This window comes from Osmerus mordax, chromosome 15, assembly GCF_038355195.1.
Source record: "Osmerus mordax isolate fOsmMor3 chromosome 15, fOsmMor3.pri, whole genome shotgun sequence".
Classification (NCBI taxonomy): Eukaryota; Metazoa; Chordata; class Actinopteri; order Osmeriformes; family Osmeridae; genus Osmerus; species Osmerus mordax.
Genome location: NC_090064.1, coordinates 2,816,457 through 2,960,635, shown reverse-complemented (window position 1 = coordinate 2,960,635; position 144,179 = coordinate 2,816,457). Strand labels below are relative to the sequence as shown.

At 40.7% G+C, this 144,179-nt stretch overlaps 3 protein-coding genes and 1 pseudogene across 4 annotated transcripts; 1 reads left to right on the top strand and 3 right to left on the bottom strand.

The window, feature by feature from the left end:
* Positions 1-10,208: 10,208 nt before the first annotated feature.
* On the top strand, positions 10,209-18,544 carry klhl40b (kelch-like family member 40b). Its single transcript, XM_067251431.1, has 6 exons — positions 10,209-11,496; positions 11,711-11,871; positions 16,041-16,148; positions 16,315-16,500; positions 16,595-16,744; positions 18,060-18,544. The coding sequence occupies exons 1-6, from the start codon at positions 10,348-10,350 to the stop codon at positions 18,202-18,204; spliced, it is 1,899 nt and encodes a 632-aa protein (XP_067107532.1). The 5' UTR covers positions 10,209-10,347; the 3' UTR covers positions 18,205-18,544.
* Positions 18,545-24,304: 5,760 nt separating this feature from the next.
* On the bottom strand, positions 24,305-90,959 carry zbtb47b (zinc finger and BTB domain containing 47b). Of its 2 annotated transcripts, XR_010878315.1 has the most exons (7): positions 90,816-90,959; positions 28,705-30,087; positions 27,531-27,678; positions 26,469-26,584; positions 26,192-26,336; positions 25,436-25,962; positions 24,305-24,400 (listed from the first exon to the last, which is right to left on the bottom strand). XR_010878315.1 is itself a non-coding variant. In XM_067251630.1 (6 exons), the coding sequence occupies exons 1-6, from the start codon at positions 90,816-90,818 to the stop codon at positions 25,553-25,555; spliced, it is 2,205 nt and encodes a 734-aa protein (XP_067107731.1). In that variant the 5' UTR covers positions 90,819-90,959; the 3' UTR covers positions 25,319-25,552. The 2 variants fall into 2 exon arrangements, 1 of the variants encoding a protein (XP_067107731.1); XM_067251630.1 differs by lacking the exon at positions 24,305-24,400 and having other exon boundaries at positions 25,319-25,962.
* Positions 90,960-92,238: 1,279 nt separating this feature from the next.
* On the bottom strand, positions 92,239-137,343 carry nktr (natural killer cell triggering receptor). Its single transcript, XM_067251343.1, has 17 exons — positions 137,217-137,343; positions 135,510-135,589; positions 125,627-125,701; positions 108,833-108,940; positions 104,337-104,381; positions 103,383-103,470; positions 99,596-99,625; positions 99,326-99,471; positions 98,098-98,314; positions 97,804-97,977; positions 97,526-97,613; positions 96,991-97,139; positions 94,167-96,884; positions 93,907-93,990; positions 93,591-93,650; positions 93,105-93,209; positions 92,239-92,897 (listed from the first exon to the last, which is right to left on the bottom strand). Exons 2-17 carry the CDS (start codon positions 135,565-135,567, stop codon positions 92,828-92,830), a joined length of 4,215 nt encoding a protein of 1,404 aa, XP_067107444.1. The 5' UTR covers positions 135,568-135,589; positions 137,217-137,343; the 3' UTR covers positions 92,239-92,827.
* Positions 128,283-129,124, bottom strand: LOC136957506 (general transcription factor II-I repeat domain-containing protein 2A-like; annotated as a pseudogene).
* Positions 137,344-144,179: the final 6,836 nt, after the last annotated feature.

Here is a 144,179-nt window from a genome sequence, read left to right as displayed (position 1 = left end):
AATAATGTTAGCACACAGGAAATCCCAATTTCTTCCACACTAGCTATAACTTTTTAGCGTTATGCCATGCTTGTATTACCATTTAGTGAGATCTGAAGTGAAGCCAGACCATTAGCCAATATGCTATATTTATGTATTTATTGCCATATTTTTGAATTTCAGGGTTTATTTCATAGCCATATTTATTTATGTATTTATCGATTTATTTACCTATTTATTAAATTTTGAATCAAACAGAATTCCATACTCTGTATCCGGCCACAATAAATAATGAATCAGACTGCCAGTGAAAGAGCGTGACTGAGGCGAACGGCAATAATGTGAGTTCCAACTGAGCTCACATTATCAATAAAAATAAAGTTTGAACACACCCCATGCAACAAATCCGAGACGCTGGCTAGATGCAGCTTGCTCATATCTACAAGATCCTGGACGTTTTTGGTGGAGTATCGAGTGAAATATTAAATTGTAAAGAAACTGCTAGTAGGGGGTCCCGTGACTGGTGTTATTGCCCAACTGCTTTCCACACTAACTGGTTTCCGTAAGCATGCCAGCTGTGTGTTCACCTCACAGCAGCAGCTGCCGTCTGCCTCTATCACCAGATTCGTCACAAATTCACAAACTGCCGATTTTCAAGTCGCATCTCATATTTGCTGCGGCGAATATGAAAGTATAAGTGAGCACTACATTACAGCCATTCACAACAAAATAAATGTAGACTAAGAAAATAAAACATTTGCAAGCTCGCATGAAGTGGGATTTGATCACACTAGAGCAAAAACACATATAACTAGAGAGGATACAATTTCTGGGGAAATTGTAGGGTGTGCTTGCTTGCGTCGGTTGCACAGGGGTCTGTATATTTTATATAAAAATGCATCGGGCCTACTTATTATTTATAAAGATTACATAGATTTAAAAGCATCTTTTTTTTGCTGCTCATTTACAACTCAAAATACGAGTGAAGTGTCGAATGAAATATGATGTCTTCTCATTTCCCCTGCAAGAGGCAGCTGACAGGCTGAATCAAAACGAATACATTTGGCAGACCGGTGTAAAAATTGACCTAATCTCTATGACTTAAACGTCCTTTTAAGTTGTCCCTTCTCGTGATATTTTCAGGCATTTAGCCTACTCATATTGCATTCATTCATTAATAAAGAACCCCCTTTGAAGATTATTCTACGACTTTACCGGCAGAAGATAGAATTGCGATTCAAACAGTACCATCTGCTAACTGAAAATATGCCCCCAAAAACGTAAATAAGCTTGACATTTATTTAGTGGAAAATCGCTCATTCATAAAAAGCTCACTGGTAGCGATCATTGTCAGTAACAACGCAAAATGCGATATAGCCCTGTGTGGAGAAGCTGCCCCGGTAAATTCTACTACTACAGTAAAGTACTAGACTACTGCTGTGTTCGTCTTGGTAGCGATTGCGTTGGTTGAATTCGATTTAGCGTTCCGTTGTACGGTTTAGGCTGAAATTAATTATTTTCATGAACAGATTGACAAAGTTTAGGCTGTGGCAATGAAGTTCAGGTTAGTAGTCAGATTGTTTCAACTATTGAAAGACTTTTGAGTAAGGGGAGTGCCGAACATGTTCTGTCACCGTTTGACTTGAACAGCTGAGGAGTTTTTGTTAGCTACTCACACTAGTGTCTCGGGTAGGCTACAGCGTTGCAGTGAGCTACACTGGTTTGAAACCACAGGTAATGGTAATTTCACCAACAAATCGTTTACTAATGTCAGAATAAATCATATAACGAAAATGTATATGTGAGGAATGTTTATTTTAACGATTGAAAACAGATACATCATAGACCACTGTAGTATGTGTTGCCCGGGCAACACAGGCTTATGTCATGATGCTAATACTTCAGTGAAATAGTAGACTACTGTTTCCGAAAGTAGATGTACTTCCTTAATAATATCAGCTTATATTGTACATTACACATCACAATTGTGTGTCATATCACAAAGTAAAATGAGTAAATAGTTATCAACCTGGCCTCTTGTGGCGTTTCTGCAGCTGCCTTGCAGTAAAGCTATAGTTAGCCTAGCTATCCCCCAAGTTAACAGATGCGAAACGAATGTTCTGCCAAAGGTAGTCACGCGTGTTTTCGTGACATTAGTGCAGACCGGTGTAAAAATTGACCTAATCTCTATGATTTAAACGTCATTTTAAGTTTTTCCCTTCTCATGATATTTTCAGGCATTTAGCCTACTCATTGCATTCATTCATGAATAAACAACCCCTTTGAAGATTATTCTACGACGTTACCCGGCAGTAGAAGATGGAATCGCGATTCAAACGGTACCATCTGCTAACTGAAAATATGCCCCCCAAAACGTAAATAAGCTTGACATTTATTTAGTGGAAAATTGCTCATTCATAAAAAGCTCACTGGTAGCGATCATTGTCAGTAACAATGCAAAATGCGATATAGCCCTGTGTGGAGAAGCTGCCCCGGAAAATTGTACTACTACGGTACAGTACTAGACTACTGCTGTGTTCGTCTTGGTAGCGATTGCGTTGGTTGAATTGGATTTAACGTTCCGTTGTACGGTTTAGGCTGAAATTAATTATTTTCATGTATAGATTGACAACGTTTAGGCTGTGGCAATGAAGTTCAGGTTAGTAGTTAGATAGACTTTTGATTTAAGTAAGGGGAGTGCCGAACATTTTCTGTCGCCGTTTGACTTCCTAAACAGCTGTGTACTGTAGCTAGATGTTTTTGTAGTGTGTCTCGCGTAAGCTACAGCGTTGCAGTGAGCTACACTGGTTTGAAACCACAGGTAATGGTAATTTCACCAACAAATCGTTTTCTAATGTCAGAATAAATCCTACAACGAAAATGTATATGTGAGGAATGTTTATTTTAAGGATTGAAAACAGATAACGCTACATCATAGACCACTGTAGTATGTGTTGCCCGGGAAACACAGGCTAATGTCATGATGCTAATACTTCAGCCTCTTTTCTTGTGGCGTTTCTGCAGCTGCCTTGCAGTAAAGCTATAGTTAGCCTAGCTATCCCCCAAGTTAACAGATGCTAAACGAATGTTCTGGCAAAGGTAGTCAAGCGTGTTTTCGTGACGCAGTGACGTTAGTAACGTCAGTGACTGTGGCTAGCAAATTAGCCACCGTTAGCTTCACTTTTCGCCACAAAAACTTAACTGAAGCTTAAACCATGCAACGGAACGTAAATTCCAATAGAAGCAACTCAATCGCTACCAAGACAAAACTTTTGACACCTACGTTGTCTATGTAGGCCAAATATTGACTGAGTTTTAGGGGGGCAAAAAAAAAAAAAGAAAAAAAAAAAAATATATATATATGTGAGAGAACAAAGGTTGTGCTCTCGCCGAAGGCTTGAGCACACCCAATTAGTCCGCTGCTTTACAATGCGAGCTATTCATGCTCCTTTCTGACCCACATTTATTAACTATCTTGGCATTCAGGCAACATGTTTTGGGGGTTTATCTAAAACAACTGGTTACCCTGGGCACATAGTAGACAATACCCTACTAATCACATATTTGGGGTTATCTCGAGGCAATAGCCATAATTACCAAGATATCACAGCCCCTTATGGCACTACATATTATAAATTAATACTTAACCCTTGTGTTATCTTCGGGTCATTCTGACCCATCAGTCATTGTGACCCACCGTCGTATTGCGACAGATTTACCGCATACAAAGACAAAGTGAAGCATTTTCTTTTAACAGCTAGGCTGTCTCAGACCCCCCACATTGCAAAGGTTAAAAGAAAATTATTTTAATTTGTTTTTGTATTGGGTAAAATTGGGTAAACACAACGATGGTTCGTTATGAACCTTTGGGTCATGTGACCCGAAGGCAGCACGAGGGTTAAGCAGATCGAAGCAGATCGTCACTAACTGGGAATCTGAATGTTCTATTGAGAACTTTTTTCAGCATATCGGAACAACATAGACACTTCCTGTATAGCTTGATTTTGTGGGAATACGTCATGTAACTTTTTATCCTGTATAAGAATGATACTGTGTTTAGCTTTGTGTGCAAAGAGAGGTTACCCCTGAATTAACTCTAGGCTTATGTAAACATACTGGGCCCTTATCTTGACCTGGGGAAAGGGTGAGCATTTGTTACAGACTAAGGACGAATCCCAATACTCTGTCTTACCCCTACCCCTTACCCCTATACCTTAGTTTTGCACGTTCACGTGAGAGTAAGTGGTGTCCCAATACCTTTTTTGAGCAGGTAGGGCTAAGACGAAGGGGTATACACCCCTTAAAACCAAGTGAAAACAGGAGCTTACTTGAAACCTAGGGGTATGTGAATACTGCGCGACGGCAACAATGGCGGCCAGATCATCCAGAGTCCGATAAATGTAATATTTTCGGCTTAAATTATTGAATAAAAAATTACGACAGTCGTGTTTTGTGCTCTACACAGTCCTGTACATATATATTTGCAACCATGTTCTTAATTGAAACGTTTTAAAAAATCGCTAGTTTGCTACGCTAATGTTACATTGCTGATTTGCACAACAGTCATGCATTTCTCTGACTAGCATGTCTACAGGTTTAACTAAACTCCATAAGCAGCTAACTTCGTTTGATATCAGTGCATAACACTACTTGCTTTGGAGACATCGATACGTGCTAGATGACGTAACCGTCAAGGGACACAAGGGATAGGGGTAAACTAAGGGCTAGGGGTAAGGGATAGGGGTAAGACAGAGTATTGGGATTCGGTCTAAGGCTGAGAGGATGTTTGGGGGGTTGAGCTTTTACGACACCAGAACCAGAGATTCAACTAGGGTTGATGACGCGTGCACGCAAGGTCTATGCAAGAGAGCCAATGAAAGAAGAGCCATGGGACATTTGCATGCCTTTGTTTTAACCAATAACTGTCAAGAGCGGTTCTGTTTAAATAGGTTGCTAGCACAACATGCTAGCGGACAAACTTTGTATCACGATGGCATGTGATGTTTTTGTCTCCTTGAGGGCCGGCCACAAGCAATAAAACTTTCTTAACCCTTGTGCTGCTTTCGGGTCACATGACCCAAAGGTTCATAACGAACCATCGTTGTGTTTGCCCAATTTTACCCAATACAAAAACAAATAAAAATAATTTTCTTTTAACCTTTGCAATGTGGGGGGTCTGAGACAGCCCAACGGTTAAAAGAAAATGCTTCACTTTGTTTTTGTATGCGGTAAATTTGTCGCAATACGACGGTGGGTCACAATGACTGATGGGTCAGAATGACCCGAAGATAACACAAGGCTTAAAGATCCTGTAAATCAAATTGATGATTTGCTTCTCAGTACATTATATACGTGTCAAATGAGTTCCTAAAAGCATGTGCAAAGCGCGAAAACTTTGTCGCACTGAAATGTGGAGCTTAGACCGTAGAACAGTTATTCTTCCGTTTTCAGATCAGGTTTTAATGGGCGGAGCCAAAAAATTACCGATCTACGTAATTTTGACCCATCTACGTCAGATTACTGAATGGTTCCTCCTGCTGGGCTGTTATTGTAGCCTACATCAGCTAGCTAGCTAGCTACAGGATGTCTCCCTCCACCCGCAACTGCATCTTCCCTGGATGCAAGAACTTCAGCTGCGCTGCAACGCTATTTAATTTCCCTATTGATGAGGAAAGGAAAAATAGGTGGATTGATTTTGTGCCACGCTGATGGAAAGCTTCGGATAAACTCCAACAGCCACCTCTGCAGTGACCATTTCATGGCGGATCATTTTAACATGGACCAGAGACAGATGGGGTTCAGGGACACAGGGCTTCTCTTGCAGCGTGGAGCCCTACGGAGCATTGCCCTCCCGGACGTTCCTCCTCCGGTCGCACCTGGACCATCCACCGCCGCCAGCAGTTCATCACTCAGTTCTGTGTGCTTGTTATAATTATACTAGATAACTTTTCCAGAGGTATCTCTGCTATGAGTTAGTGCAAATCGCTAACTTGATATTAGGCTACTCGGTGTAGAATGATGGTATTTTGGTGAAATGGTAGCTAATGTGCTAGAAGTAGTTGGAGAGCTCACTGTCTGCTGTCTCTGGTGTCCATTTTTACTCCTGTTACAGCTCAGGGGAACATTTCATTTATATGCATCTGTACGTTTCACTTATTGAACAAACAAATTCTAATTCTATACTGTTTTGTTCGGCTTGACGTAGCGTCCATTATCTGGGTCGTAGGTAGGCAGCGAGGGGCGGAGCTTCATATTTACTATATTCACATTTACTAAAGCTGGAGCTTTAGTAAAGGTTGAGGTAAATGACCCACTCTTGTGTCAGTAAAAACCATAGAATATAAAAACAATGGACACAGTAACAGCCCCTGTCGAAGGATCCTTAGGGAGCCTTCGTTTGAATGTACCTTGGAGAAATAATGAATAAAAATGTGTTACGGCCACGGCCTGGTCCCTGTCCCTTTTACACACCTGCCGCCCATTACCTCATCATCCTGCATACTTCAACCCGGCTTTCCAACCACTCCTTGTCAGATCATGGACTACACCCAATAAATCACCTAATTGTATCTGTGCTGCATTTGGGTCCACTCTGTACCACACCGTAACAGAACGATCTGACCAGCATGGACCCAGCAGTTGCAGACCAGATCCGGCATGCTCTGGCGGGCCAAGGTGCTCTCGTGGGCCAGCACAGCCAAGCCCTCCAGGAATTGATGGACGCATTACGAGGCCTCATAGCTAACGTTGCCCAGATTGTAAGCCAGTTGGACAGCCTTTCTTCCCACTTGCCTCCTCCAGAACCTCCCACACCCCCTTCAGACCAGCCAGCCCTTACTCCTAGAGAGCCACATGTGCCAGCACCTGAGCGCTATGCAGGAGATCCTGGAACGTGCAGGTCTTTTCTCATCTAGCGCTCCCTTGTTTTTGAGCAGCAGCCTGCAACATATTCTACAGATAGGTCTAATATAGCATACCTAATGGGATTGTTGAAGGGGAACGCGCTAGCGTGGGCATCTGCTGTTTGGGACAGCCAGTCTCCACTCAATTCCTCATATTTGTTTTTTACTTCCGAAATGAGGAACGTTTTTGACCACCCTGTGAAAGGAGCTGAGGCTGCTAAACGACTCTTCACCATCCGTCAGGGATCCTGTAGTGTGGCAGACTACGCAATCGTATTCCGCATCGCAGCAGCTGAGTCCGATTGGAATGATGATGCGCTCCAGGGTGCGTTTCGGAACGGGCTTAGCGAGGTGCTGAAGGATGAGCTACGCCAGAGAGAGAGAGCTAGCCGGCAACCGTCCATGTCCTCTCCCACTTCCCATCCACACCTTCCGAGGGCTAGTATCTCCGAACCCTATGCTTCCCGCGCTGGACAGAATTCTGCTACTCACGACTCTAACCCTAACCCAACTGGAGAAGAGCCCATGCATTTGGGTCGAGCCCATCTTTCACCTGCTGAGCGCTCCCGGAGACTGCAGGCTGGTGAGTGTCTCTACTGTGGGCAAGCTGGCCACTTCCAAGCATCCTGTCCAGTTCGGCCAAAAGGAGGGGCTCGTCAGTAACTGTGGGGATACTGGCGGGCCGAAGCATTCCCCAAACCACCAGGCCGCGAATGCAGCTGGAAGCCGCTCTGTGTTGGAATCACCAGTCTCTGTCTTTGCCAGCGTTAGTAGACTCTGGAGCAGATGAGAATTTTCTAGATGCCTCTCTTGTCTCCCAGGCCTGCATTGCAGTTGAGCCATTAACCACTCCTCTTGACGCGAACGCATTGAATGGGATGCTTCTGGCCAGAGTCACTCACCGCACTAAACCCCTCTGTCTGATACTCTCTGTAAACCATCGGGAGACTATTCAATTCCACGTAGTTCCCTCTCCCCATGCTCCTATTGTTCTTGGCCAGCCATGGCTGAAACAACACAACCCCCACTTCGACTGGACATCTGGCAAGGTAAAGAGTTGGAGCTCTTTCTGTTACTCATCTTGCCTGCAGTCCATCATCGCTCCTGTAGGGGTCTCTGTGTCTCCACCAGCCACTGAACCTCCTGATTTAACCTCAGTCCCCCATGTCTACCACGATCTAGGAGAGATGTTCAGTAAACAACAAGCTCTCACACTCCCTCCTCATCGGCCTTACGATTGCTGGGCTCGACAATAACGATGGCCCGGGGCCAGTAAAAAGTAACGTTGGGACAGTTAAACTAGCAACTCACTGGCCCGATCGGGCCACTGCAAATTATTGATAAAAAAAATTTGCATTGTAAAAGTTAACATCCTTCATATGTTTTGCTATCTGCTAAATGCATAAATAACTTTGCAGCTCGTGGGGCGCACAGTTGGCTAATCAAGAATTGAGGAGTGACGAGTGGTTGTCAAATTGTAATTCTCTAATCTCGATACATTTTTTAACAACTGGCGAGAGACAATAATGTGAAGATGGCAGCAAAGTAGAGCTACGAGCTCAAACGGAATGCACTGTGTCGTTTGTAGTATATTTTTACATTTTACAGAGGCACCGACAAAAAATTAAACAATACCTGACCAGCCATGCTAGCAGTAGCAGACAGCACCTGGTTTGCGTGACAGCTAAGCGGATGGTTGACAATCCATCTTCCAGGCCGTTGACTATGCTGGTCAGGAATTTAAATGTAGATGCCCATCGTGTTATTGCACGATTTATAACAAAGGCATATCACGTAATTAATATGGGCCAGCCGTTCGTTATGAGGAGGATTCACCCCACCTTCCATGTCTCTTTGTTGAAACCGGTTTCCACCAGCGTGCTGGCTCCTCCGGCTACTGCCCCTCCACATCATTGATTACCATCCTGCCTACACCGTCCGGCGACTGCTGGACGTGCGCCGTCGCTGAAGTGGATACCAGTATTTAGTGGAGTGGGAGGGATACGGTCCTGAACAGCACTGCTGGATTTCCCGCCGCCTCATACTGGATCCTGCCCTTGTCTGGGATTTCCACCGTGAGCATCCCGACAGACCTGGTGGGTTGCCTGGTGGCAACCGTTGAGAGGGGGATCCTGTTACGGCCACGGCCTGGTCCCTGTCCCTTTTACACACCCTGCTGGTTCTCCTGTATCATCCTGCCTAGACCCTACACACCTGCCGCCCATTACCTCATCATCTTGCATACTTCAACCCAGCTTTCCAACCACTCCTCGTCAGATCGTTGTCACAGCTACTGTGGTAGTATGCGCTTTTGACCCTCAAGCATTGCTTGATTCACTTGCCTTCTGTAAACCTGTTTTCTTTGTGCCCAGGATCATCATCCTTGAACCCAGTCCCTGCCTGCCGACCTGCTGATTCACCAAACAAGACCACAACTCAGGACTACACCCAATAAATCACCTAATTGTATCTGTGCTGCGTTTGGGTCCACTCTGTACCACACAGTAACAAAATGTTTACTAGATAAAATGTGTATTTGCATAGGATGTGTTAGAAATTGCTTGCATATGTGTATTTAGACAGGATGGATTAGCAATAGCTTGCATTATGTTTTTAGAACTCTTTTCCATTCTGTTATGGATTAGCAACTGCTTGCTGATGTGTAGTTTAGATAAGATGTGTTATAACTGCTTGCTAAAGGTTGAGACAGTGTCTCTGTATGACAGTTAAAACTGTTTGCATAGGATGTGGTAAGAATGGCTTGCATAGAAAAAACACTGGAAACTGTAGGTTGCTTAGAAGTACTCACACCAGTTGAATACATGCGTCATGGCAAGGCCCAAATTAAAAGAAATGTGTCATCAGTATGAAGCATATAAATGTGATGTGTCAATGAAATACGGAATCGAATCGGATCTGAGTAGAAAAGGACAGTGTGTTCAGTATTGAGTTGTCAGTTGGATTATACCGTCTCTCTATCTCTCTCTAGCTTTTTGCAGCATAGGCTATTGAACTCTTTTTTTTTTTACTTGGATACTTGACTTAGAAGCTTACCTCATTCAAAGAGTCTGCAGTACAGACTTAGATCCAAAATAATCTAAATTATGCAGGATGAACATTCAGTATTCCCCTTGCAGCAGCCTGTCAGCTGTCTAGTGGTTGGAGAGGTGGAAGGCATGTCCCACAGTGAATTCCACAGCACACACTGAGGGTATAAATAACCCACCAGTTGGAGCATGGTTGAGGGGTTGGGACAGCTGAGGAAATCCACCAACCTCTGTGTTCACTTCTCTTGGGCTAATAAGGGCTTAACTGTGCCCCTGAATCGTTTCCTGGCTGGACAGTCAGCGAGCCCAAGCTTTAGTCTTCTAATGTGGGCAGTCCCCACAGTAGACTCACAGAGAACCACAGAAGACCCCTCAATCCCTATAGCACCTCTCAGCCTGCTTCCTCCTGGCCTGGAACAATGGCTCTGCCTATAGACCCCACAGAGGAGCCAAGGATGTACCAACAGACCCTGTTGCAGGATGGCCTATACAACCTACTGGAGAATGACAAGTTAGTGGACTGTGTCTTGAGGATCAAAGACAAGGAGTACCCTTGTCACCGTCTGGTCCTTTGTGCCTGCAGCTCCTACTTCCGTGCTTTCTTCCTGTCTGACGTGGAGGAGAGCAAGAAACAAGAGATTGTTATGGATGACGTGGAGCCTGGTGTCATGGGGTTGATCCTGAATTACCTGTACACCTCCATCATTAATGTCAATGAGCAGAATGTCCAAGAAATCTTCTCTGTGGCCAACCTACTACAGATCCCCTCCATCTTCACAGTGTGTGTGTCTTTCCTCCAGAAGCGTCTGAGCCTTAGTAACTGCTTGGCCATCTTTAGACTGGGTCTAATGCTGGACTGCCCTCGTCTGGCAATCTCTGCTCGCAACTATGCTTGCGAACGCTTTCAGCTCATTTCACGAGACGTGGACTTTCTTCAGCTGGGTGCTAGTGAACTGGCAGCCATTTTGACATCAGATACACTGGATGTGGAGACAGAAGAGAATGTATACGAAGCCTTGATGAGGTGGGTGGCTGAAGATGAAAAGAATAGGTTGAAAGACCTTCCAGGACTACTGGACTGTGTGCGTTTGTGTCTGGTCACTCCAGAGTACTTTACAGAGACAGTAGAAAAGAATGGATGGATCAGCTCTGACTCTGGGATCCAAAAGAAGATTCAGCTTGTCAGGGACGCCCGTGCAGGAAATCTGCCAGAGACCAAGAAAATGAAACTGAAGAAATCCGAAGAAGAGGATAATGCTGGAGAAGGGAAAGAGGGAGTAAAGGGAGAAGAGCAAGAGGATGAAACGGATGAGGATTTACTTCCAGGCATCCTAAATGATAACCTGCGGTTTGGCATGTTTCTTAGGAACCTGGTGTTCATGATCAGTGAGACAGGTGCCATGGCCTATGACCCTACAGGAAATGACTGCTATGTGGCGTCACTATCCACGCAGGTCCCTAAAAATCATACCAGCTTGGTCACCAAGGAAAACCAGATTTTTGTAGCAGGAGGACTGTTCTTTGATGATGAAAATAAGGAGAACCCACTTAGCTCCTATTTCTTACAGGTATGCATCCTCAAAGCTATGAGTTATATTATACAGTTTTCTGTTGTCTTGTAAAGGTTCTCTCTTTTTCTAGGCATGTATAAACATTTTAAGAATGAAGAGAAAATACCTGTATATTTTGTGAATGCTTGTGTTTAATTATTGCATTTACACCAAGTAAAAGATACAATAAAATGTTAATCATCAACATATATCTGACCTGCTGATGTTCCAGTATGACCCTGTTGGTGCTGATTGGCTGGGTATGCCCCCAATTCCCGCTCAACGATTTCTGTTTGGGCTGGCTGAAGCAGAGAACTCCATCTTTGTCGTCGGAGGGAAAGAACTAAAAGAGAAGGATGAAACTCTGGACTCTGTCCTGGTTTACGACAGACAGTAAGTTCACTGGTTTTGTTTGTACAATGTTTATTTTAATTTGTACAAAAATTGTGAACAGGTTGACCTAATAACCACAACTATGCCCCTTGATCTAATGGAAGGAAGAGGGGTGAGCTAAACAGTGTATTAATACTAGCCAAACATGCTGGAATTGCAGTTATTTGACAATAAAGGTTAAATCAGAGCAAGAAAGGACTAAGTTAAGTTAAATGAAAATTATATTTAATAACATTGCAAATTTAATTAAATTAAATTACAAGGCCAACTTGTTACAGCATCAAGGTTTCAAATCTTACCTACCCTACTATGATAGCAAGTAAATGTAGGCCATGCAGTGGAGAAGAAGCATTTTAGTTTAATCACTAACCTGGAAAAATAAACTTAAAGTATGTTTTTAGAGCCCGAATACTGTATATACTGAAGAGATTTTATTCCAATAAAATGTGACAGGTGCTAGTATTTTAGTCTGCATATTATTCATGGTAATTCTTCAGGTTTTTACAGATCATTGCAAATTGTAAGCTTTCAAATTATGTTTCATACATAGAAATCTGATATTTGAGGGAGATATGGTTATTTGAATGTGGTACGTCTTAAATCAACTCCCCCTTGAAAGATACTGAACTTTTTCAATCCAAATTACAGCCTCTTACTTTGATATTACGGTAATACACTCTCACTGGAGCGGTTCGCAACCGAATGCGAAGCGGCTGGGATGCGAATCAGCACCTCCAAATCTGAGGCCATGGTTGTTGACCGGAAAAGGGTGGAGTGCAATCTCCGGGTCGCGGAGGAGATCTTGACCCAAGCGGAGGAGTTCAAGTATCTCGGGGTCTTGTTCACGAGTGAGGGAAGAATGGAGTGCGAGATCGACAGGCGGATCGGTGCGGCATCTGCAGTGATGCAGGCTCTGCATTGGTCCGAAGGAGCTGAGTCGAAAGGCGAAGCTCTCTATTTACCAGTCGATCTACGTTCCTACCCTCACCTATGGTCACGAACTGTGGGTAGTGACCGAAAGTACGCAATCGCGAATACAAGCGGCCAAAACGAGCTTTCTCCGCAGGGTGTCCGGGCTCTCCCTTAGAGATAGGGTGAGAAGCTCGGTCATCCGGGAGGGGCTCAGAGTAGAACCGCTGCTCCTCCGCGTCGAGAGGAGCCAGCTGAGGTGACTCGGGCATCTGATCAGGATGCCTCCTGGACGCCTCCCTGGTGAGGTGTTCTGGGCACGTCCCACTGGGAAGAGGCCCCGGGGAAGACCCAGGACACGCTGGAGGGACTATGTCTCTCGGCTGGCCTGGGAACGCCTCGGGGTCCCCCAGGAAGAGCTGGAGGAAGTGGCCGGAGAGAGGAAAGTCTGGGCCTCCCTGCTTAGGTTGCTGCCCCCGTGACCCGACCCCCGGACAAGCGGCAGATAACGAACAAACTTGATATTAAAACACACAAACACTATCAAACCATATGTGTAGTTTATGTCAGAATCCAAGTGTGGACCCAAAAGCAGCCTCCAAAAATAAGTGTCTTAACTCCTGTTATTGGCAGTAGAAATTATATTCAAAAAGCAGATAGTCAAAAAGCAAAACCAAGGAACTCTAACCCTGTTGCATGTGAGAGAAAAACTAAGCACAAAACTAAGAATCCAAGCCACTTAAAAAGCACAGAACAAACAAGGCACAGGTGAAAACAATGTCATAATGAGACCAGATTAACAGAACCAAAAACAAGAAAACACAGCGAGGGCCTCTGGTGGCCAACAAAGGGTCACAACCCTGACAGCATATGTCTTGAGCTGCACCAAACTTGATGGGGGTTAACCCAAAAAAATCAGGGTTAACACAGAGTTCAAACCACAACCCTGGGTTGACTGACTTAGTTATCCTTAAACCCACTTTCTGAAGCACCTCCGACATTTCTCGATACGTGGTTGGACGATTGATAATTGGTCCCCCCTGGCTAGTTACCAAAACTTCCCGAGATACCACAATTGGATTTTTAAGCCAGAATGTTTTGATCTAGGTGTGCATCTACATATTAAAGTACAATGATGTGACAGAAAGTTTTTTTTATTTCTATTATATCTACATTTCAGTAAAATTCCTGAAGTGTCGAGAGCTAGCCAGTCAACGATGACGATAGGCTACTCCAAGATAAGTCATAAGACTCATTTGAGTCTGTTCTATTTCCATTGTCGAATATCTTACCAGAAGCAATATATTTGTTACGTGTCTATTAATATTTTGGATTTCTCCATCAGGGGGAACCTTATTGTTATTTTTAGTATTCCTATTATTATTCTTATCTCCTTAAAGTGCCCAATCCCTCAAGTTCTCCTGGTATAAAGTTTTCAGCTACGAGTAACTTCCACACCGCAAATGGGACACATTCGCCCATACATGGCGCTATAGGCCATGCCCCAAAGTTGTATTAGAGAGATATATGTATATGTTCACAGTGTCTCAATATTTGTGCCTATAATATTATTGCAATTTTGACTGATGATTTCTCAAACCTAACAGGCTTCCAGATGACATCACTCTGAAGTACTGTGCAAAATGTCACCTTGATATATGAACTTGGGCCAAATTAGGCCCTAGTAATGCTAGCCATCTCTTTTTTATGCAAAAACAGAACCTCAACATAAACAGCAGTGGCCGTAGCTCAATCAGTAGTGATGGCAATTTATAACTCAAGGGTAGGAGGATAAAATCCAGGATTTGTGTAACTATTACTTTGGTTTCTGTTGAAAAGACCAGTTTTTAGGATTCCTTCGTCAGTGGGGTTTAATCCTAGCCTGGCTCTGCCCTCCTACGTACTTTCGCTCAATTTTCATTTTGCTTCTGTATTAGGTCTGGGATTTCGGCATATTAGTCGGATTTTTCAAATAAACTATTTACCGGTCCAATCAGCGAACAGAGGGAGTGGCTGAGAACGATGACGTTGATGTCGTGAGCTAGTTTGAGTTGTATTTCAGAGAAAGATGCAAGCGAAGCCATTCGGTCCATTGTGGCAACGCTGCCGAATATCCAAAAGTTAAAGCCGGAGAAAGAACAGTCTTTGCTGAGTTTTTTTGGTGTCCATGATGTTGTGGCTCTCCTCCTCACGGGGTTCTGGAAAAGTTTGATTTTCCAGCTAGCTCCGTTAGTGCTGAAGGAGTTGGCTAGCGATTGGTTATGGCAGATCCAGAATGGCTCTGGGCAGATCCAATAGTTTTAAACTTCAACAGAGTACCCGCCTTCAAGGAAGTTAACGCTTGTCAACGGAGCGATCCCCGACTCTGTACCATTGAAATGTACAAGAGTCTGGTTAGGACCAGGATGGTTTAACCCTAACCCTAGTTTGTCCATTTAAAAATAATTTAATCTGTCATTGCTGATTGCAGCTATATTTAGTTTGGTATTTGGAAATAATTAGCATCTGCCACAGTAGCAACCTCACAGTAAACAAACACCACACGTCTTTGTTTATGGGTTGGCTTGACTGAAACTAAGTAACAGTACTGTAACTAACGAACCTAAAGATGAGAATCAATCTGAACCCTGATCATGCCCCAAAACCAAAGAAGAAAACAAGCCTACGTTGTAAGAAAGTATTCAGTTATCCTACAAATGTTGTTTATGATAGTGTCTCCAAAACTCTAACTTTCATAATATGACACAAAAAAAGGTTATGCATCAAAGTGCGTAAGACATTTTTGGACCTTTTGTACCAGCATGTGTCACATTGTCTGATGGTGACGTGAAGGCCTGAACCCTATCTTTATCTAGTTAAGATATTGCCAAAGCTCAGTGCATTGGATATGTAAAGTAGAGGATTTTATTTAAAATAAATCTCAAGGGAAAAGCTAGATGGCACATGTTGGAGACCTTGTGTTTCCTGTGTTTCCTGAGCGGTTAGGGAATCGGGCTACCAATCAGAAGGTTGCAGGTTCGATTCCCAGCAGTGCGATATGACGTTGTGTCCCTGGGCAAGGCACTTCACCCTACTTGCCTCGGGGGATGTCCTTGTACTTAATGTTAGTCGCTCTGGATAAGAGCAACTGCTAAATGTAAATGACAGTGTCATTATTACAGTGGTCAAAACGTTTCCTCTGTCTCACAATCATGAGCATATATTATGCTACAATACCTTATAGTATATGTTCAGCATTAGTACATTTCTTTCTCCCAAAGGTCCTTCAAATGGGGAGAGTCGGACTCCCTGCCCTACCCAGTTTATGGGCATGCAACTGTATCGCATAACAATATCATCTATGTGATTGGAGGAAAAACAGACAGCAAGTGAGTTTAACGTCATGCAATGTGTTTTTAACATTTCTATCTCATGCTTTTGAATTTTCATTCCAGGATAGAATTAAAACATTTTATTTATTACAGAAACAAGTTTTGTCTTATAGTTTCAGTTAAAATCTACGCTAATACCATGACTCTTATGTTCTTTGCGAAGGAAATGCCTGAGAACAGTGTGTGCATATGATGCCAAACGGTTTGAGTGGACGGAGCTTGCACCGATGAAGCTGGCCCGCTCCCTCTTTGGGGCAACTTTCCACCAGGACAAGATTTATGTGGCAACAGGTGTCACCAACACAGGACTTACAGACACAATCGAAGTCTATGACATTGCTTCCAATAAGTGAGTTTTGACAGCCATTTAGGTAGCCAAACTGACAAATCTATAATACATATGAGAGTTATATATAGCATGTGTGTGTGTTTGTGTTTCACAGGTGGTCAGATTTTGTGCCCTTCCCCCAGGAGAGGAGTTCTCTAAACTTGGTGTCTGTGGCCGGGACACTTTATGCTGTGGGTGGTTTTGCAATGTTGCCTGTTGAAAATAGTGAAGAGTTCCTCCCTAATGAGATGACTGATATATGGAGGTGAGAAACACATTAAGCATAAAATGTTCTACTTCATAAACTGATCTGTCTATGAACTGGAGAAAGAAGAGATTAATACAAAATATATTAAAGATAGGGACAACATAAGAAACTACAGTATGTATAACTTTACATTTACATTTATTCTAGTGATATCAGTTAAACACGTTATTAACAGAATTTGTTTCACATGCTGTTGCAACAACTAGTAACATTAGAAAAACTACAACACTACACCGGATCTAGCTAGACCGGAAACAAAAAAACAGGCACGCCGCACACACTTGTTTGCGAGCCAGCCAAAGAGTAGTTGGCTAACATTACGTTTTGAGTGGATAGCGAGCGTGAGACGCCAAAATGGATGCCAATAAGATTCTGAATGGAAAGTTTACTTTTAAAAAGTTGCCAAACGGTTCTATTGACAAGACCAAGAGTGAGAACAAGTGATCTGTGTGTTTTGTCGTTGTGAACCGAGCTATCATTGCAGTCTGAAATACCACTTGATGGCTGAGCACACAGCTGATACAAATTCTCTGTTTGTGTGAAAAAGTATTTTTTTCACCCTTTTATTGATGGACAGTGTTACATTGTGTGAGAGATTATTTGCTCGAAGTGTGAAGACTGCTCCAAGTGAAAATGTTAGTGTGAAATTGAACACTACAGTATGCCAACGTTGTTTTCAATAAAAAAACATTTGCACAAAGCAAGCAGATCCACTTTTCCATGTTGATAAGAGAATTAAAATGAGAAAAAATAATCAAGGGACATTTAGAATAGATAAAAATGTGAGATTAATTGCGATTAATTGCGAGTTAACTATGATATTAATGCGATTAATTGCAATTAAATATTTTAATCGTTTGACAGCACTGATTTATTCATTTAGAAGATACTTAAATCCAAGTGACGTATAGGAACATCATAATAATAGTAATGCATTTGTTAAGCAGTGCAACAATAACATAATCTCAGCAACATTATTTCTGAATTCTTCTGACATGACAGTGCAACCATAGCAATATCATATCTCAAGTGCAGCATTGTAAAATGCTTTTACTAATACAGTACAAAAATGTTGTATACAAATGTATATATCAAACCAAATGTTACAAATTTATGAAGCCTTCTCAACCAAAGCATAGGACAGTTGAGGGGCCAAGTAGGAATGAAATCAATTTTTAACTCACACAACAAATAAAAGATTTGATCCATACTGCATTGACCCACACTGCATGTCCTATGAGGGGTTGAGTGGGAATTCCAATACATTTTATACCTTAAATGTGACACTGACATGTCTTCCTCCACACAACAGGTATGATGAGGGCGAGAGGAAGTGGAATGGTATCCTGAGAGAGATCCAGTACGCTTCAGGTGCCACCATCCTGGGAGTCCGTCTCAACACCCTGCGTCTGACCAAGATAGGATCCTCTCTTTCAACTGGCTTATCACCTGCCTAGAATATTGAAATAGAGGGACTTAGAGACACAGATACTAGTATCTGTGCCTTAATGCTGGGTGATAACATGTAATGTGAAAACTACAAACTGGACTGTTTCAGTGCCAGAGTTTCATCTACTGTATTATTGGCAGATACATTAATCTGATGTTCATTTATGTGACTGGAAGTGACATTTGTGACAACCTTTCATTTGTTGCTTGATTTTGCATTCATTACAGATGTGAAGCAGGCTTTTTATATTTGTTTGCATTTCTCATGAATTAAATTGGATGTTCTTATATTTCACCATCAATGACCATACAGAGCACAAAACAAATTAAAGTGAGGCATACAATATTGCAGGTCATAGGTGTGACCCTTTGTTCTAAAATGTCTTTACCTTTGAGGTGAGTACTAGATACGACATACACTAAGCAGTCAGCTGATATTGTCTGCATATTACTAAAATGATCCAGGAAAATTAAGCAAAGTCCCTTTCATTACACATGGCAACATGGGATGAATTTAAAGTATTTGAAACACTTTCCCATCAACATTGTTTTTCATAAAGAACTAGTACAAGCCTAGATGGAATAATATATATTTATTGTTTGATAATGAAATGATTCCATTATGCTCTCCTGTGTTACAGACAAAAAACACGAATCAATACAGAAAATACAGCTAATGTTATTAGCACCTCTAGACACTATTGTCCTTGTATTGTATTAATTTAGCATTCTGCTGACATAGTTTACTACCTCTTACACATGGTACATGTACACCAAAGCTAACTAAGACTTTGAACTAGATTCAAAGACACAGATGCCAAGTGCTAAACAAAAACATGGAGTTGCTCCACTGAAGTAGTGTAGTTCTAGACAAAGCCTAATCTTTGTTTGAGAAATTAGGCCAAAGGGTTTATTTTGTAAAGTAGAGGATCAATCAATGACAAACATATATCATCAGAGTTGGGTCAGCAGGGGACACATAGAATATGAAAACCTTTGTTCAAGTACTGTGAGAAAACACTTTTTTGATTATCATATATTATGGTTTCTATAATTGCCACGCATTTTCCATGCCCCAAATTGGAAAGTCAACATTGACAATATGTTTGTAAGAGGAACTAACCCACCTTCATACTGCATGTGCAACATTTCTGGTAACATCTCTTTCTGAACAATCTGAACAGTTTTCACTCAACAAACTTAAAAGTATAAAAAGGGAATGCTTTTCCACACCAAAAACAACATTCACTCAATTTCATTCCATTTCTCTTCATCTCTCTAAAATCCTACGATACATTTGTTTAGGTACCACAGAGTACGGAAACACCATGGTAAGTTCATAAATACACTCAGTAAGGGCCAAGAGATTTGCCTCAGCTAGTACAATCCTTTGGATGGCAACCTCATACTAAGAAAGTGACCATTGATTGCTTTACAGACAACATGTAAAAACATCATTCTAGAAACTAAGAAACTTTACATATACTTAATTTCCCTTACATTTCATTATTCTCTTTGCCATTTATAAATGCATAATTCGTTTTATTATCTTCCTTCATGATAGTAAAGCTTTTTACTAATCTGGCAACCAGCAAGTTCTTCACAACCTCTGATACAACATATAAAAAGAAAGACAATATTAGCTCATATTGTTTTCTTAGCTCTAGCTCTGGTGACACCTGATGGCAACAAAGAGCCAAACCACCTTATTCAGACACATTATATAAATAATTCCGATTATGGAAAGGGTGCTTAAAGAGAGATCAATTGTGAAAGTGTACTCTAAGAGACATGGCACAAAGACTTAATAAAGAAGAACTGTTAAAGTAGACATTTTACCCTTGGCAAACTCAATTGGCTGCAAATAGTTTTTGCTGCAGAACTCCACACCATCACACTCCATGCACAGCATTCACCAGGGCACAGCTCAACAAAATCTTAACAGATGGCATTACAAACAAGTGGCAGCAAATCTTACTCTACTGAGTGTTGATCCACAGCAGGCCTTCTGTAAAGTAAACAGGTCAGATTTTTAGAAAATGTGCTGATTTTAAGATGGTAAAATCCTACTTTACATAGCTTTTCACACAGGAAACTGGTAGCCAAAATAGCTAAAATGTCATTATTAATTTCATTTAATAACCAATGTGTTAATGTGTTTAAGTAACTTCCTCTACGAATAGTTAGCATAAATTACATGTATCTATTTTTGTGTAATTTAAATTACTTTAACGACTAATGCTGGGGTAAACTTCTCTCTTCGGAGCCCCGGAGGTGACAAATAAAAATAAATTTTATTTTGTGGCCACGATTTATTAAATCGTGCGCATGTTTTACTTATTCGTTTCACTTGTAGCTAAATCGTGCGCACGTTTTACTAATTCATTCCCTTGTTTTAGTTAAATCGTTCCCTCGTTTTATGTATATAAATTTGATGAATATCTCCCCGTGTTGTGTGCACAATTTAATCAATCGTGGCCACGAAATACTTTTTAAAAAGAAATCTATGTCACCTCTGGAGCTCCGTAACTCTCTACCAGTTTAATGATATAATCTCTACGACTCGTTTTGTCAACGTTGTCAATATTTCCACCATAATGCCATAAGAAAAATATAATTCAAAGTGCAAATATTGTTCAAAGTATCTCAGTAATATCACTACCATTCTCTTCCAAATCAATGATTCCCTTCACTGTCAACTGTTAACATTAAATTCCAGTTAACATCTGTTAATTTAAGGCAAAATAATACTTTCACAATGACTTTCTATTATCCCCTCAAAGTATCTCACAAAAGTCCTTGATTGAATCCTGTCACAATATGTAATCTTATAGCAATCAACTTGATGTCTTCATAACGACGAGCCTTACGTTATGGACTGTTGTAGTTAAAAAATCACATTGTGAAAAAAATAAGGTGCAGTTACAAAAAGTGAATTTTTAGGTTTCAGTTCCTATAAGTTGCTATCAGTTCCTACCCATTCCAATGCCAATAACTGCTTTTGAACTCTGGAGAACATACATGTTTGATTTAGGGAAGCTCCTTTACAATGAGGATTCCCTAAGGAGCTCAGTGTGCTACAAAGCAACAAGGGGGCTACAGCCGTCAGAAATCTGTGAAGTACTGAGAGGCTGCTATGAAACCTTGGCATGAATCAGCCTCATGCCTTCAGGAAAATTGTGCATCTTAAATTATTAGATTGTTTAAAGCAATATGGCTACAAGCGCCTCCCATTTATGCTTACACATATCAAATTAAGAGTTATCCTATTAAGAGCTAATGAGTACTGTGAAGAGGAAGTTGTTTCTGGACATGACCATAAATATCCTATTGGTTATACAGTCAGAATCTGGTATCCAGGACAAAACATATGGACATATTGAAAACCCACCACAGCTGCAAACCTTGTCTTTCATGGGTTGTTTCTAACTCAATCCTATTCAAAAGAAGGCAAATCAGGAATCAACAAAGAGAAGCCTAAAAAGTACCTTGACGACACATTAGTTGATCTACTATTTCACCATGGCAAGTAACAATATACATACAGTTAGGTCCATAAGTATTTGGACATTGACACAATTTTCATCATTTTGGCTCTGTATACCACCACAATGGATTTGAAATGAAACAATCAAGATGCGCTTTAAGTGCAGACTTTCAGCTTTAATTTCAGGGTATTTACATCCAAATCAGGTGAACGGTGTAGGAATTACAATACATTTTATATGTGGCCCCCCCCTTTTTAAGGGACCAAAAGTAATTGGACAATTGGCTGCTCAGCTGTTCCATGGCCAGGTGTATGTTATTCCCTCATAAAGGGAGTTCGTTATTTCATTGACAAGGAGCAGATAAAAGGTCTAGAGTTCATTTCAAGTATGGTATTTGTGTTTGGAATCTGTTGCTGTCAACTCTCAATATGAAGTCCAAACCTATCAGAGAGATAGCAAAAACATTAGGTGTGGCCAAATCAACTGTTTGGTACATTCTTAAAAAGAAAGAACGCACTGGTGAGCTCAGCAACACCAAAAGACCCGGAAGACCACGGAAAACAACTGTGGTGGATGACAGAAGAATTCTTTCCCTGGTGAAGAAAAACCCCTTCACAACAGTTGGCCAGATCAAGAACACTCTCCAGGAGGTAGGCGTATCTGTGTCAAAGTCAACAATTAAGAGAAGTCTTCACCAGAGTAAATACAGAGGGTTCACCACAAGTTGTAAACCATTGGTGAGTCTCAAAAACAGGAAGACCAGATTAGAGTTTGCCAAAAAACATCTAAAAGAGCCTGTACAGTTCTGGAACAACATCCTATGGACAGATGAGACCAAGATCAACTTGTACCAGAATGATGGGAAGAGAAGAGTATGGAGAAGGGAAGGAACTGCTCATGATCCAAAGCATACCACCTCATCAGTGAAGCATGGTGGAGGTAGTGTTATGGCGTGGGCATGTATGGCTGCCAATGGAACTGGTTCCCTTGTATTTATCGATGATGTGACTGCTGACAAAAGCAGTAGGATGAATTCTGAAGTGTTTCGGGCAATATTATCTAATCAGATTCAGCCAAATGCTTCAGAACTCATAGGACGGCGCTTCACAGTGCAGATGGACAATGACCTGAAGCATACTGCGAAAGCAACCAAAGAGTTTTTTAAGGCAAAGAAGTGGAATGTTCTGCAATGGCCAAGTCAATAACCTGACTTAAATCCAATTGAGCATGCATTTCACTTGCTAAAGACAAAACTGAAGGGAAAATGCCCCAAGAACAAGCAGGAACTGAAGACAGTTGCAGTAGAGGCCTGGCAGAGCATCACCAGGGACGAAACCCAGCGTCTGTTGATGTCTATGGGTTCCAGACTTCAGGCTATCATTGACTGCAAAGGATTTGCAACCAAGTATTAAAAGTGACAATTAGATTTATGATTATGTTAGTTTGTCCAATTATTTTTGGTCCCTTAAAAAGGGGGGGGCCACATATAAAATGTGTTGTAATTCCTACACCGTTCACCTGATTTGGATGTAAATACCCTGAAATTAAAGCTGAAAGTCTGCACTTAAAGCACATCTTGATTGTTTCATTTCAAATCCATTGTGGTGGTATACAGAGCCAAAATGATGACAATTGTGTCAATGTCCAAATACTTATGGACCTAACTGTACCTAGTTGGGATGAGCTTACATAGGCAATAGAACACAAAGTGCTTAGAGATTAATGTACAGAATAAAAACATTTGACATATTATTTATACTAACGCTAACCCACCACTTCCAATGACTTGCAATTGTACCAACCAGAATACATAGGGTAACACATTCATTTGACTCTCATCAGAATGTAAACAACGATTATGGGTAGAAAGATCCCGGAGACAGATCTGAGAACACCTCTTAGAATATGTACATGCTGAGTAAACAGTATACATGATACCTAGCATAGAGAGGACATTGGGGCCCAGGACTTTTTCTCCTTTAGACTCTGATATTTTGGATATGGAATAGAATGAAGAATCAGAATCAAGATATATCTACAACATACTCTGACTATCTACTAAAATAACTGTCGTAAAACGACCAGACAGTAGCAATAAGAAAGTGCAATAACTCTGTAAAAACTAGGTAAAGAGGATAGTAATTGGTAAGCTGGAAGCATCAGTCAACAATATCTCCCTCCAACTCTGTACTTAAAAAATCCGGTCTGGCAATTGACAGATTGTGGATTGGACAATCCTGTTGACTTCTTTTACACAGCACACAGACCCCTTTTTGCTACATACATCACAAACATACACACACACGTCATCACACACCGCATTCACCAGTGCACTGCACAACAGACTAATTAATTAGGCCACTGGAAAAACCAAACAGATGACATAACATATCACACATTATTACACAAACTATCATTGAGTATGTCTTAAATACAAATAGGGTTAAGATAAGGTGCATGGTTGATTATAAATGCTGTCTATTTTCCAACAATAAGCATGTGAAGCTCACAGGATTTGGTTATTGGCAAGGGCATACATATTTTCAAAGACAAATCTGCATTTGGTTAATGATAGAACAGATCAGAACCACACGCTACATATTTAGTAATTGTCAAATCAAATAATTCATGTGGTTCTATTCCAAAGAAGCAGGTTTCGCTTGGTAGCTGAACAATGTGAGCCACTGAGTTCTGGTTACGGTAGAAGAGGAGGAGACTGTAAGGGAGGAAAGGAAAGAAGTCAGACAAAAAAAGAAAGGACAGGGCATCAGGGCAGGTAAGGTAAACAACCACCCCAGGTTCCATACACCACAGAGAGAACCTATTCAGCTCAGGACACTACAACCCTTTGTCATGGACACCTTGGCAGCCTAAGCTTTGAAATAAACAACCCCAAAACATTTTTTGACAGAGTTGGCTCAAGTAAAGGCCTCAAACTAATATGTTGTTCTTCAGGAAAGTATGTGTGATTCAGGAAATTCAAGCAAAACAACAGACTTCTATGAACAAAATAAATTGAAATATATCCTACATGATTCTGAGGTTATTTGATGTTCACTATGATACAAGAGGATGGGTGTAAGTTAGGAACCAAAACATTATTACTAGAATTAACTCTTTAATTAATGACACAAATAGGCCATTAATAAGCCACCATTCCAAAACATGGCTAATTACATTTATACTGCCCTCTGTTGGTTGGCCGTGGCATGGCTATGGCCAAATGTGACACTTTTCATGGCATTGACTGTATGACACTAGAAGTCAGCCATCAGCAGGCCACAAGTATGCTCTCCAGGACCACCTTGGTCAGAAGCCTCAATCTTTACTTGAGGGGGGCCTTGTTAAGTGTTCATAAAACCTTACAAACACACTCATGATACCTTCACAAGCTCTAATGTATCATTCATAGCATTCATAACACAATATTATTTACATTTTATTGGAAGCAGAATCTACACATTGTTTTGAAAGAAAAAAAAGGGCAGGCCAGTGATTGGTAGATTTCATTTTTAAAGATTAAGATTGTTACAATGTGTGTATGTTTTGAGTACAGTGACAGTAAAAAAACATACAGAACTTTTCAGATTCATTCTTAGATAAATATATTAGCTTTCATATAATACATGTGTAATATATATATTACACTTCCACACACATGAAGATGTAACAACTGGTTTCATAAAGGTGTTATAAATCCTCATGAAGACCCCGTTCAAGTAAAGTATTTCCTGTAGCGTTTTCTTCTTACCATATAACAGGTGTGCATTGCCTTACACTTCTCGCGTGACTCGTTTTGCGCTGTCCAGGATCCAATTTTTTTTAGACAGGGATACACATTAAGTGCTTTAGGTGATTTAATTTTCCACTAGTTCTTGGAATTTATCTGACCAGTTGAGAACAAGGGTGGAGGAGTGGGAAAGTGGGGAAGGGGCAGGGGTAAGGGAGAGCTGTGGTGCATAGTGGCTGATGCAGCAATGGGCGTGGTCACGGAATTCACCAATCCCAGTGTAACCTGACCAATTGTAGCAGGGTCCAAGATGACCAGGGCAGAGGATTGGTCCGGGCCTGGGGCATCAGCATCAGAGACCACCATTGGGTTGCTGACCTGGAAGCACTTCTCCTTGTGGGCCTTTAGCATGTTGGAGAAGCGGAAGCGCTGGCCGCACACCTCACAGGGGTATGGCTTCTCGCCTGTGTGTGTGCGACGGTGGCGCTTCATGTTGGGCCGGCTGGTAAAGCTCTTGCCACAAATCTCGCAGATGTATGGCTTCTCTCCTACAGGTAGACAGGGCAAAGAAATATAGTAAATGGTCAAGATTGAATACCAAAATGGACAGCAGGAACATTACACACCTAAGTAATCTCACTGCACTATGCTGCAGCTGGTCAACTCACTGCTGCTTGACCATACATCTTAGATAGCTATAACCATGCACAACCAGCGTTATCATGACAGGTTCACCAACACTTTTGTTAAACACTAGACATGATATTATGTTCTTACCAGTGTGAGTTTTCATGTGTTCATCAAAGTACTGCTTCATGTTAAAATCCTTGCCACACCACTGGCACATAAACTGCTTATGTCCGATGTGAATGCTCATGTGGGAGCGCAGCTGGTACTTATATTGGAAACGTTCATTGCAATTCTGGAATGAAACATACAAATACACACAGAAATCAATCCAATTTAGACCTTGGAGATATGAGTAGAGACACTAAGTATTATACCGTAGTTGTATGTAAGTGAGTGGAAGCTTTTATCTAAAGGAAGGTCTAACCTCACACTTGAAAGGCTTCTCTCCGGAGTGCTGGAGAGAATGTACCTTCAGAGACATGCTACGCTTGAACGACTTCCCACATGTCTCACAGGTAAATGGCATATCCTTGGTATGAGCTGTGTAAAGACAAGCAGAGACAAACATCAAGTGATTTTAACTTTTTCTGTCTCAAGGCCACTTTGGGTGTCTGAAAGCGTTTAACCACATTTGATAATTTCATGTTTTTTCATTCCCCACCAGTTAAATGTTTTATTTGTATCTAATGTTGGGAATATGTTGGAGGTCAGATGGCTGAGCAGTTAGGGAATCGGGCAATTAATCAGAAGGTTGCCAGTTCGATGCCCAAGGACACGGTGACGTGTCCTTGGGCAATGCACTTCACTCTACTTGCCACGGGGGGGAATGTCCCTGTACTTACTAAATGACTAAATGTAAGGGCAGCACCACAACATTCTAATAATAATAACACAACTTAACAAACATAACATAACAATCTGGTCAGTCATTTAGTAGCTCATTCTAGTTGAGTATAAGGAAAATAGATGTGGCGACTGTGATAGGAAGTAGTTCCAGCATCAAAAATGTCCTCTCCTGAGTCCAGGAGAGGATGTATGTATGCTAAATGCTTTTTATTTCATCTGTCTAACTGGTATGGAAAGGACAGTTTCGGTATTAACCTGGAAATATTGAACATTAAATGTTTGCTTCTTCTTCAGTTTGCATTCACAGATCTTTGTTGTATAAGGAATGAAGTAAACTAACCAAGAGCAATCCCAGCTGAGGTTTCCACTAACAAGGTATTTCTAATATTACCTAGGTTCAAACTAGCAGAATAAAGTATACAAGAGTATTGACCCCAGTGTGCAAGTATTCTATAAAAACCTTGATTTAAGTTTCTACACCTTGTCCTAAGATTGGATGTGCATAAACTAATCTCCAAACACTGTGAAGTAATGCAACCAAAAATTAATTTGGCCAAATTTTCTTTCACCCAAAAATGTTTGGGTCCTTATGGGTATAAAGTGCATATGATCCCTTCTGTGAAATGCTAGGAGTACTCACCGACCATGTGTTTTCTGACATGCGCCATGGTGTAGAACTTCTTCTCACAGATTTCACAGGAGAATTTCTTCTCTGCGTAGCCATGCACAATCTTGTTGTGCTCATGGAGGGACCAGAGCTTCTTGAAGACTTTACCACATGTCACACACTAAAGTACAACCATGAGAAACAGGCAAGTATTGTATTGTTTACGAGTTGGGTCTGGTGTTGAATTGTGCAGAAAAGTAAAGTGCTGAAACAAAAAGGTAAGAAGTGACATTTCAAGAGACCAAGAGAGCACTGCAGTGTAATTGCTTGATTTTTATGGGGTGTTATTTCCTACAAGTCAATATAGGGAATATGATTGCTATGTAATTAAATGGTATTAAGTATTAGCCGTGTACACCAAGTTATTACAAAAGGTGGTTAGGGTTAGTGTGAAAAATATGAGAAGGCACAGTATGGGGAAGGAATGTAAGGAGTCAGTAGATGTTGTAAAGGGTCTGTTGAAGGTTGTGTTCAATATTAACATCAACTTACCCCTGAAAAGACCGACCTCCTCCATACAAGTTTCACTTACATTTACATTTAGCAGACGCTCTTATCCAGAGCGACTTACAGTAAGTACAGGGACATTCCCCCGAGGCAAGTAGGGTGAAGTGCCTTGCCCAAGGACACAATGTCAGTTGGCATGACCGGGAATCGAACTGGCAACCTTCGGATTACTAGCCCGACTCCCTCACCGCTCAGCTAACTGACTCACTTGTGTAATAATTTGCATATTGCTATGTAAAGTGTATTTACATAGCAATATCTGTAGTTACTGCTACGTAGTTACATGGTAGCTAATGTAACCTCAACGTAAAGTGTTGAGGTTAGCAAGTGTTAGCATAGATTATTAAGACTTAAACAAAATAGACTACCCAAAATCCATATATTAAATTAAAAGGGCAATATTTCTTACAGTTAAATAATTACATTTTGTAATAATTTTTGAATTACCACATTTTTATGTTCTATGTAATATGTCTATGTAATTCAAAACAAGTTGGCTGATTAGAAAGGGACCAAAACACTGACATGTGACATAATTTCATCCCCTTCATTACCGATTATCTCCTTAATTGGCATCATCATTATTAGCATCATAATTACACATTTCATGGCCTTTATTGCCACCATCTTCACCCCTTACCTGTATGCTCTTTTCACAGTTGGTCTGGTGGTGCAGGAGAAGCTCACTCTCCAGTAGGAAACGTTTGCCACACTTGTTGCAGATCTGCATGCGGTTGTGCGTCACATTCATGTGCTTCTCCAGGTACCAGCGATTGTTGAAGACACGGGGGCACTTTTTACAAGGAAAGTGTTGCTTCTCTTCCAACCTCACCTTCTGGCCCAAACTTTCCATATTCAGCTTCCTCTTAAGCCCCCGGCGCCGACTACTGAGCATGGCGCTGTCAAGGTCTGGCCGCATTAAGGCAGAGGTGTCTTCGGCGGAAATGATGAGAGACCTAGTCCCCCGACAAGGCCTCTCCATCGTGGCATGCTCCACCCCTCGAATGTTAAGATTGTTGTCTTCTTTCTCATCTTCTTCTTCTTCATCTTGCTCTTTTTCACTGTCTTCAATGTCCTCTTCTCTGGGTGCGCCTTCATCTTCCTGCCCATCATCCTCGTTCTCATCCTCCTCTTCCACTGAATCCCTCTCCTCATCGTGGCCATGAGGGAACTTATGAGTGGTTTCGGTGGCAATGGTAGCTTTGCCCTCTGACCCTTTGGAAACATTGAGTGTCTGGTTATTGAGGTTGACCTCCACAATGATCTGCTGCCTGTTGAAGGAGGTGTGGCCATCAGAGGCCTCAGACTCCTTCCCACTCTTATCCATCTTACAGAAGCCCCTTCCTCCAGAGTCTGGTCTCCCCCCCAGGCCTTCCTCCTCGTAGACCTGCTTGGCTAGGAAGGCTGCGTGGTGTTGAGATGCCTTCACAAGCCCCTCCTCCACCCTCACTGAGAACAGACTGCTCCCCTGCCGTGTGTATACCCGCCTTAATTCTGTCTCCTGCTTGATCTCTCTGTACCTCTGACTAGAGGGTGTCACCACAGTGGCTCCCAACCCCTCTTGATTTGATATGTCTACAGGTGCAGCGGCTGCTGCCCTCAGTGAGTGGCTGCTGATGAGATTGTGGCAGGAGGCTGCAATGTCGCTCATCTGCAGCAGTGTGGCTGCATCAAGCACGTCGAGGATAGTGCGGCTGCTCACCAGCAGCTTGGAGGTGTAGATGAAGTTGAGGATCTGCTGCAAGCCTTGGGAGGTGAGGGCATCCAAGGACAGGTCCACACGCCGCAGCTGTTTACTCTGGGCAAACAGGGAATGGAAGAATGGGCTATAGGCTGCCAGCACTCCCTTGTGGGCAGGAAAGGTGCTGCACTGGCGCACCAAAACAATGTCCACGTCACAGAGGTCGGGCTGGAAGAGGCGTTGCTCATTCAGCCTGTCCATCAAACAGGTGAAGTGCAGGGCCACATCCTCTACAAGAGAAAACTCAGCCGTAGGGACGTCTGTTGTCTTCTCCACTATGAGCTGAAAGAGAGAGAAAGAAAAACATGAAAAAAGAGAGAAAAAAAGAAAAGGTGAGAGGGAGAGAGTGATTGTACTGCCACAACCTTAAACCATGTAAGAAAATGGTTTAAGAGTAAGTACCCTTATTTTTTTCCTGTAAAGTGTTCTATGAAATTTTTCTTTTGGTCATGTCAGTTTTAATATATTTATATTTTTAGCCCTGATATCTATTTATTATTAATATATCTCCATTTATAATTATGATAATAAATTACATGATGAATTAACATCCTAATTTTTATTTTGCAGACTGTATTGCTTGCTGTAGGTTACTAAAATGCCAAAGAAGATGTTTCAGTTGATTGAATCAGTGTGACTTGACAATAACCCTGCCAGTTCTATAAAGCACCAAGGACTAAATGGTTCTTAAGCATTTACTCATATTGCACTCATTCATTAATAAAGAACCCACTTTGAAACAAGCTTATTTTAACGTTTTCACTAGCAGTAGTATCTCAGCTGGAATCCTTATTCCAACATTACCATCTTGAAAATATGCCTCCAGTCACGTAAATAAGCTTGAAATCAATTTTTGGAAAACTGGCTAATAAATTCATAACAAGTTGACTGGAAGCGATACTTGACGGTAACAACATCCCTGGTCTGAAGACAAAGGCACTCATGTGACCGGCTATCCATGTTGTAAGTAGGGAAAAGCGCATCAACATTAGGTGTGTTCTGATTTGATGCAGCCAATGGCATTCTCAGCATTCTCAGCTTCATGCCGGTGCTGCATGAAGTCGAACACAGCTTTTGTCAGCTTCCAGTAGCGGACTGGCCATCGGGAGACCCAGGTGGGCCGAAACACTTCTGGGCTGGAGGGCCGCTTTCCTTAGAATTGTTTTAACTACTCATAAAATTGTCGGTAGAAGATACAGCGACACGGTTGGCCGGCCCCCCTTTCCCCCAGGACGGTTGGTCTATTCCAAATAAACATCTATGCAGCCCTTAGCCCCGCTCCCTTTGTCTCACTTACACATGACAGTGACACTGACAAATCGAAAGCTGGCTAGTAACGATGGAAAACCAGGCTAAGAAACGTAAGGGTGGCACTGAGGCTTCGACAAAAAGACATCACCTTCACTAGACAAGTTTTTACCAATTGAAAAACGGTTTGTTTTACTACAAATAAATCTCATATTAAGTGCGGAACTCCCTAACTAGCATCACATCAAAAACTGAATGTGCATGCATTGGCAGGGCAGTTGTGGTGACATATACGGGGGCCAGTTCTGGTGGGCCAGTCTGGGTCAAAGTCCAGGGCCGATTTTTACTCCCATTCCGTTCGTGTCAGCTTCTCTACATCAGCCTCTCTTAATCCTGGTCATTGGGCCTCATTCACCAAATGTTCTTAAGAACTAATTTTTTCTTAAACACCACTTACCCAGTTTTCACGAAGTTTATGGCATTCACCAATGTTTTCTTATTTGGGATTTGTTCTTAGGTAAGAACAGAATTTACTCACACCAAAGAGCACCTTGCCATCCAATAATAAGTGACTTATCATGGTATTTATAGGCCCAAAGTAGGCTTATACCACACACTAGGACTACACCACACAATGGCGTATTGATTGCTGCTGCAACATCAGATCGTTCCCTGAGGAGGGAATGCATCTTCCTTGACCATACCGATTTATTTGCAAAGAGTGTTGAGTGCCTGTTGGTACGCTTTAGGATACCAAGAACAGTCCTCATGTATATTTGTAACAGTCAACTGTCTTCTAGGCTATGTTTTGAAACATGTTTTTTTGCTTCAGAATTCAGATTAAAGTTAAACCATTTCTTTTTCACTCCATCAGTTCTGCGCCCTTCTCCAGATACAGCGTTCACTGCATGAGTAATTGTATTCCATGCATCGGTTTTATTTACTGCTATGTATCCACCGCTTAAGCTAAACTAAATATGTGTCGTTTGTTGCTAACTTCTTGCAGCCAGTGTTGTGCACGTTCATACCTCTCATGAATTAGTTCAAAGTTCAGTTCATTTCATAGTTTTAAGGTGTGTGTTTACTGTGTGTAAAAATCTCGCAAAAAATAATAAGGTGCATCAGATCAGTAGTCGCTGAGTCTGCGTCTCTGCTTTCACTTGCCATTGTCATGACACGGAGAGCTGTTGTCTTGTTGTTGCTTGTTTGGTCTACGTGTGTGCGATGAATCATGGGTAACGTAGTGCGAAGTCGAGTTAGTTGGTTTAGCAGTGTTCCCTCTAGGATTTTTTTTAGCAGTGGGGGCAGGTCTGGCGGGCCGCCACGGCAAAATCAACATAGAGGAAACACTGTGTAGGTTAGGCTACATAGCGAAAATTTTACGGGCACTGAGCAACGACATGGTGCAAGCATTCGATTTAGACAGCGTCTCTCCTCAGGAGAAGGAAAACATTCCGTAACGTTTTAGCTAGACCTCAAATAATATGAACGTGTTCACCGTTCAAATTCATTATTTGTCATTAAGTTGAGTTCAGTTCATTGTTCTCATAAAAATGAACGTGTTCAATGAATGCGTTCTTTTGAACTTGTTAATGCTAGGGATGGAGATTTTAACTGATTTCACTATTCGAATAGTATCCGAAATTATTTTCGAATATCCGGATAATCTATTTTTATTAATGCGGTTCCATTATGTAATTAGCCTGACATGACGCAAAGCATACAGTACACACATGAATCGTTCATGAACCACCATACATTCTGGCAATAATTTGGACTATTAAGCTATTAGATTAAATAAGGGTTGAATAAAGAAAACAAATGAAAGATCAATTTATCAACATGACGAAAAGACAATGAACTTGAAAAAACGCTGCGTCACCAGGATATTAACTTGGCGGAATAGCGCTGAGCCTATTATTATGTGAAATAAAAAGTAAAAATACATTGGACAAAATTTAACACATTGGGTATGCTATCCTCGATGAAAACAGAAGACACACATGGAAAAATATTGCATATTAACTTGGAACCGGAATCCTCGGTACGTCACCACACAATGCAAACATAAATAGACGATTACGCTAGCTCTACATGGCTACTGGTAAAAAATTAATTTTAAAAAGCCACAAAATCATTAGCCATACGCATTTTTGTTCATTAAAATTAGCATATAAACATGCTCAGGGGAGAGGCGAGTACGGAGTCGATTTACGAGCAGGCCGGCGTAGAAAAGACTCTGCAGGAACTGAGGTTGCTGCGAGGTACTGCTTAGCCAGGACACTAAGCGTCTTGTAGCGCCAAATGAAACGAAAGGAGACTCGCAGCAGAATGCAGGGTCACGTAGCCTACCTTTTTACTATTAGAATTCACAACACGACGCAACGGTTTTTCATAAATAAAAAAAACTACGCTCATAAGTATTCGAAAAAAGTATTTGAATACTAACTTACTTTAGGATATCAGGATATTCGATTAACCACGCCCATCCCTAGTTCATGCACAACACTGCTTGCAGCAGTACCTCCACTTCAGAATTACAAAAGTTTTCTGTCTTTTGGAGTCGAGGCCTCCACTGTCTTTTCCATGTCTTTTCGGCAATTCTCTGAGTCTGCACACGGCCCTTAGCCTGGCTCTGCCTTCCTACGTACTTCCGCTCAATTTGGATTTTGCTTCTGTACTAGGTCTGGGATTTCAATGCATCAGTCGGTTTTCAGAAACACATTTTTTGTAGGTCCAACCAGCGAACAGAGGGAGTGGCTGAGAATGATGACGTTGATGTCGTGCCCTAGTTTGAGCTGTAGTTCAGTAATGGCGGCGGAGAAAGATGCGAGCGAAGCTATTCTGCGGTTGTGGCAACGCAGCCGAATATCCATAAGTTGAAGCCGGAGCAAGAACAATCCTTGCTAAGTTTTGTTGGTGGTCATGATGTTGTGGCCCTCCTCCCCACGGGGTTCGGGAAAAGTTTGATTTTCAAGCTACGGCAGCTAGCTCCATGGTGAAGGAGTTGGCTAAGGCGAACGCTAGCGATTGGTTATGGCAGATCAGAGTGGATCTGGGCAGATCCAATAGTTTTAAACTTCAACAGAGTACCCGCCTTCAAGGAAGTTAACGCTTGTCAATGGAGCGATCCCAGACCCTCTGTACAAATGAAATGTAAGAGGGTCTGGTTAGGACCAGGCTAGACAGCCCTGCCATCTCATGCCCTTTTATGGGAATTAACGGGGTTTACTTATGCTAAATAGGAGCTTACGACATATTGGGATTCATCATTCTAAGACCACACCTGCGAACAATTCTGCTGTTTAGGAACACATCATGAATCACACGTAGACTTTTCTTAGGAACTTTCTTAAGAACAAATGTAAGAAATAACTTAGGAAGATATTGGTGAATGAGGCCCAATGATCCTGGTCCTTGGGCCTACTGTAGCCCTGCATGTTTATAGATGTTTATCTGCTCCAAATGACTGGGTTATCAAAACAAAAGTTGAAAGCAAGATACCACTAATAAGTGTGTCCTTTGTACTCCTCCCCCCACCTGTCACTGAAGGTCAGTCACTGTGTTGTTAGCTAACCTTCACTGAAGGGATTGTTTGAATGCGCCGGAATTGAAAAATGTATCTTTATGTATATTTTAGACCACACATTTGTAGATATAGGCCTACGTTTCAACTATGTGGAAACGGATTATGATGTTGATCGGATTAAATGAGCGAAAACAAATCTCAATTTTCCCTCATCTGTCCATATATTTTTAGTGCTGCAGACGGGAGAGAAATGCCCATGCAAGCTAACTAGCTAGATTGAAGGGCAGTTTGTAACGCTCAGAATGTACTAGCTAACGTCACTGTGTCCAATCCCGACCGCCGTAAACTCCTCTTGTCCAAATCCGAACGGATTTGGACACTCAGTTTCCGGTCTTTTTGCCAGCATTTTCTTTTGCGATCGCCAGCAAAGTGTAAGTAGTATTATTTTAGGCATACCAAACAATCTACGTGTCAACTTTCATGAATATATATGGACGTTTACATGTCTAAATAATATAGGAAAGTTACTTTGGCCGAAAGACCACTCTGCGACACTCGGGCGACGCTTGGGCGACGATCTTTACTCTGACAAGTGTGTCTGTGTTGTCATCGTACTGCTACTATATGGGTTAGCATATGAGTGTATTTCAACGCTAGCTTAACACTACTTTGTCTAGCCAATGAAAATACACGATCATGTGTGACGTGATCTGTAGTCGAGGGGAGGAAGGGATGGGGGCTAGCAAACTTTGAGAAGAGTTCAACAAAACATCCAGCAGGTGGTGGTATACAGTCAAATTGAGATTTTATTGCATAGTTTGGAGATGTTGAAGCGTGATATCTTATTGTGGAGGACATAACTACGTCCCTGGATATGTTGACAGCATTGATGGTCAGTTTGGTGACCCTGGATCAAGTTAATGATCAAACTTGTATTACCGTAGGTAGCCCAAATATGTTTTTTGAATAACTACAGTAAGGCCTACGTATGACAGAAAGTTTAGTGGAAACTTTATTTTGTAATGTTTGGTGAGTTTCGGCACTTTTCAGTTGGAATTCGCCATGTTACAGAGCCAGACAAGACTTTGCGGACGGTCCGCACATTCTCACGTGTGCTCAAAACATTCCGTGACGGCCCGCACATTCTCACGTCAAGTAAATCTTTATACATCACAAAGTGTGCGTGAAAACCAGCGTACGCAAGCTTTTTGTGCGTACGCAACGTTTATACATGAGGCCCCTGGTGTGGAAAGTCCCCAAAAACTGTGCAGAATGGGCATAAAATATTAGATGACATTGTATTGAGGCCCAATTGGAGAAGAAGCCATAGGATATTTACAATTGTAGTAAGCCATTAGATCTGTTTTAAAAGTTCAGGGGTGTAATTTGTTGGATATGAAGCCCCCACCCTCCACTCCAGAGACAGTTGGTGACAGAGAGGTGCATACATTAAGTTAAACATAGTCATGCGTTAAGAGTAGAGTAAAAAATACAGATCCCCCTTTCTGAATAAAGTTCGACTGATCTGATTTGTTGATTTCTGTTGCTATGAAAACCAGTTTAGCCAAGCTGACTAACATTGTTTTTAGCTAGCTTGCATTACCATTCAATAGCTAACAAAACATTAGTAAAAATAGCTTGCTAATCGAGCAGAACTTGTTAATGCAGGAGACTCAGAGACCTTAGCGCGTCACTAGCATCTCGTCATATCACGCAGTCGGAGCACAGCTAAATAATCAGCTGTCAGCGCTCTTGAATACCCAGCATGCAGTGCGGCATGTCAAAAAACGCTTGTGGAAAAGACTTGTGGAAAATAGTTCAGTTACAACGGCCATGCGAGGGATTTCAGTTGTTGTCTTCGTTCAGTTAGATGTTTGTAATGTTATTGTTTGTTAGTTAATATAATCTTGTTGGTCACCCTGAGTGTGCATGTCGTGTAGTTTAATTTTGAAAAGAGAGTCGGCTATCTTTGTATCAGAGGCTACACTCGGAAGGAGCTGGATGTGGGGTGTACCCTAGCCAGTTGCCTATGAGGCTATTCTGAGATTTACTCAAGAAAAAAGTGAATACCCATGGTTTTCAAGCCATCTTCGAGAAAGTTTGAAAACAATTTAGCGGTTGATATGTTTTGTTTGTGGGAGGAAATTATTGGACTACATCTAAACCTCATGCGGATGCTGCAGCATTTCTGCTTTTGGGATTTTGGCATTTTGACCTGCGCTGGGAGAGAGGGAAACAGCATGGATGGGGATAGTGTGCGGGCAGATGTGTCTTTATATAGGGTGAAATGGAATGAGAAATGCAATACAAAATGTCTGCAAGGGGTGTATTTATGTAAGTGTCCACATTGCCTCGATATCTTTGTGTCAATAAATCAAATATAATTTTGACTGATGGTTTTTCAAACCTTATTGGCTTCTGGTGACATCATTCGGATGTACCATGCGCAATTTTATGCAATTTTACCTTGAAATGTCAACCGTTTCTTAACCCTTGTCCCAAAGCTGACCAAAGCTAATACTTTGCCCTTTCTATTCATAAAATTTCAACAGGTGGTGTGTAGCAGAGAGGATAGAGAGACTGACTTGTAACCTGAAGTTTATGAGTTCAAATCCCCATTCAGCCTATTGTTGTTGGCCAAACATGAAGTCGTTTTGCTCTCTTGTGGTCCAACTCTTGACCTTCTACAATGTACATTTTTGTAATATTTTGCCATTTTGCGGAGGATCCCGCATCGCTGCTTGCAGCTATATTTATTATTCATTTTCCCACCCCTAAGGATCCCTCAATATGTGGACTACATAGACAACGTCGGTGTCAAAAGGTTCGTCTTGGTAGCGATTGCGTTGTATTCGATTTTACGTTCCGTTGCACAGTTTAGGCTTGAATTAAGTTTTTGTGGCGAAAAGTGAAGCTAACGGTGGCTCACTTGCTAGCCACAGTCACTTACGTCACTAACGTCACGGACACACGCATGACTACCTGTAGTAACTCGTTAACTTCTGGGAGATAGCTAGGCTAACTAGCTTTACCTAAAACGGCAAGACAGCTGCAGAAACGCCACAGGCACAGAGGCCAGGGTGAACTATTTACAAATTTTACTTTGTGATATGTAACACAATTGTGAAATGTACAATATGATATACGCTGATATTATTAAGCTAGTACATCTACTTTCGGTAACGGTAGTCTACTATTTCACTGAAGCGTTAGCACCATGACATTAGCCTCTGTTGCCCGGACGACACATACAACAGCGGTCTGTGATACATCTGTTTTCAATCGTTAAAATAAACATTCCTCACAAATAGATTTTCGTTTTAGAATTTATTATGACATTACATTACAAGTAAATGATTCGTTGGTGAAATTATCATTACCTGTGGAATTAAATCAGTGTAGACAACTGCAATGCTGTACGCGAGACACACTGGTAAGAAAAACAACTCCACCACTGTTTAGGAAGCCAAACGGCGACAGAACATGTTAGGCACGCCCCTTACTTGAATCAAAAGTCTTTTAATAGGTGAAACTATCTGACTACTAACCTGAACTTAAATACCACAGTCTTAACTTTGTCAATCTGTTCACGAAGGTCTCTCACAGGAAAATAGCTAACGAGTGCCCATTTTGAAGTACAGTAACGTCACTGTGTCCAATCCCGACCAGTTTTTAGCTAACATTCTGATAAAATGCCACTTCAAATATTGATAAAAATTATCGTATCACATTTTCAGCTGATTTACTGATTTCACGATAAGCTTTAATAATAAATCCTGTTAAATTTGCCTGAAAACGCCTAAACAGCATACCCAAAGTAAATTGAAAGCTGTTCTTGAACCATTTGGAGTACATGCATGTAAATGGTCTCTTTTGAAAGCTGACACTCTGAAGTGATTTTCCCTGTTGTCAGGACCCCTGTCAGTCCTACTAGTGTTGAGTAATAGCAGCTTGAACACAAGGAAAGTGAAAGTTTCTATTTCCGCCTGGATTTTGTTATGAAAACAGAGGCCTGAAGAGGCCTAGAGGTGGTAGGTATTAGCTGGAAGACTAAATTGGACCACAGGTTGAAGCCTTACCCAATTCAAATCAAAAGTCAAACATAATACCACAATATATTCATATTTGACACATGTTTTTATAAGAGTACATCCAGGCATTTTCTAAAAGGGCCTTTTGGAGACTCCAAAATGACCCTTTGTAACCAAGGTCAAATACTTAAGATAAAAAGGTATTATTTTCCATAATTGTTATCTCTAATGAAAGGTGGTACTTAGAACTATCATATATAATAGCTAAATCCCCAATTAGTATTACTGAAACACAAAAACTGAGGACGCACAGACCTAGTTGGATTTAGAGGGCTGTCAACGTGTTTAACGTTCATTTTTGGTGCAGCATTTATTCGAGGGTGGCGTTTATTCGAAGAAATACGGTAATTCAGACTAAGAAATGACCTCAGGAGCGCATTTATAGTTTATCTGCATATTCATTTATGGGAGGAGGCAAGGCGGGGTCAGTGGCTCGTTCACGTGCGGCCAATCTCACATTGATTGTGATTTATAAAGGAAAGGTGCGCAGGACCTGGCGTACGACCGGTTTTATACATGTGAATATTTCTGTGCGTAGGTACTTTTCGAGTTTTGGCCGTACGCCATCTTCTGGTATGAAAGCTGCGCAATCCTTTATACATGAGGCCCCAGCACCCTTTGCCCAGTCCCTCTATTCTGCCCTACTACATGTGTTTTCCAACACCAGTTACAATCAACCCTGGGCAGGGACGGCGCCAGATAATTTTTTATATAGGTGCTGAGGAGGTGCTAGATCATTGACAGGGGGAGCTGCGCAATTATATATACATAAATACTATTAATAAAGAAGCAGTACTTCTCTTGACTGGTTTTTATTCAGATGAATAATCATTGGATTCAGGTCAAAGGTCTATCACTTGAATTGGTTTCATCACTTTAAGACACTCAAAGTCAGCAGCTTGGCATACTGGGACACGGAAAGGATTAAACATTTAGACTTTCAAGTAAAAAATGCTGGTTTGTCCTTTTTCATCAATGTCCTCAAAAAAGCAGGCTGCAGAGCTACTGTGTCTGTGGGGTGACTGTCTCTGGAGGGCTGGCAGGCAGGGGCAAGCAGGGCCTGCATGCAGGCAGGCAGGGCAGGCCAGCTGGATGAAGCTGTCCAGGGGTCAGGGCTGAAGAGAAGCTGTCCAGCTAGAGAGGGGTAGTCCAGCAAGGGGTCTGTGTTGATCTCAGAATCCTCTGTTGAACTCTGTTGAGCAGGCCTCTGCATGACCCTCCAGACCTGTAAAAGTGAAGAAAGGATCCATGTCAGTTCAGTTGTGAAAAACAAAGCTTTTTCCATCTACACTTGACATAAACTACAGTTTTGACTGTGAAATGCAGTGGCATTACTTGAACTTGAATCCAAATGTGTTGACCTGATGGAGACCCATGCAAAGTCACTCAAAACACAGGTTCGATTTCAGTTCTGGCAAGAGTATTTAGCTCTAAACTGGTCAATATATACACATCTGACAAAAGACCAGCTCGACCTTTGCCTGTAAACAGTGATTCTGACTGTCAGAGACCTTTAAATAGCCTGACTTACTGAAATTGGCAAAACTAGCCTGGCTAACGTAGGTCGCTTTCTCAGGGCATATGACGAATGAAACAGGCTCGCCTTGAAAAATCAGATATACTGGCTACCTTTAGCAGGCCCTTGTCTACAAAAAGCAGTCCTCCCTGACGTTTTTGGAGTAGAATTGAGTGAAATACAAAATTGTTTACACACTGCCAGTGGGCGAGCCGAGCCTAACTCTGAGGCTTACGTCCAAACAATGTACCCCCGGGACGCAGTATCACTCCAATTGCAAGTCCACAAATCACAAAAATAATCGGACCATCTGGCTAAAAGCTCAATTCCCACATCTCCTAAAGGCTGCCCTCCTCGACCTTTTTGATGAGGTCGAGGATTCGCCGAGATGCAAAATGACTCACTAATTAAAAACACAGAGGAAAAAAGCTAGAGCTACAGTAGCTACTTTTCAAGTTCGGTTTTCCGTCACTTCAGACTCACGATCTAAAGGTCTAAAAGTGCTAAAACCTTCACCATAATTCAAGAGTAGTGTACTTTCACGAAACCAATCATTGATTCTAGCTTAAAATGTGTAAAAATAGGACTTACCAAACGTGGCTGCCTCCAACACTATCAGGCGATTCCAGTTGAAAACAACAATGTCCGCCGAAAAATTATTTATATACGTAACGGCGAGCTGCGATTGGAAGCTAAATGAAACAGGAGCTAAAAACAGAGGGTGGGGGCTTGGTCAGCACACAATTTCCAGAAAGGATGTGTGTGCGTCTCGCCAAGGTCGCGCGTGTGTCAAGTAAGGTGACCACCTGTCCCGCTTTGCGCTGTAACGCACAGCATTTTCAATATGGGACGTGCGGGACAAGGGGTGAAAATGCTGTGCGACACAACGCAAAGCGCGACAGGTGGTCACCCTAGTGTCAAGGGGCAGGATGAGTCTGAGAATTTGGAGCACGCGCGCTGTGGAGCAATTCAATTGAATTCAATCATATATTGACATATCAAGGTGAAATTGCGTATGGTACTTCAGAATGATGTCATTTTGAAGGCACAAATGTTTGAAAAACCATCAGTCAAAATTATATTCGATTTATTAACACAAAGATATTGTGGCAATGTGAACATTTACATAAATACACTTCTTTCAGCCATTTTGTATTGCATTCCTTATTCAATTTCACCCTATAGAAAGACATGTATTCTACAAATCTGTAACAATGTTCAAGTCGATTGGATCTATGGTTCATGAGGAGAAGGGTTTTGAAGGTTGTACCAAATTTGGACAGTACAGCAAAATATATCATGACGGACCTTATGGGTTCTTGAGGCTTTTTTGTTTCCCATGAGAAATAAGGCATGTATACCAATTTTCAGGCATTTTGGAATAATGGGGCACTGGGGAAATCACGTAGACTTTGGGCGTGGCTTATAGCGCCACGTATGGGCGTACATGGGCCATTAGCGGTCTGGGAGTAGTGAGTGACCTGGTGTATCATTGGGCCAAATTTGAAAAAATCAGGTCAAGGACTTTTTGAGCCATTTAGCGGAGAAGAGGAAAAATAATAATAATAGGAATACTAACAAAAACAATAGGTTCCCTCCTACCGGAGGAACCCTAAAAATAATTGGCTGAGTTGGACCATTTTCTGAACAAATGTAAGGCGCTGTCTATGGTGCTGATTTCATGTCACAGATTCTCTTACACTACATACTACAGGTTCTTAAAAAAGGCACATTATATATAGGCATATAAGAACTATGGCTTTTTAAATACACTTAAACACATAAAACCCTTTTGGTGTTTTAATTGCTATATTCTTCTTGTAATAACATTGTTTTTAATGCAATGTTTTTAATTGGGTGTGCTCAAGCCTTCGGCGAGAGCACAACCTTTGTTCTCTCACATATATATTTATTGTGAGAATGCTGTTAAGCATTCTCACTATTGTTTTCCTGTTTCTCTTTATTGTTGGAATGCTGCTTCAGCATTCCAAGTATTGTTCTTTGAATCTTTATTCAAGCATCTTCTTCTTCTATTTCTTCCAAGACACCTTTCAGCGCCTTCAAATCTTCAGCTATTAAAACCGTTCAGCTATCAAAAAATTCAGCAGTTTCAGGCCATGGGTGCTATGACTTTTCAGCTTTGTACCTCTTATGCTTGAATTAATATAAATCAATATTCATAATATTTTTTACATGGGTTTCCAATGGAGTTTTTTAAATCCTCTCAAACTTCTTTAAACTTCTTCAACTTCCAAATCCTTCTTCTTCCTCAATCTTTCAGCTAGAGCCACCATTTAAACTTTAAAATGTTGACAAAACCCTAAACTATTTTCAAATAATTCAGTTTTTTGATATCTATTCAACTTTTTTCAATATCACTGATTATGTTTCATGACTTTTTCAAGCCGTTTCTGAGATTTACATGGGTGTGAAACCCTAGAGTGCAGACTGAAACGCTTAGAGTGGAGGCCTGAGCTTCGGATGTCGTTGAAAAAATATTTCTAGTTTGCCAGCATTGCCACAATTTTCGCTCTTCATGCTTCGTTTTTGGATCATAGATAGCAAATTTTGTGCTGGTCGTAGACAGTTGTCTGTTGAATCCAACAGACGTACACATTTGTTCAGAGCCCCACGAAAGCGAGACAAAGTCCAACTCTCGCCCCATTAGAGACCAATGCAAATCTGGTGACAAAATCGTCAGAGAAAGCAAAAAGAACAAGATTTTGAAACTGCCGGTAGAGTCGTATTTCTGACCGCACAGACATATAAAGGACATCTCTGGTTTCGGCAGAGTCTTGGGTCTCGGAAAATATCCTTATTTTTTGGATTGGACGTATAGTTTTGCGTCTAGGTTAACTTGTTTGAGGTGTGGATTCTAGCTACATTTCTGTTATTCTCTGCCCTCAGCACGTTAGCAGTCATAGCTGCTCCATCACCGTGGCAACGACAGACACGCACCACTCAGTCTCTCACACAAGTGATTTGTATTAGCTGATTAGTGGAGTCACAAGACAGAGCTATTCAGTCAACTCATCTCATTAAAAGACTAAGAGCACTATAATTTCAGCTACTAAAACGAATATACTACTTCTACAGTTTAACAGTTCAGCTTTCAGCTTCTCCCGCATTGTAGGCTATTTAAGCTCTTAGCTTTGTTAGATGATGCAGTTCAGCTTCCACACTGCCTCTTGAAATTCTACTATTTCTTCGATTGCTTCACAACGTTCAAACGTATTCTCCCGCATTGTATTTAAGCACTTCGCTTTGTTAGATGATGCAGTTCAGCTTCCACACTGCCTCTTTTGTGTGACTCACACATTTTTAAAATTAATTTCAGCTTTCAGCTTGCGGGTATTCTCTAATTTCTGTAGCCTATTTTCAGCAATATAAAAACTAATAATTCATCTTTCAGCACTCCAACGCATTTTCTGGAGGAAATGCACTTTCTAGTTATTATTATTGTGAGAATGCTGTTCAGCATTCTCACTATTGTTTTTCAACTTCTTAATTGTTCCGCTGGTTTTTTGGCCTTTAACTAGTCCTGCATACTTTCACCGATTCCTACAATTTGTGTATCAAAACGTTCAGCTCCTTCAGGAGATGTTGGCTATGACTTTTGGTATTTCTCACTTTTATACTTTTTAAGACATTAAGGTTTTTGTGCAAATTATTCTCCCATTAAAAGTAATGGTAAATCCTTTCAAATCATTAAAAAGCTTCCTCCTCTTTCAAACGTAACTACTTCAGCATACTTTCAGCTAGAGACACCATTCAACCTTTAAAATGTTCACAAGACATTCAGCTATTCCCAAATGATTCAGCTTTTTCAAATATTCAGCCAATTTTGAATTATGACAGTTTGAAATACATTAAAATGTTTGCTCCTTCTTGATTTTTATGAATGAGCAGCTGGCTGTTCTTTTTCTGATATTCAACTAAATTGTCAAACAAATTCCTCTAACGTTCATATAGTTTAACTTACAGAAACAAGTTATAGCTTAAACTCTTTCAGCCAATGTAACTACTAAAGAGCTCACACTTACAGATTTTCAGCTATGAGCCTTGAAGCGAGAGCAGCTTTTCAAATTATCTCACTAACTTCAATGGAGAGGTGGGTAAAATCCGTCAGAGAAAGCAAGAAGGAAGACGATTTCGAAACTGCCGGTAGAGACATATTTCTGACCGCACAGACATATAAAGGACATCTCTGGTTTCGGCAGAGTCTTGGATCTCGGAAAATATCCTAATTTTATTGATTGGACGTGTAGTTTTGCGTCTAGGTCAACTTGTTTGAGGTGTGGATGCTAGGTAAATGTTCGTTTTTCTCTCTGCCTAGCTCGTTAGCTATCACAGCGGCGCCATCACCGTGGCAACTAAACAGACATGCACCATGAAAGCAGAATTTGGTACACGTTTTCGATAGTGATGGGCATTTCGGCTCTTTTTCGTGAGCCGGCTCGTATGGCTCAGCTCACCAAAAAGAGCCGGCTCTTTTGGTTCCCCAACGGCTCTTAAAAAAATATATTTTTTAACTACAGTTAGGTCCATAAGTACTTGGACATTGACACAATTTTCATCATTTTGGCTCTGTATACCACCACAATGGATTTGAAATGAAACAATCAAGATGTGCTTTAAGTGCAGACTTTCAGCTTTAATTTCAGGGTATTTACATCCAAATCAGGTGAACGGTGTAGGAATTACAATACATTTTATATGTGGCCCCCCCCTTTTTAAGGGACCAAAAGTAATTGGACAATTGGCTGCTCAGCTGTTCCATGGCCAGGTGTATGTTATTCCCTTATAAAGGGAGTTCGTTATTTCATTGACAAGGAGCAGATAAAAGGTCTAGAGTTCATTTCAAGTATGGTATTTGTGTTTGGAATCTGTTGCTGTCAACTCTCAATATGAAGTCCAAAGAGCTGTCACCATCAGTGAAGCAAGCCATCGTTAGGCTGAAAAATCAAAACAAACCTATCAGAGAGATAGCAAAAACATTAGGTGTGGCCAAATCAACTGTTTGGTACATTCTTAAAAAGAAAGAACGCACTGGTGAGCTCAGCAACACCAAAAGACCCGGAAGACCACGGAAAACAACTGTGGTGGATGACAGAAGAATTCTTTCCCTGGTGAAGAAAAACCCCTTCACAACAGTTGGCCAGATCACTCTCCAGGAGGTAGGCGTATCTGTGTCAAAGTCAACAATTAAGAGAAGACTTCACCAGAGTAAATATAGAGGGTTCACCACAACATGTAAACCATTGGTGAGTCTCAAAAACAGGAAGACCAGATTAGAGTTTGCCAAAAAACATCTAAAATAGCCTGTACAGTTCTGGAACAACATCCTATGGACAGATGAGACCAAGATCAACTTGTACCAGAATGATGGGAAGAGAAGAGTATGGAGAAGGGAAGGAACTGCTCATGATCCAAAGCATACCACCTCATCAGTGAAGCATGGTGGAGGTAGTGTTATGGCGTGGGCATGTATGGCTGCCAATGGAACTGGTTCCCTTGTATTTATCGATGATGTGACTGCTGACAAAAGCAGTAGGATGAATTCTGAAGTGTTTCAGGCAATATTATCTGCTCAGATTCAGCCAAATGCTTCAGAACTCATAGGACGGCGCTTCACAGTGCAGATGGACAATGCCCCGAAGCATACTGCGAAAGCAACCAAAGCGTTTTTTAAGGCAAAGAAGTGGAATGTTCTGCAATGGCCAAGTCAATCACCTGACCTAAATCCAATTGAGCATGCATTTCACTTGCTAAAGACAAAACTGAAGGGAAAATGCCCCAAGAACAAAAAGGAACTGAAGACAGTTGCAGTAGAGGCCTGGCAGAGCATCACCAGGGACGAAACCCAGCATCTGGTGATGTCTATGGGTTCCAGACTTCAGGCTGTCATTGACTGCAAAGGATTTGCAACCAAGTATTAAAAGTGACAATTAGATTTATGATTATGTTAGTTTGTCCAATTATTTTTGGTCCCTTAAAAAGGGGGGGGGCCACATATAACATGTGTTGTAATTCCTACACCGTTCACCTGATTTGGATGTAAATACCCTGAAATTAAAGCTGAAAGTCTGCACTTAAAGCACATCTTGATTGTTTCATTTAAAATCCATTGTGGTGGTATACAGAGCCAAAATGATGAAAATTGTGTCAATGTCCAAATACTTATGGACCTAACTGTATGAAATTGACTATGATGGGTGTGAAAACAATTAGAATTAAATTATGAAATGAAATCATACTCGACCGTAACCACATATATTTAAAAATGCATTGATTTATCATGGCTCTCCGAGTTTTGACTACTCTCTAACTGTGAGTTGGCTCGGCCCTCCCTCATGCAGGATTGACAGGAACAGAATGTGAGGATGATCGTGTGCGCCTTTAAGACTCCAAGTATTTTTTTGTTGTTCTTTGAATTAGTCAATTATTTTCAATACAATTAAAATTCATTATTTCATAATCATTTAGTTTTTATAGGCTGTATTAATCTATTAAAAATAGAGTCGGCTCTTCAGATATGCGAGCCAGCTCCCGACGTTCACCTTCAAGAGCCGGCTCTTAGAGCCGGATCGTTAGCGAACGACCCATCACTAGTTTTCGAAACTGCCAAGAGTTGTATTTCTGACCGCACAGTCATATAAAGGATATCTATGGTTTCGGCAGAGTTTGGGTCTCGGAAAATATCCTTATCTTTTGGATTGGACGTATAGTTTTGCGTCTAGGTCAACTTGTTTGAGGTGTGGATTCTAGCTAAATTTCTGTTGTTCTCTTTTATAATCGAGCTAGCGCGATGGCTCTCCATAACTAAAAACGTTTTGACTTATTTTCCACAATCGACCAAATTGGCCAAACAAGGTATGTACATTGAGCTTAAAGTGTACATCATCTAGCTAGATCGTTTTTATCTTAGCAAGTTTCACAGAAATCTGCAAAAATCGAGGCTCAAGACTGTCAGAGCTGACCGTCACGAACAGCCAAACCGGGGCTGGGGTAAGTGTTTGCTGCAGCTGGCGTTAATCCTACGCTTCGTAACTGGAAAGTTTTTACTTTTAATTGACGATATTGAACACAGATGTTAAGTAAATTGTCTTTACTCTAAATATCTTCTCTGTTTTCAATTTAAAGCAGTAAATCTAACACAGTAGGAATTCTCCCACGACATCCGCTCGTTCTGCTTTGACTAACAAATATGTTCTCACAGTGCGTGTCCAATGCAGCGACGCGATGCGAGCGACAACATGTTTTCCATTCATTTTCAATGGAGCAAGGCGAATCGCTTGCGTGGTGCATTGTGGGTAGCGACGCGACGCGACCGAGTTGAGATTTTCTCAACTTGATGCAAATGAGGAGCGATTTTCGCTAGCGATGGCCAATCGGAGTGTTTTCTTGTTTCTCGTAACGTAGCAACCAAGGTGAACATTTCTAACTTTCTAGGTTTCAAGGTGGAGGAGAAACCAATCGTTTGTGTGGCTGCTTACCCAGTCCTGTACGATACATAGCTGTATTCGTACAGAGATGTACAGAGAATTTTTGAGCACTTTCGATACAAGATACAGGCCATGTTAGAGTTGATATATATATATATAATTGTGTGGGCAATGTAGAACAGCAGTCAGATTTGACATATGATCTTTTGTTATGGCTGTTCTAGTGACACTACGACTGTCATCATACGGCGAAACCAGGTCACATAGGTAGCGTCCCAGCTAACACAGTTACGTTGCCGCAACGTCACTCGATGACCAAACATACGTTGCCGCAACGTCTTTGGCGACGTTGCGGGACCGTAATCTTGTGACGTTGCCAGTCTGTAACCGCGACCTCCTAGCAACGTCATTTTCCGACATTGCCAGTCCTAACTGCAACATTAACTAAGTAACCTATATTTCTCAATTCTACTGCTTATATTGGGGCGGTTCATATGCAGACCTCATTTGCCCAAAATGCTACTTGTTCTTGTATAATAGGCTACATGGTAGCCAACTTTAGGAGGACTATGTTTGTGTGATGTGTAGCCTAACTCCAGCTAATCATAAACAAGGCAGCATTTCCATGTAACATTGTCATTTTATTTCAAACAAAGTGCCAAACAGTGAATTAAAATCTTCTGCTAGTCCCCGCTACAGGTCCTGTCTGTTGGCCCTGACAATGAAGCACAAAATAAGTTAGTGTTCTATCAACATACAGTTAGGTCCATAAATATTTGGACATTGACACATTTTTCATCATTTTGGCTCTGTATACCACCACAATGGATTTGAAATGAATCAATCAAGATGTGCTTTAAGTGCAGACTTTCAGCTTTAATTTCAGGGTATTTACATCCAAATCAGGTGAACGGTGTAGGAATTACAACACATTTTATATGTGGCCCCCCCCTTTTTAAGGGACCAAAAATAATTGGACAAACTAACATAATCATAAATCTAATTGTCACTTTTAATACTTGGTTGCAAATCCTTTGCAGTCAATGACAGCCTGAAGTCTGGAACCCATAGACATCACCAGACGCTGGGTTTCGTCCCTGGTGATGCTCTGCCAGGCCTCTACTGCAACTGTCTTCAGTTCCTGCTTGTTCTTGGGGCATTTTCCCTTCAGTTTTGTCTTTAGCAAGTGAAATGCATGCTCAGTTGGATTTAGGTCAGGTGATTGACTTGGCCATTGCAGAACATTCCACTTCTTTGCCTTAAAAAACTCTTTGGTTGCTTTCGCAGTATGCTTCGGGTCATTGTCCATCTGCACTGTGAAGCGCCGTCCTATGAGTTCTGAAGCATTTGGCTGAATCTGAGCAGATAATATTGCCCGAAACACTTCAGAATTCATCCTACTGCTTTTGTCAGCAGTCACATCATCGATAAATACAAGGGAACCAGTTCCATTGGCAGCCATACATGCCCACGCCATAACACTACCTCCACCATGCTTCACTGATGAGGTGGTATGCTTTGGATCATGAGCAGTTCCTTCCCTTCTCCATACTCTTCTCTTCCCATCATTCTGGTACAAGTTGATCTTGGTCTCATCTGTCCATAGGATGTTGTTCCAGAACTGTACAGGCTCTTTTAGATGTTTTTTGGCAAACTCTAATCTGGTCTTCCTGTTTTTGAGACTCACCAATGGTTTACATGTTGTGGTGAACCCTCTGTATTTACTCTGGTGAAGTCTTCTCTTAATTGTTGACTTTGACACAGATACGCCTACCTCCTGGAGAGTGTTCTTGATCTGGCCAACTGTTGTGAAGGGGTTTTTCTTCACCAGGGAAAGAATTCTTCTGTCATCCACCACAGTTGTTTTCCGTGGTCTTCCGGGTCTTTTGGTGTTGCTGAGCTTACCAGTGCGTTCTTTCTTTTTAAGAATGTACCAAACACTTGATTTGGCCACACCTAATGTTTTTGCTATCTCTCTGATAGGTTTGTACAGATTAGTACAAATTGGAAAAATTAGTGACATGATACTTTTATAGACGCCATTGCTGTGCATGCCATGACCGACTGTGATTAAAATGTGATCAGCCACGCTAGCTCCACAGTCTTTGAAAATTACGGGCTAAATAAACTATTTTGGGACAAGGTTTTTTAACAGTTCTGAACATTTATTTTCAACGATTCTTTTGTGGGTGATTTGTGAGACGCTAAACTTTGATAACATGTAGGCCTATGCATTTTCAGTATTTCAACATAACTTTTTGGATGGTTTAACCTCTACTGTACTGTAGCTAACAATGTGAATCTGATAGCACATAAACAGGCTAAATAGCCTAAATTTCAAACATACGTAATAGCATGCCCCATCCAATTTCTGAAAATATGTTTATATATTTAAAACTATTTCTGTAAAGAAACTCACCTTTGAAGTAGCTAATTTCCAGTTGAAATCCAATGCGTACAAGACGGTGTTGAACCCCTGCAAAATCTCTTCTGAAACCCCAGTTTCAGCGATGCGTTGAAATGGGCATGCGTAAAGTTGTTGCTCAGGGGCAGACTGAGAGGCAGGTTTGCTAAGGAAGAATTGTAATATTCTGTGATGACTTGTCTTTGGAAATGAAACTCTTAAGAGTCGCTTCCTTTTTGGTCACATTTAACAATTTTGTATTACAAAAATTATTGAAGCACAAATTTGCATTGTGTGTCATACAGCTTTGGTGTGCTATACAAAGAATGCTTGCTTAATCATGTTACACATCACACATTGATTGCTTTTGTACATGTCTATAGTAAAGAATGAAAGACTAAATTATATTCCAAATTCAGTCTTTTATTTATTAAAGCTATGTTTCTGCATATGAGAAAATTGATGACCAATGACATGCTGGGGCTGAGCTGCACATGAATTACATGCATTGTCTACATTTATACGTGCTGGGTGCAACATTTAATATTGTGTGTGATTGAAATTCATGTAGACTATGGCTACATTGCAAAAGTGTCAGAACTGAGAGCAGTCCAGTGTGATTTCTCCATCTCTGGTTAAACCACTAGGCTATATTGCATTCGAGATCCGTTGTCCTGCGACCAAAGAGCGACTTAACCGCAACTTAACCCATGGTACCAAAATTAATGTATCCAGCCGACCAAGGTACAACGCCGCGGCAACGTTGCCCACGGGTGTGATTGGTATTAGCTGATTAGTGGAGTCACAAGACAGAGTTTGATAGTATTTCAACCTAATACAATTTACAAGAGGTGACTCTGCAGGTGCTGCTAATATCTCTTTTACTACTATTGCTAATGGAACTGTTTTATTCTACTACGCCACTGAGTGCGTTTACTTGACCATGAGAAACCCGATTACTAGCAATTGTCGGTTTATGCCATACGATTACTCCGTTTACGTGTGTAATTAGTTATGCGATTACTCAATAAGCGCGTCTACATGATTCTTTTTATTAATCGTTGTATGCTCCACGGACAAAACTTGCACCATCATCCTTCAGCAACAAAGTGTCGCCATGTGTTCCTGTATCGGCCCTACTGCTGTATGTTTCCTTCAATCAACACATTGAATCCTACTAAGAAAGCCGAGAAAACGCACTCAATGCACACATGCTACTGCTATTACTATCCCAACTATAATTTCAGCTGTTAAGACTATAATATTCTTTTTATGAGTAGCTAGCCTAGGCCTACTTCTTCTTCTGTTTAACAGTTCAGCTTTCAGCTTCAATTTAAGCAATTTAAGAAAAATAATTTCATCTTTCAGCATTCCAACGCATTTTCAGCAGGAAATGCCTTTCTAGTTATTATATCAACTTCTTAGTTCTTCCGCCGTTTTCTGGCCTTTAACTAGTTCTGCATACTTTGACCGATTCCTATTTTTTTTTAATCAAAACGTTCAGCTCCTTCAGGAGATGTTGGCTATGACTTTTGGTATTTCTCACTTTTATACTTTTTAAGACATTAAGGTTTTTATGCAAATTATTCTCCCATTAAAAGTAATGGTAAATCCTTTCAAATCATTAAAAAGTTTCCACCTCTTTCAAACGTAACTACTTCAGCATACTTTCAGCTAGAGACACCATTCAACCTTTAAAATGTTCACAAGACATTCAGCTATTCCCAAATGATTCAGCTTTTTCAAATATTCAGTCAATTTTGAATTATGACAGTTTGAAATACATTAAAATGTTTGCTCCTTATTGATTTTTATGAATGAGCTGGCTGCTCTTTTTCTGATATTCAACTAAATTGTCAAACAAATTCCTCTAACGTTCATATAGTTTAACTTACAGAAACAAGTTATACCTTAAAATGTAGGAAAATGTGTCCTCTTTCAGGCAATGTAATTACTAAAGAGCTCACATTTACAGATTTTCATCTATGAGCCTTGAAGCGAGAGCAGCCTTTCAAATTCTCACTAACTTCAATGTAGAGGTGGGTAAAATCAGTCAGAGAAAGCAAGAAGGATTTTGAAACTGCCGATAGAGTCGTATTTCTGACCGCACAGACATATAAAGGACATCTCTGTTTTTTTGTTGTTGGATTGGACGTATACAGAATCATGGCTGTGGGAACTAGGAGTGCTGTAGCACCCCCTGACAGCACGAGAATTTCCAGTCGGGAGCCCTATTTTTACTCCCAGTCCGTCCCTACCGCCCCGCAACATTAAGCCCCCCCCCAGCAGCACTCCCCTGATAAATAGCCTATGTTTCCGCGGCTATGGTCAGGTAAGGGCCAGAAAAATAAACCATAATTATTCCGGACCCTGGACTGAATGGAAATTTGGTTAGTGGACCTTTTGGGTTTCTAATTGAGTACCCCTGCTCTACAACATCCGGAAAATCAGGAGATACCTGTCTGAGCATTCCACCCAGCTGCTAGTCCAAGCACGTGTCCTCTCAAAGTTGGACTACTGCAACTCGCTGCTCGCCGGTTTCCCAGCATGCGCAACCCGCCCTCTCCAGAGGATTCAGAACGCAGCGGCCCGTCTGGTCTTCAATCTACCCAGACGCTCCCATGTTACCCCGCTCCTCATCTCCCTCCACTGGCTTCCCATCACGACCCGTGTCAGATTCAAGACTCTGGTACTGACCTTCCGAGCGGTGAACGGGACTGCACCCGACTACATCAACTCTCTCCTCCAGCCTTACACCCCCACCCGCCACCTACGGTCTTCTTCTGACAACGGTCTGGTGGTCCCACCTCTCAAGAAAGACGCACTTGTTCCGGGAGTACAACGGTACTTAGGAATGATTTGCTGGACCTGATGTTAGTTTCCTCCAAGAACACAATGACTCTTATTGAGGGACTTGTTGGTTAGTTGTAACTGATTTAAATTCTTGTACTCGCTGTGAAATATATTATTGTGACTTACTTTTCTACAGGTACAGTCTTGCACGTTTTGAGGTTCACGTTGTTTAATTGTAACTTGTTTGACTGCATGCTCTTATGGTTTTTCCCTTTGGCACTTATTTGTTTTTTCACAATGTATGCTTCATGTTTTGGCTACCTGCAATGTTTTGGAGGTATCTCGTTGTTATGATCAGTCAGTAACCTATGCACTTTTGTAAAGCTCTCTCTTGGAAGTTGCTTTGGATAAAAGCGTCTGCTAAATGAATAAATGTAAATGTAAAGTTGGTCATGAAAGTTTTCTTCAAACTGTAAAATGGCAATAATGATCTGCTTATGTACAGAAGCACACAGGACAATACTGTAAGACAGTGAAGGCTCTGAAAATAAACAGAAACGTCAAAAACATTCTGGTCAATAAAACATATAATGTGTTAAAATTACTTACATATTTATTCTATTTAGTCATGTGAAAGCTGTGACACTAAAATTCAACAACGCAAAGATGACAAAACATATTACGTCTGCCTGTAAACACATTAGCTGACGTGTGTCCATATGTACACGATAAGACTCATAATTGTATGCAGAGTGATTTCAGGAGCTGAATTGGTGCCAGACTACCTATTGTTTGTGTTTTCTTCATTATGAAATACAAATTAAGAGGGGGCCATCTTGTCACATTTCATCATAAAAGGAGGCTGAACAAAGTAAGCTAGCACTTTTGATTTGCCACCCCATTTATCTTTCTCCTTCCTTCTCCATGTTTGTGCACCCCCTTCTCCTTCCTCTCTTCCTGTTTATAAATGTCAGGCGGATACGTTGTTTACTGTCATTACGGAAAGAGGCACCTCTAATCACCCTTTCAATCAGGCCATGCATTATTCACCGTGCATGACATGGCAGCCATGGGGGGAACGTTCATACGCCCAAACAGAGGTGATATTTAAACAGACCACCATCAAAGTTTTGTACACTCCTGAGTGACTGCTCCTCTGATTTGTTCTTAATTTCCCTCATGATTTGTTCTAATTTCACAATTATTGTTATTTAAAAAGTTGGCTGTGATAACAAAACATGGAAATGAACATTCAGTAGAGGTGAAACGGATCACTGTCTAGTCAGCTATTCCAAACTGAAGCACATTGTCAGTCAGTGGATCCAATAACTAGTTTGGACCATAAGTAGCTAGCAGTAAGCTGCAAATATGGATTGACCCCAAAAAAATTCCAACAAAAGGTTTCTCAGTGGTTTACAGTAGTATCAGATGTACTTAAAAACATCCTAAAAGTTTAGCAAAGTTTGACTCCAAGAAAGGCCCCATTTACAAAATGGCGGCCGCCAGGTCCTTAAAATGACCATTACTCCTTTGTATTCCTCCTAAACCAGGAATACTGGTGCCTGATACATGTTTTGTCCATGTAGTATTCTAATGAGCATATTTGCATGATAGATAAGTGATTACAAGTACAATTATATATTAAAGCAATTGGTTACAAGCATATTTATGCGAAAGTACAATTTCCCATTTCCCTTAAGTAATTGCATATTTCTCCTTTCTCATATAGTTTTGCCTAGTGTTGGTGGTTTCTGTGGTTCATAACCATTCTTTTGATTCCAATAAAGAATACATTCATTAGAACTGTGTGGTACTGTAAAATTAGTAAAAACAGGGGTGCCACCTTTCCGATCCACACCATGATCTGGAAGTAAACTCTTTGGCAGTGGTATTTGGTTGAGGACTCAGTTGGAGGCAGATGTTCTGGGGTAACAAATTATTTGGTGGTAACGATTTTCTTGCTAAAAAGGTTGTAGCGCAAAGAGGCAACTCTTTCCGCCAAACAACACTGCCATTGCCTTGGTCCCATGGTCCTCTATGACATTCCTTGCTTGATGTGTGAGCAGAAATACATTTGCACGCACAGGACTGGATGGTTGATTCACCACTCACAAGTTTCTGGAATGCTGTCTGTTTGCCAACACAGAAAATGTGTGAATAAACAGCAACTGGGAACACAAGTCACTACCCAGGACGTGTTTCATCTCACTGATGTTGTACACTTTAGTAGCTTTATAGAGGTAGTAGAGGAGTGGAGAGGAGAAGAATAAGTCTGTATCCTCCCCTATCAATGTTGTGGGGTGATTTTCTGAGGCCTTAACTGCAGCTTTGACAATGTCCACGTCAGCATCACCTGATGCATTGATAACAGTGCAGCCCTTCTTCTCCAGCTCCTCGGTCATAAGATTGATAAGTCCTTGTTTGTTGCAAGATCTGGAAAGGAAATCATCCTTTCTTCCCACAAACTCAGTCTCTGCATTGAAGTTAACGATGGGGTGAGTGTTTTCACTACGTCTCTGATGCGTATTGTCTTTGATGGAAGGACCTTTGCTATAACTTCAAAAACAACTGTTGCTTTACCATAATGGTGTATGGTAAAGTCTACATATGACTGTGCAATGGCACCGTAACTGTAACCCTTTTCCATGCCAAGTGGTGAACCAGGGAGCCACCGTCAAGGACATTGGACTCAGTTGGTGGGATGGAATCCAGGACAGTTTTGTTAGATTTCTTGCTTGAGAACTCAGTGACTGCCTGCGCTAGTTGGGGCTTGTTGGCTATACAGAAGATTCCCTGTCCTTCGAACAGGGCTGCAGGAAATGAGCTCATAGCTCATTACATCTTCCAGTGAAAACTGTTCAGTTTTCTACATGATCAGGAACCGTTGGAACAGCAAAGCAGGTTCAATGATTCGGCCTTGGGCAACTTTGATGGTGGAGCCCCTCCTGTTGCAAGACTTCGGGAAAATGACTGTTCCCAGGGAGGATGGGTAGTTTTGTTGGGTTTAGTATAATGTCACCTATATACTCAAAAACATCTAGGATGCATTACATATGTATTACCTTATTCAAATTGAAATGAGTGACCATTTTAGAGGGTTCACACACAGGCCTCTGTTCGGGCTAATTCAGAATTAACTTTTACATTGAATGTCAAGTCTACGTTTTCGCAAAAAAAAGGGTATGTGTCCAAAAACATGTACTGAGTAGGAGTTACATGACATAGGCTTAATCGTTTACACCTCTGGTTCACCCCAAACAAAGATAAAACCTTACAGTAATCTCACAAAATCATGTATTCCATAAGTATGGAATCATGTCAGTGCAATTTAGACAAGTCCAATGGATTCATAGACCCAGAAAACATGGGGTCAAATAATGAAGGAAATTACACCTTTGTAGTGGTCAAACTTTGGTAAACTTTTAGTATGTTATTAAGGACAACTAATACTACAAAAAACAGCTGAGAAACCTTTTGTTAGTACCTTTTGTAGTTTGTTTTTAGGGTTAGGTGTTTGTTTTTTCATATATGCAGCCGCCTATAGTGTTTTCTCACGTCAAGCCCTGCAAAGGACTAACTGTGTGCATTTGGCACAGGCCCCAATATCCACAGTCAAGATGGACTTAGCAGAGTCCTACTGTTAAACGGAGGAGGACTGAAATTCCCACTTTATTTAACTTTCACTTTTTGTAAATAACCTTTCCCTACCACACACCTATAGGCCCTGAAGCAGCCTCAGTCTATGCACATTTGCTACAGAATCAGAATTCGGTTTATTCGCCATGTATGTTATACAAACACGGAATTTACTGTGGCAGGGAGGTGCAAAACACTAAACATATACAGATCTTAAATTAAGTAAAAGTACAAAAGTTTAACTATTTCTAAGAACTAAACAATCTAAGAATACAACAATTTAAATATAAAATAAAATAAATATAAGAATAATGAGAAGCGTGAATGGTCAACATAGTGCAATCGGATACTGAGATAAAGTGGCTTATGCATACTGAATTTCCATTAGATGGACTTATAATAGTTAAATAAGTGAATGAATGTCAATGGGAGTCCTTGGCCTTGTTGAAGAGGCCAGTAGCAGATGGAAAGAAACTGTTCTTATGGCGTGAGGTTTTGGTCCTGATGGACCGCAGCCTTCTGCCAGAGGGGAGTAGCTGGAACAGGGAGTGACCAGGGTGGGAGGGGTCGGCCACAATCTTCCTCGCACGCCTCAGGGTCCTCGAGGTGTGCAGGTCTTCGAGGGTAGGCAGATTGCAGCCGATCACCTTCTCAGCAGTGCGGATGATACGCTGCAGTCTGCTCTTGTCCTTGGCAGTGGCAGCAGCGTACCAGATGGTGATGGAAGAGGTGAGGATGGACTCAATGATGGCTGTGTAGAAGTGCACCATCATTGTCTTTGGCAGGTTGAATTTCTTCAGCTGCCGTAGGAAGTACATCCTCTGTTGTGCTTTTTTGGTGAGGGAGCTAATGTTCAGTTCCCACTTGAGGTCCTGGGAGAGGATGGTGCTCAGGAAGCGGAAGGACTCCACAGTGTTGACTGGGGAGTCGCACAGGGTGATGGGGGTGAGTGGGGCTGTATTCTTCCTGAAGTCCACAACCATCTCCACTGTCTTAAGAGCATTGAGCTCCAAGTTGTTCTGGCTACACCAGGTCACCAGGTTGTCAGCTTCCTACCTATAGTCAGACTCGTCCCCGTCAGAGATGAGCCCAATGAGGGTGGTGTCGTCCGCAAACTTCAGAAGTTTGACAGACGGATGACTGGAGGTGCAGCGTGTACAGGGAGAAGAGCAGAGGGGAAAGGACGCAGCCCTGAGGAGATCCGGTGCTGATGGACCGGGAGTCAGAGACTTGTGTTCCCAGCTTAACTTACTGCTTCCTGTCAGACAGGAAGTCTGTGATCCACCTGCAGGTGGAGTCGGGCACGTTCAGCTGGGAGAGCTTGTCCTGAAGCAGGGCAGGGATGATGGTGTTGAAGGCAGAGCTGAAGTCAGGTGTCAGGTGGCTGAGCGGTGAGGGAGTCGGGCTAGTAATCCGAAGGTTCCTAGTTCGATTCCCGGTCATGCCAACTGACGTTGTGTCCTTGGGCAAGGCACTTCATCCTACTTGCCTCGGGGGAATGTCCCTGTACTTACTGTAGGTCGCTCTGGATAAGAGCGTCTGCTAAATGACTAAATGTAAATGTAAGTCCACAAACAGGATCCTGGCATAGGATGCTGGGGAGTCCAGGTGCTGTAGGGTGAAGTGGAGGGCCATGTTAACGGCGTCATCCACAGATCTGTTGGCTCTGTAGGCAAACTGCAGTGGGTCCAGGAAAGGGTCTGTGATGGCTTTGAGGTGTGCCAGCACAAGGCGCTCAAAAGACTTAATTACCACAGAGGTCAGGGCGACGGGTCTGTAGTCATTGAGTCCTGTTGGCCTTGGCTTTTTGGGCACAGGGATGATGGTGGAGGACTTGAGACAGGCTGGCACATGGCATGTCTCCAGGGAGGTGTTAAAGATGTAGGTGAACACCGGAGACAGCTGGTCAGCGCAGTGCTTGAGGGCTTTTGCTACACTATATGTTCTAAATTTTCTATAGGTAAAAGATCAAGAAATCTACTGGTGTGGGGAATTCCCACAGTTGTGGATTTCCATCTCATAAATCATAAATATAAAGCATTTGTGGGCTTTTAAAGCTTAACGTGTCAATCCTTACATTCCATGTCCCTACCTCTCTCCTTCCCTCCCTGGACCAGCGAGTGAGAATGTCCATTCTATCACATGATCATAATTATAAAGCATTTCTTGACCGATCTCTAATCCACGCTGCTCTAAACTATTCTCAATAAAAATCAACCAATTACAACATAGTATCTGTCAAATATCCTGTATAGGTAGTGAAATTTGCAGCAAAACCAGAGCTCCGTTTCTGACTGACCATGCACCTAGATTTTTACAGTTATCCCATGAGCTCAGTCTGTTACCTGCTGTGGTATGGATTATAACATGGCAGACTATACAGTTAGGTCCATAAGTATTTGGACATTGACACAATTTTCAGCATTTTGGCTCTGTATACCACCACAATGGATTTGAAATGAAACTATCAAGATGTGCTTTAAGTGCAGACTTTCAGCTTTAATTTCAGGGTATTTACATCCAAATCAGGTGAACGGTGTAGGAATTACAACACATTTTATATGTGGCCCCCCCCTTTTTAAGGGACCAAAAATAATTGGACAAACTAACATAATCATAAATCTAATTGTCACATTTAATACTTGGTTGCAAATCCTTTGCACTCAATGACAGCCTGAAGTCTGGAACCCATAGACATCACCAGACGCTGGGTTTCGTCCCTGGTGATGCTCTGCCAGGCCTCTACTGCAACTGTCTTCAGTTCCTGTTTGTTCTTGGGGCATTTTCCCTTCAGTTTTGTCTTTAGCAAGTGAAATGCATGCTCAATTGGATTTAGGTCAGGTGATTGACTTGGCCATTGCAGAACATTCCACTTCTTTGCCTTAAAAAACTCTTTGGTTGCTTTCGCAGTATGCTTCGGGTCATTGTCCATCTGCACTGTGAAGCGCCGTCCTATGAGTTCTGAAGCATTTGGCTGAATCTGAGCAGATAAAATTGCTCGAAACACTTCAGAATTCATCCTACTGCTTTTGTCAGCAGTCACATCATCGATAAATACAAGGGAACCAGTTCCATTGGCAGCCATACATGCCCACGCCATAACACTACCTCCACCATGCTTCACTGATGAGGTGGTATGCTTTGGATCATGAGCAGTTCCTTCCCTTCTCCATACTCTTCTCTTCCCATCATTCTGGTACAAGTTGATCTTGGTCTCATCTGTCCATAGGATGTTGTTCCAGAACTGTACAGGCTCTTTTAGATGTTTTTTGGCAAACTCTAATCTGGTCTTCCTGTTTTTGAGACTCACCAATGGTTTACATGTTGTGGTGAACCCTCTGTATTTACTCTAGTGAAGTCTTCTCTTAATTGTTGACTTTGACACAGATACGCCTACCTCCTGGAGAGTGTTCTTGATCTGGCCAACTGTTGTGAAGGGGTTTTTCTTCACCAGGGAAAGAATTCTTCTGTCATCCACCACAGTTGTTTTCCGTGGTCTTCCGGGTCTTTTGGTGTTGCTGAGCTTACCAGTGCGTTCTTTCTTTTTAAGAATGTACCAAACACTTGATTTGGCCACACCTAATGTTTTTGCTATCTCTCTGATAGGTTTGTTTTGATTTTTCAGCCTAACGATGTCTTGCTTCACTGATGGTGACAGCTCTTTGGACTTCATATTGAGAGTTGACAGCAACAGATTCCAAACACAAATACCATACTTGAAATGAACTCTAGACCTTTTATCTGCTCCTTGTCAATGAAATAACAAACTCCCTTTATGAGAGAATAACATACACCTGGCCATGGAACAGCTGAGCAGCCAATTGTCCAATTACTTTTGGTCCCTTAAAAAGGGGGGGGCCACATATAAAATGTATTGTAATTCCTACACCGTTCACCTGATTTGGATGTAAATGCCCTGAACTTAAAGCTGAAAGTCTGCACTTGAAGCACATCTTGATTGTTTCATTTCAAATCCATTGTGGTGTTATACAGAGCCAAAATGATGAAAATTGTGTCAATGTCCAAATACTTATGGACCTAACTGTAGCTTTTGAGAGCCACTTCCACCCACTGAGTAAAAAGTGTGCACTCAGCAGTGATCTTCATAGTTTCCACTCATGCTGTACGGACCAGAACAGGGGTCTAGTGAGAACGACACCAGCATGAAGTAGAAAAGAGTGAATGTTTTTATAATTTACACACACACACGTGATTGTTTCTATTCTACTCTAACACACAAACCCGAGTCACAATCTCTCAATAGGGAGCACCGGATGACAGCATTAGCCATTACTGTACACACAATGGCTCATTGATAGTTATAAGGTAGTCTTTTTGTATAATACAAGGAAAGATCAACACAGAAACACAGGCTTTCTTATCAGAATCACTGCAATGACAAAAAAGAAATTCCATTGTTCCAGTAAAATAATACTAATTTCAAACTTAAATGAAATACATGTCTGTGGTTTTGGAGTAATGAGAACTTTATGTCCACAAGAGTCCAGGATACTTTAGTACAGGGGTGTCAAACATACGACCCGCGGGCCAAAACCGGCCCGCCAGATGGTTCAATCCGGCCCGCGAGACGACTTCCAAATTTAAAAAAAAAGAACTGATATTCCAAATTTGTCCAGCAGAGATCGAACTGACAAAACAAGAGGAAATAACCAGCACGTGACAGCAACGCGCCAAGAATGCGCCATCTGGCAATCTTCCCTTATCGTTATTAAGCTCTTTTTGGTCAAAATTACCCACTGTTGCACCCTCATTACCAAAATGTCTTTGTCAAAAAAGAGAAAGGTTGACACAGAGTGCAGAGTTTTCCAAGAAAAATTGACTGATTGTTATTTATTCACAGAAGTTAATGTGAAAGCAGCGTGCTTGGTGTGTAATCAGCAAGTTACAGTGCTCAAGGAATATAATATTCGGCGCCACTATGAGACTCATCATGGTACATGAATACATGAAGATACATGAATTGTTAGCGGGTCTGAAGAAACAGCAGTCTGTTTTTACGCGTAGCCGAGAGATCAGTGATGCAGCGGTGAAAGCTAGCTACCTTCTTGCTAACGAGATAGCGTTAGGATCCAAGCCATTTTCTTAGGGTGAGTTCGTGAAAACATGCATGCTGAAGGCTGCAGAAATCGTGTGCCCTGAAAAGCGACAGACCTTTGCCGACATTAGCCTAACGAGGAACACTGTCGCCAATAGAATTTCTGATCTTTCGGCAGACTTGGACAGCCAAATGAATCACAAAGTCAAGTCATTTGTTGCATTTTCGGTTGCAATTGATGAGAGCACTGATATTACAGATGTTGCTCAACTGGCCATATTCATTCGTGGTGTTGATGAGACTTTGACAGTCACCGAGGAGTTCCTTGGGTTGGTACCTATGACGGATACTACAACAGCGGATGACATTATGAGCTCTCTCGTTGGAGCGCTGGACAGGGTCGGAATGGACTGGTCCCGTGCCGTCAGCCTGGCTACAGATGGTGCGCCATCAATGATCGGGAGAAATGCAGGCGATCTTCTCAGTGATAAAGATATTATGTATGACTTGCCATACCACACCGAAGTACGGTGGTTAAGCCGAGGTGCCGTTCTGAAGCGTTTCTTTGAGCTACGAGAGGAAATTGGACAGTTTATGGAGAAAAAAGGCAAACCAGTGAAGGAACTTAAATGCCCAGAATGGGTGGAGGATCTTGCCTTCATGGTGGATATTACAGAGCACCTGAATAATTGTAACAAATTGTTGCAGGGCCGCAAAAACGTTGTCACTCAGTATTATGACAGAATACGCGCATTCAAGTTGAAACTGTCACTCTGGGAGACAACTATCTGGGTGACACTGCTCATTTCCCTTGTCTAAGAGATGTGCGTGCGACCGGACTTAATGTTGACATGGTTCAATACAAAGACAAGATTACAGGATTGCTGCGGAAGTTTGAGCGACGGTTTCAGGTCTTCGGTGAACTTGAGACAGAATTTGCAGTTTTTCGCTCGCCATTCACAGTCAAGGCTTCTGATCTGCCCGCTGACATCCAACTCGAAATAATTGACTTGCAGTGGGATTCAGGTATGAAGGACAAATTTGTCTCTGTGGCTTGGACACATTTTATCAGTATCTCTTGTCAGGGTGCCCCAAATTAACAGCCCTGGCTACAAAGGTTTTATGCATGTTTGGCACTACCTATCTTTGTGAACAGGTTTTCTCTGTAATGAACATCAATAAAACAAAGCTGCGCTCAAGGCTAACACACAAGCACTTAAATGACATTATGAAATTGGCCGCTACTCAAGATTTGACACCTGATATTGATGCAATTGTGAAGGCTAAAAGATGCCAAGTTTCAGGAGCAGCCGGTGGCTGCAGTAGATAGGTCGCAGTGAGAGAAAGAGAGGGGAGGGGGTTAAAAAGCGAGTAAGTCTAATTCCTGTAATGCTCTTTAAGGGACGTTTTGCACTCTGAAGAATACAGTTCTGTGAAAAAATAACATTTACTGTAGTAATGTAATATTTAAAGACCATGAACATTGTGCAGTATAATATCAGTCAGCAGCTTCAGCACAAAATAGTTTGGTCTGGTGTAACACTATTGCTCATGCACTGCTATCACCTTTATGCGTTTTTGAAATATACAAATGTAATACATTTACAAGGCAGGGTGATAACGTTCTTCATAGCTCCCACCTTAGTTTGTGCATAGTGTGGTGAGTCAGTTCAGGTAAGTAAGTAAGACTTTATTTATATAGCACTTTTCATACAAGAATTGCAGCTCAAAGTGCTTTACATAAAATCAACAAAAACAATAATAATACAAGTGTTGATCTAAAACGTTTAACAAACCAAACTAGCCGCACTCTATCTGCGGTCTCTCGAATCCATCTTAGATCCGAGCTGCCACTTGCAGTTTCTAGGTGGTCAGATGTGAAAATGTATCTACTGTACATTAAAATAAACAAATTGTTTTAATCAAAGTGAAATGCAATTTTTTCCATGGGCCAATCTGTGAATAAATGTTTTGTGCCTTTGTAGATCCACTGTGATCTGTGAGTTATAATGCACATGTAGGCTAAATGATAAATTAAGGCATAATATTGAAATATTGAAAAACAAAGGTAAAAATTTGCTATTATTTTACTGGCTCGGCCCACTTGAGATCAGATTGCGCTGTATGTGGCCCCTGAACCAAAATGAGTTTGACACCCCTGCTTTAGTATCAGTGTGATGACAGTGTGCCCTCTGAGTCCTCACTTTTCCCCTCTCTGTTGCTTATGCTCATGCCTACACACATTTAAACATCAGCCTCTTTGGCAGCATCTAAATCTCCTAGTTAATGTTGGAATAGATATCCAGAGGGATTTCCACCGCAGTTCTCCCTGTAGACAGTCTGAACATCCTGTATCTCCCGAATCAGTACATCAATTCAGCCCTGACCCTGGACTAGAGGGAGCACAAAACACACATGCATATAAAATTCAGTGGGTGTGGGTCCGTGTTTAATCACACAAGGGAGAACTATTTTAGGGCCGAGGTCACATACAGAACTACACAACTCATAGGCGATTCATAGACTTGCTGCTAGCAGCACTTGGCTCTGCTACATGTGTGCAGTTCACAAAGCTATTGTGATCAAAATTGGTTACAGTTATTTAAACTGTTAACCGAGAACAGCACAGCTCCCCATCTAAATTACATTTAGAATAAATATTATTTGGATTTTGTACTACAAGACCTGATAGAATTAGAATAAAAGGATAAATCAGTAGATTTGTTCTGAGTGGTCCCTTAAAGAGTTTAGCTGCATTGCTGTAAGTGTAATGCGACCTTAACACATTTCCATCTATATGTTAATGCAACCACAGGTGACGAGCCAATCCACAATTGATATGTGTTTACAGGAGCATGAAATTGCATTCCACAAAAAACTATTAGCACCAGTTGAAAGCAACCAAACCTTAACAATCTGAAGGACAATTGCCCTGACAGCAAGATTTGGTTAGTCTATTTTACCATTTGGTCCTTTGGTTAAACTGAAATATATGTTATCAAAGTGATTAGGCAAAGTTTGGATGACAGGGTTGACAATAACAGATTTTGAAAGAAGACAAGACACTGACTGAACTTGGAAGGAGTGGACTAAGATCGAATAATCAAAGTTGCCTACTGGCAAGGGAGGTTAGAGTGTCCATACTGACACTGCCAGGAAGTTTGTGTCTGGGCCAATGAGCTGGGAAAGGCAGTGCTGAGTCAGGTGGACAGTCCAGGAAAGAGGGGCCTGTGGAGTTGGCATCTCTTTCTGACACACATAAACAGAGAAAAATTACACACAACCATTTTCCTCCAGACACACTCCTACAAAAACATCTCAAAGACCTTGTTTTGGAAGAACCAAGACTGCTATGACATTTGAAAGACAAATGACTAAGGTTTTATGAAGGAGATGTTGCATAAGACAGATTCTGGAGTTATTAGAGAGATCAAATGATTTCTCCCCTTTCAAACAAGCACACATAATAACAAATTACAGATTTGCTTATCAGACAAATCTCTTGAATGAAACAAGAGGGGAATGATTTGACATGCTTGATAAGAAGGTCAACAAGGACAATACATAAAAATTAAAGATGAAAAGGCTGTCTATCTATAAGGGCAGGATTGTTCCAACCAATCAAAGAACAGCCGACTAAAGCTGATGAATTCCAAAGGAAATAGCAGAACAACATTTAGTTGGTTATTGGTACAAAGGGCTCGAAATTGCTAAAATTGTGGTCGCATATGCTCCCAAAATTCTATTTGTGCGAACTCAAAATATATTTCAGAGCATTTATTGAACTGGATCAAAACATATATCAGAGGAAGGAAGTTTTATGTTAGCCAACAAAAAATCTTTAGAATTTTATTGCTAAGTCAAACCGTTCACGAATAACGCGCAAACGATTTTGACAGAGCACGCTAAAGCGGACATGAGGCCTTGACTCTGCAACGGTTTACCGTATGGAGACGAAACTTCACGAAACGGAAATGTCATCACAAGCATGTACTCTTATCTTCCTACCACAATCACCTTGATATATGTCAAAATATGAATGAATTACAGCTGTTAATACTTGGGTCAAATCTGACAACGCTCGCCACAGGAGAAACGGCTTACTTTTTTGAACTAAACACTGCAATTTCCATCACTGAGAATAGCTCACTGGGATAAGACAGGCTCCTTTGAAAAGCAAGGTCTTTTGAATGTTGTCCTAAAATGATATATTTACTGAACGCATTGGCTTATCATTACGAAACTCGGTTTATGTCTTTTGCACAATGCCATGAAGGTAATCAAAACGTTTCTGGGTAACGGCACTGTGTTGCCAAAAAGTATAATGCAATTTTTTAAAAGCAAATATTTTTTTATTAGTTTTGCTTTGCTGCTTTAGCTACTGAATTTCCATATTGAATGCTGCTTGGCCCCTTCATTACTGCTTGCAGCTATATTTAGGGTTCCTCGTACGGTGGCCGACGTGCAAACGCGCTGCAAATTAAGAAAACACATGCAAATAGACAAAACACAAGCAAATTAAGAAAACATCTTCATTAATTTGACAACACATGCGCAGCATTCAGCAAACGCGCTGTAAATACACACAACACAACCAAATACATAAACGCGCTGCAAATACATAAACGCGTTGCAAAAACGAAAGCACACAAACCAAAAACGCTGCAGTACATAAACGCGTTGCAAAAACGAAAGCACGCAAACCAAAAACGCTGCATCCAGTTTTCACAACGAAAGTTCTTCAGGCCTCTAGGGGGAGCGCTAAGTGGAACAGCTTGATATTCGGCCACACGGAGTGAGAGAGAGAATATGAGAAGTTTGGATCAACATTGAAGTAAAGAGGCGACATAAAAAGGTTAGTATTCATTTTTACATGTGGCCCTTGTCTTTTACAGTTTTTCAAAAGAGCAACTTCGATTTTGGTCCCCTTTCCAAAACAAACTTCTCATATGCTCGCTCTCTCTCTCGCTCCATTATGCTCAGTCCGTGTTGTATTGCAAGCATATCGAGCCTCCTATGTTGCTTGTAGCCTATGCCTACAACAATGTGTAAAGTTATTGTAATGCTACAGTAGGTTTGAGTGAACTCTAGGCTACAGTACGGTGGCCCTGAAGTGCAAATCACACCCACTAACATGAGTGCATCTCCCAAATGAAAACACTCCCCCACAATACGAGTCAACTCCCCCCAAATAGGATGACTTGCTCACCTCCCCCCAATACAAGGACACGCTCCCCCAAATGGGAAACGACATTACATTAACTCAAAAACACATTACATTAACTCAAAACGGAAAGGGTTGGTACTACACTTCGTTTCTGAATGGATGCAGTAACTAACAATAAATTGATCGACATAAGTACAAAATGCAATAGCCTGACAGAGTTACGTGCACCAGGACATTTGTTTGGCTATCGAAGCATGTAGCAAGTAGTAGGCTGGGGGTGCTGGTCGTGTATATTTCATGCCGCACTATCTGATCTAAATGACAGTTCTCTTTACAGTCAGAGCTCGTGCATGTAGGTTGAACGTACGGGAGATACCCTTTCCAAAACTTGTAAGGGCGTAATAGTTTGTGAAAGACCCAGAAAAAAACTAATATCCGACGAGACAAAATTCCGACAATTTTCGGATCCCTGCTGGACGCATTTTTTTGGTCTCGAAAAGAGGACATGTCCGGGTAAAAGAGGACGTCTGGTCACCCTAATTTAGATGTTATTTGTCTTAGCCTCCAATCATCAAAAACTAATTTTATGAGTATAATATAACAAAAAAATCACCAGATTGCTTATGGATAATGTAAGTGTTATATATCATGTTACATTGATATGTACACGTAGCCATACAGTGCTTATGTCAAGTTTTCCAAATGTTATGTTTCAGACTGATCTTAAAATTGACTCAATTCATTTGTGAATATTTCAACAATTACACACAATATACAACAATAAACTTTGGAGGGTTTTATAAAAAGAATATGACTGAAAAAAGTATCCAGACAGAATATATAGACAACCTGCCAGCTCCTAACGTAAATTATCCTTACCTTTGTATTAGTTGATACTGGACTTCCAGTTCCTTCTCTCCTGCCACAGGATTATTTGACAATAATCAAATTGTTATTCGAAACAATTATTTGAATAATTGTTTACCTCAAATACTGTTAATGGAATGTTTCAGTGAAGCTGAACCACTAGGTAAAGCAGGTGATCAGGACGAATACTGACCGTCATCCTCTTACATTTTCTTTTTAGTTTATTAACAGATTTTATAAAAATAAAAAAGGTATGTTAAGTGAGTGTGTTGTATGTTTAACATAAACTAAACTGACTGTTGAGTCAAATAGTGTTTCAATTATGCAGTTACCTCAATAAACCCCAATAAAACTAATATCAGATATCCACTAATACAAAAGTAAGGATCATTTATGTGTTTGGAGCTGGCAGGTTGTCTTTATATTCTGTCTGGATACTTTATTCAGTCATATTCTTTTTATAAAACACTACAAAGTTTATTGTTGTGTATTGTGTGTAATTGTTGAGGTAGTCACAAATGAATTGAGTCAAGTTTAAGATGAGTCTGAAACATTGTCTTTATAATCTGTCAGCATACTTATGTAAATTGATTTTTCAGTCATATTTACATTTATTAGACGCTCTTTTCCAGAGCGTCTTACAGTAAGTACAGGGACATTCCCCAGAGGCAAATAGGGTGAAATGCCTTGAACTAGGACACAACGTCATTTCTCCCAGCCTGGAATCAAACCAGGCTGGGAGAAATGATTAATAACCCAACTCCCTAACCGCTCAGCCATCTGACCACATTATAGGCTACTTTTTATAAAACACTCAAAAGTGTATTGTTCTGTATTGTGTGTAATTGTTGAGGTATTCACAAATAAATTGAGTCAATTTTAAGATGAGTCTGAAACATAACATTTGAAGACTTGACACTGTAGGCTACATAACAATGTAACACTTACATTATCCAGCTGTCTGGTGATTTTATACTCTTAAAATTCGTTTTTGATGATTGTGGAGGCTAAGACAAATACAATCTAAATAAAAAATAGTTTTAGCACTGCAAACCAATGAAATCGGCAGCGGGAGAAATCTGATTTCAAAGGCAGCAGGTTGGCTACGTAACTGCAAGGATCCACATGATCGTCAAGATGCAAAGACATAAGCAACGACCACTGCAAACGACAGGTGAAGTGGCACATTGTAAACGCAACGCTTCAAAGTAAACGACTGAGAGCAAAGCAATAGCCAAGATAACCAGATGTATTGTACAAAAATTAACAAATGGTACGCTGCAAATCACAAGAACTGCTGCGAAGTAAACGACTGAGAGCAAAGCAATCGCCAAGATCCACTGTACAAAAGCCTCAACCTTTTGGGCACAAATGGAACCCCATACAAGACAGTCAGAGGGCGGCGGAGACCAATGGAAGACGCGGAACTGTAGGCAAAGCTGTATATTTGTCTGTTTCTCTGTTCCGTTCAGAGGCGTTGTTAGACATAAAACTGTACTGGGGCACAGGCCCCTATTCATATCCCTTTTTTTCTTTCAAACTTGCTGCGCACGATGCACTAGTAGGCTATAGAAACTCCCCTTGCTTAACCCACTATACAGTTCAGTTTTTTTGCATTCATTTGAGCGCAAATTGTGTTTTTTTGAGCTTCATGTAATAATGTTTTTATGTTTTAGTCAAAATAAAATGATTGGTAGATCTCATTTAGAAACTATCTTTAGTTTTGTAATGTTTTCTTAGCCTACCTCAATTCTGACACCTGGACTGAGTCTGACACCTGGACTTCTCTGTGCATGCTGCAGTGGCTATTTGGCAAGCTCAGAAGAGCGCTGACATGGAATTCTGCGTGCATCGGTTTGTGTTTTCGGTTAAACACTTTTACAAGCGTTGATTAGGATACTGCGTTTATTTTTTTCTGGGATTATCAATGTAAATGAATGCACTGACTAATAAAGTAAATTGTTAAAACTCAAACTAGATTTTACTGGGGCACAGCAGATTTATACTGGGGCACGTGCCCCAGTAAAAGGGGTCTAACAACGCCCATGGTTCCATTGTTCTCTCTTTTCTGTGCTGAAGTTCTTTTAAGAGCTTGATGGCATCAACATCCAGTCTGATAATAAAAGATCATTAACTTGAATTGTGTCTCTTCATTATAATACCCACACACAGAAAATCCAGGTTGAATCAAGTAGCTACTGCTAATAGCCCATTGTATGTTCATTTGTTAAGTTCCATTTCACATATAAATATAGCTGCAAGCAGCAATGAGTTGGCCAAGCAGTCAAATGACCCAGAAAACGTTTTAGACATCCTTAGAACAGGGTTCCGAGTCCCTATACCAAGTTTGGTGTGAATCCATCAAAGATTTGCTGAGATACGACCCAACTTCCTGTTTGAAGGCTTAACTGCACATTTTGATTGGCTGTAACGGGCAAACGGTTTCGAAAAACATGTAATGGGCTTTGTGAGGCTTGGTCTGAAGATAATATCTGCAGAATTTGGTGAAGATTGGACAACATTTGTAGGAGGAGTAGAGAAAACGTGTTTTTTCTATCATTCAAAATGGCAGCTGCATCAATTCGGCTGTTATCACAAATTATCATGTGTCACACACGGGATGTCCCAATATATCATGAGACAAAGGAATCACTTAATAAAGGCAAACAAATCAAGTTATTGGCCAAAACACATTTTTGGTTCATGTGGCCACGCCCAGTGATCACATGACACCAAATTGATTGGACATCCTCAGAAGAGAGTTCCGAGTCATCCTACCAAGTTTGGTGTTGATTTCTCAAGGATTTGCTGAGATATGACCAAACTTCCTGTTTGGTTGCTTTGTTGCCAATTTTGATTGGCTGTACCGGAAAACGGTTTTGAAAATCCAAAACCTTTTGATAACTACAGTGAGGGTTGCTCTGACGATGATGTGTGCCACTTCTGGGGACGATTGGAGAAAAATTGTAGGCGGAGTAGGCTTTCAAAGGATTTTGATAAAACCGGAAATGGCGGAAAATCTAAATAACCGGAAATTGACGTCATAGGGTTTGGTGAACTCGTCTTGATCCAGGGAATCCAACGGTACCTCATTTTTGAAAATCGGTCATACGGTTCAAAAGTTACGTGTGTAAACACAAGTCCAACTTTGACCCGTTGGTGGCAGTAGAGTGCTCGAATGGGAGACTTGGTGAAAATAAAGAGGGGACTGTGCTTAATGAGTGTGTCAAATTTCACAACTTTTTACCATATGGTTCTAGGGGCTGCCATAGACTCCAATGGGAGAAGATGTGTAACTAGAGAGGATACAATTTCTGGGGAAATTGTAGGGTGTGCTTGCTTGCGTCGTTTGCACAGGGGTCTGTATATTTTATATAAAAATGCATGGGGCCTACTTATTATTTATAAAGATACATAGATTTAAAAGCATATTTTTTTTGCTGCTCATTTACAACTCAAAATACGAGTGAAGTGTAGAATGAAATATGATGTCTTCTCATTTCCCCTGCAAGAGGCAGCTGACAGGCTGAATCAAAACGAATACATTTGGCAGACCGGTGTAAAAATTGACCTAATCTCTATGACTTAAACGTCCTTTTAAGTTTTCCCTTCTCGTGATATTTTCAGGCATTTAGCCTACTCATATTGCATTCATTCATTAATAAAGAACCCCCTTTGAAGATTATTCTACGACGTTACCGGCAGAAGATAGAATCGCGATTCAAACAGTACCATCTGCTAACTGAAAATATGCCCCCCAAAACGTAAATAAGCTTGACATTTATTTAGTGGAAAATCGCTCATTCATAAAAAGCTCACTGCTAGCGATCATTGTCAGTAACAACGCAAAATGCGATATAGCCCTGTGTGGAGAAGCTGCTCCGGTAAATTGTACTACTACGGTACAGTACTAGACTACTGCTGTGTTCGTCTTGGTAGCGATTGCATTGGTTGAATTGGATTTAACGTTCCGTTGTACGGTTTAGGCTGAAATTAATTATTTTCATGAACAGATTGACAACGTTTAGGCTGTGGCAATGAAGTTCAGGTTAGTAGTTAGATAGACTTTGGATTTAAGTAAGGGGAGTGCAGAACATGTTCTGTCGCCGTTTGACTTCCTAAACAGCTGTGTACTGTAAATGTTTTTGTAGTGTGTCTCGCGTAAGCTACAGCGTTTACTAATGTCAGAATAAATCCTACAACGAAAATGTATATGTGAGGAATGTTTATTTTAACGATTGAAAACAGATAACGCTACATTATAGACCACTGTAGTATGTGTTGCCCGGGCAACACAGGCTAATGTCATGATGCTAATACTTCAGTGAAATAGTAGACTACTGTTTCCGAAAGTAGATGTACTTCCTTAATAATATCATCTTATATTGTACATTACACATCACAATTGTGTGTCATATCACAAAGTAAAATGAGTAAATAGTTATCACCCTGGCCTCTTTGCTTGTGGCGTTTCTGCAGCAGCCTTGCAGTAAAGCTATAGTTAGCCTAGCTATCCCCCAAGTTAACAGATGCGAAACGAATGTTCTGCCAAAGGTAGTCACGCGTGTTTTCGTGACGTTAGTGACGCAGTGACGTTAGTAACGTCAGTGACTGTGGCTAGCAAATTAGCCACCGTTAGCTTCACTTTTCGCCACAAAAACTTAACTTAAGCCCAAACCATGCAACGGAACGTAAATTCCAATAGAAGCAACTCAATTGCTACCAAGACGAAACTTTTGACACCTACGTTGTCTATGTAGGCCAAATATTGACTGAGTTTTAGGGGGGCAAAAAGAAAGAAAAGAAAATAATAATATATATGTGAGAGAACAAAGGTTGTGCCCTTGCCGAAGGCAAAGCACACCCAATAATAATAACTATAGCTGCAAGCAGCAATGGGGTGGCCAAACAGGTCAGATGACCCAGAAGAAACTTTCGACATCCTCAGAAGAGTGTTCCGAGTACACGCAGCAAGTTTGGCGTGAATCCATCAAAGATTTGCTGAGATACGACACAACTTTCTGTTTGGCGGCTCTGCTGCCGATTTCGATTGGCTGTACCGGACAAACGGTTTCGAAAATCTAAAATCATTTTGATAGTTTGTGTGAGGATTGCATATACTATAGCTTGTAGCTTGACTACAGGTAGCTAGCGGCTGCGGTGTACCTGGCTTCCTTTGCAGTGGCTTACAGTGTCGCTAAACAGAGAATCAGAGACATGACAAGCTTGTTGGCTTTGGCTGGATTCAAACCTCTGACGTTGCCGTTGCCAGGACACCAACTTATCCTAGTGAGCGATTCTCAGTGCTGCAAATCACAGTTCAGTTACTGGGTAAAAATATACGTTTTTCCTGTGGCAAGCGGTTGTCCGATTTGGCCCAAGTTTAAACAGCTGTAATTCAGTCCTATTTTGACATGTCAAGGTGATTGTGGTCTGAAGATAATCTGTCCCAAATTTGGTGAAAATTTGATATATTTTGTAGGAGGAGTAGGACAAAAACGTTTTATTAATTCATTCAAAATGGCGGCATCAATTCGGCTGGTATCACAAGTTAACATGTGTCAGACATGGGATCGCCCCCCTAGAGGTTAGAGGACACATATCTACAAAGCACAATAAATCTGACTCTTCTTGAGTATAGATCCCCTGAGAATGATAATTATTACCATTATACTGTTAGACAGCTACTGTGGCATACCTGGCTTCACTAAACAGATAAACCAGTATCATGACATGCTTGATGACTGTGGCTGGGTTCGAACCTATGACCTTGCACTTCAGAGGAACCCGTCTTATCCCAGTGAGCTATTCTCACTGCAGGGGAATGCTGTGTTCAGTTACTGTATAAAAAAAAGTAAGCAGTTTCTCCTGTGGGAAGCGTTGTCAGATTTGACCCAAGTATAAAAAGCTGTAATTCAGTCCTATTTTGACATGTCAAGGTGATTGTGGTCTGAAAATGATTTGACTACATGTCCATGAAAATAGGAGCAACGGCGAACGAGGAGTTTGTTTTAATGAAAATTCCAAATGGCCGACCCCCAAAATGGCAGACACGGGACAGTGTGATATATTTCGAGTTAGTATGCCACTTAGAATCAGAAGAGACCAATCTTGTGATTTATGACAAATCTGTTCAGAAGTTATGATGCAAGAAATCCGATGCACTGGCTTCCTTTAAAAAGGAAGCCGTTTCTCCCGTGGCGAGTGTCAGATTTGACCCAAGTATAAACAGCTGTAATTCAGTCATATTTTGACATATCAAGGTGATTGTGGTAGGAAGATGATTAGATGACATGCTCGCGATGACATTTCCAAAGTTTCGTCTCCATACGGTAAACCGTCGCAGAGACAAGGCCTCACGTCCGCTATGGCGTGCTCTTTGTCAAAATCGTTTGCGCGTAACTCGTGAACGGTTTCACTTATTGATGCCATTTTGATAACTTTTTGTCTGCATGGTCTGAAGATGATCTCTTACAATTTTCATGAAAATCGGAGCAACGGCCTAGGAGGAGTTTGAAAAAGTTAGCATTTCTTAAAATGCAAATCACGGAAAAACCTTCGGGACGACAGTGACACCATAGGGTTCAGTCGAATCGTCTGCATCTAAGAAATCCGATGAAACCTCACTTAAGAAAAACGGACTCATGGTTCAAAAGTTATGGGCGTAAACGCACCTCCAACTTTGACACCTTGGTGGCGCTATAGTGCTTCATGGATCGACATGAAACTTGGTTATACATAGTCAGGAGACCGTTCCAAATCAGTGTGCCAAATTTCAAAACTTTTCACCAATCGCTATGCATAATAATAATAATAATAATAAAACTAACAAAAACAATAGGTGCCACATCAGCTTTGCTGCTGCTTGGCCCCTAATAATAATAATTATAAGAAAAGGTAAAAACACTTGAGGTGGCTGCGCCGCTTCGCGATGTGGTGGCCAAGCAGGTCAGATAAACCAGAAGAAACTTTCGACATCTAGTGACTGCGGTGTACCTGGCTTCCTTTGCAGTGGCTTATAGTCTCGCTAAACAGAGAATCAGAGACATGACAAGCTTGTCAGCTTCGGCTGGGTTTGAACCTCTGACGTTGACGTTGCCAGGACACCAATTTATCCTAGTGAGCTATTCTCAGTGCTGGAAATCAGATTTCAGTGACTGCGTAAAAATATAAGGAATTTTTCCTGTGGCAAGTGGTTGTCAGATTTGTCCCAAGTTTAAACAGCTGTAATTCAGTTCTATTTTGACATGTCAAGGTGATTGTGGTCTGAAGATAATCTGTGCCAAATTAGTTGAATATTTGGTATTCACCAAAAACGTTTTATTCATTCATTCAAAATGGCGGCCACATCAATTCAGCTGGTATCACAATTTAATATGTGTCAGAAACGGGATCGCCCCCTAGAGGTTAGATGACACAACCTTTTGTGGACCTCTTTGAAACAGGGTCCCGAGCACCTGTACCAAGTTTGTTGTCAATTCAGTGAATATTTCCTGAGATATCTGAAAATAAATGGTGCCAAATTTTTGCTTATTGCAACGCCAGCTAGAGGTGAAATGGCATGACCTCTTTTGGACCTCTTTAGAACAGAGTCCCTAGTCCTTACACCAAATTTGGTGTCAACGCAGTAAAGAGGTGCTGAGATATTACCTCACTTCTTTTATGGTGGCTTGGTTGACGAATTTGATTGGCTGTTCCAGTCAAAAGTGTAGAAAATCAAAAAAACGTGATGTCTTTTGTGAGGCTTTATCTGAAGATAAATGGTGCCAAATTTTTGCTTATTGCAGCGCCACCTCGAGGTGAAATGGTATGACCTATTTTGGACCTCTTTAGAACAGGGTCCCTAGTCCTTATACCAAATTTGGTGTCAATGCAGTAAAGAGGTGCTGAGATATGACCTCACTTCTTTTATGGTGGCTTGGTTGACGACTTTGATTGGCTGTTCCAGTCAAAAGGTTTAGATAATCAAAAAACATGTGATGTCTTTTGTGAGGCTTGGTCTGAAGATGATCTGTACCAAATTTGGTGAAGATTGGACAAACCTTATAGGAGAGGTAGCGAAAAAACGTTATATTCAAAATGGCGGCCACATCAATTCAGCCACATCAATTTGATTGGCTGTAACTAACACACGGTTGCGAAAATCAAAGCTCCAGGGGATAACTTTTGTGAGGCTTGGTCTGAAGATCATCTGTGGCAATTTTGAAAAAGATTCGTCAAGAATTGTAGGAGAAAAAACGCTTTTCGGTAACATTCAAAATGGCGGAGAATCTACATGACTGGGTATGACGTCATAGAGTGTGTTGAACTTGTCATGATCCAGGGAATCCAATGATACCTCATTTTGGAAAATGAGGCATATGGTTCAAAAGTAACCTGTGTAAACACACCTTCAACTTTGACCCATTGGTGGCGCTAGATGGTTGGAATGGGAGACATCCCAAAGAGTGTGCCAAGTTTCACAACTTCTGACAATACGGTTCTAGGGGCTGCCATAGACTCCCATGGCAGATGTATAATAATAATAATAATAATTATAAGAAAAGGTAGAAACACTTGAGGTGGCTGCGCCGCTTCGCGGCTTGGCCACCAATAATAATAATTATAAGAAAAGGTAGAAACACTTCCTGCAAGAAACCCATGCGGATCATCAGGACTTACTTTACCACTCTCGTGTCCGCTGGTTAAGTTTGGATTAAGTTTGGCTGGTTAAAAGTGTTTCAATGATTGTGGGAGCTCCAAGAGGAGATTAGCTCATTTTTGGAGCTAATGGGAAAATCCAACGAATTTCCTGAGCTGAGTGACACAAACTGGCTTTGTGACTTCACATTTGCTGTGGACATATTTTCACACATGAATGAGCTGAACGTGAAGCTACAGGGGAAAGATCAGTTTGTGCACGACATTTACACAAATGTGAGAGCCTTCAAATCCAAGCTGACCCTATTCTCCAGACAAATTTCAAACAAATCTTTCGCTCATTTCCCCACACTAGCCACGCAGAAAGAGGCCAACCGAAACGTTAAGAAATACAGCAAATCACTGGACGACCTGCACAGAGAATTCTGCCGTCGGTTCTCTTATTTTGAAAAACTTGACAAGTCACTTCAGCTGGTGTCCTGTCCCCTGTCACAAGACCCTGAAACAGCACCGCAGGAGCTGCAATTGGAACTGATTGATCTTCAGTCTGACTCCGTTTTAAAGGAGAAGTTCAACCCTCTCAAACTGAATGACTTTTATGCATCACTTGACGAAGCCACGTTTCCAAACCTCTGGAGGAAGGCACAAAAGATGCTGGCGTTGTTTGGCTCGACCTATGTTTGTGAGTAGACGTTCAGCATCATGAACATCAACAAATCCTGTCACAGATCCAAGTTAACTGACCAACACCTCAGATCTATCCTGAGAATTGCCACAACAAAACTAACTCCAGACTTTGATGCACTGGCAAAAAAGGGAGACCAACAACAGTGTTCCCACTAAAACTGAGTTTCTCAATACTGTTATGAAAAAAATGCATTTGGAAATAATGATAATAAATAATTAATAATAAAATATTCGTACAGTAACCCTTGCATATTTATGCTTTACTACCTGTTAAATGCCTAAACCTTTTATGTAATGGCTTTTATATATCATTTATATTAGTTCACACAAACACTCCATCCATCTGCTACTGGCCCGGCCCCTCTGTCAAATTTTAGAACCAATTGTGGCCCGCGAGTCAAAACGTTTGCCCACCCATGGACTACACCAAAAAAGTCGAGCAGGGCCCCGTTCGTCGTAAGGGTTGAAGCTAAGTTAATCAATTGTCCCTTTAGCCCGTTAACATTAGCGAGATGAGTGAGAACAGCAAATATCGGTTCGTCAACGGCTGATCCGCATCCAAATCATGTGGTTAATTTCAATCAGGCTAAACTTATCAGGAAAATTGCACGTGCACGTCCTACTTCAAAAGGCAGGAAAGGTCGATCACCAAAACCGTGATTTTTTTACGGTATGATGGCGGAAAAGACGAAAGAGAGAGCGATGATAGGCTATTGTCGCCATCCGAGCAAACTATTATAATGAGTCTCTAAGAAGACAATAAGCATATTATCATGGCTAAGTCAAACACCGCCACCGCTGCCAGAGCAAGACAAGCAGCTTGGCAAAAAATTGCCGATAAGCTAAATGCGAAAGTTTTGGGGAAATGTATAGGCTCATCTTAAGTGCCTCATTACCCCAATCAATCAGATCACATTTCTTTAAATGTGCCTGCTGGTATAGACTTAATGGAAATTAATAATCGAATGAGATCTTGCTAGCGAAAATAATGATCTCAACTCTTTCAGAATAAGTAGGCTAGATAAAAACAAGGCCAACGAGTATCTAAGTGATACGAATTCATAGACAATTATGAGGATATATGTAGGCTACTGCGCTTATATCATGTACTATATATGTGTATATGCATGTAGGCCTATGTGTAAATCCCTCTTTGATTTCATTGACTGGGACATGGCCAGGGAATATGATGAATTGATTCATCAGCTGGTTAAGCGCCAAGTACACTTTTCTTACAGCAACGCATGCTGCGGCTTTGCCAATGTTTTCTGCATCGCCTATACTGTATAAAAATGTAGCCTATAGCCTACCTGACGCAAAAAACCTCAAGGCTATGCAGTCTGAAGCACAGTTAAAGTGTCAAGTAGCTTTATTGTCAATTTCTTCACATGTCAAGACATAAAAAGGAATCGATATGACGTTTCCCACTCTCCCACAGTGAAACATATAAAAAGCACAGGCACAACAGATAAGACAAGACATTTCGTAAAACATAGCGTTACATATTCACATACAGCAGCATAAGCTCATAATAAAGCATAAAGCTTGCTGCGGCGTGTGATATATTTGCAATGTACGGCCCGAGAAGGTCTTGCAAATAAATGAGTCCTTGTCGGCTGAATCGATATCGCTCAAACAAGAACTCATCCGTGTGAAATAAAGGATCTTGGCAATCGCGAAGAACTCTATTGGTATGGAAAGCTAATCGAACTAAAATATAGCTCCTTGGTCAACTGGGTCTCTCAAAAAGGGAGCTGCCATGTTATTTTCCGGGGGTGTGGCAAGCTTATCCAGCTACACTTACGTTAGCCTGCTCTGGAGCAGGTTAGTGCTAATTGATATGTTACTATGGTGATTTATCGAAAGTTGCTTCCACGAACCAAAAAGAGGGGCGTTTTTTATCTTAGCCTGAAAATTAGCTCGCTAAACCGCTTAGCGAGCTACGACGAATACCCCCCAGGTCAGCCTTCAAGATATGTGGGAATTGTGCTTTTAGCCAGATGCTCCGATTATTTTTGTGATTTGTGGATTTGGAGTGAGACTGCGTCCCGGGGGTACATTGTTTTGACGTTAGCCTCAGACTCGGCTTGCCCACTGGCAGTGTGTAAACAATTTTGTATTTCACTCAATTCTACTCCAAAAACATCAGGGAGGACTGCTTTTTGTAGACAAGAGCCTGCTAAAGATAGCCAGTATATCTGATTTTTCAATGCGAGCCTGTTTCATTCGTCATATGCCCTGAGAAAGCGACCTACGTTAGCCAGGCTAGTTTTGCCAATTTCAGTAAGTCAGGCTATTTAAAGGTCTCTGACAGTCAGAATCACTGTTTACAGGCAAAGGTCCAGCTGGTCTTTTGTCAGATGTGTATATATTGACCAGTTTAGAGCTAAATACTCTTGCCAGAGCCTGGAATCGAACCCGTGTTTTGAGTGACTTTGCATGGGTCTCCATCAGGTCAACACATTTGGATTCAAGTTCAAGTAATGCCACTGCATTTCACAGTCAAAACTGTAGTTTATGTCAAGTGTTGATGGAAAAAGCTTCGTTTTTCACAACTGAACTGACATAGATCCTTTCTTCCCTTTTACAGGTCTGGAGGGTCATGCAGAGGCCTGCTCAACAGAGTTCAATAGAGGATGCTGAGAGCAACAACGGAGAAGCTGAGAGCATCACAGACCCCTTGCTGGACTATCCCTCTCTAGCTGGACAGCTTCATTCAGCTGGCCTGCCCTGCCTGCCTGCCTGCCCTGCTTGCCCCTGTCTGCCAGCCCTCCAGAGACAAACAGTCACCCCACAGACACAGTAGCTCTGCAGACTGCTTTTTTGAGGACATTGATGAAAAAGGATTTTTTACTTTGATGAAAGTCTAAATGTTTAATCCTTTCCATGTCCCAGTATGCCAAGATGCTGACTTTTAGTGTCTTAAGTGATGAAACCAGTTCAAGTGATAGACTTTTGACCTGAATCCAATGATTATTCATCTGAATAAAAACCAGTCAAGAGAAGTACTGCTTCTTTATTAATAGTATTTATGTATATATAATTGCGCAGCTCCCCCTGTCAATGATCTAGCACCTCCTCAGCACCTGTATTAAAAATTCTCTGGCGTCCAGAGTTGATTGTAACTGGTGTTGGAAAACACATGTAGTAGGGCAGAATAGAGGGACTGGGAAAAGGGTGCTGGTGTGGAACGTCCCCAAAAACAGAATGGGCAGAAAATATTAGATGACATTGTATCGAGGCCCAATTGGAGAAGAAGCCATAGGATATTTACAATTGTAGTAGGCCATTAGATCTGTTTTAAAAGTTCAGGGGTGTAATTTGTTGGATATGAAGCCCCCACCCTCCACTCCAGAGACAGTTGGTGACAGAGAGGTGCAGACATTAAGTTAAACATAGTCATGCGTTAAGAGTAGAGTAAAAAATACAGATCCCCCCTTTCTGAATAAAGTTCGACTGATTTGATTTTTTGATTTCTGTTGCTATGAAAACCAGTTTAGCCAAGCTAACTTACATTGTTTTTAGCTAGCTTGCATTGCCATTCAATAGTTAGTAAAAATAGCTTGCTAATCGAGCAGAACTTGTTAATGCAGGAGACTCAGAAACCTTAGCTAGCATCTCGTCATATCACGCAGTCGGCGCACAGCTAGATAATCAGCTGTCAGCGCTCTTGAGTAACCAGCATGCAGTGCGGCATGTCAAAAAACGCAAAGACTTGTGGAAAATAGTTTGGTTACAATGGCCATGCAAAGGATTTCAGTTGTTGTGTTCGTTCAGTTAGATGTTTGTAATGTCATTGTTTGTTAGTTAATATAATCTTGTTGGTCACCCTGAGTGTGCATGTCATGTAGTTTAATGGGAACAGAGATTCAGCCGTTTTACTACGAGAGGCTACGCTCGCAAGGAGCTGGATGTGGACTGTACCTGGGCTGCACCCTAGCCAGTTGCCTATGAGGCTATTCTTGAGATCTACTCAAGGAGAAAGTCAATATCTGTGGTTTTCAAGCGATCTTCGAGAAAGTTTGAAAACAATGTTGCGGTTGATATGTATCGCTAGTGGGAGGTAGTTTTTGGACTACATCTAAACCTCATGTGGCTGCTGCAGCATTTCTGCGTTGGCATGACCTGCGCTCGGAGAGAGGGAAACAGCATGGATGGGGATAGTGTGCGGGCAGATGTGTCTTTATATAGGGTGAAATGGAATGGGAAATGCAATACAAAATGTCTGAAAGGGGTGTATTTATGTAAGTGTCCACATTGCCTCAATATCTTTGTGTCAATAAATCAAATATAATTTTGACTGATGGTTTTTCAAACCTTATTGGCTTCAAGGTGACATCATTCTGATGTACCATGCGCAATTTTATGCAATTTTACCTTGAAATGTCAACCGTTTCTTAACCTTTGTCCCAAAGCTGACCAAAGCTCATACTCTTCCCTTTCTACTCATACAATCTCAACAGTTGGTGTGTAGCAGAGAGGATATAGAGACTGACTTGTGACCTTATGCTCATGAGTTCACATCCCCATTCAGCCTATTGTTGTTGGCCAAACATGAAGTAGTTTTGCTCTCTTGTTGTCCAACTCTCCATCTTCAACAGTGTACATGTTTATAATATTTTGCCATTTTGCGGAGGAACCCGCATCGCTGCTTGCAGCTATATTTATTATTATTCTTGTAATTTATCTCATGAACTCTTTGGTAAAAAGTTTTGAAATTTGCCATATTGATACACCTTGCCACAACTAACGCCCAAACGTCCACTTTTCAGAGAGATGGCATTTCCACCCCATTGCCAAGGACCCATAAGGTCCGCCATGATGGATTTTCCTGTACAGTGATAATTTGGGAAAACATTCAAAATTGATCTCCTCTTACAAAAAAGGTCAAATTGACATGAAATGTTGTACAGATATGAATATATACTTAAGACAGTTGAATCAAATACAAAATGGCTAAACGAAGGGTTGTAGGTTCAAAACCAGTCAAAGGCCATTTTTTCTTTTTTTGACAGAACGGTTTCTCGTCTTCTGGTCAATCCTCTGGTTGTAAAACATAGCAATGAGTGTTTATTTGAGCCCATAACAACACTCCGATCATCTGTTTAGCGAGACTGTGTAAACCACTGCAAAACAAGCCAGGTTTACCACAGTAGCTATCTACTTGGAGTCTACGCATGGTAGTGTCAGATTCACAACCGAGTTAGCTTTAATGAAGTATATTGATTGTTCAGGTGGATACCTTGCCTGTTGCGCAAATTCATTTCAGAAACCTAAGCCAGGACAAATCGCCACTGATGGTAGGCATGATTTGAAATTCCCTTCCATGACAAGTTATGGCACCCCAAACAACCTTTTTAAAGCTACGAGTAAGCTATTCTTTACAGCAGCAACCCAGTCATCCCGTTTTTATGTCCCATATATAAATAGGACTAAATTACAGCTGTTTGAACTTTAACCAAATCTGACAATGCTTGCCATTGGAGAAATGTCTTATTTTCTGATAGAAAAACTGAACATCAAAAATATCTAAGACTGTGAATGGCTTAGTAGGATGAGACGCAGTGCTGATGTGCAAAGGGTGGTGGGTTCTAATCCAGACAGAGGTATTATTATTTTTTTTTATGACAGAAATTACAGTTTCAAGTCTTCTGGTTAATCCCAGTGTAACTATCTATTATGTCTATTTTACAACATTTTTCAATTTTGAAGGAGGAATCCGCCATTGCTGCTTGCAGCTAGATTTATTATTATTATTTGTGCGAGTGCAAATAATCATTATGGTGCGACCTGTTTAAATTTCTTTACAAAACGCTCACTAATTAGCCTACAGCACAGTATGTGTGTGAAGGATGACCAAGAAGGCATACGAGAACTGAGTAGGTTGCAAAATAATTATGGGTTTATTACTTAATTAAATCAACGGGTTAAACACATTAACAAAGTAAATTAAACCGGGTTTGTGAAAGCGAAACAATACCAAGTAACCATAACTATATTTAAGGAATCCCATATTCCACATCACATAATGCTTAACATACCATGATATGGGTATTAAGATAGGGTATTTGGCCTTAAAAGTAATACAACCGTTAAAATAAATAATTTCATCAAATACCCCCACACTCCAGACAGGGATGGGAGCGTCCCACCCACTGTGGAACACCATTTAGGCACACAGTTTCCAGCCAGACACCAGACACCCTTTACCGGGACACGACAGCAAATGACAACACAAAATCAAGAGGTAAAAATGCTGAACCTAAACTAACAAGTATATGGGTTCAATAAAGGCAATAAAGTTGATATGGTCTAAGAAACAAAAGCTCTGTGATGTGCGTTATTTATGTGAATGGTGTTTCTGAATGTTAACATGCACATAATAGAAATCAGAAAGAAATATAGCTGCAAGCAGCGATGCGGGTTCCTCCGCAAAATGGCAAAATATTATAAACATGTACACTGTAGAAGATCGAGACTTGGACAACAAGAGAGCAAAACTACTTCATGTTTGGCCAACAACAATAGGCTGAACGGGGATTTGAACTCATGAGCATAAGGTTACTAGTCAGTCTCTCTAGCCTCTCGGCTACACACCAACTGCTGAGATCTTATAATTAGTAAGGGCTGAGTATTAACTTTTTATAGGATACTGTTTATAGGATAGGAAATGTACTGAAACTCTGCTTGAGTTGATCTCTTTCCAGACTCTCAGTCAATGCACAACTAACAATAGTCATGTGGGCAACTGGTCTAGGGCAGCACTCATATTCAGCTCCTTGCGAATAGCCTGTGACAATACAGCAGCCGACTCTCTGGTCCCATTAAACTACACAACATGCACAATCAGGGTGACCAACAAGATTATATTAACTAACAAACAATAACATTACAAACATCTAACTGAACGAACACAACAACTGAAATCCCTCGCACGGCTGTTGTAACCAAACTATTTTCCACAAGTCTTTGCGTTTTTTGCTGGGTACCCAAGGGTGCTGACGCTGATTATCTAGCTGTGCTCCGACTGCGTGATATGAGTATTCGTTTTTGGTCAGCTTTGGGACAAAGGTTAAGAAACGGTTGACATTTCAAGGTGAAATTGCATGAAATTGCGCATGGTATTTCAGAATGATGTCTGCCTGTTTAACTAAAGAAGTAATCAAAATTATGACAGGCCAAAAGAAGAGTGTTACTGTACAAAAAAAAGAAGCCGTTTCTCCTGTAGCACGGATTGTTCGATTCGGCCAAAGTTTAAACAGCTGTAATTCAATTATCTTTTGACATATCAAGGTGAAATTGTGCATGGTACTTCAGAACGATGTCATCCTGTTTAACTAAACAGATATTCAAATTTAAGACAGGCTCAACCACAGTGGCAGGATTCGAACCTACAACCTTATACTTAGCAGATCACCATGCCAGCCCATTGAGCTATTCTCAGTGTTGAATAACATCATGAGCATAATGTTACAAATCAGTCTCTCTATCCTCTCTGCTACACACCAACTGTTGAGATTGTATGAATAGAAAGGGCAGAGTATTAGCTTTGGTCAGCTTTTGGACAAAGGTTAAGAAACGGTTGACATTTCAAGGTGAAGTTGCATGAAATTGTGCATGGTATTTCAGAATGATGTCATCCTGTTTAACTAAACAGATAATCAAAATTATGACAGGCCAAAAGATAATGGCTGGATTCCAACCAACTACCTTATACTTTACAGGTCACCATGCCAGCCCACTGAGCTATTCTCAGTGTTGAATATTGTCATGTTCAGTTACTGTATAAAAACGTAAGGTGTTTCTCTTGTGTTAAGCGTTGTTAGATTCAGCCAACGTTGAAACAGCTATAATTCAATCATATTTTGACATACCAAGGTGAAATTGTTTGTGGTACTTCAGAAAGATGTCATCCTGTTGAACTAAACAGATAATCAAAATTATGACAGGCCAAACGACTATGGCTGGATTCCAACCTACGACCTTATACATTACAGGTCAACATCCCAGCCCATTGAGCTATTCTCAGTGTTGAATATTGTCATGTTCAGTTACTGTATAAAAAAGTAAGCTGTTTCTCCTGTGGTAAGCGTTGTTAGATTCAGCCTAAGTTGAAACTGCTTGTACATTTCCTATAAAAACGGACAACGGGATGACTGGTTGCTGCTGTAAAGAATAACTTTCATATCGTTTTTTTAAACAGGTTGTTTGGAGTGCCATAACTTGTCATGGAAGGGAATTTTAAATCATGCCTAGCATTAGTGGGAATGTGTCCTGGCTTAGGTTACTGAAATGAATTTGTGCAACAGGCAAGGGATCCACCTGAACAATCAATTTACTTCATTAGAGTTATCTCTACCATGCATAGACTACAAGTAGTTAGATACTGTGGTGAACCTGGCTTGTTTGGCAGTGGTTTACACAGTCTCGCTAAACAGATGATCAGAGTGAGACATTGAGACATTCCCAGACAGGGATTACACAAAACTGGATAATAAAAAAAGCTGTTTCTCCAATGGCGAGCATTGTCAGATTTGGTCGAAGTTCAAACAGCTGTAATTCAGTCATATTTCAACATATCAAGGTGAAACTTTGCATGGGACTTCAGGGGCATGTCACCTTAAAACTTATTAGGTTTGAACCATCCTTCAAAAATACATTTGATTTAGTGACACAAACATATTGAGGCAATGTGGACATTTACATAAATACACCCATTTCAGCCATTTTGTACTTGATTCAATTGCCTTAAGTAACGTTTTTAAATACGTCAATGATAAATATCTGTACCAGTCAATTTCAACTTTGGTTCAAGAGAAGAGGAATTTTGAAGGTTTTCCCAAATTATCACAGTACAGGAAAATCCATCATGGCGGACCTTATGGGTCCTTGAGGCTTTTTTGTTCCTCATGAAAAATGAGGCATGCACACCAAGTTTCAGAAGAATTGGAGCAATGGGGTGGAAATGCCATCACTTTGAAAATCGGACTTTTGGGCGTGGCCTGTGGCGCCCCCTATGGTCCGATGTGGCCCATATTTGGTGTGGGGGTACCCACTTGGATGTAGTATCAATGTGCCAAATTAGAAAATTTATGACCAGGGACTTTTGGAGATATTGGGGCGCAAGGAGAAGAAAAATAATAAGAATAAGAATACCAACAATAACAATAGGTTCCCTCCTACCGGAGGAACCTAATAAATATAGCTGCAAGCAGCGATGTGGGTTCCTCCGCAAAATGGCAAAATATTATAAACATGTAATGTATAATTAATCTATGGCATTGCATACCATATCATTGTTGTTGAAACGTTTCCCATATGCATATATAATTATAATATTTTGAAGACTGATCAAATTATTTCAAAGATTATAAATGTGACCATTCATTAAATCTAAGGTGGAATGAAACCACCGCGCTAGTGGTTGTTTTGATTTCATTCTGCGAGTTTAGAAGTACAACAAGTGAGAAATGACTGTGGTAATTGTTAAACAATGTCAATGCTGTTGCTGTATTTGGCTGTTCATTGAGATTGGGGAACAAAAAGTTGTCCACAATCAAGATATGTAAATTTCCTATAAAAACAAGACATGGGGATGACCTGGTTTAGCCTGGCTGCCAGCCCAACTTCTCCCCGCCCACAAAAGAATTTGGTCGGGAAGTTGGGTCTGGAGGGTCTCGTATTGGGAACAAATTAGGAGTCAGTTGGCTGAGCGGTGAGGGAGTCGGGCTAGTAATCCGAAGGTTGCCAGTTCGATTCCCGGTCATGCAAACTGACGTTGTGTCCTTGGGCAAGGCACTTCACCCTACTTGCCTCGGGGGAATGTCCCTGTACCTACTGTAAGTCGCTCTGGATAAGAGCGTCTGCTAAATGACTAAATGTAAATGTAAAATGTAACAACTACATAAAACCAGGATCTGGACGGACCAATGAAATTGCCAGGGCGGGCTTTATACGATGATGGACAGATGATCAACAGTAACGTAATCAACAACGTCACGAAAGAGCCCTTGGGTTGAATTTGTTTTCAACAAACAACATATTACGTTGCTCTGATTGGTTGTAGGTCTATCCAAATGAGCGAAGAGGCATTTGTTTTACGAGTTCGGTTGAAACAGGCCCCGTAGTCACAGCCCAACGGAGAGTTTTCAGACTCATATTCTGACTAGAATTATGAGTATGACAACGTCAGGCTAGACCTGGTTGCTGCTGTAAAGAATATATTACTCATAGTGCTTAGATTAGGTTGTTTGGGGTGCCATAACTCAACATAAGTCATGGAAGAGAATTTCAAATCATGCCTAGCATCAGTGGCCGTGTGTCCTAGCTTAGGTCACTGAAATAATTTGCGCAACAGGCAAGGGGTCCACCTCAATAATCAATATACTTCATTAGAGCTAACTCAGTTGTGAATCTAACACTACCATGTGTAGCTAGCTACTGTGGTGAACCTGGCTTGTGTTGCAGTGGTTTACACAGTCTCGCTAAACAGATGTGTTGTGATGGGCTCAAATAAGGACGCATTGCTATGTTTTACAACCGGAGGATTTATCGGGAGACTAGAAACCCTTTGGTCAGAATAAAAAATGAAAAACTATGCCTCTGACTGGTATTGAACCTTGATTACCAGTACAACATCTCAGCCAATTGAGCCATTCCCAGGCATGGAATACACAAAGTTCAATAACTGGATAATTAAAAAAAGCTGTTTCTCCAATGGCGAGCATTGTCAGATTTGGTCCAAGTTCAAACGGCTGTAATTCAGTCATATTTTGACATATCAAGGTGAAACTTTGCATGGTACTTCAGAGGCATGTCACCTTAAAGCTTATTAGGTTTGAACCATCCTTCAGAAATACATTTGATTTAGTGACACAAACATATTGAGGCAATGTGGACATTTACATAAATACACCCATTTCAGCCATTTTGTACTTGATTCAATTGCCTTAAGTAACGTTTTTAAATACGTCAATGATACATATCTGTACCAAATTTCAAGTCAATTTCACCTTTGGTTCAAGAGAAGAGGAATTTTGAAGGTTTTCCCAAATTATCACAGTACAGGAAAATCCATCATGGCGGACCTTATGGGTCCTTGAGGCTTTTTTGTTCCTCATGAAAAATGAGGCATGCACACCAAGTTTCAGAAGAATTGGAGCAATGGGGTGGAAATGCCATCACTTTGAAAATCGGACTTTTGGGCGTGGCCTGTGGCGCCCCCTATGGTCCGATGTGGCCCATATTTGGTGTGGGGGTACCCACGTGGATGTAGTATCAATGTGCCAAATTAGAAAATTTATGACCAGGGACTTTTGGAGATATTGGGGCGCAAGGAGAAGAAAAATAATAATAAGAATACCAACAATAACAATAGGTTCCCTCCTACCGGAGGAACCTAATAATAAGAATACCAACAATAACAATAGGTTCCCTCCTACCGGAGGAACCTAATAAAACTAACAAATACAATAGGTTCCCTCCTCCCGAAGGAACCCTAATAATAGTCAAGTCCCTGTGTGGGCCACTGTTAGGCATCCATCACAATGTGCCTACTGTGAGCTGATACAGTGATCGGTCCACCATTCTGTCTAATGTTACATAACAAATTAAACTTCATCTTTAGGTTTTTAACTTTAATGCAGATTTTAGATTGGTTAATATTAGCCGTCAATCACTACTTGTCACTGCGCTCCGTTGTCTTAATTGGTTAGTGTTGCACGAAAGTGCAATACACAAAAACATTTCCAAAGCACAACCGTTCAACCATGTTGCAACACAAACATCTTACTAAACAAATCCTCTTTTCTCAGAACTAACTGTCCTTTATAAAGTCTGAGTTGGAATAGTGTCCATCTGTGTAAGTATCTCCTACTGGTCCAAATTCTTCAAAAAACAAAGAAAAACAAAACAAAACTTACAACAAAGTCACACTACAAATTTATGTTAAGAAATGCCTAGGATTACATTGTAGCTTATAGGAATACATCCATACCAGTACATACCAGTAATAACAACATTGAATATAACTTGAATAAATTTTATAAAAACTAAACGTATAAACTCACAAAAAATAATAATGATATGACCCAGATGGTTTGACCTTGTAGTCTTGCAAAGCCTTTTCAGTGCTTTTAATCTGAGGGTGATAAATTAGTAATGCCTACGGTACTCGTTTTCTAGGAAAGAGGCCTCCTACTGGGGAAAAGAGACGTCTGCCAGACTTTGTTGCTTGGCGATGGAATGGCTACACTTGTCACAAGGACTAAAGCCAGCCCCTCACACAGCAAGAGACGACGAAGTCTCAAAGTCAAGGGTGGGCAGGAATGCCCTGAATAGGCAGTTACATAAAATACTCAGGACCCTGATGGACCAAAGAAAGAATGAGCAACCAAGGACCTGCTGGCCATCTGACAGATGTGGAAAGACTATCCAAAGGTCAAAAGTGTCAGACTTTCAATAAGTCAATGACAAGAAAGGTTCTTCTGTGAATAATATGATTAGAAGTATTAGAACTTCTAGAATTTTTTAACATAAAAAACGGTTCCTGTTGCGGAACATCTCTGTTCTAACAATATTATGTTTCAATACTCAAAATATGTTCTTTGAACAGAATTGTTTTTTACACAGACATAAAAATATATAGGTTCTGTGCCTTTAGTATACAATTAAAATGAGTAAACTTATCATCAAGGGCCTGCCTTAGTGACAGTGCTCCAGCAAAATCCATCAAATGCTGCTTTTATTCACAACTGCTTTTGCAACTGAAGAACCCGATACATTTTGCACTGTGGTGCTCATCACAGCTTACACTACCACACTTTAAAAGCAAATTGCAAAACTAAAAAGCAAAACAACAAACCTCTGCCCAGCCTACCCAAAGCCACACTGCTGCACCAGGGCTAACCCCCATGACCTGACCCAGATATTAACCCGGGCCTCCAGATGTGAATGCACGATGAGATTACTCCACCACTGCATCCAGCTCCACATGCTTTTCTAATGAGGCATCCCAAAATGACCCTGGAGTCTGACGTCTGTCTGTTTCTCTTCCACTGCAATACAAATTGCAAAGGCTAGCCACCTAAGCCACTTTGTGAATACAAAAGTTTTTTTTACAGTTTTCGCAGACATTTTGTTGACATATCAAGTCTCAACAAATATAAAATCTCTCTCTCTCAGAGAGATTTTATATTTGTTATATTCTAGTTACTAGTTATATATAGTAGCACATAATGTTATATACTATTTGATATATAATGTCCTGATCATAGGTTGTGACAATGTTGGTATTTATATTTCACCTCAACCCTATCATCAATCCCTAATGCCATAGTAACTTTAGAGCTTGCAAGGTGAATAATCATGCAAAAAAAAAATGTGTGCAATTTCTGAAAAACAAGTGAAGTTGTTAAGATGGGCTACTAGAGAGTAACAAGATAATTAAAGAAGGTCATGTTATTGAAGTTGAAATTAGGCAGACTACCTGTGCAAATGTACACAGACCCCTCTGCCATAACCGCCTGTTACATTGCAATAAGTCAAATATTTTACCCTTTGTCAAAGCTAAATATATTATTTACACCAACAGTCCCATAACTTTCACTTGCTCATCATATCTACAGTCCCTCAGTCATGACCTAATCTTATACTGAATCACTCTGATATGAAAGAATTGAACTCTTTCTCTGCAACAATGTAGCTATTGTTGCATTGCATTCTTATGGTAGCTCAAATTTTCCATGTGTTCTATGCAAGTTGGAAAGTTCACTACAAAATCACTGAATGCATGACAGTCATTGATGACGATTGATGGTATATAAACGGTGTGGGCCACAAGTAAGGCAAGTTTTATCGGCCAGGCTAAGTAGCTAGAATTTGCAAGAGACTAAGAAGGGAAAAAATAAGATTAATGTTGTGACCTACTGTACCATTTTGATCCGATGTTACGAGGCACAAAGGAGTACCAAGATAACTCCTTTTGCATCTGACTTCCATTCGCCATGAAAATGTTCGGTGGATTTTCACATATTTTCGGGGATTTTCTGACAGTCTGTCTTTTTTCGGCGTGCTAAGCATTCAGATACACAAAAATGCAGAGGCTGCTTTTGCAGAAGGAATTGGTGATTGGAGCTCTGGGATCATATGGGCTTTTTGTCAGACGTTTTAAAGGGACATGGTACTGTAATAAGGGGAGTTTCCAAAAACACAAACGGTATGTTTGCTCATCTTTGTATCAGGATGGCAAATTAATAGATTTTCGGGAAGCGAAGAGAATCGGCACAAATAGCAGAATGCGCGCCTTCCAGCTGTGCGCTGACTGCGATTCTGGACGAGGACATTTGTGGGGCCTATGTCTCAAACACTATTGAATGACACATAACCAATCATCTTTTTTAATATTCTGATTAACAGAAGTCTCGCAAATAATTGTCTCACAAATTTCCAAAACAATTTCATCAACTGTTTCTTCTTGGAGTTCGTGGGGGAATTCATTCTCCTGTAGCCAATGTTTAATCATCACGAACCCCACTTTTACATACCACACCACCACACAAGTAACTATTATCGAGTATTCCGCCTTACACACTTGCCCTGATTGTTCTTGCATTTCAAACTGCTAGCTGTGTTAAGGTGACAGTCGGTTAATCATTTTCAGAAGAGGCCCCTTTACAATTCAGGATTAACTAGCAGTTCACGCACCAGAACGACTTGGTGCAAATAGTGGTATTATAGCCTACTAGGTGAAAATTCCGAGTTTCCAACAGACATCAGTTAATTCTGACCTTGGTTAATAATTGAAAGCATTTGTTTGACCCTATCTTAGGACTTAAATGATGGGTCGTACAAACGTAAGACAACAAACGTCTTCTAACTGCATGGGCTGTTGATAAAATGATTGTTGCCGCTGATAACCTACGCAAGCTTGTAGACAGCCCCCCCCCCCCCCCCCCTGTTAAATGTCTAAATTTTAAGTACGTTTTTATTCACCTCATAATTAAATACAAAATGAGGGGGAAAACTGCAAAAAAGGTCCACTTAATAAAGAAGAACCCCCTCCCTTTCACTAGACTGTCTGCCGGCTGCGTGTTCATTAATTGCATCATTACTGTAATATTACACAATGACTGTTTCTTCAAAAATATTGACTATTTGTCTCTTTAATGTCTAAAGATAAAAATGAACCATTTTAAGGTAAGCTACATACACAATTCTAGGGGGGGAAAGCAGATGGCGCAAAAGGCATAGGCTATTCTGGAGTTGTTACCTACCGATTTTGCTTTTATGTTAAGAAACAATGCCATCATTAGTTAAAGATGTCTACATGAAAAAGTATTGAACAAAGATTCAAAAGACAAAGGCTTTTTATTCCCTTACGATGTTGAAAACAATTCAACAATTTCATTGACAGCATACGTCATTATTACATTCATAATACAATCAGATATATTAGTCTTAAACAATGCAGTACTGACAAAATAACCATAGCTTTAAAGAAATGGGAGCATGACATCAAATTTACTCAAAGTAATTTCCCTTTTGTAGAAAGACCTTTCGAACTGTGCAGTGTAAGGTATTCATACACATTATACATGATGCTGTGATAACCAATAGTTCAAAACCCACTGGTAAATCAAACACTTATAAGAACTTGCTTGACATCATAGTAGTTTGTAATGTTACATTTAGTTTGTTCAGTGTATAAAACCAAGATGAACTCATTAAAATCCAGTAAAATTACAGTTTGGAATAACTCTCACAATTATTATTATTTTATTTTGTATAACTTTGCCCCCTATATGAAGTATAATATAGTACAACATAAGACATTGAATATATTTTGTTTTAATTTACAAAGGAGAACCTTTACAAAGCAATACAGGTTAAATGATTACATGAAAACAAACTGAAAAACTGACAGACAGTCCCCCCAGACTCTAGCTCAGCTGTACCTACTGCTGTGACTATGACGTCCATGTCTGGATGAGCTGTGACTGGAGGAGCAAGAAGACCTATGGGAAGGAAATAAATTTAAAGAGAAAAAGTGCTCAGTGTATCATTCCGTTTAGAAGAGAGGATTCCCCGGAGATCGAGGCTAAAGATTTTACGAGAACAAAATGTATTTGTATATATACTGTGGCTTACACTTAACAAAAGGGCTAAGCTGTTGACTGTCACCTGCCTATATGTCGTTGTCTTTATGAGGACTGTCCTCTTACCTGGAGTGGCGGTCTGAGCTTCTGTAGCTGGTACTCCGTCTATAACCTTGATATCTCCTGCTTGTGCTCCGGCTGCGACTGGAGTAGCTGTAATTGGAGTCTGACCTGCATAACCACAAACAGGTAAAAAATCACCACAGTGATGTTGGCACAACAAAATTGTATTACACAAAGTAGCTATTTATTCCAACCAGTATGGTAAGAATGTTTAACGAGTATGTCAGGGAGTCAGGTGGCTGAGCGGTTAGGAAAGCGGGCTAGTAATCTGAAGGTTGCCAGTTCGATTCCCGGCTGTGCAAAATGACTGTGTCCTTGGCACTTCACCCTACTTGCCTCGGGGAGAATGTCCCTGTACTTACTTTAAGTCGCTCTGGATAAGAGCGTCTGCTAAATGACTAAATGTATATGCAGTGTTGATTGTACAGACAACATCGTTTTCATATTTTATTATGTTTTATTTGGTGACTGTAAATTCATTGTATATACCTGGACCTCCTGTGCCGACTGTACGAGCGACTCCTGGAATGGCTTCTACTGTATGTCCGACTGAAGGAACAAATGAGAAGAAATTACCAGCCACTTTACTGTACTGTAAATCATACAGAAAACCACCATTTGAATACAGGCAGTTATAAGTTGCAGACATGCAACATAAACTTCTTGTATGTGTGACAGACATATAAACTTTAGATTTGTCTGTTTTACCAGGTGTGTATATTATGTTCTCAATGATAAGGAGGGATGTTATATTTTTTGGCAAAAGAGTTCTGTAGTCTACATCTGGATTAAGACAGCACTGTACCTGCAGCTCCTGTAACTGCCATATGTACTGTTGCGAGACCGAGACCGCACTCGACTGTGTCTCTTTCGACTACTGGTGTGACTCCTAGGGTGAAGAAAATAATTGTAAAATAAGTACAGAGATATTTAAGGCCATAATTTGAAGTTCAATAATAAAACAAAATCAAGCTCAGACTGTAGCCAAGTTGTGCGCAAAATGACCAAAATCAATAAAGCGAATCATCCTTTCAGTAGACTCCACCACATAAATGTTTCTCCAACCTTGAAGAAGAGCTGGAGCTCCATGACCGACTCCTGGATCTGCTGTAGAACTTTGTCCGGCCTCTGGAAAAGGACCTTTGGCTGGAGACTGAGCCAGACTTTCTGGTGGACCAGCTCCATGACCCTCCCCTGTTTCTAGTCTCAGACGGGGATCTCTCCTCACTGGAGCTGTCTTGGTTCCTGGGCCTCTGGTTTAGTCTGGCAGTCTTTCGGACCTCGTCAAATAAGGATCCAGGCCGGACCCGGCTTTTACTTTTAATTTCTATCCTGAACCCTTGGGATGCCATGTTTTCCTGTGTTCTTGTGTTCTTTATAGCCACTGGGGTTGGGTTTTCTGCCTGGACAGCTGCCATTCCTTTTAGAGGCTTCCATTTGAGGTCAAACACAGCTCTGGTAGTTTTTCCTTGGACCATTTCTCCATGTTGTCCGCTAGCCTCCATATCTGTGGATCCAGAGGTTAAAGACTGTTGTTGATTGAGAAGAGGTTGAGGCAGAGTATCACAATCATCTGTTCGTTTGTGCGAGGAGGTTGTGAAAGTATTTTCATTTAGTTTGTTTGAAAGAACAGGAGGCTCAGGGGGGCTCTGTTCTGGGCTGCAGAGCTCCATATCATCTAAGGACTCAGTGTTATCTAGCATCTTTGGCAAATGTGAACTGCAAATTCCCATTTTGTTATCAGAGATATCTTTGTATGCACATTGTTTTGAGTTAGCTTGAACACTTTGTTTTGCGTTCAGTTCTTTGGTCATCTCTTGCTGGTATTCCGTACATGAAGGCTTTGGCTGTTTTGAAACATTATTGCCCTGGCAGACATACTCAAGGCCAGGAGACTTGCCTGGTTTTCCTTTGACATCTCTTGCTAAGTCACCCTTAACAGAGACAAGTTTCCGGTTTGGACATTTCTCTATCTGAGAATCGTCTTCCTCCTCTTCCTCCCCAAACTCCAGTGGTGGCTGCCAGTGGAATGTTTCTCTCAGATTCAGAAATTTCCTCTTGGATATCTTTTCCTTCAATCTGTGAGAGCTTAGTTTTGTGACGCTCCTCCTCTTGTGTTTATGCTTCCGCTTAGCCTTCTTACGGATCTTGTACTTCACCGTTTCTGCTTCCCTCTCAGGCTTTTTTATCAATTTGATGTGTAAACGCACAACGTTGTCTTTCTCAGACTCTGAACTGGCCTCACCCTCCTCTTTCTCCGAGACATGTTTATGCTCAGCGGCTACCATCTTGTTCTGCATTTTCACAGATTCACTCTCAGAATCCCACCCTACATGAACTGTCAACTTCTTGTCAAGAATTTTGTCAGCTTTCCCTAGTTTTTTTGGGAGGTGGTTGTTTTTGCCAAGTTTATCCCCATCTCCATCCACTTCAGATTCACTATTGTGCTTCGCCAATGGCAATGACTGGATATGTTTTGCCTCCTCTTCTTGGGAATGGCTTCCATCCATTGATGGCTTCAAAGGGCTGCATCCCGTTGAGGTGTTACGTCTGAGATCAGGACTGCATTCCCTCCTTGATTCATCTACAGACTCTGAAATAGGATTTGGAGTATTGGGGATGGTAATATGCTTATCTAAATTATAGATTCTTTTCAGAGCACTGTAATACCACTTCCATCCTTTGTCTAGAGACTTTCTTTTATAACTGCTTCTCTTTTGAGAGTCATTGGAGTCAGACCTACTGTAAGAGGATGACAGGATGTCATAATGACCCGGAGATCGCAACCTAGACCTGGATCTCCGCCTACTTTTGGATTGACGATACGATCGACTGTACGTACTGCTTCTGGACGACCCACTGCGTGACCATCTCTTGCACTTGTGCCTCTTGTTTTTTTGGCTCCTTTCACTGTGGGAATTTTCTGGGTATTGTTTTTGAGTAATCAAGGGTTTGACCTCTTTCGAAGTCAAACTATTGGCGGCCTGCTCAAAAATGGCTAGAGAAGTTGTGTCCATCTTTGGGGCCTTGATCTCCTGGATGCGCACATAGGAAGGTTTCCAGGGCTTCTGGTCAGGTTTCCACCGTGAAGGCGGGGGACTGTCACTCATGGGGATGACAGGGGTAATTTCAGGGGTTGGGGTCGAAGTGACAAATGTAGTCTGGATCTCTCCACACTTGACTGATTCCTGGACCAGGTTCTCTGGCTTTGGTTTGCCAATGTTGGCAAGCTTGGCCATTCTGGGGGATCTTGGAGATATTGATGAACTGTACCTGGACCTAGATCTTGATCTAGAGAGTGACCGGGATATGGCTCGAGACCGAGACATAGATCTACTCCTGGAACTATACTTTGAAAAGGAGCTCATCTTCCCACGAGATATGGAACGACTGAGAGAGGACAACCGAGAATTGGAATGCGATTCCCTACAAAAGGAAGACCGATATCTCTTGCCTCTCTTCTTCCTAGGGGAGCATCTTTGTGTGTATTGAAAGTGGGATGGCGATTGGGATACACTTTCAGGGTGGCTGGAAACCTTTGAGTCTCTACCCGAGGACAGTGATTTCTCAGCCTCAGAGACAACAGGTTTGCGTTTGAAGCTTTTGCGTCTCTTGGCATGTTTGTGCTTTTTAGCCTTCTTCTTGTGTTTAGCCTTTTTCTTTTCTTTCTTGTGTCTGTGGTTCTGGCTGGACCTCTCAGAGCTGTCGTCCAAAGAGCACCTGGTTGACAGAGACCATGCAGAGTCACTGTCATCCCATCTGCTTGAAGAACGGTCATTAAATCTGTTAAAATAAAACATATACTATCAGTAGAAGGTCTGACTATGGAGCCCTATAATATTAAATATGTATCGTCACAATCTGGATATATTTTAAAACTTTGGAATACTTTTCTCCTTTTCTCCATTTCTCAACACTCGGAGGCTGATAATTCTTAGTTCTCTGCATCTCCTCTTTCCAGTGTGGTGGAGTTTCACTGTGTCCCCTCTCTTCCTCAGATGCAGAGTGGGACTTCGACCCTGGAGGCGTATGATACCTCTGCAGAGAGAATCAACCAACAATAGAACAGCAGAAAATGGCTACCATTGCGCTGACTTACTGACTTTACAGACAGCACCTGCTCTTATTCTGTATAACTTTCTACGCCTAGTTCACAATGGCCGTGTTTATTCATTACTTCCATGAAGACAACATAGAAGATTTGCATGAGGGGACTAAAATGAGATAGGCAGTTATACTGGGAAAAATAGGCAAAGACAGAGGCCAAAACATCGGAAAAATAAATTGGCAGGGATATTTTTATTTGAACCTTTTCCGGGGAAGCACTGAACAAATATTATCAAATATTTATCTTGTAAACAATTAAAATGAGTTAAACTGAGCAATACAAAAGCTGCAGCCTTTAGACAGGAATGAGAGATTACCATTGTCCCTCTGCCTTTGATCTTGCGTCCAGATTTTGTGATTGTCGGTTTTACGTCATTTGGAAGGGTAGATGCTTCTTGAACCATACTGAAAAAATCAATGTAATGTTCATTCAAGGGTTAGAATATTCGTTTTTATAATTGATAAAACTTAATATTTATATTTTGTTTGACAAAACAACCTTCTTCAATTATCACTCATTTAATAGTAATTCCCCATAATATAACTTGCCCTGTGTCCCTGTGGTAAACATATTGCTAACAGCAAGAACACATACATGTATGGCTCCTGTTCCTGTGTGGGCATGTCCCTTCTAAGTAAAAAACGGTTCTCTGGCACTGGTGGGATCTCCTCTGGTCGAACTACAGGTTTTTCTCTCTTCACACCCTGCTCCTTCTCTCCATACTCTCCTTCCTTTTCTTCTGCCACCACCATGTCTCCATCCACAGGCCTGTGTAAGGCAGCAAAGAAACTGGTTAAACAAAATATTTAACAAATTCATAATTTCAGGTGGGACGTCACCTTGCATTGTTGTAAAGTGAATGTTTGAGGATCAACTATGGAAATTCACCTTCTTAAGGTAGGTGGTGCTCTATCATTAGGGGTCCCCCATTTTGACATGCCCCTTCTCTTCTTTGACCGCTTGCTCTTGGTGCTGCTCTTGCGGTGTCTTTGTTTTTGGTCTGATTCACTATCAGACTCCATGGGTGAGGAGGATTGAGAAGTGTCCTGAGAAATAAGGGAGGAGTCTGCAGAGTAGGATGTTCTTTTTCTCTTGGTCTCAAGAACTGTGGAAAATGCACAGTGAGTCCTATTAGATGCTTCTACATTCTTTATTTACAGACAATATAGAGGATAGGTTGAGATTTAAGGGTATACTGTGAGCACCTAGACCAGATTCATTTAAAATCACAATATTAATGATTGAAAGGTGATGACAAGTTCAAACGCCAGCAGTTATTTCTAGGCTGGCATTATGAAGCCATACTATCGGCTTCTCCGTTGCTTGGAGCATTGCTAAAACGGCTTGCCATTTTGGAGGTCCATAAAAGCGTTAACAGTAGTCTGAGAAAATAGTGGCAGCTGCCAACTTCACTCCATGCAGACTGCATCACTAATACTCAGGTTACATACCTGTATCAAAATGTTATCCTCTTACAGAAGATCTCTCTCTTAAAATTAACCAGTTACATTAATGCTGTGGGCAACATCAGCCACAAAGTAATTTATAAAGACTCTGAAATCTGAGAGTCAGGTGGCTGAGCGGTTAGGGAATCGGGCTAGTAGTCTGAAGGTTGCCAGTTCGATTCCCAGCCGTGCCAAATGACGTTGTGTCCTTTATTATATAAGGCAAAATTTAAAGGCAGAGTCAGTAATGTTGTTGAGACACACTTTTTGTCATATTTGCTTAAATTAATTTCACAACTTGACTGCAACCAATAAATATAAAGCTTTGACAGTAAAATTAAATACATTTGTAATCTGTGGGCATCGCAGGACTGTAATAAGCATGATCAATCCGTGCTAAATGACGTTGTGTCCTTGTGTGTGGCAAGGCACTTCACCCTACTTGCCTCGGGGGGAATGACCCTGTACTTACTGTAAGTCGCTCTGGATAAGAGCGTCTGCTAAATGACTAAATGTAAATGTAAATCTATTGTTGAGCAGAGCCATTCACAGCTTGATCAACAAAAACAGCCCTGTATGCTTGACTTGGGGGCAAAAATTACAATTTAATTGTGTCTCGGTCAAACATTGGCCCTAAAGAAATATAGGATTAGAGAGAGACATACACTTACCATCATTAGCAGACTTTGTGATCAGCTGTCCACAGTCAATCACTCTGACATCAGCATAGGGCCTGCTGGCAGAATCCGTTTTTAGCCCCTCAATTTTCTTTATCACCTCAAAACCTGAGATGACCAATCCAAATACCACATGGACTCTGCAGGGACATTAAGACAGTTTGGGCTGTATTACATTGATTGAAATGTCACCATAATTTGACTTAGTACAATTAATATTACAAATCATACAAAATAATTTAGTTCAGAAAAAGCCAAACACACCCATCTAGATGAGGTGCTGATTTGGTTGTGCTGCAGGAGAATCAGAATCAGGAGATGCAAGTCATACATTGACCCAGGTCATCAAAAAAATATGGTCGTTGTGACATGTAGAGAGAAAAGAGGGACAGAAAAGAGGGACAGAATGATAATAAACCAAACAAGGTAACTTCAAATAAAACTGGCATAATGTGGATGATTTTTTGATTCTTTGCAGATATGTAAAATCATTACTCTTTCAGTAAATAAACTATTTAGGACAGATGCAGAAGGGGCAAAATAATTGGAAAGATTAACATGTTTGTATATTGAAGTACACTGTACTATGTACTGTAACAGTTAACATCAACTACCACTTTGAAAACAGTATGAAAATGTATTAGACCATATCAGAAATATATATCGACATCATTCAATTTTGTAATTGTGTTTTGATAAAAACTGGTTCTTCCAGGCCCAATAACACATTCTGTACAATGGATCCATCAGTTCTGGATTTTTTCATAGGATTACTGAGTTGTTACGGTCCATCTTCTTTGCCATGTTCTGCTTCTGGCATCATTGTAAAACAGGGGTGGGGAACGTCCAGCCCGCGTGCCGCATACGGATCGAAATCATTTGGTCCGGCCCGCCATGGCACTGCAGGAACCATATTATTAGGTGCATTATTCGTTGGCAGCAGCACTATTTTAATATGTGGAAGAGGACCGTGGAGGCGCCCAAAAATTTCGCTTGCACGCTCTGCGCGCTCACATTAAGTGTGGAATTCCTTTCTAGCAAATCAAACCCAGAATACGTTGTTGGTTTGGGCTAAGCCCCGAATGTTTACAACATATGGCTCCGCGCCTGATTAACACTCAGATCGATAAGCAGTCTCAAAAATGGTAGCAATATAAAAAATAATAGGATCCCTTTCCGTAATCATGATACCCCCCAAGAAATGTTCGATGCACCCCTAGTCAAAGCAGGCAGCATCCGCACCAGCTAACATCACAAACCTCACCAAAGAGAAGCAGTTCCAGCCATCGCATTAGGGGTGAGTTAATTAAATGTTTGACCAAATATAGCAGGCACATTTTTAAGTTGAAAATTCTGTACGGCCCCTGAATGGTTTTATAAATATCCAAATGGCCCTTGGCAGAAAAAAGGTTCCCCACCCCTGTTGTAAAACAACCAACTATCATAGAACTTAATGAGATTGAGTTTGTTTTACAAAAGTTAACTCAAATACTCATGACACACGAGAATGAGAAACACAACCTTGGAGAGACACATTACCTTTGAAGAGCAGGATGCTAGAGTTTCTGCAAATTTTACAAAAAAATGGCAAGAGAAATTGAAACTCATTTGTAGGCACAACGAACGAATCCATGTATCTCTGCACTATTGTCGTTCTAATTGCAAGCTGAAAAGGGGAAGAGGATGTTCAATCCAAAATGATACCACACATTCTATTCAAAGGAGAAACAGGGCTCATCCAAAAGTAAAAGCAGAAAAAGTAAAGACCCAAGAAAAAAAAATATTGCCTGCCTTTCTCATGAACTGATGGTGTCTGATGAAGAAGACAAACTGTACAAAAACATAAATGGTAATGTAACAAACGGCCAGTTTAAATCCGTTTTCTAAGTCAGTTTTAATCTTTATTTGTTTTCATAGAAGATACACGGGCTAGTAGGACGTTAAAGGGGTCATTGACTGCAAAACAGAGTTTACCTTGTCATAGTTGAATAAGGACAGTTCAGTGGGTAAAATGGACATACAGTGAACCTGAAAGTCCATTGACACCTCTTTTCCTACGCAAATCTCACAATTTGAAACTGCTACTGCTATCGGTTTCAAAAAATAGTTTTGTGACGTCACAACGGTGGCTGCACCTTTTTTGGCTCTGGTCTGTACCTTTGTCCCGCCACAAAATTTGCTGCGCGCAGCTTTGTGTACTTCCACGGGAATTACGGTATTTTTCGGAAATAAAACCGCGGCTTGTACCCCGATTTTACAATGTTCTACAAGGAGACAAAAACATCACATGCCATTGTGCTACAAAGTCTCTTTGCACACAAGGAATACTGAACACAGAATCATTCTTCTACAAGATAACAGTTACATCTTTAACTTTTCTAACATTGTACAGCTTATATTTTGAAGCGGCGTATAGCCCGGTTTTAGAAAAAAAAAGTGGCTTCGTATCAAGATATCTACAGACCGTGCAGCTAATTTAATGCTCAACACTGGAACAAGGGCTTATTAAAAGAGGAATTATTTACTGTGTAGTCTCAGTTACACTATCAGGGCTTGGAAATACAGTGACTTGCTAAAGTAGGCAAATGGCTAGTAGAACATAACCTTTCATAATAATTTCAGTAAATCAAACAGCTGCAAGACCCAGTGAAATGTTATATACAGCTAGCAAACCAACATTAGCTAGCATTGCTAACGACATTGGCAAATTCAACTTCGGTAGGTTATCCTCAGGATTTACAAGCTAGCTAAACTTATACTATATCTAAAATAATTTTGTAAACATAACAATGGATTTTGCCACGCATGGACATACTATCCACAACCGAAGTGTGTTACAGCATGCTGTAAGATCGCCTATAGCCTACTGCTTGGTATCATTGTTCCAGTATCAAGTGCGGCATATATTTAGGTGCGGGTTAAAATCCGATTTACAAACACAAAGCTCCCATTCTGGTGGGGTGCGGGTAGAAAATGCGGCTTGTTTTCCGAAAAATACGGTACAAAGAAGAAAGTTTGGAAGTTTTTCAAGGATATTGAAAATTGACTACGGTCGTAAATGTGTTCCAGGCTGTACAGGGAATGCTGACACTTTTCATTGTCTTCTCAAGGAACCACTCGACGGGCATGGCTGATTTTTGTCTATGAGAAGATCCATGTGAAGTTCGACGCACAATTATTAATTTGCTCGAACCATTTCACCAAAGACAGTTTTGAAAACCTTGGACAATATAAAGCAGGATTTGCTAAGCCGCTGTTGCTGAATGCTGTTGCTGAACGACCGTATGCTAATCACAACCGCAAGCTGTAAGTATGATTTTGTCGCTAAGAGTTATTAGCAATGCTAACGTATCCTGTATCTAGCATAGGTAGGATGTGTGATGATTTAGTTTATTGGCAATGGGGCTAACGTTATTTCATTTTCCTGACTGTGTTTCATTCGAATAAATAACCTGTGTTGGTATATCTACAATTCATTATGCATGTTTGGCTATGTTGCGTCTTTGCTCCGCAGATTCGCTCCTTGTAAACCAACCAATCAGCGCGCAGCGTCCCTATCTAGCATCACATCAAACCCAGAATACGTCCTAGGTTTGGGCTAAGCCCCGAATGTTAACACTCGGATCAATAAGCATTCTCAAAAATTGTAGCAATATAAGAAATAATACGATCCCTTTCCGTAATCATGATACCCCCCAGAAATGTTCACTGCACCCCCAGTCAAAGCAGGTTGAATTCAGCCCTGTTAACAAACCAAACAATTATTTGCATTCTTTGTCAAAACTTGGCAATTTGACCCCTAACGGCGCTTTAAGTAAGAATAATGGCTCTGCTTTATTTGTGTTAAGAAACACAGCATACTACAACTTATCAAATCTTAATACATTCTAATAAAAATTACTTAAGCCCTGTTTCTCAATTATTTCTCAGTGGCCTTTCAAAATACATTGCATCCAATCCAAGTGGCAGTTACAAGATACATTTAGGATGCTTTTAAGGAATAGAAATCAAAGAACTTAGATTGTGAGTCACCTTGTAGAACACTACTTACATGAAGAATTGAGAACCATTAGTATCTTTTCCCCGATTGGCCATCGACAGTAGGAAGGCTCTGTCATGTTTAAGAATGAAGTTCTCATCTGTTGGGAGCAGAGACAGAAGAGGAACGATTGTGAGCTTCGTCTTCTAGCGAAAGATAGTGGAAGGGATGGGTGAAGGAGAGAGGACCAACAATGTCCCATTATTTCAATCTGGCCAAGTGCACTTGGTTCTTAGCATGTGCTAAGCAACCTCATGCTGACATTGTACAGGTAATTCTATTAAACTAAGTGACATACTTTTCTAAAACGTGAAACTAAATCTGTAGTAAGTGCCAGAGTAAGGAAATAAGCCTAAACAATTAAACTAATGAAGAGAATCCATAGTGTGTCTTTACATTTCTTAAATAACATTGTGCTCATACAGTAACGACTCTCATAGCTCACCAACCATGTTTTAAAATCCTACACACAAAATTCAAATGAATACCATAATTACAAAATCCAAGCAATGTGAGTGTCTATACATAATGCGATAAGAGAAATAAAAAGACAGAACTCAACTCCTGGATTTATAACACACTGGTCACAGGAAGCCCTTTGAGAGGATTTTAACTGACTAAGGTCACAGGTATTTTGTTTACATTGTGTTACTGAGCTGTGTACATATCTTACCTTCACTTTTTCAAAAGACCACACTCTATAAATAAAAGAATATGTTGAACATTTTAGGCAAGATGATTGGAGCTTTAATAAAATGCCAACCTCCATGCTGATTCAAAAAGCCCACTGCTTTGAAAGGTCTACATTACATGGTGAAAAATGACAGTAACAACAGTTGTATTTTCTGACAAACTCATGCATACCAATATGCTTAATGCATGCAAATGTTTACTCATGAAAAGCTATCAAGGGTAGAAGTGAAAAGAAGCATGTTTCAATTACATATAAAATATTATATACCTTACCCTCAAAGTAGCCACCGTATATAGACTCTCCCCCTCTTCCGTTTCCTATAGAATGCAGATTTACAAAGTAATTAACTCTCCCAGTCACTAATTCATATCTAACAATCTCAAATCTGTTTTAACGGAAGGCAATACAAAATATCTCATTCCTATGTTTCAACTGTGAGGGAGTCAGGTGGCTGAGCGGTTAGGGAATCGGGCTAGTAATCTGAAGGTGTCCGGTTTGATTCCCGGCTGTGCCAAATGACGTTGTGTCCTTGGGCAAGGCACTTCACCCTACTTGCCTCGGGGGAATGTCCCTGTACTTACTGTAAGTCGCTCTGGATATGAGCGTCTGCTAAGTGACTAAATGTAAATGTTCCAACAAAATGTGTAAGAATCACACTTTTTCAGTGAACAAATCAAAACAGCTTGAGTCAGTATAAAAAGTAAGACTTCCCATCACTTGTCTTAACAACTATTGGTCAACTTTGCTTGTAGTCTTGCTCATGGCCGTACTGTGTCAAAACTGCAACACACAAGCCTGCTAAGGCAGTCCTCTCTGGTCTTCTCAGTAACGATAAAATCCAATATGTGCATTGTTTTTTTAATTGGGTGTGCTTTGCCTTCGGCAAGGGCGCAACCTTTGTTCTCTCACATTTATATTATTATTGTGAGAATGCTGTTAAGCATTCTCACTATTGTTTTCCTGTTTCTCTTTATTGTTGGAATGCTGCTTCAGCATTCCAAGTATTGTTCTTTGAATCTTTATTCAACTTCTTCATATTCTTCTTATTCAATTTCTTCCGTGGCACGTTTCAGCGCCTTCAAATCTTCAGCTATTAAAACCGTTCAGCTATCAAAAAATTCAGCAGTTTCAGGCCATTCCTGCTATGACTTTTCAGCTTTGTACCTCTTATGCTTGAATTAATATAAAACAATATTCATAATATTTTTTACATGGGTTTCCAATGGAGTTCTTTCAAATCCTCTCAAACTTCTTTAAACTTCTTCAACTTCCAAATCCTTCTTCTTCCTCAATCTTTCAGCTAGAGCCACCATTTAAACTTTAAAATGTTGACAAAACCCTAAACTATCTTTTAATTATTCAGCTTTTTGATATCTATTCAACTTTTTTCAATATCACTGATTATGTTTCATGACTTTTTCAAGCCGTTTCTGAGATTTACATGGGTGTTTCGTGAAACGAGAGTGGAGGGCAGCTTCGGATGTTGTTAAAAAAATATTTCTAGTTTGCCAGCATTGCCACAATTTTCGCTCTTCTTGCTTCATTTTTGGATCAATAGATAGCTAATTTTGTGCTGGTCGTAGACAGTTGTCTGTTGAATCCAACAGACGTACACATTTGTTCAGAGCCCCACAAAAGCAAGACAAAGTCCAACTCTCGCCCCATAGAGACCAATGCAAATCTGGTGACAAAATCGTCAGAGAAAGCAAAAAGAACAAGATTTTGAAACTGCCGGTAGAGTCGTATTTCATAAAGGACATCTCTGGTTTCGGCAGAGTCTTGGGTCTCGGAAGATATCCTTATTTTTTGGATTGGACGTACAGTTTTGCGTCTAGGTCAACTTGTTTGAGGTGTGGATGCTAGGTAAATGTTCGTTTTTCTCTCTGTTGCTTCTATTGGGATTTACGTTCCGTTGCATGGTTTAAGTGGAAATTAAGTTTTTGTGGCGAAAAGTGAAGCTAACGGTGGCTAACGTGCTAGCCACAGTCAATGACGCTACTTACGTCACTAACGTCACGAAAACTTGTGTGACTACCTCTAGCAGAACATTAGTTTAGCAGCTTGTTAACTTCTGGGAGATAGCTAAGCTAACTGCAAGGCAGCCGCAGAAACGCCACAAGCAAAGAGGCCAGGGTGATAACTATTTACTAATTTTACTTTGTGATATGACACACAATTGTGACGTGTAATGTACAATATAAGCTGATTTTATTAAGGAAGTACATCTACTTTCGGAAACAGTAGTCTACTATGTCACTGAAGTATTAGCATCATGACATTAGCCTCTGTTGCCCGGGCAACACATACTACAGTGGTCTATGATGCATCTGTTTTCAATCGTTAAAATAAACATTCCTCACAAATACATTTTCGTTGTAAACGATTTGTGGGTGAAATTATCATTACCTGTGGTTTCAAACCAGTGTTGCTCACTGCAACGCTGTAGCCAAGAGACACTACAAAAACATCTACACAGCTGTAGGAAGTCAAACGGCGACAGAACATGTTCGGCACTCCCCTTACTTAAATCAAAAGTCTATCTAACTACTAACCTTAACTTCATTACCACAGCCTAAACTTTGTCAATCTGTTCATGACAATAATTAATTTCAGCCTAAACCGTAAAACGGAACGTTAAATCCAATTCAACCAACGCAATCGCTACCAAGACGAACACAGCAGTAGCCTAGTACTGTACCGTAGTAGTACAATTTACCGGGGCAGCTTCTCCACACAGGGCTATATCGCACTTGGCGTTGTTACTGACAATGATCGCTACCAGTGAGCTTTTTATGAAAGCGATTTTCCACTAAATAAATGTCAAGCTTATTTACGTTTTTGGGGGCATATTTTCAGTTAGCAGATGGTACTGTTTGAATCGCGATTCCATCTTCTACTGCCGGTAACGTCGTAGAATAATCTTCAAAGGGGGTTCTTTATTCATGAATGAATGCAATGAGTAGGCTAAATGCCTTAAAATATCACGAGAAGGGAAAAACTTAAAAGGACGTTTAAGTCATAGAGATTAGGTCAATTTTTACACCGGTCGGCTAAATTTATTCGTTTTGATTCAACGATGAGGCTGCCTCTTGCAGGGGAAATGAGAAGACATCTATTTCATTCTACGCTTCACTCGTATTTTCAGTTGTAAATGAGCAGCAAAAAAAAATGCTTTGAAATCTATGTAATCTTTATAAATAATAAGTATGCATTTTTACATAAAATATACAGAAATATCAGTTTTAAAAATGTCATTCAAAAACGGACCCCTGTGCAACCGTCACAAGCAAGCACACCCTACAAGTTCCCCAGAAATTGTGCCCTCTAGTTATTATTATTATTATACATCTTCGTCTGTCATGGGAGTCTCATCAATTTCACCAAGTTTCATTTCTCCCATTCCAACCATATAGCTCCACCAATGGGTCAAAGTTGAAGGTGTGTTTACACACGTTACTTTGATGATACCAGCTGATTTGATGCGGTCGCCATTTAGAATGAAAGAATAAAACGTTTTTGGTGAATATCAAATATTCAAATTTGGCACAGATTATCTTCAGACCACAATCACCTTGACATGTCAAAATAGGACTACATTTTGAATGAATGAAACGTTTTTGGTGAATATCAAATATTCACCAAATTTGGCACAGATCATCTTCAGACCACAATCACCTTGACATGTCAAAACAGGACTGAATTACAGCTGTTTAAACTTGGCCCAAATCTGACAATCGCTTGCCATGGGAAAAACTGCTTATATTTTACCCAGTAACTGAACTCTGATTTCCAGCACTGAGAATAGCTCACTAGGATAAGTTGGTGTCCTGGGAACAGCAACGTCAGAGGTTCAAATCCAACCAAAGCCAACGAGCTTGTCATGTCTCTGATTCTCTGTTTAGCGAGACTGTAAGCCACTGCAAAGGAAGCCAGGTACACCGCAGTTGCTAGCTACCTGTAGTAAAGCTGTATGTAGTCAATGCAATCCTCACACAAACTATCAAAACGATCAAAACCGTTCTAAATCTAAATCGGCAGCAAAGCCGCCAAACAAAGTTTGTATCTCAGAAAATCTTTGATGGATTCACGCCAAACTTGCTGCGTGTACTCGGAACCCTCTTCTGAGGATGTCGAAAGTTTCTTCTGGGTCATCTTACCTGCTTGGCCACCCCATTGCTGCTTGCAGCTATATTTTGTTAATTAATTTAGTTAATTATTCTGCCAATTTGTATTTTATTTATTTATCCTATTGCTAAATATCAAATAGAAAGACATGTATCTTACACATCTGTACCACATTTCAAGTCAATTGTACAGCGACAGTAACCAGGTACAGTACCTCCCGGAAGCTAGCTAACTAACAAAAAAAACTGACAGATATCTGCTAAACAAACAGGGAGACACCGCAGATATAGGCAGCAAGCAGCACAGATGTAGCCAGCTATGTTTTCTGTAAAAACACCACCCTGGGCTGTATTTTTCTTTTGTCAGCCGTAACTAGCAATGGAAGTAGCAAAATTACTTAAGACTTGTTGTTCACTGAGTCAGTCTCCACTAACTCACAGATGGTATTGATGTACAGGCCTTGTTATGAACGCACGCGTTGTGTGATATGTGTCGTGTGATGTCCTGAGGTTTCTGAATGTGGCTAGCTAGTTTGCTGCCGCTAGCCAATTATACATATTGCTATACTCATAACTGATCTGGATAGGCTAAAGCCTTTAATATGTTTATTTATTCATGAGTAAGTGTAAGGTTAATGATTAACCTTCAGTGAAGTCTCCTCCTTGAATCATGAAGTTCTTCACAACTCTGTGAAATGTGGAGCCTTTGAAGCACAGCTTTTTCCCAGTGGTTTTTCCAGTTCCCTTTTCACCTAGAAACAGACAAGGAGCACATTGAAATGCAAAAATGGAACACAGTTCAGAAGGGTGGACTTAAAAGAAACTACACAAGTCTGATGAATATTGAGTACAAGAAGGGTAGAAACACTTTTTGTCATATTTTCTGAAATCAACTTCACATCCTGATAGTAACTGTTATGTCCCCTTCGTCTTACAGGCTTTGTGTTTCATTTGGTATTTTTTCCCCATCTCTTGTCTCCCACTCAATCACAGATACTTCCTGATTGGTCCATGCCGGTTCCCTCTGCTAACCACTCACCTGTCCTCCCCACACACAATATGTGTTTCATCACCCAGTATTTTTTAATTTAAGGTTATTTTGCAAATATTTTGGTTTGATTGCACATCAGTGTTTCCCACACATGGACTTATTAGTGGCGGTGCGCCACAGCATCTACACCGGACGCCACATATTGCGTTTCGTTCAAAATTTTTTAATGCTATGTAAAACACACAGCGTATTCGTTCAGTTGTATTTCCTTTCCCTGCTCTCCCTCCGTCTCTGTCACTCACGCGTCTCTCTCTCTCTCACACACACACACACACACACACACACACCAGCGTTGCCAGGTCCGCGGTTTTCCCGCGGAATAGGGCTACTTTTGAAGTGTTGCCGCGGGTCGAATTTTTTGTCCGCTGGTTCGGGTAGACCTATTTTGCATGCAAATTACATGAATATCTTTAAATAAAAATCCATATTTTAAATGAAATAATTTATTTATACCAAAATCCTACCAAACTGACTCCAGATCAGCACGTACACACATGGACATGGAACACGCCCACACACGCACTGTGCGTGTGCACACGTGCCTAATGCTCTCAGTCTCCCACCGCTCGATCCCAACTCTGGTAGTTAATGTAGCTAGCTAGCTAGCAACCCCGGGGAGAAACATGACACCCGGCAAGTGGGCAAAATATGGGAAGAAATATACAAAAGAATGGGAAAGTGAAAACTTAATTAATGGATGGAACGTGTGGCTGGGGATGATACCAAAGCTTTTTGTCGGTACTGCAGAAGCAAGACTCGCGCGTACCACAGTGATCTCCAAAACCACAGCAAAACGGAGAAACACATTCGAAATGCTGCTCCATTCTCCAGTTGTCGAGTGCGTACATTGTTTGACAGTGGCATAACCACAGTGAGAATTGACCACTATGTCAAGTTAGCCGAGCTTAAAATGGCAGCGCACATTGCTTGCCATTCAAGCATTTTGACCGTGGATCACATGGGAGAGCTTGTTGGTGAAATTGCACAGAAGGACATCAAACTGCACAAGACAAAATGCTCTGCACTCATACAACACGTAATCGGCCCGGACATGCAGCACCAACTTCTAAAGGATATAGGGGAAGAACTGTATTCTTTAAATTATCGATGAAAGTACCGACGTGGGCATGCAAAAACAGCTTGCTGTTGTAACATGATACTACAGACAAACACAGCAGCGCATTGTGTCTACTTTTGCTGGTATCAAAAATTTAGACGGCGGAGATGCCAATTCAATAACAGACGCATTGCTTAATTTTTTGTAAGAATGCAAGCTGTGTCCAAACGATGCATCGGGCTCGCAACCGACGGATGCAATACTATGTGCGGAAAGAACCCTTCACTTCTCATAATTTCTAGAGCACAACCCCAACGTCGTGTTAGTGAAATGTGTGTGTCACTCGATTCAGCTGTGCTCCTCATATGCAATGCGTGTGTTGCCGAGATGTGTAGAATATCAGATTTCACAAACGTATGCGTGGTTTTCACACATTACTCTCCGCCAGCAAAACTACAAGCAACTCTATTAAATGATTAATGTTGGAGAAGATCTACTAAAAATCCTCCAACTTTCACACAAGGTGGCTAGCTGTCAGCGCGTGCCTGAATCGGGTGCTCGACCAGTACGAATAGCTCAGATTGCACTTCCAGTTGGCAAAAGACAAGGACCGAAGCTACAGTGCGGAGATTGTCTTTCAGATGTACTCAGATCCAGTCAACAAACTTTACTTACTGTTCTTTCAGCCCATCGTCCAAGAGGCAAACCGAGTGAACAAGATGTTTCAGTAGGGCAGTCCCTGACTAAGATTTTCTTTGGTCGACCAAGACTCGACTAAACACTTCTGAAAATCAACTAATCGAAATTTGAAAAAAAAAACATCTCAAATATCACAATGTTTTTCAGCAAACCATTTTGTGTGATGTTTTACCTCACTGTTTTAAGAGACAATGAAAGAAATACATACGTAAGAAAGGAGATTGACAACTAGACAAACAAAAGTACAAACATTTTCCCGATCTGACTCAATGGCTGGACATTGCAGATTCAGCCGCTATAAAAGTATTACTAATAATAAGACTCGTATCACCAGTCCTGTTCTTACCGAATGCCGATAGTATTTAGTATCTCTTACAATGTACTACAAATGTAAACTAGAGGGGTACAATTTCTGGGGAAATTGTAGGGTGTGCTTGCTTGCGTCGGTTGCACAGGGGTCCGTTTTTGAATGACATTTTTACAACTGATATTTCTGTATATTTTATATAAAAATGCATACTTATTATTTATAAAGATTACATAGATTTAAAAGCATTTTTTTTTGCTGCACATTTACAACTGAAAATACGAGTGAAGTGTAGAATGAAATAGATGTCTTCTCATTTCCCCTGCAAGAGGCAGCCTCAACGTTGAATCAAAACGATTCAACGAAATTTGGCAGACCGGTGTAAAAATTGACCTAATCTCTATGACTTAAACGTCATCTTAAGTTTTTCCCTTCTCATGATATTTTCAGGCATTTAGCCTACTCATTGCATTCATTCATTAATAAAGAACCCCCTTTGAAGATTATTCTACGACGTTACCCGGCAGTAGAAGATGGAATCGCGATTCAAACAGTACCATCTGCTAACTGAAAATATGCCCCCAAAAACGTAAATAAGCTTGACATTTATTTAGTGGAAAATCGCTCATTCATAAAAAGCTCACTGGTAGCGATCATTGTCAGTAACAACGCAAAATGCGATATAGCCCTGTGTGGAGAAGCTGCCCCGGTAAATTGTACTACTACGGTAAAGTACTAGACTACTGTTCGTCTTGGTAGCGATTGCGTTGGTTGAATTGGATTTAACGTTCAGTTGTACGGTTTAAGCTGAAATTAATTATTTTCATGAACAGATTGACAACGTTTAGGCTGTGGCAATGAAGTTCAGGTTAGTAGTTAGATAGACTTTTGATTTAAGTAAGGGGAGTGCCGAACATGTTCTGTCGCCGTTTAACTTCCTAAACAGCTGTGTAGTGTAGATGTTTTTGTAGTGTGTCTCGCGTAAGCTACAGCGTTGCAGTGAGCTACACTGGTTTGAAACCACAGGTAATGGTAATTTCACCAACAAATCGTTTACTAATGTCAGAATAAATCCTACAACGAAAATGTATATGTGAGGAATGTTTATTTTAACGATTGAAAACAGATAACGCTACATCATAGACCACTGTAGTATGTGTTGCCCGGGCAACACAGGCTAATGTCATGATGCTAATACTTCAGTGAAATAGTAGACTACTGTTTCCGAAAGTAGATGTACTTCCTTAATAATATCAGCTTGTACTGTACATTACACATCACAATTGTGTGTCATATCACAAAGTAAAATGAGTAAAAAGTTATCACCCTGGCCTCTTTGCTTGTGGCGTTTCTGCAGCTGCCTTGCAGTAAAGATATAGTTAGCCTAGCTATCCCCCAAGTTAACAGATGCGAAACGAATGTTCTGCCAAAGGTAGTCACGCGTGTTTTCGTGACGTTAGTGACGTAGTGACGTTAGTAACGTCAGTGACTGTGGCTAGCAAATTAGCCACCGTTAGCTTCACTTTTCGCCACAAAAACTTAACTTGAGCCTAAACCATGCAACGGAACGTAAATTCCAATAGAAGCAACTCAATCGCTACCAAGACGAAACTTTTGACACCTAGGTTGTCTATGTAGGCCAAATATTGACTGAGTTTTAGGGGGGCAAAAAGAAATAAAAATAATAATAATAATATATGTGAGAGAACAAAGGTTGTGCCCTTGCCGAAGGCAAAGCACACCCAAATATTGTTGGTTTAACATGGAAATTATCAGAGAGCGCTGATCACTGCCTGAAAAAGGGCTGCATGCAAACTTACGTAGAAGACGAGTGGGGAACGGTTTTGTTGTCTTGGCCGGAGAAGATAGTCATTCGATTTGGATGTGATATATTTAACGTAGATTATTCAAATTGTAAACTTCAATTTAGAGAATAAACCTGCAATCTTGCTTCATGTCTTTGATTATACTCACATATAGAACTAGCTATTTGACTAGTAACAAGATAATTATTTTTATTAGATCATTCCAACTCAGCACATCCCGAAACATAAAACGTCTAGGCTTATATGCTACACACTGTAAAATAATGATCCGATGGTTTGTAACTTTTATTTATTTTTTAAACCAAAGACATCATTACTTAATTGAACAATAACATTTTAAATTGTGAATAGCTAACAAGGAAAAGCTGCTTAATCAACATTGAACCATGAACAATAGGCTACTGTAAATATTTTCTTGAACCTTAAATTAAATAAAGCTTATAGGCAATAATCTAAATCTATTGCACAATTACAAACATTTAGCAGCTTGCTTTGTTCTCTCTATATAGCTATTGGCCTGATGCTCACTTGGCATTAAGCTTTCACGTATCCTACCTTTTACTTTTCATGTTATGAGCCAGAAACACGAATTTTTTGGCAGAAGGCAGCTCCTTGTTTTATACACTAAAACCGGCCTTAGAAAAGATCCGTTCATATGGCGTTGAGGTCGCCGGGATGCAGAGGAGGTATTTTGCTGCCCAAACCAACTTTGGATACCTATCCTCATTGTTTTTCCACCAACCTAATGGTCCAGCACAGACTTTTGTTCTGTCTTGAAGATAGTCCTTCATTTCGCCTTTGCTATCTCCTGAATCGTTTTGATCTTCCTCTTCTACACACAGGAGCATCTGAATCTCCCGCTCCTTATCACTTTTCTTCTTTTTTTGTGTGGGTTCCTCATCTTCATTCTAAATGTGCATTTTTCTCCAGCTCTCTCAATAGGCTCTCCTACCGTTGGCTGGGCAGCACTCAAACGATCGGCCAGCTGGGACACATTGATATAGGCTTCGTCACGTTTTCCATCATCAAGGAACGGAAGCATCTTGAAGCGGGGGTCTACGACTGCCGCTTGGACATATAGACTCGTCTCAAATAATCGGTCATTGAGCAGCCATCGTCTGTCAATTTCCTCCTCCAACTTTTTCTTCATACTCTTGGTGACATCGCTGTCATTCTCCAATATGGCCAAGTGGCGGCGTTTGAGATTAAAAAGTATGGGTATAGTTGCCGATAAGGACGCGTTGTCCTCATCAGACAGGAGCTCAGTCAGGGTGACCATCGGCTTCAGGACATTTTAAATGTCTTCTGCCATAATCCATTGGGCTGTGGTGAGATCAAGACTGTGTTATTTTTTTCCTGAGTAATTTGGGTCTGAGAGCACAGCTGCTATTGGCCATCTCTGTTCTAGCAGACGCTCTAACAATGCGTGAGTTGAGTTCCACCGCGTAGAAACGTCTTGGATCAGGAGACGTTCAACCAACTTTTGTTATTGCTGTTTCTCCTTTAGTCCCTTTTTAGCTTTGGAACCCTTGTTAAAGTGAGTCACTAGATGTCTGGCTGCTGCCACAGTGCGACAGATGGGATCAAGTTTGAGTACGGAGTTGACGCACAGCTGTAAGGTGTGCCCAGCACATCTGAGTCCTTTTAGGTCTCCCCATTCCTCCTCCTGCTGCAGAATTTCTGCGCACAAAACCATGTTTGCGGCATTGTCATGTACCAGAGCTGCCCTTTTACATGTTGTTATTTGGTATTCACTGGCAACTTCCCCAAGTCCTCCATTTCCTTGGTCTGAAGTACAAGACTCTGCATTTCCCAAGCCTCTGTGATAAAATGCGCAGTGACTTATATAGGACTCCATTCTCAGTGAGCTCCACAAGTCCGTTGTAAAACTCACTGCCTGGCTGTTTTTGACACATTCTATAACATTTTCTGTTCAGTGTGATCATATGTTGCTGTTAGAGCATGCATAACAGTCTCTCTTTTAGGAACGGTGTAACTGGGCTTCAAAACCTTAATAATTTTCTTAAATCCCATGCCCTCTAACATTTACAGGCCTCATGTCCAAGGCAATGAATTCCACGATAGAATCTGTTCTGTTACGTCTCGTTTAATTTTTTCAGAGATTTTGGGCTTCATGTCCAATGTGGTTTGTTTTAAACCTGAGCTGGTAGCAGCGTCCTTAGAGTACAGGGGATGCGCCTTAAAATAAACAACATTTAAAACATTAACATAATATTAAGACTTCTATTTGACTAATTTCTTATAATAGGCATATTCATTTTTCAACCCAGCGCGTGTTACCATGCTAAGCGAAGTAGGCCAATTTACGGTTTTCAGGTGGTACATCATATTCGACGTTGAACAATGAAAAACAAACCGTTGTTTGCAGAGTGCGCATTCAACGTTTTTAGAGTCACTCGGTACTTTAATGAAATGCTGCCATACCACTGATTTCTTTGCCATTTTGCCTTATAAAACCGACAAAGTAGGCTATGGCAGAGTTTATAGTTCGGCAGCCTATTGTGCTCGTGCCGTGTGCAAAAAACGAAATGAAACAAAGCACAGATTAACTAAAGGGAAAACAGTACCACCTTTTCTTTTAAATTATATATTTTTACAGTTGCTTTATTTGTCTTTTATAATAATATAATCTACAATTTCTGTAGAACATTTCTTTAATTCAGCAATGGTGACACAAGCGGGAATCAGATCTCACACACGGCAGCTCGACTAAAAAAAATCTTAGTCGACCAACAGCATATCGACCAGAAAATCGACTAGTCAACAGTAGGGACAGCCCTATGTTTCAGATGGAAAACACAAATCTATGCAGGCTTTTCCACAAACTCATCACGTTCTATCTGAGCCTGCTACGAAGAATCACGAAAATCAGCACCGTGGTCGTGGACAGCTCAAGGTGGACAGAGATCATAGCCTTTGACGGGGCCATTGAAACCAATCGGCTGCCTCTCTCCGCTGTTGATTATGGAATTCGGTTCCAGATGGAGCTGGAGAACGCAAATCTACGCGCACCAGCAGCAAAGAACGTCAAACAACGTTGCAAAGAATACCTGCTTGAATTTGCGAAGCAAATGAAACAACGTCTGCCTACCAACATGCAGCAACTCCAGTCTCTCGGGGCCTTGAGTCCATCTACGGTGCTCAGTGTTCAGAAAACCCCCCAGCTAGCATCTGTCATTTCTCCACCTGTACACATGAAACCTCGGCAAGCTTGATCAACAGTGGAGAGTGCTGGACACGCTTCAGTGGGAGAATACAGAAGACTGCAAAACCGAACAGTTCTGGATTGAAGTGAAAAATCACATGGATGCTGCCTGTGACAAGGACTTTGCTGAGATTGGATCGTTTGCCCTCTCACCTCTGGCATTGCCATTCAGCAACGCAGCTGTGGAACGCACATTCTCTGAGATGAATTTGATCAAAACCAAATTGCGCAATCGAATGAAAGACATCCTTCGCATTCGGGCCTTCATGCAGAGGCATGGAATCTGCTGCCACCAGTTCGAGCCAACCAGAGAGATGCTGGCCTTGTTCAGTACAGACATGTATGACAAGGACCAAGAGGGCGAGGGATCTTAAAGCGTCTAAACAAAAGACATTGGAAATTGTAAATAGTTCAATTTCAAGGAGTTTTTCTCTTTTTACTGTAAGGCACCTTCTACAAGTCAAACAGGTAAACAAAAATTATTTTAATTCAGTAAATACATAGCCTATTAACACATGTATGAAGTATAAGTATATGATTAAAATATAGTGAAGCAACATGATAAGGTGTTTCAGTTGAAATAAGGTATTGCATTAACCACAGTAAATGCATATGAAGTAAAAACAGTACATTCATGTTGTCCAGGCAGGGAGGAAAAGGGAAGAGAAAGCCAAAAGACAAAGCAACAGGTTAGTTTGTCCGTCAGTGAATTGGTCTACACGTTCACAGAGCTATATTTTATTTATGATAATATACTGTATCTAATTACAAGTGCATTTTAGGACCTAGGTGAAAGAACTGTTTAGGGAAAACTGCTTTTAATGCTGGCATAATAAACATGGTGTTATTTTGTAGATATTACAATACATTCAGGGTTTTTCCTGCAGAGAAAACTTTGGCAGGCGCCAAAGTTGTTTTCCCGAGCGCCAATGACAAATCACGAGCGCCAAAGGCAAAAAAAAGTCTGATGAAGAAAAAAAAAAAAAAAGCTGTGTTCATAATGCGTGCAATGCATGTCAGCGAATATGTTCTCAATAGTATGTTTCAAGTAGGCTACAGCCAAACCCTCGTTCTGTTTTGATCAATAGTAATCGAGTTGATAAGCGTGTCTTCTTGTCTGATCAATACGCAACTGTGAGGTGCGCGAATGAACAGAGTGGCCACTAAACAGTCGTTCCGCTGTGAGGGCCAGCCCGACGTGCACGAATACACCTGTACAAATGCAAATGAAATTTCCACTCAAAATGCTGACAAAAGTTTGATTTATGATTTCCAACACAGCCTCCATTGGTATTCTTAACCTGGAATCAGGTCCATCAGGACCAATACCTCACGCCACATTCCCTTCCGCTGTTGGCCTCTTCAACAAGGCCAAGGGACCACACTGACTCTAATGACTTCTTGCTTAAAACACACTGCTTTTTGCACTGCATTACAATAATGGTATCTTGTACATTTGTATTTTTTGTAATATTTGTATTTTTGTATTTTTATATTGTAATTTACGGCAACTTATATTTTATTTTATTGTATATTTAATTCTATTCTAATCCCACTTAGTACTGCTAGTTTATGTACCCTTAGTATAGATAGTCCACATATTTAAATTTTAGGTATATGTTTATTGTATGCACCTTCCTGCCAAAGCAAATTCCTTGTCTGTGCAAACTTTCATGGCAATAAATCCCATTCTGATTCAGGCTGTACAAAATTTTAGGCCGTCTTTCAGCAGTGATTGTTAGAGTGCATGTCGGAGAATTGCACAGACACGCGCTTCACACCGCAGTTGAGATTGAGTGTGTGCGTCCTTGAGAACTGTAAGGTATATATATATATATTTACATTTAGTCATTTATCAGACGCTCTTATCCAGAGCGACTTACAGTAAGTACAGGGACATTCCCCCCGAGGCAAGTAGGGTGAAGTGCCTTGCCCAAGGACACAACGTCATTTGGCAAAACCGGGATCGAACCGGTAACCTTCAGATTACTAGCCCGACTCCCTAACCGCTCAGCCACCTGACTCCCTGACTATATATGTATATATGTATCTAATCTGTGGGAAAAACTGCACATTCTGCCATATTTTTCCCTGTCCTTCAAGGCTGCGATTCGCTTTTATATCAGCAGATGTCGCAAGGGTTCCCTTGCACAAGTCTGTCATTCAGACAAAGGTTATATAGCCCAAATATTAATTATATGTCTAGCAACTTATGTATAGTTTACATATGCTTATATTTCTGTGCAAAATAATTACGACAATGTTACTGAATTCTATGAAGTTGTTACATTCCCCAGTGTTGTGTTGTTTCTTTATCTGTGTGTGTTTCCCTTTTAGGACATGGAGCCCCCTCTGATACCCCCTTTCCACCAAAGTGAACCGGGAGATAGTTGGGAGCTGGTGCTAGAGCCGGTTCGGAGCTGGTTCAATTTGCGAGCCTTCTAAGAACCGGTTTGCTTTTCCACGGGCTAGAGAGCCACCACAGAGCCACGTCTTTACGTTGCTGTATACGTCTCATCTTTCCAAGCAACGCTAGCACGGCAGCGCCAAACACAAAGCAGAGCCCGTCTAAAGGCTGTTTATCAATCCAAAGAACGCTAAAGGCTGATATGCTTCTGCGTTTTTCGAAAAACGGACACATGGGAACGCCCTTTACGAGCTCTCCGTCAGCCCTCAGACAGCCTCGGACACCTTGACGTGCACCTCCTGAATTTTCTAACTATCCGTCGTAATTTCGGATAGTTACGGATACCCCCTTGGCTGTGATTGGTCAGTATTAAGAACCGCTTGCGTCAGGGGCTGCCGTGATAAACAGGACGAGCAGAATCCTTTGACCGCCATTGCTGTATGTTTTTGCAATTCCTATTTCAGCTAAACAGTACATGTAAATCAGCATCTGAATTAAAAAGTGACGAGAAATGGGCAGTATAGTTGCTGAAAATGTGCGTATCTTATTGATGAAACGGCTAATTTGTAAATTTGCTCCGACTTCTCAATAACCTAGGTAAATAAACACTCGACGACGAAAAACGTTGCGCCACCTACTCTTCTGGCGGTGAATTGTTTTCAGCACCCACAGCCTACGGAGAACCATAAACGAAGTCTATCCGTCCGTATCCGTGCTTATCCGTTCGCCCGCCCATCCGTAAACAGAGACGCAGAAGCATATTTCGGCCTTAAGAACGCGAGGTTGAGATGCGTGTTTTCTTGGCTATTGCGCAATCCCCTGGACTCGTAGCAGTATGACAACACTGGCATTATCAGCGCAACATTTTATAAACCTTTGCTGTATAGTGCTTGTGTATGGTGTTAAATATATGCTCAATTGCTCATAACATTTGTGTTTGTCATTTCATTCATTTGATAGGATTATGATAAAATGCAGCAACTAGTGTCTGCACTGCACTGCGATGCTAGCTAGCTAGGTTATTGAAAAGTCGGAGCAAATTTACAAATGAGCAGTTTCATAAAATAAGAACATTTTCAGCAACTACACTGCCCACTTCTCGTTACATTTTAATTCAGATGCTGATTTAAAAGTACCGTTTAGCTGAAATATGAATTGTAAAAACTTAGAGCAATGGCAGTCAAAGGATTCTGTTCATCTTGTTGGTCATGGTAACCCCGCCCGAAACGGTTCTTACTTGGTTCCCACACTAGCCCAGCTTCAAAGTGGTGCCCGTTGCGAACCACTTTCTCTGGTTCGGAGCCGGTTCTCAGGCTGTCGAAAGAGAGAGAAAGAACTTGTTCGAGATTAAGCACCCAAAATGCGTCGGTGGAAAAGGGGTATGATTGGAGCTCTAGCTACCTCCCTCATCAGTGACTGCAGCTGGGTTCAACCACCACCCTACAAAAGCCTCTACATGTCTCTCTGTCAGGGGGCTGGCTGTTGGCATGCTATTTGCTGTGGTCTGTAGATATCATTGTGTACTAGTGTGTTGCGCTCTCCGTGTTGCTGTATATAAGAGTCTTGTTTTGGTATTAGACTTGTTAAATGGACTGCATTTATATAGCACTTTTCTACCTTAGCGGCACTCAAAGCGCTTTACAACGTTTTCCTCTCATTCACCCATTCATACTCACACTCACACATACCGACGGCAGCGAGCTACCATGCAAGCCGCCGGCCTGCCCATCGGGAGCAACTTGGGGTTCAGAGTCTTGCTCAAGGATACTTTGGCACATGACCTAAGAGGAGTCGGGGATCCAACCTTGCGATTAACAGACAACCCTCTCTACCCCCTGAGCCACAGCCGCCCCACTTGTTGTAACTTGTTTTAATTTGCGATTAGGCTGTTTGACACCATTAACGTGTACTTTTTATGTTCCCAGGGGGAAAGGGAAAGCACCTTGGGAGTGCTTAGGCAAGAGGCCCGTGGGCATACATTACCCGTAGCTTTAACCTTGTCTATGCACACTAGTTAAGACCTGGGCAGACCACCCCCTGTATTTTGGGTTAGTGCACCGATTGACGTATCAGTTTAGCTTAAATTTGTGGAAGGCAGATAAGGTAGGATAGGGGTGTAATTTACTTTTACTTTCTTTGCTTTGGTCCAGCCCCTTTCCCCATATTACCGTGTTTGGGCCAAATAAATAGCCATTGTAAATGGCACAACTGCCTCTGTCTACCTTCCTCACACCTATGACCCCATACCTTTTCTCTGACTCCACAGGGGGGGTTTACTAGTAGCGAGGTTTTGTGTTCCCTCCTCCAAGAGGTGTGCGTAACAAAGTGCATTAGCTTCACATTTTGTGTTGACCGGTAAGCGCAATTCTTATGTCATGACATAGCGGGAACAAGCATTTTAATTGTAAAATGCAAATATATTTTGTAAAGAAGATAAACATAATTAAGAAATGCATTTTGCATACAGTTAGGTCCATAAGTATTTGGACATTGACACAATTTATCATTTTGGCTCTGTATAACACCACAATGGATTTGAAATGAAACAATAAAGATGTGCTTTAAGTGCAGACTTTCAGCTTTAATTTCAGGGTATTTACATCCAAATCAGGTGAACGGTGTAGGAATTACAATACATTTTATATGTGGCCCCCCCTTTTTAAGGGACCAAAAGTAATTGGACAATTGGCTGCTCAGCTGTTCCATGGCCAGGTGTATGTTATTCCCTCATAAAGGGAGTTCGTTATTTCATTGACAAGGAGCAGATAAAAGGTCTAGAGTTCATTTCAAGTATGGTATTTGTGTTTGGAATCTGTTGCTGTCAACTCTCAATATGAAGTCCAAAGAGCTGTCACCATCAGTGAAGCAAGCCATCGTTAGGCTGAAAAATCAAAACAAACCTATCAGAGAGATGGCAAAAACATTAGGTGTGGCCAAATCAACTGTTTGGTACATTCTTAAAAAGAAAGAATGCACTGGTGAGCTCAGCAACACCAAAAGACCCGGAAGACCACGGAAAACAACTGTGGTGGATGACAGAAGAATTCTTTCCCTGGTGAAGAAAAACCCCTTCACAACAGTTGGCCAGATCAAGAACACTCTCCAGGAGGTAGGCGTATCCGTGTCAAAGTCAACAATTAAGAGAAGACTTCACCAGAGTAAATACAGAGGTTTCACCACAAGATGTAAACCATTGGTGAGTCTCAAAAACAGGAAGACCAGATTAGAGTTTGTCAAAAAACATCTAAAAGAGCCTGTACAGTTCTGGAACAACATCCTATGGACAGATGAGACCAAGATCAACTTGTACCAGAATGATGGGAAGAGAAGAGTATGGAGAAGGGAAGGAACTGCTCATGATCCAAAGCATACCACCTCATCAGTGAAGCATGGTGGAGGTAGTGTTATGGCGTGGGCATGTATGGCTGCCAATGGAACTGGTTCCCTTGTATTTATCGATGATGTGACTGCTGACAAAAGCAGTAGGATGAATTCTGAAGTGTTTCGGGCAATATTATCTGCTCAGATTCAGCCAAATGCTTCAGAACTCATAGGACGGCGCTTCACAGTGCAGATGGACAATGACCCGAAGCATACTGCGAAAGCAACCAAAGAGTTTTTTAAGGCAAAGAAGTGGAATGTTCTGCAATGGCCAAGTCAATCACCTGACCTAAATCCAATTGAGCATGCATTTCACTTGCTAAAGACAAAACTGAAGGGAAAATGCCCCAAGAACAAGCAGGAACTGAAGACAGTTGCAGTAGAGGCCTGGCAGAGCATCACCAGGGACGAAACCCAGCGTCTGGTGATGTCTATGGGTTCCAGACTTCAGGCTGTCATTGACTGCAAAGGATTTGCAACCAAGTATTAAAAGTGACAATTAGATTTATGATTATGTTAGTTTGTCCAATTATTTTTGGTCCCTTAAAAAGGGGGGGACCACATATAAAATGTGTTGTAATTCCTACACCGTTCACCTGATTTGGATGTAAATACCCTGAAATTAAAGCTGAAAGTCTGCACTTAAAGCACATCTTGATTGTTTCATTTCAAATCCATTGTGGTGGTATACAGAGACAAAATGATGAAAATTGTGTCAATGTCCAAATACTTATGGACCTAACTGTATATACACATATGGGCGAAACAAATCAAATTACATGACATTGAGAGTTCGACAATTTTGCTAATAGTAGGCAGAAACCATTTATGAATATAGGTAGGCCTAATAAAAGGAGATGACAGCATGGGCGGGGGCTGTTATGATCATTGGATTCACAATAGTGTAACCGATTGTTCTTTAAAGCCTATAATTTATAATTAAGAGACACGGACAAACTGCAGGGGCCAGTTGCATAAACTTAGTTTAAGACTAGTCTTAGCCTTAGACTGTCTTAAATTGTCTAATTAAGTTGTCTGTTGCATAAATAGTATGACTGACTTAATATGGGGTAGGAAAGTTCTTCCCCTGGCTAAGCGTTGCGGTAAGGGCTTAGTTGCTATGCCAACGATCTGTTAGTAGGCTACGTCATTATTTTAGCATGATTTATTACGAGAGGAATTAAGTTTGTTAATTGCAGAAAATGTTAACTGGGTTCTACTTTTCCGCTAAAATGTCATTTTATTAAATGAGTGAGTAGATGACAACATAACTCACTTTATTGACGCTAGCCCCAGCCATCTGAGTTGGAGTTGTTGATAAATGGAAGAGGCATTGGGGCTAAATGAAGAAGCTTGCAAACGCATACACTATTTGTTGATAAGACAACTTTTTCAAGTGTATTCCTCCAACAGATATAGGTTTTCAGCAGGTTTAAATGTATCGATCTTTCGTCATTAAGTGTTGCTGTTTTGTCTGCCATCTTTTCTTTTTTCGTGAAGTGTCTTATTTAGTACATAGTGAAGCTTTATGCAACAGGTAAATTGAAGTGTCCATGGCAAGTCAGACTTAAACTTACATTTAAAGTCCAACATAATGTTCTCGCATTACTTGTTGAGGTCTCGATTTACACTCACATCAAAATGATAATACAACCTAGGTTCGGGATAAGCCCCTAATGTTTAAAACGTCTGCCTACCACAGGCGTGGGGAACCTTTTTTCTGCCAAGGGCCATTTGGATATTTATAAAACCATTCAGGGGCCGTACAGAATTATCAACTTCAAAATGTGCCTGCTATATTTGGTCAAACATTTAATTAACTCACCCCTAATGCGATGGCTGAAACTGCTTCTCTTTGGTGAGGTTTGTGATGTTAGCTGGTGCGGATGCTGCCTGCTTTGACTAGGGGTGTATCGAACATTTCTTGGGGGGTATCATGATTACGGAAAGGGATCCTATTATTTTTTATATTGCTACCATTTTTGAGACTGCTTATCGATCTTAGTGTTAATCAGGCGCGGAGCCATACGTTGTAAACATTCGGGGCTTAGCCCAAACCAAGGACGTATTCTGGGTTTGATTTGCTAGAAAGGAATTCCACACTTAATGCGAGCACGAAAGCGTAATTTTTTGGTACATTAGTTCTCCTCCAAAAATGAAGTTCTCCTCCAAAACGAAGTTCTCTAGAGGGAGACTCTAGAGAGACTGCCGTTGGAATGAAAGGGAGAAAACTGGCGGAAACACGGCGAATATCGGCAATTATTTTTTTTAAATAAAAACGTAGTTAAAGGCGGCAGGCTTGTGTTGCTAAGGCGGCCGCCTTAACAGCAAAGTGCTGCGGGAAACCCTGAGTATGATATTATCCACTGCCTGTTATACACGGCCCGTCATTCCGAAAGTTGTTAAATTGAATAGGCTAAGCTTCAACATGTAACATGAAGTAAGCCTATAGCCTAGAATTTCCAAACTAGTTACATTTACATTTGTGCATTTAGCAGACGCTTTTATCCAAAGTGACTTCCAAGAGAGTTTTACAAAAGTGCATAGGTCACTGATCATAACAACGAGAGCCCCAAACATTGCGGGTAGCCAAACATGATGCATACATTGTGAAAACCAAATAAGTCCCAAAGGGAAGAACAATAAGAGCATGTAGTTAGACAAGTTACAATTAAACAGCAAGAACCTCAAAAGTGCAAGAGTGTACTGTGGAAAAAAGCAAGCAACAATAATATATTTCACATTGAGTACAATCATTTTAAGACAGTTACAACAAACCAACAATTACACTTTACTTGGACCGTGGAACATGACATGTTTTGGCAGTAACTGGATCTAATTAGACCATTGACTGTTTATGATGTCTCTGTGTGTTTATACTTTTGACTGGGGACAACAACGCGATCAGTCAGACGACTATAAAATGCTGATAATGTCGGGCTACTATAGATGTTGATATAGTCTAACCTGCAACGTGTATGACATCTTTTAGCCAATAAATTATACTTTGCTGAATGATGAAGGGCTAGACAACAACCATCAAATAAATCTGACTAACAAGACAGAAATTAATGACAGATTGACGAAAGGCAAGTTCATTTTCCGACCTTGCTTTTAGCTCTGTGCAAGAAGCTCCATCTAGCAATCATTACGTGTCAGTAACAACATCCCTGTCTGAAGACTTAGGGGTCAGGCTTCTTGTGTTAAATAATCAAACGTTCTGTTCCATTTTTGGTACCTACAAACATCAAGTAATTAAAAAAACACTAGCTAAAGATGGCTGTTTTAACAAAAGCTGAATGTTTGTCCATGAAAAGAAGCATGTACTACTGCATGTGCAAAGATTCTGATCATCCTACATTTACTAAGAATTAATTAAATATACTTTAACTGCTATGAAGAAATTAACAGTTTACTACTTGACTTGAAATTGATAACATTGATTTTAAACTTCAAATCAGGATAAACTTTGGTCATTACTCACCAGTGCACAAAGAGAGGAAGTTTTTGCTTGTCTTGGGACAAACGTCAGAGAAAAGCTGAAAGACTATGCGTCCCACTGTAATAGACCAAAAAAAAAAATCAGTTGATCATCATTGAGACATACTACTTTGAATGAGCATTAAAACAATTACAAAATACTGGGATTTTCAAAAGATGTGGACTTTCTATGGTCATTTTCAGGTATTGAATGAAATTATTCAGGAATTTCTTATTTTGCATTTTCAATCAATTACAGAAATTGTTTGTATTAGTTTTATTTGGGGCCATTTACATTTTTATCTCAACACATTAGGAACACACAAGTTGATTAACGTGTTTTGTTTTATTACACCTGTTTCTTTTTTTTGAGTACCGTATTTCTTCGATTAAACGCTGCCCTCAAATGCCCCCCTCGAATAAACGCTGCACCAAAAATGAACGTTGTGTAATAAACGCCGCCCTCAATTAAACGCTGCATCAAAAAAAGAACATTGTGTAATAAAAGCCGCCCTCAATTAAACATTGCACCAAAAAAGAAAATCAGGAAACGGTTGTTTAATTGGTTAAATTAAAACACAGTATTTATTACACAAGTAAATCGCAAGTGTATAATTCCCTCGAAGCACTGGCAGACAAGTGGCTTTCTTGCTACAGGTTTATTTGAAGCTTCTTCTCCAAATCCACCGTGAAAACTAAACCCACAGTATTACGAGAAAATAAAGACCACATTAGCCTAATATGAACATACAATGACATGCACAGCATGTAAATAACGTTCACCAAAGTAAAATACAGACACAAAACAACATACCTCGTTGGCTGCATGCTGTACACAAGGGTGTAGAGCATGGGTGGGCAAACGTTTTGACTCGCGGGCCACAATTGGTTCTAAAATTTGACAGAGGGGCCAGGCCAGTAGCAGATGGATGGAGTGTTTGTGTGAACTAATATAAATGATATATAAAAGCCATTACATAAAAGGTTTAGGCATTTAACAGGTAGCAAAGCATAAATATGCAAGGGTTACTTTACAAATATTTTATTATTAATTATTTATTATCATTATTTCCAAATGCATTTTTTTCATAACAGTATTGAGAAACTCAGTTTTAGTGGGAACAGTGTTGTTGGTCTCCCTTTTTTGCCAGTGCATCAAAGTCTGGAGTTAGTTTTGTTGTGGCAATTCTCAGGATAGATCTGAGGTGTTGGAAGAATCCTGTTAAATGTGCCTGAAAACGCCTAAACAGCATACCCAAACTAAATTGAAAGCTGTTCTTGAACCATTTAGAGTACATGCATGTAAATGATCTCTTTTGAAAGCTGACACTCTGAAGTTATGTCCCCTGTTGTCAGGACCCCTGTCAGTCCTATTAGTGTTGAGTAATAGAAGCTTGAATACAAGGAAAGTGAAAATTTCTATTTCCGCCTAGATTTTGTTTTGAAAACAGAGGCCTGAAGAGGCCTAGAGGTGGTAGGTATTAGCTGGAAGACTAAATTGGACCACAGGTTGAAGCCTTACCCAATTCAAATCAAAAGTCAAACATAATACCACAATATATTCATATTTGACACGTTTTTATAAGAGTACATCCAGGCATTTTCTAAAAGGGCCTTTTGGAGACTCCAAAATGACCCTTTGTAACCAAGGTCAAATACTCAGGATAAAAGGTATTATTTTTCATAATTGTTATCTCTAATGAAAGGTGGTACTTAGAACTATCATATATAATAGCTAAATCCCTAATTAGTATTACTGAAACACAAAAATTGAAGCATGAACACATTGGAGTGCTTTATCTGATTCCCAGGATTGGCGCACAAAGAAAACTGATTCTGTCAACCATATTGCGCAATCGACTTTTATTTTGACGGCTCCACAGACACATACAAATGAGGTATTGGCATTTTCAGCTAGCTGTCAGCTACAAGGCTAACGAGCTCATTTCAGAGCCAGTCGAAGCCAGTTCGAGAAATTTGTTTAGAAAGAGTGTGGGGGGGGGGGGGGGGCAGGACGCACAGACCTAGTTGGTTTTAGAGGGCTGTCAACGGGGCATGGAAGCTCCTATTGGGTCAAACAAGGTGTCAATCAAAAGGGGAGGGTTCAACGGACATTTTGATGCCTTCATATTGTAAATACTCCGTTGCTAACCGGAGAAAAGAACACTTTTATGTGAACAAGTTGTTTCTTCTGTCGGCTAACTTGCATAATGAAACAAAGGATAATGGCTATTCATGAAGTAAAACATTGTATTTGGACGAATTGCTTTACATGGTTAGATATTTTGAACCCTTGGGACTGTAAGCAGATCAAGTTTTGATGGCATGATTTGCACACCTGGACCTATTTGAACCACTTAGGGTGAGTAAAACTTTTTTCTTTGGCATTGTTGAAGGAATGTTCACCGGAAAAAGACGTTGACTTTGCTTGCTATTGCGACTTGATCTTGAATTGGTTTATTTCAATGGAAGCACAAGAATCGTAGCTTTCAAATGATGTATAGCATGTGTAGCGTCTAAAAAATATATTTGTTAGAATTTAGTGCGTCGTAACTGAGGAAGGGGGGGGCAGCATTTTTGTAACACGGGCGAAACAGGACCATAAAAAGGGTTAACTTGGATCTGTGACAGGATTTGTTGATGTTCATGACGCTGAACGTCTACTCACAAACATAGGTCGAGCCAAACAACGCCAGCATCTTTTGTGCCTTCCTCCAGAGGTTTGGAAACGTGGCTTCGTCAAGTGATGCATAAAAGTCATTCAGTTTGAGAGGGTTGAACTTCTCCTTTAAGACGGAGTCAGACTGAAGATCAAACAGTTCCAATTGCAGCTCCTGCGGTGCTGTTTCAGGGTCTTGTGACAGGGGACAGGACACCAGCTGAAGTGACTTGTCAAGTTTTTCAAAATAAGAGAACCGACGGCAGAATTCTCTGTGCAGGTCGTCCAGTGATTTGCTGTATTTCTTCACGTTTTGGGTGGCCTCTTTCTGCGTGGCTAGTGTGTTTGAAATTTGTCTGGAGAATAGGGTCAGCTTGGATTTGAAGGCTCTCACATTTGTGTACATGTCATGCACAAACTGATCTTTCCCCTGTAGCTTCACGTTCAGCTCATTCATGTGTGAAAATATGTCCACAGCAAATGCAAAGTCACAAAGCCAGTTTGTGTCGCTCATCTCAGGAAATTCATTGGATTTTCCCATTAGCTCCAAAAATGAGCTAATCTCCTCTTTGAGCTCCCACAATCCTGATGATCCGCAAAGTCCTGATGATCCGCATGGGTTTCTTGCAGGAACGTAATAAACTGACGATGCTGATGTCCCCTTGCTCGTATAAAGTTAACAAGTTTTACGACTGGATTCACAACATGATTAAGCTGCAATACAGACTTACACAGAGATTGCTGATGAATGATGCAGTGAAGGAAAATAACATCCTGGTCAGGGTTTTCCTCTTTCACTTTATCCTGGATTCTTTTCAGCAGCCCAACGTTTTTCCCAGTTAAATTTGGCGATCCATCGGTGATGAAAGTTTACTCCAAGGTAGCTTCATTCTCTCGATGACAGCTGACACCTGGTCATTTAAGTCCTCTCCTCGCGTTTGCCCCTTCAAGGACTCCATGGTCAAAAACTCTGCCGTTATCTCAAAACTGTCGTTAATCCCTCGAATAAAAATTAGGAGCTGAGCAGTGTCTTTTACGTTGGTACTTTCATCCAGTGCTAGTGGATATAACTTAAAGGACTCCACCTTTTTGTTTAAATCGCAGGCTATATCTTCGTCAATCATTTCCACACAGCGAGTCACTGTCCGGCGTGATAAACTGACTTTTTCAAACTTGCATTTGCTCTCCGGACACAAGAGACCTGCTGTGTCTACCATGCATTCTTTCAAAAACTCGCCTTCAGAGAACGGCTTGCTAGCCTTTGCCAATTTGAATGCCAGTAAAAAACCTGCCTTGGTACTTGATTCTTGAATAACAGTTTGTTGGTGAAAAAGATTTTGATGAGTCTGTAAATTAGCCACCAACCTCTGAGCAGTAGCCGCCCGTTCACGCGTTGTCTGCTTGCTAGCATGTTTTGTGGCAAAGTGACGGCTAATATTATATTCTTTAAAAGCGGAAACAGTTTCTTGGCATATCAGACATACAGCCGTTGATCGGACTTCAGTGAAAAAATATTTTGTTGTCCATTCTTTATTAAACACTCGGCACTCACGGTCCACTTTTCTTTGGTTCGCTCATTTTTAGAATGAGAATTCCAACGGCAAAGGGAAAACGTGACGTAGAGAGTATAGTAGGCCTACACCACTCAAACAAAGGTCACTGTGTCTGGAATGCGCCATCTATTGGGGAAAAGCGGGCATTGCAGGGAAAAGTCTGAATTAATTGGGTGTGCTTTGCCTTCGGCAAGGGCACAACCTTTGTTCTCTCACATATATATTATTATTATTTTTATTATTCTTTTTGCCCCCCTAAAACTCAGTCAATATTTGGCCTACATAGACAACGTAGGTGTCAAAAGTTTCGTCTTGGTAGCGATTGAGTTGCTTCTATTGGAATTTACGTTCCGTTGCATGGTTTAGGCTTAAGTTAAGTTTTTGTGGCGAAAAGTGAAGCTAACGGTGGCTAATTTGCTAGCCACAGTCACTGACGTTACTAACGTCACTGCGACACCTTTGGCAGAACATTCGTTTTGCATCTGTTAACTTGGGGGATAGCTAGGCTAACTATAGCTTTACTGCAAGGCAGCTGCAGAAACGCCACAAGAAAAGAGGCCAGGGTGATAACTATTTACTCATTTTACTTTGTGATATGACACACAATTGTGATGTGTAATGTACAATATAAGCTGATATTATTAAGGAAGTACATCTACTTTCGGAAACAGTAGTCTACTATTTCACTGAAGTATTAGCATCATGACATTAGCCTGTGTTTCCCGGGCAACACATACTACAGTGGTCTATGATGCATCTGTTTTCAATCTTTAAAATAAACATTCCTCACAAATACATTTTCGTTGTAGGATTTATTATGACATTAGTTTACAAGTAAACGATTTGTGGGTGAAATTATCATAACCTGTGGTTTCAATCCAGTGTATCACTGCAACGCTGTAGCCTACGCTAGACACTACAAAAACATCTACACAGCTGTTTAGGAAGTGTTTTTATGAATGAGCGATTTTCCACTAAATAAATATCAAGCTTATTTACGTTTTGGGGGGCATATTATCAATTAGCAGATGGTACTGTTTGAATCGCGATTCCATCTTCTATTGCAGGGTAACGTCGTAGAATAATCTTCAAAGGGGGTTCTTTATTAATGAATGAATGCAATGAGTAGGCTAAATGCCTGAAAATATCATGAGAAGGGAAAAAACTTATGACGTTTAAGTCATAGAGATTAGGTCAGTTTTTACACCGGTCTGCCAAATGTATTCGTTTTGATTCAACGATGAGGCTGCCTCTTGCAGGGGAAATGAGAAGACATCTATTTCATTCTACACTTCACTCGTATTTTCAGTTGTAAACGAGCAGCACAAAAAAATGCTTTTAAATCTATGTGATCTTTATAAATAATAAGTATGCATTTTTATATAAAATATACAGAAATATCAGTTGTAAAAATGTCATTCAAAAACGGACCCCTGTGCAACCGACGCAAGCAAGCACACCCTACAATTTCCCCAGAAATTGTACCCTCTCTAGTTAGATTTTTACGATAATTTGGACAAGTTTGTCGGGCCGGATTAAAAAGCCTAACGGGCCGGATGTGGCCCGCGGGCCGTAGTTTGCCCATGCCTGGTATAGAGGTTTCCTTAGATCGCTAACATCCGATAACAACCTTAAACTTTTATCGGACCATTAAATGATCCGTGCTTCGCTTGCTGTTAGCTTGTCAACTCTCACTCACAAGCGTTCCAAAAGGCCTTCAAAATAAAGTCACTTAATAATACTAAATGCAATTATATAATTCTAAATTATGACATTAGTTGAAAACAAATTATACATTATATTAATGTAATTGCGACAATTAAATGTAGCCTACAATATAGCGAGGTAGCTGACTTCACCACTGGCGAATTCGCCTTTCATCAACATCTCTAAATCTCTCTTACTAATTACACGCCGCCCTCGAATAAATGCCACCCTCGAATAAACGCTGCACCAAAGATGATCATTGTGTAATAAACACTGCAGCGTTTATTTGAAGAAATACGGTAAATATACAATGAATTAAATTTACTTTTTCAAGCTGCATGGTCATAAACAATTACCAGATGATTTGAGAGCATTTTCTACATCTCTAACAACCCTGCTAATCATTACAATGTCTAATAATTAGTGCTGTCAGTTAAACGCGTTATTAAAGGCGTTAACGCAAACCCATTTTAACAATGTCAATTTTTTTATTGCAAGATTCTTTTTGGCCTAGCAAACTTTGTAGTTTTTTTCACATGCTGTTGCAACAACTACTGACATTAGAAAAACTACAACACCACACCGGATCTAGATAGACCGGAAACAAAACAACAGGCACGCCGCATACACTTGTTTGGGCTTGCGAGCCGGCTAAAGAGTAGTAGGCTAAGGTTACGTTTTGAGTGGATGGCGAGTGCGAGACGCCGAAATGGATGCCAATAAGATTCTGAATGGAAAGTTTACTTTTAAAAAGTTGCCAAATGGTTCCATTGACAAAACCAAAGTGATCTGTGTGTTTTGTCTTTGTGAACTGAGCTATCATAGCAGCACGTCCTGTCTGAAATACAACTTGATGGCCAAGCACACAGCTGATGCGAATTCTCCGCCCCCTCGTCAAAGCCAGGCAATTGCAATGTTGTTTTCAAAAAAATTTTTTTACATTTGCACTAAAACTAAGCAATCCGATCAATTTTTCCATGTTGATAAGAGCATTAAAATGAGAGAAAAAAAAATAATGGGACAAAAAGAAATCAAGGGACATTTAGAATAGATAAGAATGTGCGAATAATTGCGATTAAATATTTTTATCGTTTAACAGCAATACTAATAATGGAATGTAACAACATTATTTATTTTTTAATGCTTCGTGTTAAGTAGAGCTATTCATTATACAGGGGAATACATCAAATTCGGAATACAATGAGCAGTATTTCATTGATTCTTGATAACACCCGCCATTTGTTGCAGTTGCTCTCCATTGAAACAGACGTTCTGCCTAAACCAAAAGAACAAGAAATGCAAGGTCCAAAAGATATTACAGTGAAGATCTACATTCGAACTGGACAATCACTCAGTCATCCTCACTAACTTTTACAGATGCACAATAGGGAGCATACTGACTGGTTGCATCACAGTGTGGTATGGGAGCTGCACAGACAGGGACCGCAAGGCCCTACGTAGTGTGGTCCGGTCTGCTGAGTTCATCATCGGCAGGAAGCTCCCAGCCCTACAGGACACCTACCACACACGATGCCTCAAGAAAGCTGGCAGGATTCTAAGAGACAGGGAGTCAGGTGGCTGAGCGGTTAGGGAATCGAGCTAGTAATCTGAAGGTTGCCAGTTTGATTCCCGGCCGTGTCAAATTATATTGTGTCCTTGGGCAAGGCACTTCACCCTACTTGCCTTGGGGGAATGTCCCTGTACTTACTGTAAGTCGCTCTGGATAAGAGCATCTGCTAAATGACTAAATGTAAATGTAGTACATTTCCTATATGCATTCTTAACCATTTGAAATAATATGAAGTTTATTGGCAGAGTCCATCTTGTCATTCCTCAACATACAAAAAGGACCACACAAAATATTTCTGATCCATGATCTTCCTGCTAGGCAAATGTCCCTTCTTAGAATCTCACTAATTGAGGAACAAACTATTTTAGATATAACTAGAAATAACCGCCTCGTGGCCAACCCAAAAAAAGCCAGCGAAGGCATACAAATCTTTGCTGAGAGTTCATCAATATTTTGCATGACAAGAGATGGACTGATAGTCATCTACGTTATTTTAGGTATTCTTTGTGGAGGAGTCTGTCTGATTGACAATATGAGTTAATGAATCACTCATTTAGGAGGCGGAGGTTTCTGTAAAAATTAAGAATTACACTGAAAGCTTAATGGGCGGTAATGTATTTAAAGTAAATCAAAAATGTAAAATAAATAAATGAGATAGATGGTATAAAAATAAATAAAACCTCCGTGCAAATTAATTAATGTAATGCGAAACTACTGTTAGATACTCGTGTACTTTAGGGACATCTAATCTGTAGCTCTGAAGCTCTGATTGGCGCCGCCGTGAGTGCTAAATGACTAAAATTATCCGACGCCATCACCCAGGTGTGCCAATCACTGGAACAAGACAAAAATGCGCCGTATTCACTCATAGAGGAACCTGGTTTGTTTTGCTTTTCCCTCCGTTGTACCGAACTCATACCGAACCGTGATGTCTGAACCGCGGTATGAACCGAACCGTGACTTCAGTGTACCATTCCACCTCTACTAGGTACCTATGAAAATATCTTAATCTGCTAAACAGGTGGGTTCCCCTTCGTTCTTTTGGTGAGCAGTCTCACGAGCCCTACTTACCCAGCGTCATGGAGCCGACCAGCTAAATAGTTATTCAAGACTTGCATGTACAGTAGGCCTACGTAGTGTCACATTAAATAATGTATTTGAACTCAAGCTTGTGTGATGCGTCGCTGTATCGTTGCAGCGGTTTAGGATTATATTACAGTAAGTTGTAAGTAAGTGAACACCATTTTGCTACCATATACCTAGCTATAATTAGCTTTGTTTTACTCCTAGATTCAGACCTAGCCCCGGTAAATTGTAGAGCTAGCTAACTACTAGACTTCTGCCTGGCATTTTACAAAATTATTTATTGATTAAAGAGTTTCTTGATTCAAGAACTTCATGCAAATATTGTTTTTCATTATGGTGGATTATTACCTTGATCCGTCTTGCTGTATAATGAGGATTGATCATGTTATATGCGAGTGACAGTGAATATTCAATATGTGCTATTGCTGAGGTCAACCCATTAAATGTGCCTTCTGGGCATAAGACTGACCAAGGTGAATTGTCTTAGAAATAAAAGACTTTTCTTAATATAACACAAAAGTAACTTAACGCCTTTGGCCGAATCCCAATACTTTTGCGTGTTCCCGTGAGAGTAAGTGGTGTCCCAATACTCTTTTTGATCGAGGGGTAGGGCTAAGACGAAGGGGTATACACCCCTTAAAACCAAGGGAGCTCGGGAGCTTACTTGAAACCAAGGGGTATGTGAATACTGCGTTACCAGCAACAATGGCGGACAGATCATCCAGAGTATGAGACAGTAAGAGAGTATTGGGATTCGGCCTTACTCTTTACAGCAAGTAACTAAGTAACGTAACTAGTTACCTTACAAGAAATGTAACTAGTTGCTGTAATTAGTTACTTTAAAAAGTAACATTACCCAACTCGGGTTGAGCGGTAGGAAATCTGTCGTCCTGAAAGACTACAGTGATTCAGGCGATTTACGTATGTGCACTTACGCAACCTCACCGACAGGAGACATAGGAGTTAACTGTTGGTTAGCCCTCGAAAATGTCCGCTCACGGTGAAAAACGAAAGGTTGATACAGAATGTAGGGTTTTTAACAAGACATGGACTTCTAATTAAGTTCAGCCTATTGGTTCAGCCCACCACATCGGTCCCAATTTCTCATGTGGCCTTTCGGGAAAATTAATTGCCCACCCGAGCTAGTGGTTGATAGTTTGCTACTCTTCTATCAGCAAAAACTCTCATAGCGCAAGTCGCTCTGGATAATAGCGTCTGCTAAATGAATAAATGTAGTGCATGCCTCTATGATATAAAGATTTTGAATCAATCCTAGATATTCTGCAATAACTAAAAACATGGTTTGTCTTACCTGGCTCCCTGTTGAGCTCCACATCAAAGTAACACTGAGGGCAGTCTTTCACCCCCATTCTTTATCACAGTATGGGTTACCTTGAAAAGAGAAATATAAAAAACCTTTACATGGTTCTGAAAACATTTAGTTGATTATTGATTTACCCATAGCCAACTTTATCACCAAACCAAAGCTTGGACAACTTGGTCTGCTATGAGTAGAAGAATGTGAAACAGGTCTGAAGTTTCTGTGGTCGTTTTTGACAAAGATATTGATGAAATACAGAAATATTGGTGTGTTTTTTTACTTATTGGCTATGTATTAATCAATAATCAACTTGGTCACCAAAGCATGGACAACTTGGTCAGCTAGTAGTAGAAGAATGTGGAACAAGTTTGAAGTTTCTGTCGTCATTGTTGACAAAAATATTGAGGAAATACTTAAATATTTGTGTTTTCATTGATTTATTGGCTATAGGTTAATCAATAATCAACTTGGTCACCAAACCAAAGCTTGGACAACTTGGTCTGCTAGTATTAGAAGAATGTGCAACAAGTTTGAAGTTTGTATGGTCGATTTTGACAAAGATATTGAAGAAACATTCTGACTGTCTACTCTTTTACCCCGGTCTCTAAATATGACGCGGAGCCTGAACGGAGGTACGAATATGAATGTCTGTTGAATCTCGAATAAGAAACTGATTTCACCTCGGTATGTCTGTCGTGGCTTTCCAGAATGCTCGCACTAAAGATTAAAGATACTACGTATCGGAGTGAGCAAGAACAATGGCACCCCTATCAGCTACAGTAAAGGGGAGTCAGATGGCTGAGCGGTGAGGGAATCGGGCTAGTAATCCGAAGGTTGCCAGTTCGATTCCCGGTCATGCGAACTGACGTTGTGTCCTTGGGCAAGGCACTTCACCCTACTTGCCTCGGGGGAATGTCCCTGTACTTACTGTAAGTCGCTCTGGATAAGAGCGTCTGCTAAATGACTAAATGTAAATGTAGTAATGTTGAGCCACCGATACATAACATCGCAGGTGTAAATCACTTTTTTGGACTGTATTTTAACATGGAATTTCATCTTTGCCTGGAAAAAAATTGCTCGTATACTTCCGTATGTTAGGGGTTCAGTGATCCAAAATGATTTAGGCTAGTTAGCTCTACTCCTATAGTCTATAAAGTAAGCAACAAAAATGCGTTTCCAACGCCTCAAAGCAGTTTTAAATCTTGAACTATTAGCTTCAATTTGAAATAAGAAACTGCGAATAAGAAACCAACTTCAGTCTGATCTAATCCATCCAATAATATTCCACGTCGGCTAGAGATGACTGATGAGGATATAATTAAACAATATCGTTCCGATATACCGAACATGTTACGAGAGTTTAACAGAAATAAGAGCATGTTATTATTAAACATCATGCTAATTTATGATGGCCAACTAAGCAAAGCCACTGGACTATTTATTTTCATAGAATACGAAGATTGTAGCTATTACTAGTAACACTTGATCGCAAACTAGATAGTCTAGACTTGCTAGCCTAGCTAGCTCTAGTTCAATTGGCAAAATCTTTGAAATCACGTTTTAATAAGGAGTATCTCTTAACGGTCAAGTACAGTACAGAAATGTGACGATAAAAATACACATTTGACATGTATATTGCAGTTTGATCAACAAATTAAAGCTAAACTAACGTTAATAGATCTTAATAGTTTCACCCACCTAAGACAGCGAAGGCCGCAACGTTGCTCGTGTCCCTAAATTGCCTTTCAAGTGGTGGTAGTCACCTTTAGCACTATCAACCTGGAGAATGTTTATATGTTTTCTGTCCCTCTCGCCTTACCGTCATGGCCGTTATTTTATTTTTCTGAAAAAGAAATCCTTTACGGATTACTAACAATGAGTGAGAGGTCCATCGTTGCCATCTACCGTTCGGGAGTGTTAAGCTATAGGGTTCCATTTGTATGGGGTTCCATTAGTGCCAAAACAAATTGATGCTTTTGGACAATGGATCTTGGCGATTGCTTTGCTCTCAGTCGTTTACATTGCAGCAGTTCTTGTGATTTGCAGCGTACCATTTGTGCCACAAATAGGTCGATGCTTTTGTACAATAGGTCTGGTTATCTACCGAGGTGAAGTTAGTTTCATATTCGACATTCGACATTCGTCTCACATTCAGAAGACGCTACTTTGCAGCGTCGAGTTAGGGACCGGGTGAAAATTATCCATACAATTTTGAAAATGATTTTTATAATGATTTTATGACTATAAAACCTCAAACAAACAGCAGAGTATTCCAACAATGTCTGGTATACTTCCACAGCCTTTAATTTTTATTAATAATGTTTTTAAAAGAATGATAGAAAATCGCTAATCTCTGAAAATACCATGAAATCTTCACTAATCTCATTATCTTTTTCAAATTTGTGTCAAAAAATCTCAAATATACACCAGATTATTCTAATAATGTCTGGCCTACTTCCACACCCTTTACTTTTTCATAAATGTTTTTTTTTAATGATAGAAAATCGCTTATCTCTGAAAATAGCATGAAATCCTTGCTAATCTCAATATCTTTTTCAAACTTGTGTCTAGAAATCTCAAATACACACCAGATTATTCTAATAATGTCTGGCCTACTTCCACACCCTTTACTTTTCCAATAAAGTTTTTAATAAAATTCCAATTAATCACTAATCTATGAAAATAGCATGAAATCCTCACTAATCTCAATATCTTTTTCAAATTTGTGTCAAAAAATCTAAAATATACACCAGATTATTCTAATAATGTCTGGCCTACTTCCACACCCTTTACTTTTTCAATTATGTTTTAAAAAAATGATAGAAAATTGCTAATTTCTGAAAATAGCATGAAATCTTCACTAATCTCAATATCTTTTTCAAATTAGTGTCAAAAAATCTCAAATATACACCAGATTATTCTAATAATGTCTGGCCTACTTCCACACCCTTTACTTCTTCAATAATGTTTTTTAAAAATGATAGAAAATCGTTAATCTCTGAAAATAGCATGAAATCTTCACTAATCTCAATATCTTTTTCAAATTAGTGTCAAAAAATCTCAAATATACACCAGATTATTATAATAATGTCTGGCCTACTTCCACACCCTTTACCTTTTCAATAAAACTTTTTTTTAAATGATAGAAAATCGCTAATCTCTGAAAATAGCATGAAATCTTCACTAATCTCAATATCTTTTTCAAATTAGTGTCAAAAAATCTCAAATATACACCAGATTATTCTAATAATGTCTGGCCTACTTCCACAACCTTTACTTCTTCAATAATGTTTTTAAAAAATGATAGAAAATCGCTAATCTCTGAAAATAGCATGAAATCTACACTAATCTCAATATATTTTTCAAATTAGTGTCAAAAAATCTCAAATATACAACAGATTATTCTAATAATGTCTGGCCTACTTCCACACACTTTACTTTTTCAATTATGTTTTTAAAAGAATGATAGAAAAATCGCTAATCTCTGAAAATAGCATGAAATCTTCACTGATCTCAATATCTTTTCCAGACTTGTGTCTAAAAATCTCAAATATACACCAGATTATTCTAATAATGTCTGGCCTACTTCCACACCCTTTACTTTTTAAATTATGTTTTTAAAAGAATGATAGAAAATCGCTAATCTCTGAAAATAGCATGAAATCCTCGCTAATCTCAATATCTTTTTCAAACTTGTTTCACAAAAATCTAAAATACACACCAGATTATTCTAATAATGTCTGGCCTACTTCCACAGCCTTTAATTTTTCAATAATGTAAAAAAAAAATGATAGAACATCGCTAATCTCTGAAAATAGCATTACATCCTTGCTAATCTCAATATCTTTTCAAATTTGTGTCAAAAAATCTTAAATATACACCATATTATTTTAATAATGTCTGGCCTACTTCCAGACCCTTTACTTTTTCAATAACGTTTTGAATAAAATTCCAGTTAATCGCTAATCGCTGAAAATAGCATGAAATCCTCGCTAATCTCAATATATTTTTCAAACTTGTTCAGTGGATCTCATCCTACCTGTCGGGAAGATCCTACCAGGTTTCCTGGGGAGGCAAACTGTCGGGACCTCGCCAGCTCTCCACTGGTGTCCCACAGGACTCCGTCCTTGGACCCCTCCTCTTCTCTCTGTACACCACCTCACTTGGACCAATCATCACCTCCCATGGCTTCTCCTACCACTGCTACGCTGACGACACGCAGCTGTACCTGTCGTTCCCCCCGACCGATCCGGGGATCTCAGCTAGGATTGAGGCCTGCCTCACAGACATCTCCGCCTGGATGACCGAGCACCACCTCCAGCTGAACCTTTCCAAAACAGAACTTCTCATCATCCCGGCTAAACCCTCCATCTCCCACGATCTCTCAATCACCCTGGGATCTGCGACGGTGACCCCTTCATCCTCTGCCAGGAACCTTGGGGTTACCATGGACGACGAGCTCTCCCTCACGGCCCACATTGCTGCGGTCTCCCGGTCGTGTAGATTCACCCTCTACAACATCCGGAAGATCAGGAGATACTTGTCTGAGCACTCCACCCAGCTGCTAGTCCAAGCACTTGTCCTCTCCAAGTTGGACTATTAAAACTCGCTGCTCGCTGGTCTCCCAGCATGTGCAACCCGCCCTCTTCAGAGGATTCAGAACGCAGCGGCCCGCCTGGTCTACAATCTACCCAGACGCTCCCATGTTACCCCGCTCCTCGTCTCTCTCCACTGGCTACCTATCATGGCCCGTATCAGATTCAAGACCCTGGTATTGACCTTCTGAGCAGTGAACGGGACTGCACCCGTCTACATCAAGTCTCTCCTGCAGCCTTACACCCCCACCCGTCACCTACGGTGTTCTTCAGACAACCGCCTGGTGGTCCCACCGCTCAAGACCGCCCGGTCCCAACACAAGCTCTTCTCCTGTCTGGCCCCCCAGTGGTGGAATCAACTCCCCACCTCCATCAGAGATACTGACTGTCTCTCCACCTTCAAGAAAAGGCTCAAGACGCACTTGTTCCGGGAGTACAACGGTACTTAGCTACTGATAAGGCAAACGTTAGAAATGCAAACACAACACCACATATGGCCACTATCTTGATTGGAGATGCCATGACAGCACATGTTAAACTGGCAAAGACAGAAAATATTTGTCTTAGCAACACATCTGTCGAGGAACTGTCCTCAGAGGTACAAACAATCCTCAACAATAAACCAAACAACCCTAAGATTATCATCCACACTGGCTCGTTTGATATCCTACACAAGAAAACTGGCACTGAGATACTTAAAAAACATTTCACCCAGCTACTGAACACACTTAACAGATATCAAGATGTATTCATCAGTGGACCGATTGCATGCTTTCGCAGAGGAAAAGAAGCCTTCAGTCGACTACTATCCTTCAACACATGGTTGGCATCTGTCTGTCTGACACACAAACTGAGATTTATCGATAACTTCAATGTGTTCTGGAACTGTGCAGACCGTTTTCAAGCTGACGGACTCCACCCAAACCGTAGACGATCTCGACTACTAACAGCAAACATCAATCACGTGCTCCTGACCACAAATCAAGCTTCCCTCCCTATCCCTGTTGTGTCTAAGCTGACTGACGCATCCCAAACAACCTCCCATGGAACAGAACAGAACATTCAAACAGCCTCCTGCAAGGACATGGGCCCTGCACAGATCTGCACCCCCCGGATGAATTCCCTTGTGATGGAACAGCTCAGTGACAGAGACTTTCCCAAAGAAAAGCTACGCTAGGACAGCCACCATGCTATTTCATTGGACATACCGGTCATCATCACAAACAGAAAATGGCATGGTAAAATGCATGGTTACAAACCTGAAACTAGTGTTAGAAGTCACAGAATTATCCATATTCTTCCAACAGATTTATCTACCCATGTTTTATCTGTTAGTACCCCACAGATGAAACTGGCCCTTCTAAATGTTAGATCACTAAATAACTAAACATTCCTAGTTAATGATCTGGTCAAAGAAAACAACTTAGACTGCATCTGTCTAACAGAAACCTGGCTAAACAATGACACGGCAACAGCAACTTTGATAGAAGCATGTCCGCCTGATTACAGCTTTCACCAAGTTTCAAGGACATCAAAAAAAGGTGGAGGAGTCGCAGCTATTTTCTCCTCTAAACTGTTGTTCAAAATCACTGAGCTAGGTGAATTCACATCATATGAATATCTTGCTATAGAGCTCAAAACCGAATCAATACTTTTTGTTATTATATATCGGCCACCCAAGCACTCGCCAATATTCATACAAGAATTCTCTGAACTATTATCACTATGTGTCACTAGATATGACAAAGTAGTTTTAAACGGAGACTTAAATATCCAAGTAAATAAAAAAGCAGACCCAAGAACTATTGAGCTCTTAAATCTCCTTGACAGTTTCAATCTAACTCAACACATAACAGACCCAACACACCGGCACGGAAACACACTAGATCTAGTGATAACAACTGGACTAAATATCAATAATATTTCAATAACTGATCTACCCCTCTCAGACCATCATTATATACTTTTTAATGTGGAAATTATCCTAACAAAAAACAAAAAAGAATTCTTAGTCCATAGAAGATATTTAGACGATACAGCTATGATGACATTTTCTGAACAATTTGCTCTATATGAGCCGACTAACCATGATTGCTCTCTGAATGAAATGGTAGAGAACCTCAATGATGCACTATTATCTGTGTTAGACTCTGTTGCACCACTGAAAACCAAAAAGAAGTGCACAAGCAGAACCTCCCCATGGCTGAGAAATAAAAATGTTAGTGAAACGAAAAGAAAATGCCGTGCAGCAGAGAGAAAATGGAGGAAAACAAAGATCACTATCCACTACAATATCTACAAAGATACACTAACCACCTTTAACAAAACCATCCGTCTAGCAAGGAGAGAATATTTCTCCAACATTATTACAGAAAATGCCAGAAATTCCAGAGTTCTTTTCTCCACCATTGACCAGCTGCTAAACACTGTCCCTGCCCCACCTCCATCCTCAGCAGTTAAATGTGAAGAGCTTGCTTTGTTCTTCAAGAACAAAATAACTTTGATTAGAGCGAGTATTATTAATAGTGGGGTCGAAACTGACATCAGTAGATTCTGCAACATAACCATGAGCACATTTACCTGTATCACACTTAGTGAACTTTCCAAAATTGTCAGCGAATCTAACTCCACAACCTCAGATATTGATCCTATACCCACAACATTCTTTAAGCGAGTGTTTGATAGTGTCTCAGGTCCGGTGCTAGAGATTATAAACACATCCCTTAGAACTGGCGTCTTCCCAGATGCCTTCAAAACAGCTGTTGTAAAGCCCCTGTTAAAGAAACCCAAATTGGATAACAGTCTACTTGCAAATTACAGACCAATATCAAACCTCCCATTTATTAGTAAAGTACTGGAAAAGATAGTTTTAGTCCAATTAAATTCTTTTCTTGAAGAAAATAACATCCTGGAAGTCTCGCAGTCAGGTTTCAGGAAATATCACAGTACTGAAACTGCTCTCACCAAAATAATTAGCGACCTCAGACTAAACTCTGATGCAAATAAAGTCTCTATCCTTATCCTGCTAGATCTCAGTGCAGCATTTGATACAATTGATCACGACATCCTAATCAATAGACTGGAAAAGCTTATTGGGTTCACGGATAGTGTATTGAACTGGCTGAAATCATATATCACAGGAAGGAAGTTTTATGTTAGTTTAGGTGACCATAGGTCCAAGAAACATGAGAACTGCTACGGGGTTGCTCAAGGAAGCTGCTTAGGTCCATTACTTTTTTCTCTTTATATGTTACCACTCGGCGACATAATCAGAGAACATAACATAGATTTCCATAGCTATGCGGATGACACACAACTATATATATCCACTGAACCCAACGATGCAACGGCCATCAATTCCATTACAAACTGCCTGTTGGCAATAAACAAATGGATGAATGATAACTTTCTTAAATTAAATAAAGACAAAACCGAAGTCCTACTATGTGGCCCCAAATCCAAAAGAGAGATGCCTATTAAGAATATTGGAGGCTTAACCCCCTGTCTTAAACCAGAGGTGACGAGTCTCGGCGTAATCCTGGACTCAGATTTGAATTTCAACTCTCACATTAATAAAGTGACCAAAACAGCTTTCTTTCACCTGAGGAATATAGCAAAGGTACGACCATTCATAAACCAAAATGATGCAGAGAAGTTAATTCATGCTTTTATATCCAGCCGGCTGGACTACTGTAACGCACTTTTCACTGGTCTTCCCAAGAAAACCACTGAAAGACTACAGCTCATTCAAAATTCTGCAGCTAGATTATTAACCAAAACTAAAAGGAGAGAACACATTAGTCCTGTCCTAGCTACTTTACACTGGCTCCCTGTTACCTTCAGAATTGACTTTAAGGTCCTTTTCCTCACATACAAAGCTTTACACGGACAAGGACCTAGCTACATTGCTAACTCCTTTATAAACTACACACCAGCTAGAACACTGCGATCATCAAATGCAGGCCTATTAGAGGTCACCAGAAGCAGTCATAAGAAGATTGGTGATTCGGTCTTTGTCAATTACGCCCCAAAACTATGGAACAAATTACCCATAAATATTAGGGAA

Coding starts and splice junctions, on each gene's coding strand:
- nktr (XM_067251343.1), bottom strand. CDS start 135,567: ATGGGGGTGAAAGACTGCCCTCAGTGTTACTTTGATGTGGAGCTCAAC. Junction 125,702..135,509: donor GGAGCTCAACAGGGAGCCAG/GTAAGACAAACC, acceptor GGTCTATTACAG/TGGGACGCATAGTCTTTCAG. Junction 97,978..98,097: donor GCACCACCTACCTTAAGAAG/GTGAATTTCCAT, acceptor TGCCTTACACAG/GCCTGTGGATGGAGACATGG.
- zbtb47b (XM_067251630.1), bottom strand. Junction 26,585..27,530: donor TGTCAGAAAACACATGGTCG/GTGAGTACTCCT, acceptor GTCTTTACACAG/CTCATACCAAGGATATGCCA. Junction 26,337..26,468: donor AGAAGCCTTTCAAGTGTGAG/GTTAGACCTTCC, acceptor GTTTCATTCCAG/AATTGCAATGAACGTTTCCA.
- klhl40b (XM_067251431.1), top strand. CDS start 10,348: ATGGCTCTGCCTATAGACCCCACAGAGGAGCCAAGGATGTACCAACAG. Junction 11,497..11,710: donor TTAGCTCCTATTTCTTACAG/GTATGCATCCTC, acceptor CTGATGTTCCAG/TATGACCCTGTTGGTGCTGA. Junction 16,745..18,059: donor GAGATGACTGATATATGGAG/GTGAGAAACACA, acceptor TCCACACAACAG/GTATGATGAGGGCGAGAGGA.